This window comes from Pteronotus mesoamericanus, unplaced genomic scaffold, assembly GCF_021234165.1.
Source record: "Pteronotus mesoamericanus isolate MK-2021 breed Mesoamerican mustached bat unplaced genomic scaffold, CSHL_Meso_final contig_90, whole genome shotgun sequence".
Taxonomy (NCBI): Eukaryota; Metazoa; Chordata; class Mammalia; order Chiroptera; family Mormoopidae; genus Pteronotus; species Pteronotus mesoamericanus.
The window spans coordinates 39,053,067-39,197,245 of record NW_026555277.1 but is presented as its reverse complement, the minus strand read 5'-3'; the positions used below and the strand labels follow the sequence as shown (position 1 = coordinate 39,197,245).

At 38.0% G+C, this 144,179-nt stretch overlaps 1 protein-coding gene across 3 annotated transcripts; it reads left to right on the top strand.

Moving 5' to 3' along the window:
- The first annotated feature begins 66,539 nt into the window (after window positions 1-66,539).
- Window positions 66,540-140,665, top strand: ANO5 (anoctamin 5). 3 transcript variants are annotated; one of them, XM_054585989.1, is made up of 22 exons: window positions 66,540-67,212; window positions 78,476-78,522; window positions 87,376-87,426; window positions 94,481-94,522; window positions 96,978-97,091; window positions 102,330-102,398; window positions 103,516-103,800; window positions 108,852-108,965; window positions 111,351-111,466; window positions 115,368-115,502; window positions 115,876-115,981; window positions 116,079-116,139; window positions 119,276-119,427; window positions 121,454-121,528; window positions 123,120-123,342; window positions 125,195-125,364; window positions 126,042-126,139; window positions 128,989-129,119; window positions 131,896-132,101; window positions 134,133-134,311; window positions 135,629-135,734; window positions 138,564-140,665. In XM_054585989.1, the coding sequence occupies exons 1-22, from the start codon at window positions 66,540-66,542 to the stop codon at window positions 138,783-138,785; spliced, it is 3,375 nt and encodes a 1,124-aa protein (XP_054441964.1). In that variant the 3' UTR covers window positions 138,786-140,665. The 3 variants fall into 3 exon arrangements, with proteins under 3 accessions (XP_054441964.1, XP_054441966.1, XP_054441967.1); XM_054585991.1 differs by having other exon boundaries at window positions 67,034-67,212; window positions 87,379-87,426; XM_054585992.1 differs by lacking the exon at window positions 94,481-94,522 and having other exon boundaries at window positions 67,034-67,212.
- The last annotated feature ends 3,514 nt before the right edge of the window (window positions 140,666-144,179 follow it).

The window sequence follows — 144,179 nt, the reverse complement described above, 5'->3', positions numbered from 1 at the left end:
ATTTGTCCGTGGTTCCCTGGAAGATCCCAACTGAAAGGCCTTCTGTATTTGAACTGACTCAGAGTTTACCCTATGCTAGAAGACTCACTTTAGGGGGTGTTAACATGTAAGAGTTTTAGCATTGCATCTGCCTTAGGTGATGCATATGACTTAGGTGAGGCATATGACTTAGGGCAAACAATAGAATAGCTTGAAGACTTAAAAGGAAAAGCTGAGGATGTCTGAGAAGCCCTTATGGACTTTGTAAATCTCCAATACTCCAGGGAATCCAGAAGGCCTTGTACATTCTTGAGGCTATACACATATTCAAGGAAGACTTGGAAGGCCCTGAATTCTTAACTCTGGCTGTCCTTGAGCCTCTTTGAAAGTAGGAACTGAAGGCTAAGGCAGCATTTAAACTGGCAATTTTTTTTTATTGTATTTCTGTTCCATTGCCATTTAACCCCCTCATAACCTCCTCTCCACCGCAGTCACCACACTGTTTTCCATGTCCATGAGCCCTTTTTCCTTTCTGCCCAATCCCTCCACCCCGTAGCCTCCTCCTCCCCCAGAGCTGTCAGCCTGCTCTCTGTGAGTCTGTCTCTATTTTGCTCATTAGTTCAGTTTGTTCATTAGATTACACATACGAGTGAAATCATATGGTATTTGTCTTTCTCTGACTGGCTTATTTACTTAGCATAATGTTCTCCAGGTCCATCCATGCAATCGCAAAGGGTAAATGTTTCTTCTTTTTTTACGTCTGAGTAATACTGCATTGTATAAACTCCTGGCTAATTGTCGAAAGCATGCCCCAATGCATACCCAAAGCCCCTCAGCAGGGACTAGAAAGTTTATTAGTTTAAGGTGTATAAGGTAAAGGGAAGCAGAGTTTTCACAACCTCAAAACATGCCTCTGAGATATTTGAATTACTGTTTAAATTATCTGTTGCTTGTAATGAATCATCCCATTTAACAGCTAAAAGCAACAAAAATCATTTATCATTCTTGACAGTTTCTAACTTTCAGGAGTACAGGTGACTCAAATGGAATGTGCTGGCTCAGAGTCCGTCTGTATATTGTCCATAGGTGTTGGCTACAGTGTTACTATCTCTTGACTGAAATGGAGACTACCTTTCTAAGGTGATTCACTCATGAGGCAGATATGTTGACGCTGGCTGTTAGCTAGGGGTCCCAGCTTTATTATAGAAACAACTCCCCGCCCCCGGGCCTTTTTGTGCTATGGTGCTTCTTTGTCCAAAACCATGTCATACCACCTCATGGCCTGCCAGCAAGAGTCCTTTCAGCCCTTTTCTTCCCGCATGGTCTCACATTGAGTCCATCCCACTTGGCGGAGCCCACCTTTTTTGTTTAAATCCCAGCCTGTAATCTCTTCTCCCATTCTGACTCCTCCCACAATCGGCTACACCTGCTAGCACTCCCATATTCTCTGCCTTTCTTGGCTGCCATAGATAGCCCAGGCAGGTGTGGCCCTGTGGTGTGGAGTGAACCATCTCCAAGCTCTAGAGCAGGTGCTGTAACTGGGGGAGAGGGCGCTGCTTCCCACCTACATCATGGGTCAAAGTCCTGCCCATCTCCCTGGCTCGCGCAGGCTATGAAGGTTATGAAGGTTATGAAAATAACTCAATCCATGTGCTTCTTCTCTTCCTAGCCCCCAAGCTAGGCTTGTGGGGTGCCCTGGGGCCGTTCAGACTACACCTCATTAAGCCTACACTCCATTACAGTTTCTTTCTATAATGGCCTTTGCACAGGGTTGCTTGAGTGTCCTCATGACATGGTAGCTGGCTTCCCCCGGACTTAGGTACACAAGATCCCAAGGCCAAGGCTGCAGCGATTTTTAAAACCTAACCAAAAAACCTGAGAAGTTCAAGGGGAGCAGAGTTTACCACCTCAAAATATGACTCCTTGGCTTACTGACTGTTTTAAACTTGTTGATTTTAAGAAACAAAAGACTCAGGGAAAGCCTTTAATCATCCCCCTAACTGCCTAAAAAAAATTTAGATAGAGGTCCTGCTCCAGGAAAGAAGAAATCGTCACAGATAACTACAGTTTAATATAAGCTAGGTGTGTGATAAATGGGGACATTAGCAACAGACACTTGATCCAAGTCCTCTTTGTGTCCAATTGTTAAAGGTGACAAACATGTATTTACCAAACATTTGCTTTTCAATCTCCAAGTGAATTGCTTTCTTGCCCTTTAAAGTCCCAAACTACAACCCCCACCCTCCACCGTTCTCCTTAGCTCCGGAATGGCATATGAACTTCAGCTGCCCAATGCCTCTTTGGCTCTCATGTTTTTATGGCACCCCCGAATGCACATCTGTAATAAATTGTGGACATTTTCTCCTCTTAATCTGTCTCATAGTAATTTGATTATTAGCCCAGCCAAAATAACTTAGAAAGGTGAGAGGAAAGTTATTTTTATGTCCCCACAAAGCCACACACAACATCATTTCTGCCATATTCTATAGGTCACACAGGGTCAGCCCTAATTCATTGTGGGAGAGAACTATTCAAGGAGATGAATACCAGAAGGTGAAAACATTTGGGAAGACTGACCGGGCTTCTGTCATTGCATGTAAAGAGACCTGTCTGAATTCATAAGTTGCCTGAATATAATATAAATTGCCATACATATTCTGATAAAAGATCTGAAGACCTGTGAGAGTAAAGAAAACAGAGTATAACCAACCAGCTCCATCAAGGCCGGCTCCAGGGAAGAAGCATAATTGAACATGGGCTTCAAAATTGTTTACCTTATTTCATTCTTTGGGCAAAGAAAGCATTTGCAGTTGAGATAGGGACAAACAACGGGAAGTCTGTTTTGGCTGACGTGAACAGAGGGATCCTAATGGAACATGGTTCAGTCAACAACTGGTAGGAGCAGCCTGTGGAGGGCGTTTCTATGCCTTATTAAAGGAACTTAGATTTAATTCAGTAGTAGTTTATCCTCAAAAATACTAGTATTTAAATAAAGAAAAAAGGAAAGGGTGTGTCCGGCCCCTGATATCTCTGTGCACACATTGCTAAAATCAGACTTAACAATTTCCCAGTAAAAAGGTTGTTGGCATCTTACATAACACCTTGCAAAGTCTCCATGGGCCTAAGGCCTGATCCTCATCTCCTCAATGTCAAAAGTTATCTCTTATTAATTTATTCAAGGTTGATCAGTTTCTAGGGGACTAGCTGATGCTAATCTAGCTGACTAGAGATTGATTAGTAACTTGAAAGCTATTTTTTTTAATTTATAATGAAAAACATTACTGCTTCATGGATGAAAATTTTGAAGTCAAATGAACAGTATTTTTTTCTAGTAGGCATGTTTCCTTGGGAAATTAATTAATATTAAAAAGTTGTTTGGTAAGTACAGAGATAAAGAAAAATAAATATGATAATCTTAATGAATTCATAATTAATTACTTTCTCTTTTGTGTGTTTATAGCCCTTGACTTACTGTTTCATTCTACAGACATTTACTCAGCACTTTCTGTGTGTCTTGCCTTATCTTAGTTGCTGAGGCATGTAAGTATTTTTTAAGATTTTATTTATTTATTTTTAGAGAGAGGGGAAAGGAGGGAGAAAGAGGGGGAGAGAAACATCACTGTGTGGTTGCCTTTCGTGCGACCCCCACTGGGGACCTGGCCCACAACCCGGGCATGTGCCCTGACTGGGAATCGAACCTGTGACACTTTGGTTCACAGACCAGCACTCAATCCACTGAGCCACACCAATTAAGGCTTCTGAGGCATGTAAAATGTATCAGACCTAATCTCTGCTATGAGTAGAAGGATGTAAAAACATTAATCAAGGTCTTGGTATGTGCCAGACCTTATACTGGGTGATTTATATCCATACCTCATTGAATCTCTATAATTTCTCTATGAGGAATTTAAATTTTATTTCTCCCTTCAAAGATGAGAAATTTTTAAAATATTAAAAATTAAGGACTAAGTGGAGAAGGCCACATTGTCCACCACCCTGGAGTTGATGGGCTTTTTTAATTCTTCGTGTAAGGGGAAGAAAGATGTAAGTTATTTTGAAATATTTTATATTGGCTATAGATAAAAGGGATGGGAGAAAGTGAAGCACAGCTAGTTCTAGGATAGGTGCATCATCTCTAAGGTAAAAGTGTTTGCCCCTTTGGATGGATTGTGAGCCATAGTGTGGAAGGTCCATGCATAAGTAGGATGCATTGGTATATCTTGGATGGTAGTGCCTTGTGGTTGGTGATGCCTGGCTAGCCCCTTTGAATAATTGCAGAAATAGCAACCTGAAAATTAATTCAAAGTTTCAACATACATTCAGGAATGTAAGAAGTCTTTTCTTGATTTCACCCTGCAGTCATTAACTGATTAACCTTTCTCATCTCTTCTTTCTACCCTCCAGTCTACTATAATTTAATTTAGGACATCTCAGAATTTTCTCCCAGAAAACTGATACATCTTCCAAGGTTGTAATTGTTGAAGACAGGTCCCTGAAACTGGGAAACATCCAATAAAGCTAAGGGAGCACACCAGTGAATTCAATCTATAAATATTTGTTTTAGGTGCTGGGAACGAATCTTCATGCAAGACATAAATAATCGTTGCCTCCTAAAACTTTCTTGCTAGTTAGGGGTAGGGCAGTCACACATGATAAATATAAAAACAAAAGACAGAACAAGGGGAATCAGGAATGCTAGAGTAAACCAGGTAGGCATCATTTAGAAGAGAACGACCTCAGTAAAGATGTGTATGAGGTAATGAAGTAAGTCATGAATGAATAAGCAAGGCAGGAACAGAGCACTCCAAGTAGAGGAGTTAGTATAAAGTCCCAAAAGACGGCAATTTTCCTGGCATATTTAAGGAACAAGAAGAAGGTCAATGTGGTTGTTACTAAGTTAGTACAGAAAAATTAACAATAGATGAAACCAAAGAGATAAGGGGATTGGATTAGGTTGGGCCATAAGGAAGGACATTGTAACAACTTGGCTTTTGCTGTGAGTATAACAGTCATTTCATGGTTTTGAACTGAGATCACACTGGCTGCTCACTAAAAATAAATGAGTGAGGGTAGAGTGGAGGCAACCAATAGGAAGAATATTCTAGGTGAAAGAAGATGAGAATTCTGGAGGCATAACAAAGGTAGCACCAATAGGATTCCCTGCCCAATCAGATATGTGAAAAGAAGGATCAAGAATGACTCCACAGATTTTTGGCTTTAACAATTGGAAGGCTGACTTTCTGAGGTGGGGTTGATTGCAAATACATGTTTTGGGGAAAACATTTAGTTCAAATTGGCATCTTCAATGTAAGAGGAGTGTTAGAAAGCCAAGAGGGCATGCTGAATAGGCAAATGGAAATAAAAATATGGAGATTTGGGGAGAAATTCAAGCAATGATACAAATTTAGCATTCATTACCATAAATGTGACTTCACACAAATGCATGTATTTTAAAACTGCCTTATGTCCTTAACTTCTCTTTCTACCTCTTCCCACTGTTGTGTAAAAGTCAAAGAGGTAAGTGAAATAAAGGACCAGAAGCTCATTATACTCTAGTAGACTGTAGTAGACCCATTCCTGGTCTACTATAACCTTTATTTTAGGGGCATGGGCAGGTGAAGGGGGAATCTCACCTTTGAAACAAGGTTGAAACGTTCAACTAATATCTTGGACAAGACCATCTAATTTCTAAATTAGAGCTGCATTTGCAACTTTAAAGAGTTATAAGTCTAATTTATTATCTGAATGTAAGGAGTAAAGTGATGGGAAATGTGCAAGTCTAACTCCAAGGTCATGGGATTATTTCCCCTGATGAGTATAGTTGAAAAGGACGTTGAGACAAAAACCAAGTTGCTAGTCACTATTACAGGCATAGCAATTACATTAACAATTGCTGTATTATGTATTACCATCTATTTCATGTAGCCAATTAAGTTAATCCTTCTTCCCACATCCATATGAAGACAGACCCTATTGGTCTTTTATTGCAAAATGTTTCCAATTATGAAGGAGTTTGCTAAAGCATAAAGCTTTTATGAATATGTGAATGGGTGAACCTTAGATTCCAGCAAGGTTCTCTGCTCAACACTGAGCAAATTCTAATAACCAATTGCTCTCCATTGATCGTTACATTTTTACTGCAACCATGGGAAATAAATGCCCTTGATTAGGTACTTGGAGGACTAGATTGTGATAAGGCAACTGCTTAGAAAAGTATTTGACTAGCTTGGATTCTTACTTTTGTGCAGACACAGCTCATCAGCTCAATTGATAAGCTTCAGCACCAAGCTGTCGGTTGAAATGTCGTGATAGTATACAACATCTTGATGGCTTGAAAAGCTTCGGAACTTAATTTACTCAATTTTTCCTTTCTATAGCAGAGTTCTCTTCTGCGAAGACACATCATACTTTTATGACTGTATTAGAGGTGGGAATTATAAATGTTGCATTTACAAAGCATTCAGAAAAAGAAATATCATGTGTTGAGACTTTTAAAGGGCCATCAGGATGATCTTACATTAACTGGTATTCTGGTTGCTTGAAGGAGCCTAAAAATATTCACGAGCACAAAAGTCCAACTGCCCTGACACACTTAAGAGGATAAAGCAGAGCCAGGGGCCAGCTATTCGTTATTTAAATAGAACATTAACCTAAGAGAAGGTATTTGCTTGTTTCAGCAAGACTAGTGTCATAAACTTTGCAGAGTAATACCTTGCCTTTAATAGCACAGCCAGGATTCGGTGAGGGCAGCAGCCAGAATATGTCTAGTATAGTAATGGATGACAGTTCATGCCAGAATTTCCCACCCCACATTACCACTTTTAGAAAGTTTTTTTTTGACTTGTACAATAAAGATTTCTTTCTTTATTTTTTTTTATTGTTCCAATACATTTGTCTCCATTTACCCATCACCACTCTCCCCTACCCCTCCCACCCCACCTCCCCTCCCCCTCAATCCTTCCCCACCTTGGCTTTGTCCCTGTGTCCTTCACCCCTGTTCCTTGATCTGACTCTTCCCCTCCCTGCCACCCCCGCCCTCCCTCCCTCTCATCCCCTTCAGTTTCTTCTTTCTTTCAATGTTGCTAGTCATATTTTCCTTGCTTGCTTGCTTTGCCGATTAGGTTCCACTTATAGGTGAAATTATATGGTATTTGTCTTTCACCCTGTGGCTTATTTCACTTAGCATAGTGCTCTCCAGATCCATCCATGCTGTCATGAAGGGTACTGGCACTTTCTGCCGCATAATATTCCACTGTGTAAATGTACCATAGTTTTTTGATCTACTCATTTACTGATGGGCACTTAGGTTGCTTCTAGCACTTGGCTATTGTAAACTGTGCTGCTATGAACATTGGGGTTCACAGGTTCTTTTCAATTGGTGTTTTGAGATTCTTAGGGTATAATCTCAGCAGTGGAATTGCTGGGTCAAAAGGCGGTTCCAGTTTTAGCTTTTTGAGGAAATTCCAAACTGTTTTCCACAGTGGCTGCACCAGTCTTCATTCTCACCAGCAGTGTATTCAGATTCCCTTTTCTCCACAGCCTCACCAGCACGCGTTGCTTGCTGACTTATTTATGATGGCCATTCTGACTGGTGTGAAGTGGTATCTCATTGTGGTTTTAATTTGTACCTCTCTGATGGCTAGTGACATTGAGCATGATTTCATATGTCTTTGGGCCCTATGTACGTCCTCCTTGGAGAAGTGTCTGTTCAGGTCTTTTCTCCATTTTTTAATTGGATTGTTTGTCTTCCTGGAATGGAGACATGTAAGTTCTTTATATATCGCTTCTTGGCCTTTTGGCTAAGGTCAAGTGTAGAAGTTTTTAAAGGTGATCTGAAATGTTAAAAGCCTCAGATATCAGGCACTATACCATAGCACTTTGAGCAGCTCAGAAACAAATTGAGAGTCGCAGAAGTGATGTACTTACCCAGGATATTGTTGGACTGCTAAGCCAGCCAAAGTTGCCAGGGCCTGGCCAGGAATTAGTTTTTTAGTCTCATCTCTCTTTGGTTTCTGATTATAGAAGGTGAGACAAGCCATTTTTTTGAAGAAATCTTAATTTCTGCTTATTTTCAATCAAAGGTAAACATGTACCATGCAGAAATCTCAAAAAGGAACTCAACCTGGATAACTTGTATTCTGAAAAGTATACTGACTTTCTGCTCTGCCCACTTGGTCCATTAGAACTGCGCTCGCTCTCTCGATCTCTCGCTCTTTCTCTCTCCCCCGACTCTCTGTTTGCTTCTTTATATTTTAAATTAGCACATTTTCCTTGTAGACAACATAAGAAATTATAAAGAAAAAATAAAAGTTTCCCATAATTTCTCTAATCCAAAAAAAACTGTTACTGGTATTTTGGCATATTTTTCCCAGTACTTAATATTTAATATAAATAAGAGCATATGATAGTATGGATATATATATAGTTGTATATATATAGCTGTATGTATATATATAGTTGTATGTACATATATGTATATATCATAATAAAATTAAGACAGCACTGTGGATTTTTTTCTACTAATTTATTTACGTTACATATTGAACATAATTTTAAATGTTAATATGACATTACATTATATATATTATGTTTTTGGCCAACCAATCTCTAAATGTTGTACATTTATATTTTTCTCAATTTTCAGCAGTAAAAATAATGTAATAAATATCCTTGTATATAAACTACTGCTCATACTTCTGATGATTTCCTCACAGTTCTATAATAAAACCTTACATCAAAAAGTATAAGTTATTTTAATCACATAGACATATACCACTGAATTGCTTTCCAGCAGTATTCTATTAATATGTGTTGGGAAACACCCTGTTTGGTTTCAGGATCTGTAGCCTCACCAACAGGTGAGAGGGCCCCAAGGCTGGAGCTAATCAAGGAGGCCTCGGGAAAACAGGCCACTGAGAAGACAAAACCTGCCGCTCTGGCAAGGGCGCAGCCCCTGCCTCCCTCACATCACCCTGCTTAGTCCTGTGATGGTCAGTTAGTCAAAGACCGGTAACATTCCTCCAGAAGACGAACTACCTAGGACAGACACAGCCAGTATGGGCAGAAGACAAGGACTGGGGGGACACGGAGAAAGGGCAAAAAGACCCATACCCCTCGGCTCAGTTTTGACATGACTGGGGTCCTCATTCTATCTGAAAGAAGTCACTTTATCTCTTGGTGGCTCTGCCCCACCTGCCTGGCTCAGGCTTGAAACAATACTAAAGGCAGGCGCAGTCCTAAACTGGATCAGGTGGTTCCCAGGGACAATCAGGCCTAGAAGTAAGTGCCTCGAAGCATGCTTTGTTCTTCCCTCCAAAGCTATGATAACCTGCTCCTACTGGGAAGGAGAGTTACATTATTCATAGACCCTGACCTGAGGCAAAATCTCTTGTGTTCCTTCAGTTGTTATCTATGATCCTATTCACAAATGTAAACATACTATTGCACCCTGTATTTATGGATATTCCCTGAATCAATTATTCAAATATTCTAAAGAATGAGAAAAAGAAAGGAAGCTAAAGATTTAAAAATACATATATATGAAGTGCTTAATCTATTTAGTTTTTTATAAAGTAAAGCTTGAATAAAGGTAATAGGTTTGATGGAGAGAATGGAAGTAAAATTTGTTCAGTACATACTAAGTCCTAGGCACTGTATATTATCTACTTCACAATAAACTAGTAAGGAAAATAAGGATAACTTTTATTTTTATTTTTTTAAACCAGCATTGTCCTAAGTACTTTTAAAATGCTATTACATTTTAACCCATATAGCAATCCAGGTGTGTGTGTGTGTGTGTGTGTATCCATTTACAATTTAAATTAATAAGTCTCCCAGATCAAATTGCTAAGTAAATAGTACATCTAAGATTATGGACACAAACATGTCTGACGCTAAGATACATGCTCTTAATTACTATACTTTACTACATTTTGTGAGGTATGTTTAATTACCAATCGTAGTGCTTAGAAACTGAGGGTCAGATGTGTTAAGTAGCATAGGCAAGGACATTCAAGTCCAGATCTGTTTTGTGCCAAAGCTCTGTTTTACCCAGTATCAAGGGAAAGAAAGAAACAAACATTCAGTTGTTAAGAATAAATTTCTTAGGTTTGAAAATGTGGATGGCTAAAGAAAAAGCTATTAAGCAATGTTAATTAATGAATAGAAAAGGAGTCTCTGATTGCTCTTCCACATAAGAAATGCTGAGGTCCTCACCAATTTTAAATTGTAAAAAATATTTTTCTCCATTCAAAAAGACCATTTCTGGGGTGGGGGAAGGAAACACCTACTCTTTAGATCAGGATATTAAATGTGATTGGCTCCCTCTGCTTTGGTGTGAATAATTAGAATACACACTCATCAGCAGGGCAAACCACTTCAAACAAATCATTTGTAAATGCCAACAAAACAAGGAGGAAATTCTGCTTTGAAATATCAAACCCGATGACAAGTGATGGCTCTACTATGGAAATTCTGACTCACAGACTTTAGGACAGCTCAGTGTAAATATATGCCAATCTCTTTTGAGCCAGAAAAATACTCTGTCAAAAGGACTTTACAAAGATCTAAAATACAGAGTCAGAGGTTTTGTCATAGTATAGAATTTACAGATTAGAGATTTTTTTTTTGTTTTTTCTTTTAAAAAGCATTTACAACAGTTCCCCTCATCCACAGTGATACATTCCAAGACCCTCTGTGGATGCCTGAAACCACAGATAGTACCAAACTCTGCCTGTACTATATCATTTCCTGTACATTCTTCCCTTTTTAATTAAAGAGAGTACTTTACGCTGTCTCTTTGGCATATCTGAATTATCAGCATCACTACATTTGTGCTTTGGAGCCATTATTAGGTAAAATAGGGCTACTTGAATATAAGCACTCTGATACCTCAGATAGTTGATCTGATAACCAAGATGACTAAGTGACTAATGGGCAGGTAGTGTATACAGTGTGGATATGCTGGACAAAGGGAATTTTCCATTTAATATTTTTGAACTGCGGGTAACTGAAACCACTGATAAGGGGGACTACTGCACTTCCCCTTCCTAGGATTTATCACGTCACCTGTGTAAAACCAGCTTCACTCCAGACCTTGCTCTTCTGAATGTTAAAAAGACTGTCTTCTTTGGTAAACCCTATAGCAAAAGTGAATAAAATCTAAGTGACAGAGAGTGCGATTTTAATATCTATCCTCCAGATTAAAAATACTATTAAAAATAAAAACATTTTTAAGGCTGTATTGATTTTGGGGGCACATCTCAGTTCCCACCTAGAGCAGACATGTTCCCAATCTTGATCTGTAATTAATAAGTAACATACGGGACTGGGTTTCATCATAAGCACAACTTAGGTTGTTAATAGCATCTCTTGTGCTTCCAGTAGGACTTTCTGCAGTGATAAAAATGTCCTATATTTGTGCTGCCCAATGGTATCAGTTAGCCATACGTACTTATTGAGGATTTGTCCTTAATGTTCATTGGTCTGATTGATAAACTACATTTTAAATTATGTTAAAGTTGAATTATTTTATACTACATTTAAAATTTTATACCAATTTGACAACTTAAATAAAATGGACAATTGAAAGACCCAACCTATCAAAGCTAACTCAAAAAAAAGAATAGATAACCCAAGTAGCTATATATCTATTAAAGAAATTGAATTTAGAGTTAAAAACTCCCTACATGCCCTGACTGGTGTGGCTCAGTTGGCTGGACATCATCCTGCAAAGTGAAAGTTTGCCGGTTCGATTCCAGGTCAGGGAACATGCCTGAATTGCAAGTTCGGTCCCCTGTTGGGACATGTTTAGAGGCAACCAACTGATGTTTCTCTCTCACATCAATGTTTCTATCCCTCTTTTTCTCCTTCTCTTCTCTGGCCTCTAAAAATAAATAAGTAAAATCTTTTTTTTTTAAATCCCCACAAAGAAAACTCCAAGCTCAAGTGGCTTCTCAGGTATCAAATACTTAAAAAAGAAATAATGTTAATGTACAAAAAAATATTCCATAAAATTAAAAAGCAGGGAATACTTTCAACTCATTTTATTAAACCAGCATTACCCTGATAACAAAACCAGACAAAAGTACTATAGTAAAACAAAATCACTGACCAATATCCTTCATGAACATAGTTGTAAAAATTTATAACAGTTTTTTAGCAAATTGAATCTAACAGTGTATAAAATAGATACTACATGATAACCAAGTAGGACTTATCCCAGGTTGATTTAATATTTAATATTAATAATTATAGAGCTCTGTGAAAGGTGTATGTAATTATTAAATTATATAATTTTATATAATTACATTAAATACTTCCCTTCAAAAAAGTCAATCAATGCAATTCACCATATTAGTAAACAAATTCAATAAAAGGTACAATTCTATAAATAAATGCAAAAAAGTATTTGTCAAAACTCAAAATTTATTTCTGATAAACTCCCAGCAAAATAAGAATAAAAAGGATCGTCCTCAACCCAATGAAGTACATCTGTAAAAAAAAAAAAGACAAAAAATCTATGGCTAACTCCATTATTATTGGTAAAAGACAAAGACCTTCTCCTCTAAGATCAGGAAAAAAGGAAGAAAGCCTGCTCTTATAGTTTTATTCTACTATGTATTAGAGTCACTAGCCAGTGCAATAAGGCAACAAAAAAACAGACAAATTGGAAAGGGAGAATTTAAACCATTTCTATTTTAGATATCTCTCTTGTACACATCATAATTTTCTACATAGCAATAATTATGCTGAGTGTAAAGTAGCACATGCTGTTTAGTTTAATTTATATACAATGCTTTAAAAAGCAATGATTTATGAAGATACAATGCAGATAAATGGTTGCCTGTAGGGTTGGGGGTGGAGCAGGGAAGGGTGGGTGAGGGAGAAATAACAAACTGGCACAAAGAAATTTTGGGAGATGATACATTTGTTTACGATTGTGCTGATATTTTTGTATACATGTGTCAAAATTTATGAATATGTAAATTTTAAATATGAGCAGTTAATTGAATGTCAGTGAAATTTCAAAATGTTGTTATCATTTTAAATTTAAATAGTCACATGTGGCAAGTCGGTACAACATTGGACTGCTCAGATTTAAACTATTAAAGCATTCAAAGTTATTTACAAAGTTGGTAAAGTAAAGTACCATGATCAAATATCATATCTTCTCTGGATATGGGAGTGGAACAGAAGCGTTTGTGTTATACTTGTTGGTGTCGACCACTATGCAACTTCTCCTAGGATTCCAGTTGCCCCATGTCATCAAAGATAGCTAATGTTTTTTATTGGGGTAAAAAAAAAAAAAAAAGTCTGGAGAGGCAGATAATGAACAATAGTATTGTTATCCAACTTTGATACTTTTCACAGAGCTCTGTATGTAGTCATTGTGCAATATATATTTCTTAAGTGATATGTCTTAATGTTATTTAAATGTATTTGGTGGTAAGTTAATATAAATATGTTAGAATTTTTAAAGAATGATCCTAGCTAGAAATAAGGTAATGTGTCACATTTTTAAAAAAGATTTCATTCTTATTACCTAAAACAATAACCCACTCTAAAAAAGAAAGAAGTACGCTGTAAGATTGAGGAGCACTGATATAAGGTTATCTAGCAAATTATATCTCACTTCTCAGGATTCATAAGAACTAAAGTATTCATGAACAGGGAAGGAAAGGCAATTGCTCTATTTAAATGTTTTATTTAAATAAATAAAATATATATTGCTTCCTGAGATTTAAACCTATAACATATGGTCTATACCATCAGTATAGATATGAAAATGTAAGAATAGCTTCCATGACAGCAAGATGGGAGTATAACTCACTTAAGAGATTACTATAACTAAAAAAATAATAATAATGTCATGTATAGGGGCATCAAGTAGTAATGAAAACATAGGGAAAAAAAGTCAGGAAGGTACACTTTGCCTGTGTCCTTCAAGCACTAACCAGGGGAGAGAGTGCCCTGTCAAGATGACCCACTGTGAAAGGGTTTCAGTCCAAAACTGAAGCAGAAGATAAGAAACGGATAATCTCACTCAGACACCCTCAGAAGAACAGAACTTAACAGAAAGACAGATTTCCTGATTTAAAGAAGACCGAGACTCACCTCCTGACCAATGAACATCCACCAAAACTCTCTTCATCCTATAGCCATGAACTTACTGCTTAGACTCTGGCTAGACTTCCCACTCTTTATATTCCTCATCCAAAAATATGGCTCTCCCTAAAACCTCAATAAACTTGTCTGTTGTTTACTACATTTCATGTATTTCATGTATTGTGATTCATTTGCTCTTCCTTCTCAGTAAACTGAGTTCCTGATAACTCAAGCTTGCCTCTTCCTTTTAGGTTTACTTCTTCCTTTAGGTTGACACTTTCAGGTTTATCTATCACTGGGGTGCATATAAGAGCATCAGAGTATTAAAACTCAAGAAAAACAAATTGTTTTCCTATCCAACAACCAATGCCTCCTTTCTTCGTTAAAAAAAAAATGATTTTATTTGTGTATCAAGCAGCCATGTGCTTTAGAGAAATCTAAATCTGTTCCAAGCTCAAGGGGTAAATTATGATGTACTTAAACTAATACTGATAGAAAGTTTTGGAAAGTACAAGTCAAGCAAAATACTGCCTTATTCTCTCTCTGAAACATTGTCATCTGGAAGTGATATCTGGAACCATGGCAGCTATCTTGACATCAAGAGGTTAGTCAACTTGAGAGGAAGAGCCAGGAGGACATAAAGAAACCAGATCTTCAATAATGCGAATAAGCTACTGAATTTACTATATGAAACCTCCCTACTTTTAGGTCGGGGTTACTCAATTTCATTACTATAAACATTTTTGGTTGGATAATTTTTGTTTTGTGTGTGTATGGGTGGGGAGTGGGGGATGACCCGTGCATCATAAGACTACAGGATGCTTAGTGATGTCCTTGGCCTCTACTTCCTAGTAGCATTCTTCCCCTATTGGTTGCAAGCAACAAGATCTCCAGACGATACTAAATGTTTTCTGATTGCCAAAGCAGTTCCCACAGCTGACCTTGGTTGAGAAATACTGCTCTAGGGTTAGTGTTACAGGAGAGAATACACTTTTCTTATTGTTTTAGGCATTTTCATTGGATATGCAGTCAGAAGCACCCAAATCCAGAAACTCATGGCTTCAACATACCTTTTATCCATTTTAACTTCTTTTTTTGTTATTCGGCATTTTTTGCAAAATAAAAGAATGTCTTTCCTCTTTTGTTTTTTCTTTCTTGCTTTGTTCCTTCCGTTAGTCTGTCTGCTTCCCCTTTTCTTCTTATCTTCCCCTTCTCTTTTGTCTCTTCATTTCCTCCCTCCCTCCCTTTGTTCTGTTTTTTTCTTTCTTTTATTTGAATCAGAAAAATTATGAGTATGTATAAAATAACTGTAAGAATTAGCTTCGGTCAAGTTGAGATCATTGCAATTTGTGCCTTAAATCAAAGAAGTTGGGAGTGACAAAGCCACTTATCAATTGATTGTTAAATAGAATGGCAACAAATGAATTACTGCATCTGCTCATCTTTCTCAGAAGTATTGCCAAGAATGAATCATGTATGCTGGTTTTGAATCTCCTGGTGAGATACAACAAAGTATTCTGCTCAGAATATGAATGACTGAGTTGCTCCAAGTAAAGCCAGACTAGATATACAACGTATTGGAGAAAGAAACCACAGACACACGACATGGCTCAGGGACTCACCTGGCCATGACCTAGCTCCTCCTCACTGCCACTGACATAACAATGTCACAATCCTTTCATAATGACAACGATCACCTTTATTTTCTGTATGTTTGTGAAAAAGAAGTTCTATTATGAAATTTAGAAATACCTTGAAATGAGTTAGCTAGAAGTGATTTTAAGATTTGTGTTAAAACGGCTGCATTACAATTAGAGAATTATCTCCCTAGAAGTCTTCTAAGGCAGATATAGTTTAGATATAATTACAGATTGTCAGGATCAACTTTTGCTTCAATTTAGTATAATTAAAAGTAGTCCTACCAAATTCTGTGTTCTCTTCTGTAGCAAGAATAACTTAATATCTTCCTCCTGTAGTTACAAAACTGCAAGTCTAATGGATCATTTCTGTCTCAGAATTTAAATGCCAGCTTGTCAAAGATATATGTAGATTCAATTCCAAGGCTTTCATTAGCTATGTTATGACAATTAAATAACAGCTTCACAATTTATGAGACAAGTAAAAACCACATTTTGAATGTAATTTCTAAATAATTGAAATCTTGAAAGACATTATCTATGTAGTTTTTCATATACTGTGTCGGATTATACCACCTGAAAGATTTTATCACCCTAAGAAATTTCAGTTCAACTCTACAACTGTTCCAGTAAGTGGTTATAAAACCAAGGTTCAAAAATTTGTTGCAAAGTATTTCATTTCATTTTTGGAAAACTCTGATGTAATTCTCCCCTGCTCTGTCCCCACTTTATTTTTTTTTCTTTCCTTCTTTCCATAGTGCTTATTAAATGCTAATGTATGACAAGTTCTTTGTCAGGTCTATGGATATGATAATGAAAAAGATACAGCCCTTAACTTCAGGTGGTTACAGTCTAGCTTACAATAAGGTAAAAAGGTAATACAGCATGAAAGTGCCAAGACAAAGATAAACTCAGGTATATTGGGAGAAGAAATCAGTAATTCTTACCATGTACCTAGTGTGTCCTGTGTGCTATATTTAGAGCTAGGGAGCTCACAAGATAAATCTTACTTATAGTAAGGCAAAATCTGCCTCTTTGTAACTTTAATTCACTTGGCCTAGTTTTGCCCTCTGAAAACATGCATAATAATTCTAATCGTTTGGCTATGTTCAATAAATAGTCTTGTCAAAGAATAGTTTTTCTTCTTCTTTTCTTGGCAGGCACTGAAGAACAGACTCAGATTGTCCATGATTATTACCAAAATGAGTCTTTAAAATTTTCCTATTATGGAGAAATATGGAGGAAAGCTTGTTTGGAAAATTCCACTTTTGTTAGTTTCAGTTGTGAACACAAAGCGCTATAAACTGTGATTCTTCCCAACTTCATTTTCCCAGAAAATGCCCTGCACACAGTGGTACTGATAAGTCATCTTCACCATTGACACAACCGTAAGTGCTCAGTTTAGTGTTCCAGTCTGCACTTGCATTTCAGATGACGAGAATATGCCAGGTCCATAGAGAATCACTGTTATTAAAGTTGAATTTTCTAGATGGTGTAGAGTGGAGACTTTATTTTACCGTCATTTCCTTCCCTTTGGTAGAATATTTTTAAAGCATAACAAGGAATTTAGGATTTGGTATATAAATTGTTAAGACACGTGAATTTATTGAGTAAGCCATGGCTTTTAAATCAGCAGCCATCAATTCTATTCCCAGTCCTGCCACTAATTAGTCGTGTGACCTGGGGAAAGTCACTTAATTATTCCAAGTCTGATATAGTCAACTGACTGTTGATAAGAGGAACCTAACATTCCCTAGCACCGCTTTCTGTGATTTTGAACTTTTCAGAGTTTGAAAGCACTTTATCAAAGGACTAATTAGGAAGTCTGAGAATCAAATGAAAAATGATCTGGGATCTACCACGTAAGAGTTGTGGATCTTAGCTTCTGAGAATCAATCTTCTTATCTGAAAAAATAATGATAGCTAATATTTATTGAATATTTATTATTCCAAGCACTCTTCTACATATTTTGTATCTATTAACTTAATAATAATCACAACAATCTCAAGCTAGATACTCTTATCCCCATTTAATCTGAGTTGAGAGAAATAGAAACTGAGGCATGAAGAATAAGATTAAATAACTTTCCAGGATCATAGCTAATATGGAATAGAGTCAGAATTTGAACCCTGGCCATCTTTGTCCAGAGTTCACACTCATACCTGCAATGATATGGGGATAATAGTGCCTGTCACGGTGGTACCAAGTGGTGGTGACAGCGATCAGAGAAGCTGTAGCCTTTTTCACTTTTGAAAAAATAACCTCAGTTCTCTGGTGTTCAGTTTTCCTACCCTACTCATTTCATTGGCGCTATTGGGATATACAAATGAGATCATTCAAAAACTTTAAGTGCACTATTTAAATTATTGTTGTTTTATTAAAATTGTTATACGGTAAAGGATTTCTCAGTCTTTCCATCCCTAATAAATCCTTGCATTTTTTATTTCATCAGGAACCACTGTAATCAATGCTAACAATATCTGACCAGGGTTTTTAACTTGCCACTGATAACAGATATTGCAAATAACCCAGCAGATAGAATCCCAGGCCATAAACAAACAAACAAACAAACAAGCAAAGAAACTTAAGTTTTTTATTTTTAAATTATAGAGTATGATTATGAAAAAATCTGCAATTTCTACAGGTTTTTAAAAAATTGAATGAGAGTAGACAAAACCCACATTATTGCCTTATGGATCCCAGGTTGGGAGTTAGTATGTGGTTTCGCAGAGAGGCTGAGCTGAGATGCACTTGCCTTCCACCCATACTCCCCATAGACTCAAACATACCAAATGGCCTTCAACTCACCCAGGAAAGGTTTTACTGACTGCTTTCTAATTTTTCTCCAATCAATACTTATATTTGTTTTTTGTTTTTTCAATCACTCCTGTGACGGCTGCATTCTCCTTTGACTCAGGAGTTATAAAATCTTGCTGTGGATCTGTTCTGATGACCCAAGAAAAATGAGTAACATTCTTCAAGTGAGGAGTTTGAAGGCCATTGGCATAAACAGTCCAAGGCAGAGAATTAAATGCGAATTCTTCTGGGATGCAAATACTATTCTGACCTTGCAGAGAAGGTGGTTTAGGAGCCACTGGGTGAGATTTCACTCAAATAAAATTTAAAATAGACAACAGAAAAGTGCTCAGGAGTTTCTTTGTTACAACAACGAGGACTATTACCCTGGTAGCTATGTGCTCTAGAGCCTCAAAGTTATTTTAAAGACTGCCAGCCATCCTGACTGGTGTGGCTCAGTGGGCTGGGCATCATCCCACAAACCAAAAGATCGCTGGTTGGATTCCTGATCAGGGCACATGCCTGGATTGCAGGCCAGGTCCCCAGTTGGGAGCCTGCGAGAGGCAATCAATCGATATTTCTCACTCACATTGATGTTTTTCTCCCTCTCTCTCCTTCTCCCTTCCCCTTTTTCTAAAAATAAATAAAATCTTTTTTTAAAAAAGGAAAGAAAAGAAAAAGACTGCCGGCCACCATTTGCTTGGGAGAATATTGGAAAATTATATTGGTCTTAGAGTATTCCCCATACCTGAGGAGTGAAGCAATATTTTCTTGGATCCAGCCTGACTCAGACTGAAAACATTGTTAAAGGTTTTATAATTTTTAAAATTACAACAAATTTCCAAGCCCCTTCTGGTTAATACGATCAATCCCCTTCTCAACCTTACAGCATAATCACAGATGTATTTGGTGGGGGGAGGAGCTGTGAGAACAAGGGGATAATGAAGAAAAACCAACTACTATAACATTGCCTTTGTCCTAAGAGGCTTTATCTCTCACCTTTTAAAATTCCAACTAAGCTATTCTTGGCAGCTTGTACTAAACATCAAAAATGCAAAATTCTACATTTTTCTTTTCCAGATTGTGGCAAAGAGAGAGTCTTCACCTTTCTACCTCTAATTTTGTTTATAGAGGGTTGTGTCTAGGTTCAAAGCGTGATGCCATATTTGTTTAATAGGTGTAATCCTATTTGATTAGCCATGAAGGAGAGGAAAAAAGAAAAGCCAGTGCACAACAATATGGTCATTTAATGCTGTGTGGCATAAAGATAAAAATTTTCATTCCCCTCTGGGTTCACTAATAACTCTATCATTAGATTTCAATATGCTTCATTATAAATAAACGTTATTCTATTCCAAAATAGTAGCAGCCCATTTTTTTTTAAAAAAAAGAACCAACTGTGAATATGGAGGTTGATGGCTCAGAGGAGGTATTTAGTAGACTTTCATTTAGAAATAACAATAACATCAACATTGGTTTCTTTTTTTTCCCTCCTCCCCGCCTTGCTTGCAGACCTCTCTTCTTCCTCCCGAACAATAGTACCACCAAAAGGTCAATGATCCAAACAAGGATGAACCAGCTCTTTGCAATATGATCAACACATACTTGGATAAAAATTTCATCTTTTCTAGAGATAAGATGCATCATTCTTAAAACTTTGGAGAAGAGTAGACAACTGCTGAAAAACCGAATCTTTAATTTCATCTTGTTTTCAAAGTAAAGAAAAAGAACGACAAAAAGAGTTGATTTATTTTTGGCAAATGCCGATGAGCAATAACTAAACCAACATTAGGCAAAAGTAAAAGGGGACAGGGAAATCAGACCTAAAGTCGTGTCTTTTCATCCCCCCTCTCTTTACATTCCTGCAGCACAGCCTCCTCACCAGTGTTCCACAGCATTCTGCAACGCCCCCGCAGGCTGAGGTTCTACCCAGATACTGATCCCCATAGCCTTCTTCACGGCTCTACGAGGCCTGTTGAGCCTGGGCCTGTCAGAGCTGTTCATCTTTTATACCTCGCATTAACTTTCCCCAATGTGTCTACATATATCGTCTTTTATAAATGTCATTGCAAAATAAAAATTAAAATGTACTTGCATATGGAAATCCTACGTAAGCCTTCTCCACAGAACAGACCATACTAAGCTATTTCTGTGTGTGTATGTGTGTGTGTGTGTGTATTCATTAGCTTTCAGAATTAGTCTAAACATCCCTAATATTTATTGAGGTCAGCAAATCAATGTTATAAAATTTTGTAACTGCATGGTGCATGGTACATTGCTCCCCTCATAGTAAGATTTTGAATAATAAAATTCTGGTTGATATAAGTCCATTTTGTGTCAAAATGATTATGGCAGGCCACATCACCCACTCACTCACTGAGTCATCACTCAGACAAATCCAGGTGAGGGAATGGTTCTGACCTTCAGCATTTAAGCCACATTTTATATGCTGACTTAAGTTCCAGGAAAGACTTTGCGTTCAATGTTTCCAATTGTATAAATGATGACTGACATCACAATATTTTATTAGACAAGTAAAAGCAAGGGTTGGTATGTAAGATAAAATCAAATCACTGGCCAGACAGCTGGAAGCTGGTTGCTGGTCCTCAAAATTACTTTAAATTTTTTTTCCATGTATAAATTCTTTAAAAACTAGGCCTTCAGTTTTAAGTCACACAGTCTGTGGGTTCCCCCTGCTGGTTCTTAACTGCTAGAATCAGAAGCAAAAAACACTCAGGATGCCGGTACACTGAGAGCAGCTTTCAGATAGAGGGAAAGTATCAGAGTGGTACCTGATACTGGAAGGTTCTCCCGTAGAAGGGCAAAAAGATAGAAAGAGCAGACTAAATCTCTTTAAGCCAAGAACCAGTGAGGCTCAGTCATCCTGTTGGACATCTTCATCCCCTTAATATTTTTATGAATTGGTTTACTATATTTAAAGCCTAGGTGTATAGCTTCCCTTGGAACGCTGACAACAGTGAGCCTTACGTGGAGCATCCCCACTGGAGTCTGCCATAGGTACTGGTATTCCCTATGAGCAGCTCATCAACACTGACCGAATGTCAGCGGCCCATTGTCATCGGGCGTGAGCAGTTTCGTTGTTTGGGGGGTTTTTTGTCTGCTTGTTTGTTTGCTTTTTGTATACTTGGCCCATTTCACTTATTATTCTTCCATGCTCGAGACTGGGTATTTAAGTCTTATAATTCTGCTTTGACACATAATTCAATAACCATTTCTCTAAAACCTACTATTTATTCCTCCACATCCTCACACCTCTACCCCTTTCAAGCTCAGATTTTGTTGTGGTTGTTGTTGCTGTTTTGACACAAAAAGGGCTAGCATACCTGGGGAGAAGTATTCTATGAAAACTGTAATTCTGCACCTAACTGCTTATAATGAGATAGCTCTTGAGTTTAAACATGAGAAGCATACATATAGAGAATTCTCTTAATAAAGAAAAACTATCAAAAGTATGCAGTTTGGAATTACTGTTTCATTTCTGAATCCATTTCTACATTTATACCAAGGGAGAAAAGAGAGAGCAATATTCAGAAAACTTTATCAGTTGAACAGCCGAAGAAAAAATGCATTATGACTGAAAAAGGGATGAAAGGAATATTTGAGGACTTTCAAAAAAAGACCATATAATCTCATCGAGACCTGCCCAAAACAGGCTGGAATTTAGGAAATCCAAACCTCCTTTTACACTGCATTTGGATAAAAAGCAAATCCTTACTTGGTCTGTTATTATGTGCCCCCAAGGAACCTGAACCTGCCATCTGAGCTCACTGTTCCTCAATAGTAGCGATTCTAGGTGCTTCTGGTTCACCAAAGCAGTTACTAAGTTTACTATGTTCACATATTTGGCATAAAATGAGCTGGGCTTTTATTTATTTTGTTACTGGAACAGTTAAATAATGGTTTTTCTGGGGACATTCTGTTAGAACGCCCTTCCATCAAGTTCAGTTCCTTTCTCTCATCTAGATCTCACTGCAAATACCTCATTCCCCACATCTCAGTAGTTCTTTTGTTAAAAAAAAAAATAACAAAAGGTAGCAATATGCAGAGCCCTGCCTGGGCTTCAGGATATCTGGATCCAAATCACACCTCTGTCACTTACCCTTTTCTGGGCTGGTTTCTCCCACTGGCAAAAAAAAAAAAAGGAATTTAGAATACAAGAAAATGCATTTTGCTTTTCTTGGTGACTGCTATATAATTAGACAGTTATGCCCTTGTGCTTATCCAGTTTAAGATTTTTAATTGAAAACAGGTGGGTCAAAAGGTCCACAGTTAATGGATGAAAATTACATATGACCCAACTATGAGTAAAGTGCATATGGAGGCCTTACTCACGTCTATTTCTCTTTTGGCAAGATTCTTTCATAAGGATCCTTGTTGTTTTATGATGAAATGTTACTAAAATGAAACCTGAACAGCTCAAAGTATTTAATGAATTACTATCCCCATCAAATGAAAAAACTCCCTTATCCAAGCCACTCAGCCTGATATCTGGGTAATCAGTCACAGTTGGTTAGGTACCAGTGGCTCCAAAGATCATGAGTGGTAATCATGTTTAAAACAAAAATTCTAAAAGTCCCCAGGGCCAAGGAGGCCATATTTCGCTCATGCTTAAAGAGTGGATGCCAGATATTTGGTGATCAATCTCCACATGCATTTCAAGGCCAGGTAGCACGGACGCTAAATGTCCTGCAATACTTGGCAGGATCCCACACAACAAAGAAGTGTTTGGGCCTCAATGCTAGTAGCCTCTCATTGACATTGGCAGGGAGTTCCCCAAAGGGATTTGACCACAGAGCCTTTAATTCAGACAGCAACTGGTGACACTAGTATTTCTTAGGATCTGTTTTAGGAAAGTTAGTCTAAGATATATACTCAGACTTAGATTATAGCACTAACCAGAACTCCCACTCCTTTACCCCCACCTATTAATTTCCTCTCCTTTTTTTAAATTGAAGTATAATTGATGTATAATATTACATCATTTTCAGGTGTACAAAATAATGAGAGGCTATTTGTATGTATTGCAAAATTATCACCATAATAAGTCTAGTTAACATCTGTTACCATGCACAGTTACAATTTTTTTTCTTGTGATGAGAATTTTTAAGAATTACCTCTTAGCAACTTTCAAGTATGCAATACTAAATTTCCCCTTCCAACGGGGACTTGGAGAAGAAAATTGTTTCATTCTCTGAATCAGGGTGAAATGGAAGCTGTGGACGGAGATGGATATTTGTGGACAGAAATCTTGTCTTGAATCCACTGAGTCAGGAAGCCAATTTATGGCCCACTCCTGTTTCCTCACCGGTTAGGATGTCTTTATCATCAAAGCCTTTGCACACGGCAGGACAAAGTGCTAAAGTGGAAAAGAACCGTTGTCTACTGACTGGCAATGGTGTCAGGACTTTCCCCAAGGAAGAGGAGACACAGAATTAGAATATATGTTGGGAAGAAAAGAAAAAAACCATCACCATCAGCTGGCGCACTTCCCTACCCACCCCCCCGTATTAAGAAACCTGTTCCTTCAACCCATGGACAAAGCCAAGGTGGGGGAGGACTGAAGGTGGGGAGGTGGGGGGGCTGGGGAAGTGGTGGCGGGAGACAAATGTATTTGAAAAATGAGGAGAGAAGGAAGGAGGGAAGAAAGGAAGGAAGAAAGGGAGGGAGGGAGAGAAGGAGGGAGGGACTTGTTCCTTTCCACCTTCACACAAACCTTCTCGAATTATTACCCCTTTTAGACTTTTCCCCACCTTAATTGCAGCTTGGACAGTGTTCTTCACTTGATTTCTTTTTTAAAAGTTGAACAAATTTTCAGGAGAGTAGAAGTGGGGATAAACTAAAGATGTCATGACTATATTCTTTATTCTCCATTCCAAAATATCTGCCATTAGCTTCTTTACGTGTTACAGATACACTTAGCTGGGTTATCTTGGGCAAATCAGTAATACTTTCAAAGTCTTACTATCCCAGTTTCTAAAATACAGTGACTAAAAATATTTACTTCATGAGGGTGTTGTACAAATGAAATGAGACCATGTAGCAAAAGTTCTTCATCCTTGCATATAATTAAATGCTCAATAGATGGTAAAACTGTTACTTTAATTATTCATAACAATAAAGCAGGCCTTGGGACTCTTAGCCCCCAGGCGCCAGGTCCCCGCTGCTCCCAGAACCGGCTGAGAAGGCAGCTGCAGAGGTCCCCCAGCCCAGCTTCTCGCTCACCTCCCCAGGCTGCCTGTGCCGTTCCCTCCCCATCATCGAAAGTTCGGCCAAGGAGGCACCGCAGCAGAGCCACCAAATTAACGACTTCAATATTCAGTTCTGTGGGATTTACCACTCCCTTTGCAATTTGAACCGATCGCCAGGGTGATTTCTAAATGCCATTTTATTTTTTAATCTTGATTAGCTGACCCATTTGGCATCTTGTGAGTAATTTTGGCATTACCCGCCTCTGTGTGGGAGAGGAAAGGGATCCACAATCATCAGAATTGACTGGCACTGTATCACCCTTCAGATGTTTACAAAGGGGACGTGGAGGTCTGGAGGGGACAGTCACAGGCCCAGGCCTCACAGTGGGTACACTGCAGAACACAAACTGGAAACTGGTCCTCCCAGTTCCTTCAGAACACAGAATACCATTTTAGCTCGGTGCTTCCCAGAGCCAGAAAACAAAAAAGAAGAAAACTTCAGTTGTAAGACTTTTAATAAACAGCAATGTATTTAGCTTAAATTCAGAATATAGGTATGTCTTGTCAGGGATCCTAAGAGTAGTACAGTATTAAACAATGCTGTCCCAGCAACCTAAAAGACCCACCAGCTGCAGTCATCAGAGCGTCCAGAAGGGGACTTTGCCTAAGAGGTCCTGAGGCTCATCTTCCCCTTAGGGTGGGATAGGAGAGTGTTTCTTAATCAGATCCCCACAGGGATCCTGCGCTCAGGCTCTGCCTCTTATATCACCTCCAGTTGAACAATTTGGCTTTGAAAAAAAAAAAGGCAAAAGCTATCTCCTGCTACATGGAGGGACCCAAAAAACCCAGAATTATCTTCTGGAGGGCGGGCCCTGGTAGTACAGGCTTCCCTCACTACACGAGTGCTCTAGGAACCCACCTGTATTGGTGTACCAGCTGGCATTGTTGTGAGAGGCTGCATGCGGTTTCAGCGAATTTTTTTGAAGACCCTTTCAACGGGTTTGCCAATTTCCTGATGGGTGATTTACAAGCGCACCTGCCCACACCAGGCTGAGTTCAGCAGTTTTTTTAATCAAAAATGGCAGGACCTCTGGGCCCCAACCTACTTATTCACCTGATCTTGCCTTGAGAGGTTTTTCTGGTTTCCCTGGATGAAAAAAGTCCTCAACAGGAAACATTTTACTGATGTGGAAGAGGTGAAACAAAAAACTGCAGAAGCACTAAAAGGCATCAAAATTGATGAATTCAAAAACTGTTTTGAGCAGTGGAAAAAACATCTCAATAGGTGTATTGCATCAAATGGAGAGGACTTGGAAGGTGACTGAAGTTTAAATATGTTAGAATAAATACACAATTTTTTATAAATAAATTCTGGGTTTTTAGGAGATCCCTCCTCGTACTTAACCCAAGGGAGCCATAGGGAGGAATTTGTACAGCCTTTACCTACACAGTTAGAGGAAGGAAAAGAATAGCACGTCTCCCCCGCCAGCCTCACCCCACAGCCCTTGTCCTTAGGACCTGGTCGCCTCTCCTGGGCACTTCCAGCGGCTGGATCACCACAGCACCGGGAGGACTGAACTGTGCTCCTGTTTTCCTTTGCTTTTGCTGTAGGCAGCAAAATTATACCCAGAGACTGATTTTCTCTTTTCCAGCCACTTATTTAACACAGGTTTGCTCTCGGGATGATAATAAGTTTATAAGCCGAGGGCCTCTAGGCTGATCTATCTTAATAAGCCAAATAAAGAAAAAAACATACTCCGAACAAATGACAGATTAATCATACTATTATTCCAGGCAAGTGGAAATGAAAGGACTAAAGTCCAAATTTAACAGAAGTTTACCCTTCTATACAAATTTAATTTCTCAGGGGAGAGAAGGCTTGACCAACTGCGAGCTGACTTCCAGCTACCAGTGCAAAAAAAAAAAAAAAAAAAAAAAAAAAGTCTTGTTGCTAGAGCACATTGCGAGGGATATAGGAGCCAAGGCTGGCAGGCAGACCAAGGCTGCTCTGAGGCTCATCGCTCCAGGGTCGGCTGCAAGAGTTAGCACCACCGCCCACAAAAGAATCCCCTTGGCCTCGGCAAGAGCAAATATCTCAAGATCTTTGGAGATGTGGTTGGCAAAGTGTGCCTTGACCAGACTGAAACTCTTCAATAGGTCTCTCCATCCCTCAGTATTTATAGCCTAAATATCCTCTTGCCATAATTGCTTCTCCACAAGTTCTTATAGAAAAGCCCAAAGCAGGGCCCCTCCACAGCTATGCTAGTAAGTGGTTATCAGTGACAACAGATGAGTTGATGACACTGTGATACAACTTACTTCATTCTTATATCAAAGCAACTTTTTTCTTTGTTATATTCAAGTGGATTAAAACAACTGCACTTAAGTAATAAACAAATGAATATGAAATCACATGAAACTAATACCCAACACACTGTCTTTTTTTTAGCCCTGGACTAAGGGAATCCTATCTCAGCCTTCCATTTCTCCCATTCTCTTAGCCTCTTTCATCAAATTCTAGACTTTCTATTCATTTTTCTCAATTGACTTTGGTGGTTCATTAAGGCCAGATCCTAATTTATTGCTCTTTCATTGAGGGGAAAGATGATTTAATCTTCAAACCATCCAGGCGGTAAAGAGAAAAAATTACATTCAGTTCTTGTAGGTGAGCAAAACAAGGCAAGAAAAGCAAACCAATTAATTTCTATTTTAAGATTATCTGAATATTTATAGCCTGTTCTAATTGCAAATGTTAGGAGGGTGGAAGGGGACACTAATTCTAATCCAAATTTCCAACCCTACCAAAGCTAAGTATCTCTCTGCTATTAACATCTGGTATCTTTGATATGGTTTTCTAACTGGCAAAAGCTTTCCCCTTGTTTAATATTTAGTCTCTTTTTTCTTGTATTCCTTCTTAGACTTATCAATTCTGACTCTTGGCAGGTTACAGTAAGAAAAAATGGGGAAATGGGGAACAACCCATGATGTAATCTAGGACAATATAATAACCAGAGCATTCTCTTCTGTAATAATAGGTTAAATGTATAGTGTCATTATAAAGATTAAAAGGAGATACTTCATATGAAGAGCTCCCAATAATTGTTTACTATTTTTATATTTTTGTAACAGAATTTTCCCCAGAAAGTAAATGTATGGTTCTTCTCAGTGATAAAGCTAACCTCCAAAGCACACACCCTTTCTGGTGACAGTATGTATTTGGCATCATTAGATGAAAAATATATCAATGATATATCAGTGAATCCCTTTGCTTTGGTCCCACAAAAGGACAAGGTAAGAAAAATTCTTGCAATTAGGAATTCACAAGGTCACTAGAATATTAATAACACATGCTGAGGGGGCGATTGGGAGGGAGTTAATGGAAGTTTACTTTTCTCCTTTATTTATATTTGTATTTAGGGGAAGTATTCCAGGGGAAGTAATTATTTATAAGACTTATTTCCCTAGTGTCTTTTACCAAGAATGTGGCTTCCTGTCATTTCACTGATTCAGGAAATAATCACCAAATAGCGATTTATATCGCTCCTGTTTCTCAAATGCTCTTATCTGAATAGAATTACCCTAAACTATAAGGTTCCTGAACCATTAGACAATTCCCAAAAAATGTGTTTTTACAAAAAACTTGAATCAGACAGCTGTCCCCCCAAAACACCACTGTACTAAGAAGGCCACTCAAGCAAAACTTTTTGAATTTCACTGAGCACATGCATATTCTTCAGAAGATTTACATGTATACTCATTATGTAAAGTACTGTGTAAAATTTAACTATTTCATTAAATGGTCACTGCGAATCTAAATAAGAATAAGAATGATGAAAAATATCTCTGAACACTCAGCTGTAGCTACAATGCTATGGCAGGAAGCTCCAGCAGAAAACAATAAATTCAAAGAGAAGTTCCTAGAAAGAAAATCCTCACTACACACACACACACACACACACACACACACACACACACACACACTCTCACACAGTATTCTGAGGAAGAAACAAGGGAGGTGTCCAGAAAACCCGATTGGGGTTTACACTGAGCATTCTAATGAGTTCTCATTTTGAAAACATATATAGAAAAGAGGAATCTTAAAGAAAATATCAGACAGAAGTTGTTATTATTCCATACCATTACCGGCAATAAGGGAGAAACCACAAACCAAATTGGATGCCCAACTTCTCTAAGAAAAAGAGCTACAGAGCTTTTAAGAGCTAGGGTGGGGATTAGGACATCTGTCTTTGCTAAATTCACCTTACGCAAAGGAAAAGTAAACTTTCTTGCACCTGCATGAGGGAAGACAGTTTTACCCTTTAGAGCAAGGAGCCAGCTGAAGCTACTCTCCTATCCTCCTACAGAAACAGGGAGAGAGGGGTCTTTTCTTCCTTGTAAGTCCTTTTAGAAGAGACGATTCTCAAGACCTTGAGAAAATCATTGTTGGGTTGTAAAGCTGGCAATAAGGTTTTTAAAAGATTTACATCTCAAAGGGACAGGGAGTTGGGATTATAACTTTCCTAAAGTAAATAGTCCAAGAAAATGGAGGCCAGGGACCTAGAGTCCGAAGAAGCCTGTCCAGAGCACAGTCAAGCTGCAGGGGCCCGGGAAGGCTCTCCAGGGTCAGGAGCCGTTCTTTCGCACTGAGGTAATAAGCACGTGAGAAAACTGAGAATAGTGTCAAAAAAGCTAAATCCCAGGCAGAAACAACGTATGTCCACTACAGAAAGACAGCTAATATATTGGAAGACTTTCTGTCAAGTTACAGTAGGAACAGGGGAAAATCCTGTTCTTAGATCTAAAAAATGAACACACAGTTTCAAGAATGTAGAAATTTTACCTAACGTCATTTGGGGTGAATAAAACTTAAGAGTTTCAATGGACCCATACTCACGATAAGCCAAGAGTTACACTTGCCTCCTAAAATAACTAAATCCTCACTAAGTAGATGGATATATAAAGTGAAACCTACTCAGAACTGCAGCTGCATTGTGCGGCCATCCCTGGAGTGGCACCAGATCCTGGGGGAAGCAGGACCGCGGAAGGCCCCTCAAATGGAATGAGCGAAAACTCAGAAAGTAAAGACTGTTTGGGATTCCTGAAATAACGTCTTAAGTCATCAGCGCTTACACCGGACTCCTATATCTCTCCGGCAGCCCGACTTGTAGCACTCTTCTAACAAGTGATTACTGAGCAGCCAGTATGTCCAGGCTCCCTTCTTACTTATCTAACTTCATTTTCTCGAGACGCTTATGTTCATTGGGTAGACAAAAACAAAAGCCAAGTATATGAGAATATATGAACTGGTTTTAAGTGCTCAACTAAGGGAGGATGGGGGAAGAGAGGAAGACAGAGGTAGAAATGATAGAGAGGGAGCAGAACTCCACTAGGCCCTTTTCCACAGTTCGCCGAAGCTAGGCACTCCATACTGCCTCATCACAATAAATATGTCTCATATTCTGTTTGTTCGCTCTGACAAGTGAAATATTTTGCCATAATAATAGGAGGTGTCCTGGGCCTAACAGATTAATTGAGAAGATAATTTAAATGTGATCAATAGCTCACTATTTAGCACCAAAATTGCTGAAGCCTCAGGCGAATTTACAAATAAAGACAGTGACTTTTCATTCCAGTAATGCTGATTCCTATCAATTTTTATCATATACTTTATGGATTTGCCTTAAATGTTGCCTGTTTTCTTTGGAAGTCAGCTCTTTCTAAAACTGGGTTTCTTTGCATGAAAGCAGAAGCTCTACTCAGTGCTTACATTTATGTAAGAGTTTTCTTTTGAAATAATATAAAGAATAACACATATTGCTTTTCTATATTAGTATATATTACACTCATTTTACTTATATGAATATGTAGTACCACATATTTTGAAATTACTTTTCTAGTTATTAATTCATTCTCACAACAATCCTATACAGAGTTATTATCCCAATTTTACAAAGGAGATAAATAGAAGTTGCTAAAAATAGTACCTGAAGTCCTATACCTGGCAACTGGCAGAGCTACCAACAGCAAAATGGGAAAAGATCATTTTGGGTCTTGGCTTGGAGAGACCTCCATCTTGATAGTGCTCTCCTTCCCAACTTAGAAATGAGGAGTTAATTGAGGTTTAGGTTCCTTTTAGCTCTAAATTCATGGTTTTGCTTTGGTGGTTTCTGTAATTACAACTTCAGCACTATGTCCATATATTACCTGATGTTGTGTGATATGTTTACATAATTAAAAGTTCTTTCTGAAGGCAAAGTTGCCTATAAGATGAAGAACTTAACGCCCATGTTCCCCTTTTGTGACACTAAGAGGCTGGATGAGTCCCAGCTTGTGTGGCTCAGTAGATTGAGTGCTGGCCTACAAATCAAAGGGTCACTGGTTCGATTCCCAGGCTAGAGCACATGCCTGGGTTGCAGGCCAGGTCCCCAGCAAGGGGTGTGCAAGAAGCAACCACACATTGATGTTTCTCTCCCTCTGTTTTTCCTTCCCTTCCCCTCTCTAAAAATAAATCAATAAAATCTTTTTTTAAAAAAAGATGCTGGGTGATAATATATCTAAGGTATTTTTTTCAATCCTATTATTCTACAAAGTGTTTTATAGAACTGTATTTTTTATAGAATTTTGTAGTTTTTATTGTACAGTGTTTTTGTTTTTCTCATCTCTACTGTAAGTATGCTTACTAATATTTATGCAATTTTTTCTGTAAATTCACAAGAAAATCCATTTGCATCCCCTAAGAGCATATGCATAGATCTCTTCAGAGGCTCAGCAGCAGCCCATCGGAGCCCACCAAAGAGCAATGAAGACCTGCTGTTACTGGACAGGCTGATTTAAATATAGCTGATTCAAGAATATTAAAGTGTTCCTTCCCCAACCTCAAGTGACATTCCATTCATACCTCTGAAAATTTATTTTCTAACCGAGGACACAAATAAAACCACATTGAAATGGCTATGCTCTGTGAAAAGTGTTGATCCTATTCTGCATTTACCCAGAAGGACTTGGCAGTTTCCAGACCCTTCAGCGCTGAGAATGTGATTTGTGGTGGCATTATAACACCACAGTAATTGCTCAAAATTCATACCCTGCTCTTACTCAAATGACATAAACCACTTCCAGATATTAAAATAAAATTTATAATGCATAGCTAAAGAAGCAAGGCAAAAAAAAGAGAAGAAACTCTACAACTCAGCTGAACTGCGTCCTACAGATCAGGATCTTCGTGTGTGAAGCCCTGGAGCAGAGGAGGGGAATGCATTCCACACAGTCCCTTCACGGTGTGGGGCAAACCGCTTCTGCCCTCTGGGACCTCAGCTTCTCATCTGTGCAATGAGGGGGTTGTGCTAGCTCCGTGGTTCCTAAACCCAGCCGGGAAGGGGGAGATTAACACTGATTCATATATTCCCACACCTTACCACAGCTCATTGATTGGATCAGACACAAGGGAAGGGAGTCAGCAGAAAGCTGTATTTTTAACAAGGTATGAAAAGAGGAATCAGTCAGCTGTAAAGGCAACCTGCTTCCTGCGGTTCTACCCCAGCCCCAGGCGCCCGCTGCCCTTCACCTTCTGCGCGGCTGCCAAATATCAGTGTTCCCTCCGCTGACTCTGGTATACAACCCCCTCACCGGTCACTCCCCCCACCTACAAAGGCAGGGAAGCAGCCCACCCACACTGGCATATTTTTTGCTTGTTTCTCCTTTCCGTAATTGCTATAATTATCTCTTTTCCCCTAATCCTAGGAACACTCCCGTTCTACTCAGGTAAGAATTTCTTGGCTGTTATTAATAAAGTATTAGATTCAACTAGCATAACGGTTTAAAGCCAGGTTTTAGAATCAAACTACTCTGCCACTTACTGTCTGACATTAAGTAAATCACTTAACTTCCCCAAGTCTTAATTTCTTCATTTGTAAAATGAGGAAAATATTCCATTTTTCACTGGGTTTTTGTGAGTACATAGTTTCTACCCAATAAATGTTGCTATTGGTTTTCTTGCTTGAATTTTAAAAAGAGAAAACTTCCAGAACAAAATAATCTGTAGGGGGAAAAACACATCCAATGACCAACGATTTGCAATTGGATGGAACCATGGTTAAAAATATACGAGTTCATCCAACTGCAAATATTTGTGTATAAATATAAAACACTGAATTGAGTACTGGAATTATTGAACCTAGGCCTGACTGATTCAATAATTGCTTATGTAGTTGAACTACCTCCAGTAGTACCCACTGCCTCCTTTGAGATTGGGCTAACATCACATGGGCTCATTGTGTAACCTTGGGCAAGTCCCTTAACCTCCCAGATAGTAAAATAACCTATCATAGAGCTTTAAGCTTTTGCCAGTTATCAATCTATTTCTTATCAAATCTAAAAGAGTGATTTATCACCTGCTAAGTGAAAATGGAACTGGGCCCTTTGAACGTCTTTTCTTTGCCAGCATGGACAAAATGAAGCTGTGTTAGTAGAGGGCGCTAGAGAAACACTGCTGAGGGACAGATTTTTCCCTCCCTGCTCCTGCCGTGCTTGCTTAGCTGGTTTCTGCACCACACAGGCTTCACCAGCACCCAGCTCCTGCAGCAGGCGTGGCTTCCCCAGGTCCCGGCTCCTGCAGTGAACAGTGCATAGTAGCACCCAGTGGACAGCAGCTTCCCCCAGAATCCTGTCACCCGGGCGTTTTGCACTTAAGTGCCTCAGGTAAAATAACTTTCTGAGAATTCCCCAGCCCCTAGAGGATGAATTCCCACCAAGTGCCACTAGGGAGACGCCGCAGTCACTCGTCTACCATCCAGTGAGCCACAGCAGAGCCTTCAACAAAGTCTGGGACAGTCCGCACTGTTGCTCTGTTTCAGCACGAGAGGTGCCAGCTATTCCTTTAATCTGCTTTTTCTGTGCTCTTAGACTTCTCGTTACTTCTTACTCACCAAACCCTCATTGCTCCAATTCTGTTACAGCTAATAATTCTTTAAATTAAATTTTCCCTCTTAAATGCTGTGTAGTTTTTGTCTCCTGATTGGGCATTGACTGATACACGGCTCTAAGATTTTGAAACTCAGAAATAGTGATTTCTGAGGTGATGTTATTAGGCACAGGGCCCTCTAATCTTACTGCTCAGCCTCCCCGGAGGGGCATTGCTTCTGAACTGAGCTGTCAATAGAGGGAAACAAGGTTTGTAGTAAGAGGAGAACTATACTTGAAGGACAGATAAACCTTCATTTAGGATGCAAAGGAAATCAGCCTTTTAGAGTCCAAAATCATCTGAATAATCAAGAGGGGATATTCAAAAGCTTCAGTTTGGTTCTGCACATCCATGAGGCAGCCACGCTGCAGATTAGGGCACGGTCCTCCAGGCTGCCAAATCTGCCCAAGACTTTGGACACCAACACAGCAAGTTTGGGGGTTCCCCAAACCGCCGTTGGGTTAGAGAATACACGAGAAAGACTCACAGAACTCACTATTATACTTAAGATCACATTTATTACAGAGAAATGATATAAATTAGAACCAGCCAAAGGAATGGAAACATATGGTAAAGTCTAGAAGGGCAAACACAGAGCTTCCAGTCATTCTCTCCCCATTGACTTATGGCCATGATATATGACAACGTGCACAAGCATTGCCAACAGGGGCAGCTTGTACCAGCTTTGGCATCCAGAGTTTGTATTGGGATTCATCACCTAGGCCTGACTGATTCAATAATTGCTTATGTGGTTGAACTACCTCCAGTAGTACCCACTTCCTCCTTTGAGACTGGGCTAACATCACATGGGCCAGCGCGCCATGAGCCACCTGGCTGGCAAGCAGCATAAACTGTCAGGTGATGGCCAAGGGGCCTACCATGAAAAATAAACATGGCTTTTACTCAGGAAATTTCAAGGGTTCAGAGGTTACCCCCCCAGGAATCAGGAACAAAGACCAGATCCCTCTTGAAGCAGATCAAATTCCTTACTACCCATGCACCAAATACACAGAAGAGCTGAAGTAAAAGAAGCCATAGTAATTATTACACTATAGCCAGATTTTATCGCTTACATAAGGTCAGTCTCATTAAAAGGATAACAGATTGCATATCAAAAGGAAGAGGCAGCAGCAAAATGCTGGAAGATTTGCTACATCATTTTTTATCTGTTCTTTCAGCTTTAGGACCCAAGGTTTCATGCAGTGGTATAAAAAATTGATTTAGAAGTGAAATTAGTCACATTAAATTCTCATTTCCTTCCTTTTACATAACAACATTTGCATTTATATACACTAGCATGATTCATCTTGTAGGTTTGCTTCTGAAAGCATGAAGCAACCAGTCTATCCCTCTTTCATCCCTCCCCAAACCAAGGAAGGGTTAGTATGCATATCAAAATGTCACTGCACCATTGAATTCTGTGGCCCTGTGGTCTTGTCTGTTCCCCTTTTTTTCCTTAGTGGTTTTATATTCTAAATGATTAGATCACTATTTTGCATTTGTACTTATTCAATTACATCTGTGGCTCCAAGGAATTTCAAAAGGTTATTATATATAGTGAATGAGCAGAATACCATGCAGACTGTTTGAAATAGACACAAAATTTTATTTTCATGGTGGCCTTCTCACCATAGTTGTTCCAGCTAAGCTGTATGTGGTAAAAGGCAAAACAAAATAAAGGTGAGCCAGTCAAGGAAAGCAGATTGGCTACCCATAAGTTCATTGTTACCCACCTTGACATAAACTCAGCACTGCTAGTCGAACCTTCTAGATTTGTCTGGTCAACTCACTCTTCTTTTGACCTACTAATTTAACCTTAAATCTTAACTCACCCCTTCTCCTTCTTAAAATTAAGCAGGTGATATCACCTTTCATTTTATAAAGTACAAGAATTATGTATATACACACACACAAATGCTGACTTTACTTGCCAAATATTCAGATCTGCTCTATATAACAGACTAAGCTAACAATGCTTCTCCTTGGTTAAAATCAATGTAAAGGCCTTTTGCCTAACTAAGGGCAATACCTTCCTATATGTTCTCCATTTCATCATCTTTACTCTTCTCTGGAAAATTGCATTATTGATTATTCCTTTTCGTGCTCATATATTGTAATATTATTTCCACCAGCATTCAAACATACTCAGGTATTGCCTGTTTAAAAATTTAAAGCCTTTCCCTCAATGCTACATCCTACACCATTGGCACCCTATCTCTAATGCCAAACTTATATTTAAAAAAATGTTTCAACTCACTCAAACTCACTCCTCTCCCTACACTACTCCAAAGCTTGTCCTCTATCATTTTACTGAAACAGGGCACTCAGAACCTCCTGTTGCTCACACTGGTCGATACATATAGGACTTAGCCTACTTCACCTCTCAGCATTGTTTGAGTACACCGACCCGTCCTTCCTTCTTGAAATACTTTCTTCTCCATCATTCTAGGACACGTCATCATGTTCTCTTGATTTGGTTATCGCTATGGCTGCTCACTTTAAGTCCTTCTGCCTTCCTTATTTAGCCTTTTAATGTTGAAGTTCCTGAAAGTTCTATCAAAGGCCCTATTATATTGTCACTTTTCACTTTCCTTCTTGGAACCATCATCTCTGTTCATTTCTCTCTCCCTTGCTCCTGGATTCCCAAACCCAGACCTGCTGCTTAGAGAGTTCTTTGTACTTTAAGTATGAATTTGTAACAGTCAACTTGACAAATTGTCTCAAAAACTCTTCAGGTGTAACACATCCAGATCACACTCATGACACCCCTTCTTTCACCCCAAATTTTATCCTGTGATAATCCACGTCTCATCCATTCAATTAAATAAGACAGATCTGGGGGTTATCTCTTCCTCTCTGATATACTGTAGGTTCAATTCATCAGCAAGTACAATTTTATCCCTTAAGAATTTCTATCTCCATAGACACATCCAAGTTCAATGCACCATAACCTCTCTACCAGACATTAACAAGTCTCACATATATCCCTCTCCATGCCTGTACTTCTCGCCCACCCCACCCTAATACATTCGCCATGCTCTAGGCAGAGTGCTCTGATATCACCTCTCCTTAAAATAATGTAATAGCTTTTGATTTCTCTTATGATATAGATCAAAATCTTGGAGTAGTTTACAAGGCTGTTTGTCCTGACCCCTACTAATTCCATTCCTCCCCATCCCCTTGCTTCCTTTGTTTTAGTCCCACTGACCATTTACAAACAATTGAATTGCCATGCTGCTTCTTGCCCAGCATTCTGCATGAAATACTTCTTTGCTTTACCCAGGTGATTCCTAACTTATCTTTAGATCTCATGTCTCTCATCACCTCTCCCAGAAAGCCTTCCTGATATTCCTGTCTAGACCAAATCTTCCTATCATATGTTCTCATGCTAACATTTGGATCTCCCTCATCACATGTATAACCATCACAATGTTATATTTATTTATGTAATGATTTTCTTTTTCTCCCCTATAAGATTTATGGAGGACAGGAAATGCATTAATTTTTTTGTACCCTTAGAACCTAGCATACTGTCTGGTTATCATTAAGTGTTGGTGAAGTACATAAATAAATGAAAGAGATTTTATTAGTTTTCGAAATACAAAATCACAGAGAGCAGACTTTCTGCATTTGAGGGTAACATTTAGTTGCTTATGGGGAGGAGGCATTTTGTAAATTTCCTTTTTGCTGCCCTTACTGATCAAAATGTGTTCTTCAAGAACTTCAGAAGCCTCAGAGGTGATCCAGGTATATTGAGGAGTTCAACAGGAGGGAGGTTAAATGACAGGGAACTGAAACCCCTTCCAAACTCCATGCTCCACTTGATCCAGATTAACTTTGATTTTCTCTGCATTTTACATTAGACTTCCATGGAATATTTTGTTTGAATAAGTGCCTACTCTTCCTCTTCCCCCTCAAAATGGTTTGAAAATTTCTGGACTAGGTACTATCATTGTGCATTTAAGAAAACTAAAGGCCACTAAAATTAAATGAGTGAAGCAACCCCAAGCTACAGAAATGGCTAATAGAGAATCTCTATGTTAGATTAAAAAAAAGAAAAGTTCTCAAGAGGAGGAAAATCCCCTGGAAAGAATACACTAGTTCTCTAAAAACAAAGAGGAATCGCTCCTTTCTCCTCCTGGGGCATTCCTTTTCTCTCTTGCTGCTGTTATTCTCACAATTTTTGCCACATTATCAAGAAATGGTCTTCATAGGTTGAACGTGAATATTTCATTTTGTGGCTTTGTAAAAGAGAGCCACTGCTGAGTTTCCCAGGCAATTTTTATTTTCATTTGGGAGCTAGAAATACCAGACATTTTTAAATGTCAGTACTCTCCCAAAATAACTATCGACTGTCACTTATTTTCATTTCTGAAGTAAATTTGAATACAAACATTATCTCAATCTGTAAGATACAATTCATTCAGTGCCAAAGAGTTTTAATAAGCAGAAGTTGTCCCTTCTTTGCAAACACCAGAGGGCACTAACTACTGAAACAGAAGTCACAAATTTTACAAGGTGTACATGAATAGATTTTCTCACTAGAGGGAGCACTAGGAAAGTTAAGTTGAAATAATATACTAAATGCACTCTAGAAAAATCTCTCAATACACTTCTTTAAGAGAAGGGAACACATTATTTTAACCTAAAGAAACATATTACTGTCAAGATGATTATAATAAAAAATCAACAAGAAAAGACAACCTCTTTCTCAGTAATCTTAAAGTGATGGAAAACATGTATCTATATTATATCTATAGAATATCTGTAGAATATACATATCATTTCTATATTGTATATATTATGTATCATTGCTATCCTCTCTCTCCCTCTGTCTCTCTCCTCCCTTCCTTCTTCCATCCCTCTATACTTACCCCTCTACTCCTATTTTCATCTTTAGCTTTACATCTCTAACTTTAGCTTTATAATCTTTATATCAATCTAAATATAACTATATATTCCATAAAACAAATTATAAAAACTCTAACATCCAATAGAAAAGTCAGAAAAACATAAGAGTAGAATTCGCAGAAGTAGTATGGCAAAAAATAATTAAGGAAAACATTTTCATCAATAATAATAATTTCGCAATGCAATATAAAACAAAAACAAAATTATAGTGTTCAATGCTAGTAAATAAAAAGCAAAATAAGCACTCATACACCACTGTAGAAGTAATAATGGTTAAAAAATATCTTCCAGAGAGCAATGTGGAAATGTATCTTTGTAGGTAAGTAAGTAGGTAGATTTTAACTTCTTTTAATTTACCTTAAGAAAATCATAAGAGATATGTAAAATAGAAATATACAATAACATTTGCCAGAGCAATATGATAGTAAAAAAGCATAAATAAACATAATGTAAAAGGAAAGGTAAAATATAGCTTTTGTTTTATTTTTAAAATATTATGCTTATATTAAAATTTAGGCCTTTAAAGTTAGTAAATAACATTTGATAACATCATGCAATATTGGTAATTCTTTAAAAAACAGAAAATAAAAGTATATACACAGTATATTCCCAAAATGTTTTCAAAAGTTCCTTTATTAATGATAGTTAGATTGCATAGCAGGATTATAGATACTTTATATTTTCTTTTTAAATTTTCCATACTTTCTAAATTTTCTAGAATGGGCAACATACCAATCTTTTTAAAATGTGCTTATTGATTTTAGAGAGAGGGAGAAACATCAATGTGAATGAGAAACATCAATTGGTTGCCTCCCATACACACCCTGACCAGGGATCAAACCTGCAACCTTTGGGTGTATAGGATGATGCTCCAACCAACTGAGTCACACCGACCAGGGCGCAACATACCAATCTTATGGTTAGAGGGGAAAAAACATTTTTAACTCTTTTTTTTTTAAATCAAAGGTTCCAAAAAGATGCAAGAATAGTAAAAACATTTCTTATTAAGGTAAGTTTAAAAAGCTGATATTTTTCAAGTTAAAAGATATATTGTTATTTATCTGTCCATCCATTCATCAATATACACACATATGAATGATATATGGGAGTCCTTATTCAACTATATATTTACCAATATGTTTTTGAAAACCATAAGCCAGTTATTCTGTAGACTGTCTCTCAGTAATTTGTGGGGGTTTTCCTTATAATTCAGTTCTGGTTAAACATTTTTGGCTGGAATACTAATGAAGTAATGTTTTTGCCTCAGTAAATCACATCAGACGTCCCATTTGTGGCGACTAATGAGTTATTTCTGGGAAGATGCTTTGAGGTAATGTACACACCCCGTATCTCATCAAAATTTAAACTAGGGTGTTGTCATCCTTTGATTATTCATGCCTAAGTCACAAAATGGTGGCTTTCTAACCATCATTACTTCCACTTTTAATGATTGGCCTTCTATTTCTTTTTTAAGTTTTCTTTTCTTCCCAGTTTACTTACTAGCGCTATGGGCTCAAGGATTTTTGTTTTAATTAATGGATTATAAACCATTACTATTATTTTTTTATTTTGATATTCCAATGCTGCCAGATTTGGTTGTGGGAAATCACTGCAGGCCAGCCCCTTTGGCATTTTGACATGCCCCCATTATTTTTTTTAAGCACTTCCTTACTTTGTGGCACCATAAAATGTTCTAAGATCATCTTGTATTTGTCCTGTCTCAACTTTGGAAAATTCCAATCTAACATGACAGACAGGGTTCTTTCTGAACTTCCTCTATTCCATTTTTGTATCTCTCTTCTCCAAGTGTGAAAACCCTGGCTCTGAACATCACCGGTGTCTTTCCTAATTCACTTGGGCCTGTAATACACAGAAAGTAGTTTCAGAATTGCTCCATGCATGCTGCTGTAAAATGCAAACCCACCAAGTAGAGTTCAAGATTGGTTCATAGTTCTTTTCGTCTTTATAATAAGGGTATAGCTTAAGAGTTATTTGGCTTTAAAAATATTTTTAAAAGATATTTGTATAGCTCTTTTAATCTCTTTACTGAGGTTATATTATTTGAAAAATTAATTTTAAATTAAATTAAGCTTACATGAATAAGCTAACTTGAAGGTTCTTCTGGACTTATTAATGCATTTCAATTCAATGCAAAATAAAAAAATATTTTCATTTATTTAGTTTTTTACAATGTTTATTTTTTTTCTGAAGATGAAAAGCATCAGATGACCAAAAGTGTAAAATAAATATCAGAGTCCACACTGATACAAGTAAATGATTACTTAGATAAATGTGGACAAGAGACAAATCTCCCTTGCAGGAAGATTCTAAATAATTTATACAGTTTGTCCTCAAGGAGGTGGAGCATAACTCCTTATTCCTTAAGTGCGGGTTCTGCATTGTGACCTCCTTCTAAAAAGTACAGTGTGAAAAGTAGGCAAATAGAGTAACTTTACAGTAAAGCAATCTACCAAACACTCTCATCTAGGTTATCAAGGGTGACATCAAAACTGGTAAGTCACGTTAAAAGTACTTAACCTTGAAATAATGGGATGAAAATGACATTTTACCTCTATGGTCTTCCTCCTCAAAATCTATTACCCCAATCTATTGTAAGAAAAAGATCAGACGAATCTCAATTGAGTAACATTCTAATAAACACTTGACCACTACTCCTCAAAACTCTCAAGGTCATTGGCAGTAAGAAAAGAATGGGAAACTACCATAGCCACAAAGAGCCTATGGGAACATAATCTACTAAAGGTAATATGGTATTCCGGATGCACTCTCAGAACAGAAATAGGACATTAGGTAAGAAGCAGGGAAATTTGAACAAGTATGCACTTGAGTTAATGACAATGTATCAATTTATGTTTATTAATGTAAAGATGTACTATACTAATATAAAATGTTAATAATAGGTGAAATTGCTTGAGTGTATATGAGAGTTCTCCCTACTATCTTTATAATATTTCTATAAATCTAAAGCTATTCTAAGATAAAAAATTTATTTAAAAAATCAATATAGAATATTTGGAAAATGCAAGATATATAAAGAGAAAAATTTAATCTTTTGTACCATTTCTACATAAATACCTTTAACTTTTTTAGCATATTTCTCTCTTACTTTCTCATTCCTTTTCTCTGTTTTTATCTCTAGTTCTCTCCCCCTCTTTCCTTTCTCCTGTGTTTCCTCCCTCCTTAGTTAACTCTCTATTTCTATCTTGATTTATTTCAATATTTTTAGTATACTTTTCTTTTTCTCTCTCACATTCATTGACTCTCTCTGGGTAAGTGTATGTATGATTTGATCAGTATCCAAAAATAAAATAGATGTGAAATTTCAACTGACTCTTGAATATCTCAATCAAATCAAGAATTCAGAAGGATTGGCAAGTCAGCAGAAGAACTGGTAAAAAACTGTTTCTGTAATGAGTCCTCACTCCACCCCAAATAAACCTTTACTTGAAGCTTACCAAGGCAAGGGACTTCTCAAAGGACCACTCACAAGCTGCAGCAGAAAGAGCAAGCTACTACCCTTTGCGACAGCATGGGTGGAACTGGAAAGCATTATGCTAAGTGAAGTCAGCCAGAGGGTGAAAGACAAATACCAGATGATCTCACCTATAAGTGGAACCTAATCAACAAAACAAACAAGCAAGAAAAATATAACCAGAAACATTGAAAGAAAAACAAACTGACAGCAACAGAGGAGAGGGAGGAGGGGGGTCATGGGGAAAAGACGGGGACGGGTCAAATCAAATAATGTGTATAAAGGGCCCGTGGACAAAGCCAGAGTGGGGAAGAATTGGGGGTGGGAGGTGAGGTAGGTGCGGGGGTGGGGGAGAAAAGAAAAGAAAAAGACTTCAAATGTGTTTCTGCAGTTAAGAAGCCTTGAGGACCAGTAACTGATTTGTGTGTCTGAGAATGCCAGCATAGCCTGGCAGCAAAGCAAACTGGGGAAGGTTTGGACTCTCTGACTCTGTTGAAGCAAGGGAAATGATAAAGACTTCCCATGAACCAGAAGTAAACCACACAGAATCAAGGGGCAGCAATGGATTAACTAGGTCCTGGCTAACAAAGCTGTCCAGAAGGGCAGGGGAGCCCTAGGTGCAAAAAGCTGGATATGGCCAATACATTTCTGGGGGCTAAAGAAGTGAGCTATAAGGAACCTATTAAAATAAGAAAGCACCTACCCAGGTCAAGGGAGTTTCGGTAGAGAGATGCTCATCAATGCATCTGTGCTTGTTACAGGCTAAATGTTTGTGTCCTCCAAAATTCATATATTGAAGCTCCAACCCCCAGTGTGACTGTATGGGAAGGTGAGGCCTTTGGGAGGTAATTAGTTTTTGATTAGGTCATGAGATGGAACCCTCAAAATGGGATTAGTGCCCTTTTAAGAAGAGGAGGATCTCTCTCTCTCTCTCTCTCTCCATCCCTCCCTCTCTCCATTGCACACAGTGAGGAAAGACTGCATGAGGACAGTGAGAAAGCAGCTACTTACAGTTAGGAGGAGAGCCTTTACCAAGAACTGAATTGGCTGGCCCCTTTGTCCTCGACTTCCCAGTCTTCAGAGCTGTAAGAAATAAATGTCTGTTTTTAAGCCACCTGTCTATGATATTTTTTATTGCAGCCTACGCTAAGACAGTACCTTTCCTTACTTCTACTTCCTTTCTTCTCTCTTTGCCTCTAGAAGCCAGAAACCTCAGCTAGCAAGGGGATAGTAAGGAAGTCTCTGTTCTAATAAAACTCCTAACGTCTGGGAAAGAGATTAAAAGAGGGTCAAAAAATGAAAATGATCATCATTTTAAAGGGTTACAGGAACAATAACAGAGTGATGTGATACAGAATTATTGCGTTGGAGGCATGAGAGGTTACTTGACATGAAGTTCACATAGGGACATCTGGGAAGGCTTCTGTGGGAAGATGATGTCTAAGCTGAGGCCTGAATGAGAAGGACAAGCTAGCTGCGAAGAATTAAAGATATATTCAAGTCCAGGAAAGAGGCCAGTGTGAAGGGAACATAGCAAAAAAGGTGTGAATAAGAGGAGAGGAGGTATGAGGAGGAAGTAGGAGCTCTTTTGATAGTGTCTAATGTGTCACTTGGAAATGTGAGTTTTTCTCTTTTACTTTTCAGGGAATATCCTCCCCCACTGCTTGCTGTATCTCTGCATGTCAACCTTCCTAATTAGGCAGAATCTAGTCAAATAGATTACTTATCACCACAGTTGCTTCTATTAATTAATAGAATGTTTACTCCTCTGACAGTCCTCAAAATCTCAGTAACTTAATAGTGGATGGAAGAGAAGTATATTTCTTGCTCCATTAGATTCCAAAATAGTGTTCCAGGTGAGTGTTGGAGAGCTCTTTTTTTACCTGATCATTAAGGGACCCACTGATAGATGATTCACCATAATCAAAACATGGCTTTCAAGTTTGTCCTGAACATGGAAGTGCCTTCCAGGGGGGGCTGGGAAGTGTGAGGAGGGCAGTGAACGTGTGATCTTAGGAGAGGGTTTGTTGGGCCAGCAGCCAAGTGATGAGCGGCATGTCTGTCACATTCCTTTGGGCAGAATTTAGTAGTGTGACCTCGCCAAACTGCAAAAGGAAGTGAAAAAAATGTAGTCTTGGTGGTGCCCAGGAACAAAGAGACATAGTTCAACCAATCATGGCCGGTGCAGTGAATTGCAGAGGCTGCCTTTCTTGGTAAGTATTGGTGGAATACAATGTAACAGGCGGGCATTTGTGAGCCCTCTACCCAATAGAGATGAGTAATGAGTAAAGAGAGTATTTTTAAAAACTCCAGTAAATATAATTTTGGTTTTGAAAATGAAAAACACTAAAGTTTTGATATACAACACAGAAAATATAGCTGGACAAAATCTTCTTGTCTCGTTGAAATGAACAGGAAACACAGTGATTTTCAACAGAAGGAACACTTCCGTGGGGCAGTGTAGTGGGTTGGATAGTATCCTCACCCGCCCCCCAAGACATGTCCAAGTCCTAGGCCCTGTACCTGTGAATGTGACCTTATTTGAAAGTAGAATCTTTGTAGAGGTCCCCCTACATGGACACATGAGGCAAAAAGAAAGTAGATTCCCACCTTAGTATTGTCCCAGTGAGTACTTCCAAAGTATCCCACACTCTCTTACCCAGCAAATTATCTCCCCATATCATTTCTAGGGATCATTAAAGAGAACGTGTAAAACATAATCAAAATGCAGTCTCTCACCTCAGCTGCAACCAACAAACGGCTGCAGCTGCTTGAAGGAACCTCAGGATGCCTGTGGTAATACACACACGCAGTGGCGATGGAGCTACTGGTATCCCGGGAGGTCAAAGCAGGGTATTTTTAAGCAGAGATGGATATGACCCCTCCTCAACGTCATAGCAACTGAGACTTACAGTGGCAGTGCCCATTCCTAGACCCTCAGTAGGTCCCTCCTGACTGGGCTTCATGACGCTCAGGTCCAAACTCCTCTCCTGCCCAGAGGCTCTCGTGTGACCCAAGGGGTTTGGTGGGCAGCAAATCTCACCAATTGCCTCTACTCTTTCCATTGCCTTGGCACCTCTTTCAGGAGGGAAAAAAAGGAAAGAAAGAAAGAAAGAAAGAAAGAAAGAAAGAAAGAAAGAAAGAAAGAAAGAAAGAAAGAAAGAAAGAAAGAAAGAAAGAAAGAAAGAAGGAAGGAAAGAAAGAAGGAAGGAAAGAAGGAAGGAAGGAAGGAAGGAAGGAAGGAAGGAAGGAAGGAAGGAAGGAGGAAGGAAGGAAGGAAGGAAGGAAGGAAAGAAAGAAAGAAAGGAAGGAAGAAAGAAAGAAAGAGGAAGGGAGGGAAGGAGGAAGGGGGGAAGGAGGAGAGGGAGGGAGGGAAGAAAGAAAGAAAAAATATCTTTGTTCCTCTAGCTAAAGCAAAGGCCTATGTATGACAACTTATGTAAAGACAACTCTTGGCCAAAGGTGGCACGTCTCCTAAACACACACAGCTTTGCTCCAGGTAACACAATCACTGTATGAGAAAAAGAAATAAAAGTAATGGAGAGATTTTTGTTGCAGAGCAAGCAAGAAGTTGTCGCAGACAAACAGCCCTTCTCCTGAGGCTGAGGGTGATCCTATTGTGCTGCTGAGCCATCAAAGACTTGGAACTTATATTCCAGCTTTTGCATGACTTATTACTATTCCTGTGCCATAAGGAATGAAGTTCCCATCTCCATGTCTTGGTGGGATATTAGTTAATGAGAACTTTAAAAGGTGTAGCTGCTGGGACTTGGCTCAATTCCACCACAGGATCTGGGTTGAGAATGGAAAGGGTGGGATTTGGCGATTGCCTCGGCCCTATAAATGAAGTCTCAGGGAAAGTGCCAGCATCCATTTACATTATCTATTTGTTTTGTATGTGTAGAGGCTGAAAGTATTCCTAATGCAAAAGGAAAGAGGCCAACTGCAGCTATGGAAAGAAGCCAAGAATAATAACAGAGGAAATAAAAAGTGAATCAGGTTTGAGAGGTGAGCTCAAGGTTAGAAACAGAGAACAAAAAGGGACTGGAAATTAAGTGTGATATATCAAATGTATAGGTGATAGTATTCGTTTGCTAGGGCTTCCATAGCAAAATATCACTGACTGAGTGGCTTAACAGAAATTTAACTTGTCCCAGTTCTGGAGGCTGGAAGTCCAAGATCAAGGTGTCAGCAATTTCGGTTCAATTCAGTTCAGTTTCTCCTGAGGCCTTTCTCCTTGCCTCACAGATGGCCAATTTTTCTCTCTGTCCTCATATGGTCCCTGTTTTGTGTGTGCATACCCCTGGTGTTTCTTTGTGTATCCAAATTTCTTCTTCGTATTGGATTAGGAACCACTTAACAGCCTCATTCAAACTTAATTTCTTTAAAGGCCCTATCTCCACATACAGTCACAGCATGACAGATTGGGGGTTCAACATGAATCTGGGGGCAGAACCAACTTGAATTTGGAAGCAGAAACACCCTAGCCAATAGCAGATATACCGGGTGGGGGAAAAGTAGGCTTACAGTTGTTTGTATAAAAAATGATGCAGTAATTAATAAACAATAATAGGAAAAAACTCTGGGCTTTTCTTGGTCACTCTTGCATCTCCAGACCTTAGAACAATGCCTGCCAATCAGCACTGAAGATGCTCAGTGATATTTGTTGAATAAGTGAATGAATGAGCAGAGAAAAGAGGGAGGCAAAGGAGAAAAAGAGAGAAATGGTAGAATACCCAAGAAAAACACTTATATATTTAAAATAAACTGTCCTGCCCTGGCTGGTGTGGCTCAGTGGATTGAGTGTTGGCCTGTGAACCAAAGGGTCACTGGTTCGATTCCCAGTCAGGGCACATGCCTGGGTTGCAGGCCAGGTCCCCAGTGGGGGGCATGCAAGAGGCAACCACACATTGATGCTTCTCTCCTTCTCTTTCTACCTCCCTTCCCCTCTCTCTAAAAATAAATAAATAAAATCTAAAAAAAAATAAAATAAAATAAAATAAAATAAAATAAACTGTCCTAAGTCCTTAGTATGTCTCTTCTTTGTTTTCGTAAAGGATCTAATATATACTATACCGTACTGTACTATACTATACTCTTAGAGAATAATATTTTTTCAAATTACTTATTTGTATTTTTTAATGTATCTCCCATAGTAACTGACACATTTCACAAGAGAATATTTAATTCACATCAAGGATACCAGAAAATGCTTGAGAATATTTCACAGTTTGAGGGCAGACTGGAAAACAAGCTGTTTTGGCTTACAGCACCAAAAAAAAAGGGCTTAGCAAAAGACCACCAGGGCTCAGAGGTTCAACCTTTCACAGGAGGGGCATGCTTAGGAAAGAGACAGAAATCAAAGTAATTTCAAAGGGCCCAGGAACAGGAAGAACAATAACCATCTTACGCCAGCAATGGCATAGCCAAGACATTGTGCCAATCTAAATATTGTTGCTGCCACCGTGGCAAACCTGGGCATGGTCCCTCTGTGATAGTCCACCTACCACCATAGTGAATGAATTAGGATCTTCATTTTTGTGTCATTTGCTTCTATTTTGAAGAACTAAGGCAAGCACCTGACTGGCAAAGTCTAGGTCATGTGATGGTTTTTTAGCTGGTAGTCCATCAGCCGCTATGTTAGGAGGTAGGGGAATACCCCCACTGAGAGACACAGTCCAGAAAACTGTACTCACCAAGACACCAAGGCATGAGCTTACATGATGAGTAGATATGTGTTCTCAACTGAGGTCACGGTGAGGAGAAGGACAGAGTTGTGAGCCCCGTAAGGAAGTCTATGGTCCAGTGTGCCAGGTTCAAAACTTTGAGCTTTATCCAGGAGGAATATGCATATTATTTTTCTAACCAGATCATAAGTTCCTTGAAGGTTTAAAGGATAAAACAGGGATCTTCCCACCCGACCCGTACTCCACTCTGCCAACATACATACACACACAATAGTGTGTACAGACATGCACAATAGTGACCACGGTGCTTTGTACATCACAACCAGGAAAGTTTTGGGTTTTTTTTTTTCAATTAAAGCAGAATATAGAGGATAACAAGTTAACGTGAATTCGTAATAAAAGAATAGAAATAAAAAGTCAGGGAGCAGGGCAACCTTATAAAATTAGAAAGAGGACTATTTTTCTCTATCTTCTTCTATCTATTTCCCTTTCAGGCCCTGGATACACATCCACCTGTTCTCCCCTTCTCTGAAAGGTAGCCAGTTTAATGGAGGAAATGGCACTTAAATTTGGAATCATTTAAACACAACTTCTGATCCACGCTCTGCTGGTTACCAGCTATGTGACCATAGGCAAGTCCTTAACCTCTGATGTTCCGTTTCCTCATTCACAAACTGGGTCTCATGGTAACAATCTCAGTGTTGTGACAGTTTAACCTAACAGGGAAACTTCTTTCTTTTACCAACGCCTTCCTCTTCAAGAGGCACCAAATCCTGGCCGGACCTCCCAGCACGTCTCCAATCCCCCAGGTTGATTTCTCTCCTTCTCCTTCCCCTACGCCTAGCTTTCTGTTCTCACCCACCATAAGCATCTTAAAGAAGGTAACTTGTGATACAAATAAATGAAACTTTAGTGGTCCAATTAGAGGCAGTTAAAGAGTTTTCAACATCAGGGCACCCGCCAGGGGCATTCCATAGTAATAATTGGTAATCACTTTTGCTTAGAATACATCTGCTAAGTAGTAGGTTTTCAGCTGTAATGTGTACAATTAATAAATCATTAGGATTTAAGATAGCACAGAAAGCGCATGATCTCTAGAACCTGTCTCCTTGAAAATCCTGGCTCCACCACTTACCTGCTGTGTGGCCTTGGGTTACTGAAGCCCTCTGCCCTCTGTGCCTTGATTTTCTCATCTGAAAAAGAGGGAGATTACCATCTATTGTATGAGGTTGTTATAGTGATTAAATGAATTAATATATGTAAAGTCCTTAGAACAGTGCCAATGTTGAAATGGAAATCAGTTAATTAAAATAATTGAAAGGAAGATACCTAAATATAAGGAAAATGATACATATTCTTGTGGTATAACTTATTTTTTATTCCAACACCTAAACCTATAGTATGAGTAGACTTGCAGACTCTGACTCAGAGTTAAACACGTCATGCTTCCACCAAATGAAGGCTAGGTACATCAAAGAAGTGTGGCACATACTAGTCACTTATTCATCCATTAAGAAGAAAAATAAATAACCCAAGCAGACACAGACATCTTTAGCCACTCCCTTTACACACACACACAACACATGCGTGCATGTGCACACATATGCACACTTTTTTTTCTGTCTCCTACACTAACTCTGTATCTTGGTTATGGAGTTATCTTGGTTATCTTGAAGGACTATTAATTTTTTAATACAGGTTGAATTTAAAGCCTAAATTTTAAAAAAACTATACTATAGTAGTTATGAACATAAGCTCTGAGCCATACTTAATTTCTTTATCTGTTTCACAGAACATCAAATTAAGACAAGGAGATGTTAGTATGCTTGCACAAGATGATGGGGAGCTACTTTTATCTGTAATGGGCTACAGACGTAAGTTCTCAGCTCACCTAATCTCCACAACAACCCTCCTGAGAGGGCATGGTGTCCATTTCACAACTGAAGAAACTGAGCTCCAACAAGAATTAGAAGCTTGTGCAAGTTACTAAGCTAGTGAACAGCAGAGCTATGATTTAAACTTGTTCCCCCTACACAAAATGCCAAGGATTCTTCTTGGTTTCTCAACTTTTATTACTCTTCAATAGTTAGATGGAACTGTAAAAAATTAATATGAAATTTATAGGACAGTCAAATTTGGAAAATTCATATAACTCAATGTATATACTTAAAGATGCGCTGTGCAGAAATCGTCACAACTCCTTACTACCACTCTTGCTTCCCTATATTTTCCTTTACTTTCTCAAATTCATACATTACTATCTTATAGCTATTGACACTGTTTTGAATGTAACATCACTGGGAAATACTTTGGAGGAATGTAAGATATGGTCTCTGCTATCTGATGACTGTAATCTAGTTGGCAAGATGAGACAATTACAAAAGGAGCTATCAGGGAGCAAAACAATGAAACAGAGATTCAGCTGGCCTCCAGTCAATGAATATTCATATGTCAAGCCCTGTGCTTGCTTCTGGCAGATAGAGTGATGAGTAAGAAACATGGTATGAGACATGGTTCATGTCCTCATGGAGCAATAAAGGGCAGAACAGTGAAAAAATAATTAAATAATCACAGATGTATTGGATTAGCCAAAAAGCCTATATGGTTTTTTCCATAAAATAAAAGATGAATTTTTTGTTTTCACAAATAACTTTATTGATTTGTATATTTTGAGTGTGTTGGCTGTCTCCTGCATGGTATAACGTTGATTTTTCTCAATTAATGTCTCAATTTTATTGCTATTAATGTCAACTGGTCTACCCAACTGTGGAGCATTATCCAGTGAGAAATCACCAGGACAAAACTTTGGAAACCACATTTAACACATTCGATCAGTCACAGAACTTTCCTCATACACTGCACAAACATTCATTTTATTTATTTATGTACTTATGTTTCCGTTGCATTTTTACCTTTCTTGAAATAATTAAAGCATAATATGCTGAAAATGTTTCTTATTCTTCTTACATCTTCAATATTAAAATGGCTACACAAAAATTCACCAATTTTGATTTTTTTTAAATGCGCACTGATATGACAGCTGTCAAAATGCAATCTACCAAAATTGTTTCGAATGAAGCTAATGACAGCGAAGTGCAACTAGAGCCATCTTACAGAAAAAAACCAGAAAGAGCTTATTGGCCAACCCAATAAAATAGTCTGAGTGGCCGTCAGTTATTTTCTCTTTTGACCAAACACCCTGCCTACTTGGATAAGCCTGGTTCTGCAGACTCTGCCCTGGGGCCCCTCTGCAGGGCCTTCTCTGACCTCAGTGGAGTGGATGTTGATCAGTTCATTTTTTTCAACAGCCTGTTTTTATTTTCCAGACTCCCATTTCTTTGTCTTTGAAGATGACTTTTCTGGCAATTCAAGATTAGAGCCCTCCCTTAATGTAAAGCAACTATGTGATTAAGCAGGGTGGGCTCTTTTTTTCTCTGAGTGACTGCTTGCAACTACAAGTAAGTTTCTCGGTTGGGGGCAACTAAATAAAGAATGTGATTAACAACTTTCTCTTTAAAACATGACTTTACAGACCACAGCAGGCTCAGATACAAGAATGCTCATGATTTCAGGGGAGTCAAGTGTATTCTTGATGCTTCTGATGCTACTGGTGGAAACCATGGGGCCACTGGGTGGGGTAGAGGAAAGAGGATTTAATGAGGTGGATAAAACCCCAGAGGTAACTTCTAAGGCGCTGGAACTCTCTAATTGCATTTTCTTTGTACTCATGGTTGGAATTATAACCAAATTAGATACTTTGAAAACACACCATATTTTTGTAAACATATTTTATAAAAGGCCTGACCAATTTTAGTGTATAAAATTGCATGCTTTCACTAACTCGAAGCTTCTGTATTTCAGTCTTTGGGTTTTGGATTTAACCCAAGTTTTAAAATCTCCTTTAGAATTTCAGTAGTGGGTATATTTTAGGGAACACAAATGGGCAGACAGCATATTTGAAAACAAACATTAAATCATCTTTTAACAGGAACCTACTATTTCTCAGAAGATTTTATTTCATTGCCACAGCCCTAAAAGTCATCTGAATGCTACATAATGGGGCTATTTAATCAATATGAGACCATACTGGGACTTAAAAGTTCCTTCCATTGCTTCAAGCGATATTTGTATTGACATTTTTATGCATCATGTACTTGATTTCAAAGTCCAGAAAACTGTGGGTTTGCTCCATAGATTACCTGAATTATTACAGACTAATAAAAATAAACTCTGTCATAAAAATTAAAGGAATGGATATAGAGTTGACCATAAAAGGCTTCAGCTTTTCTGAAACTCTACCACTTAAAAACAATTCAACAACAATAATAACAAATGCAATAAAATTAAAATGGCATCTCATGGTTTAATATTTGAACAAGTGAAAACATAGGAGTTCCTACTCTTATTGTACCAAACAAATCTGTGAGGTAGGAATTATTTTCTTCATTTTATAAGTAAGGAAACTTAGGCTCAGAAAGGGTAAGAGTCTCACCAAATACCAAAGAGTTAAGAACCAAGAGAGCTCAAATTTGAAATCGGTTTCATCATACTCCAAAACCAACACACTTAGCTATAAACGATATTGCCAGATGGGAGGAATTAGAGAAGGAGGTTGTGAAATGACAATTGTAGGAAATTACCATTGTGGCTTCCAGCTGCATGAAGTCATATTCAATAACTGATGAGTCAGACCTTCAAAAGAAGAAATGACAGAAAACTAGGAATGTAGATCTATTTATTAAAATATTGAACAAAATCAAAGCTGATTTTAGTTTGCATCTTGCAAATCTATATGGTGATTAAGAACATAAACTGAAGAGTCAGTTTCTTCTGGATCCAAGCTCTTTCTCTGTCTTTTACTAGCTATGCAATTCTGAGAAGTTAACCAGTATGGCCTTAGTTTCCTAAATGATTTTTAAAAATACATAACTATGATGCGGTTTAATGTATAAATTAGGAACATTAAGAAATTACCAACAATAACTGAAAGTAAGATAGAACAATTATAATGATATACAATAATAAAGTTATATAAATGTGGTCTCTTTCTCAAAATATCTTGTTATAACTGAGGCAGGAGACAGCATAGGAGGGACTCTGAAACTGCACTGCTGTTACCGGCCAGCTTCGAGCATCCTGGTTGCCAGGATTTGCCTTTTATCTACAATGAATGGCAAACCAAGGCAGGGAGGAGGAGGGAGATATGTCTCACCTGCTAACTCAGCAGTGCTGAGCCTTGGGTGATAATATTGCCAGGTGTTCCAACACCACAAGAAATACTAAGTTAGCAAGGAAGGAAGTCCTTGAAATTCTGTGTACTGTTTCCACTACCTGGAGAAGAAAGCCTTGAAACTATGCTTTCTTCATCCCAAGGTCTGGAATGCAAGAGAGGATCCACAGTGCTCAAAGCAGAAGCTCATAAAACAACTTTGTCTACCTCTGGTCACTATCTGTTTTGCGAGGGAGTCCCTAATGCTTACAGAAAGAGCCCATAAATAACTTTGGGTAACTGCCCCAACTTTAACTAACTGCCTCCTGTCACGTACCTGTTTTACAACAAGGTGAACAAACGTGGCCTGGAGCAAGATAAGGATTCAGGCTAATGGACCCTCGCACATACCTAAGTTTGGGCAGTCACATCCCCCAAGGAAAGCTGGCAACACATTTACCTGTTAATCAATATGCAATTTTTTTACTCCCATCCTGCCAACTGCGTAAGTCCTCAGAACAAAGGACTCCCTCTCTTGGCTCTCTGGCTGCCTGGCCTCAGACCACCCAGCCCCCGGCCACCTGCCGGTTTGCCACCCCTGCCTTCAGCCGCCCTCACTTTCACCGCCCTGCTTTGCCCTGAACCGATGCCTTTTACCTCCCTCCCCCACCCTAACTATGCCCGTTCTTTTCCATGGGAAGGGCTCACTAATAACCTCTGATGGCACGCTAATAGATTTGCTGATCTATAATTCTTTACATGTGTCAGCAAGAAGAACCAGGTCTCTTCTGTTAACAGAGTTGGTGCCAAAACCCAAGAACCAGAGTGGGATCCCCACCCTCTGTCTCCAGCCCTTTGGAACACAGTCAGTATGGTCTCACCGGCAGGGGTGTCTTGACTTTCTCACCTCTGGGGTAATGGAGATGCTGCGTTGTGGGCGTAGGGCATTCAAATGTGCGAGGCCTACTTGTGGAGGTAGAAACAATGAACTCTGAAATGAGTGTTCGGGTTCTGCCCGGACTCCAAAAACTAAAGAGGTACTTTCTCCCTCCAGCCCGAGTTCTTGGGCATCCCTACATGAGTGGGGGCCTTGCGGAGGTGTCTACAGTCAATCCCTAAGACGTACAGGGGCCTCACAGGGAAATCCCACCATCACTGTAATGTAACTTTGGCTCATCTGGGGATGTGCAAAATAAGGCCTGGTCACCCAGCTCTCCAAGACCGCTGCCTGTATTAGACAGGGGAGAAACCAAGACGTGTAAGAGAGTTAGGGATGACCAAAGGGGTCACGACCTTTGGGAGCTCTCCTCACAAACAGCACACTTTGACTCACTACTTGGATTCCTTCGCCTTTTCTGCCTCCAAACCTAGCCAGGAGAAAAGTCAGTTTAAATCATTGGCCTGTTGTAAGCTTGCACCATCTCTCTCTACCCCAGGGGGCTTCTAGCAACTCAATTTGCACCTAAATACCCCTTGCAGGAAGTGTGCAGAGGGGCAATGTTATGTCTGCTGGGCAAAAATGTCTTGCTTTCTCCCCTTCAAGAAATGGCCATAGCCCGCAGGCGTAGGTCGAGTATTTAGAGGCTGCAAGGGGGCTTGCAGCAACAAAGACACACACGAGAGGATAAGCTAGGACAAGGACCAGGACAGGAGACTGGGTTTCCCGCCAGCGTCAAGCAGAAGTCCACGCAATGACAGGCTCACTGTAAAAGCACTCACAGTCCCATCCCTGGAGCACATTCCCTACTTAGGTTTAGTCCTCGAGAGGAGAAAGCAAGATTTTAGCCTGTAGTGGGGCTTTTCCAGGTCCTATCACCCCAACTAGTCCTTTTCATTCAAGTTTGCCTCACGCATAAATCTTTTTCTCCTTTCTCTGACCACTCCATTTACATCTCTACCACTCCCAAGTGTTTCTGCTTTACAAAGTAATTGCTGTGTTTGTTTTCCAGCTGAGCAGCCATCTCATCCCCTAAAACTGTGCCTTTGATCACTATTGCCCAGCAGGAGGGGAAGGCTATTCCTTACCTGCCTCGCCCAAGCCTTGCATTTGACTTCAGCTTCAAATAGGGCTTGGCCCCACTGTGCCCCTGTTAACTAGGAACAGGGGTACAAAGAGGAAAAATCTCACCAGTTCCTAGACCACAGAGCTCAGGAGGAGAAATAAGGAGATAAGTCTTTGAAACACTGTAACTTCTAGATCTAGAAGCTACTAGGGCCTGAGAATAGGGTAACTTGCTACTCAAAAACAGCAGGGTGCCTGCCTCTCCAACACTGGAAAAAAGTGGCTCTCTGAAACGCAGGAGTTCTTCAGATATGCTTGAGACCTGAGCCAGCTATTGCGGCCGGCTTTTTGTGTTCTGTTTTGTTTTGTTTTGTTTTCCCAGCCTCTGCCCTGAACAGAGACGGGGGCGGGGCACCCTTAGGGCAGTCCTGCGGCCAGCACTCAGGGTTTTCCAGACACTGAGAAACGGCAGCTTCTGGCATTTTCCCTTTTTAGGTGGGGCCGTTTTTCAGCCAGGCTGCCTCCTAAGGCCTGAGCCTGTAATCTCACCCTACTTCCCAGCTCACTCCCCCAACCGGTATTTTTCCAGAGACAGGTTTGCCTTTCCTCCTTGGGCACCTTCTGTGTTTTAATACAATAGACCCCTGAGACGAGAGTGACCCAAAGCCACGTAGGTGGCAAATATTTTGCCATAGTAAGGACCTCTCTTACTGGGTTGAATCGTATTGTATTGGCCTCCAGTCCTTGCAGGAAATACACGGAATGACTGGTGTCATCCTCTCTCTCCGACTCCTCATGGGCGAAGTGCCAAACTTATAAAAGCCTTGAGATCTGCAGAAAGAATCCAGTTCATCCAAAGCCGTCGACTTCCCGGTAGCAAAGGGGATACGAGCAGTCCTTGGCAAGCTTAGCTCTTGGTCTTTTGCTGGCCAACGCATCGTGCTTTGTGTCACCAGAGACCTCTGGCAGCTTTGCAGTGGGAAAAATAGGGAATGCCCTACATCCCACTAGTCGGCTCCTGGAGCAAGGACAGGGGACATCTCTCCATGCCCAGGAGTTCAAGTCTTTGTTTTCTTTTCCTAGGTGTGCCACAAATGGGAAATACACCCTCTATCCCCACCCCTGGATGCCCGTTGGGATGCGTCCTTAGAAACTGGGATAAGTTTGACCCTGAGTGTCTCAAGAAATGGATTTTCTTGTGTAATACAGCTTGGCTTCAGTATAAATTGGGAGAGAGAGGAGACAGGGCCTGAAGATGGGAGTAGCAATTACGACACCATACTCCAATTGCATCTATTCTGTCAGAGGCTAGGCAAGTGGTCAGAACTTCCCCCTGTACAAGCCTTTTTTGTGTTATCTGATGCTCCATCTCTTTGTTATGGGTAGAAGAAAACATCTACTTTGTCTACCTTGAGGTCTACGGATGACATGCTAGATGACCCCTTTTTAAGTTCCATACTTGTCTCTAGAGGGAAGAAAGGAGGCGTCCCCACCTGTCTCGCAGGGGGAAGAAGAGGTGGTTAGCACACCTTCTCTCAGGGGGAACCTAATAGGCCTCAGAGCCCTGAAGCCCCAACCCCTGAGTCAACAACTGCAACATCTCCTCCACCCATATACCCAATGTTACCAGAGAAGGAGAAACCCAGTCCGGCACGGCATGCTAAGAGTGGAGTCTCATATCTCCCTGCCCCTCCTGGCATCCTACTCCTGAGAGAAGTAGCATGTGCAGAAGGCCCTACTAGGGTGCACATGCCTTTCTCAATAGCTGACCTGCAGCAATGTAAGAAAAGACTAGGAAACGTCTCTGAGGATCCCTCATGCTTCATTAATAACTTCCATATCTTAACTCTTGCCTTTGATATGGCCTGGAGGGACCTTTATATAGTTCTGACTAGATGTTGCTCCCCAGAAAAAAAGCAACTAATTGGGGAAGGACACGCTAACATGCAGGTCAATTATATACTGAAGACCCCGGTAATGCAAGGCCTGCAGCTGAGGCCATCTCAGATCATGAGCCCAACTGGGACCATAATACACCAGGAGGGAACAGAAGCCAATTCATCACAATACAGTGCTTATTAGCTAGAATGAGAGCCTGTACCAAAAAGCCAGTGAATTATGATAAGGTTAAGGAGATGACACAAGGAAAGGAAGAGAGCCCTGCGCTCTTCCACAACAGACTGGTAGAGGCCTTTCAGAAATACACTAATATAGACCCATCTTTTCTGGAGGGGCAAGTACTAAAAGGACAACACTTTATCACCTGGTCAACTCCTGATATCTGTAAAAAGCTTCAGAAATTACAAATAGGGCCCCAAACCCCTTTGGCACAACTGAGGGATATTACCTTCTTGGTTTTTATCAATCAAGACTTAGAGGAAAGACAGGCCGAGCTACTTGTGCTAGCTATTAGTGGCAACATTGACCATGGCCAGCTGCCTCAAGGTAACCTGGGAAAGTTACAAAGGTGTGGAGCACACAAGGATAAAACGTACTTTAGGTGCAAATGCCCTGGACACTGGGCAAAAGGATGCACTAAGTCACCCCCAGGGCCATGTCCCAAGTGCAGAGGAACAAACCCTGATCCCTGGCACTGGGAGGTAGACTGCCCCCATTCCCAGCGTGGAAAGGGGTCATCTCCTATGGCCATGGCAGCACCTGAGGACCGAGGGTGCCCGGGGAGCAGGTTGGCCCCAGCCTACACCAGCATCTCGATCTCTACCAAAGAACCTCGGGTGGCTCTCGATGTGGCAGGTAAGAAAATTAATTTTCTTATCGATACTGGGGCTACTTACTCTGTCCTCAATTCATACCCTAGTCCCCTCTCTTCTAACTCAAATAGTTTTATAGGGATTGAAGGAAAATCTAGGACTGTTTTTACACGCCCCCTATAACTTATCATTTGAAAGCCAAATTTTTAAGCATTCTTTCCTAATTAGTCCACAACGCCCCCTGCCATTGTGGGGATGAGACCCCTTGGCCAGATTAGGAGCTATTCTGAAGTTTCAGGAGGTCCCAGATAAGGTCCCTATAATTATGTTAGCCTGTGAAGACAAGAAGGAAAATAACATCCCAGAGCAGATTTTACAAGGAGTGGATCCCCTAGTTTGGGACACTGGGGTTCCTGCAAGGGCCAGCATGGCCCAACCAGGCCAAATCTGCCTAAAGCCTGGGGTAGCTTATCCCCGCAATCAACAATATCCCATCAAGTAGGAGGCCCTAGAGAGTCTGCAACCCATCATAGAGAAGTTTATTATACACGGGCAGCTGGTACCCTGTCAATCCCCCCACAATACTCCAGTACTCCCCATTCTTAAGCCCATGGGGGAGTACTGGTTGTCCCAGGATTTAAAATTAGTTATTGAGGCTGCCATCCCTTTACATCCCCTTGTGGCCAGCGCTCATACTATCCTCACCCAGGTACCAGGCTATACTCAGTGGTATATTGCCTCAGATGTAAGAGATGCCTTCTTTGCATCCCTGTCCACCCAGATTCCCAGTACCTCTTTGCATTTGGGTGGACAAGACCCCATACCATGGCCCATCAACAGTATTCCTGGATGGTGCTACCGCAAGGGTTTAGAGACAGGCCCTGTCCGTCTGTGAGAGTGTTAGAAAAGGATCTAAGAGATTTATAGCTACAAGAAGGAGCAGTCTTACAATATGTAGATGATATCTTAATCTGTAGCCCCTTGAAGGAAGCCTCAAATCACAACACTATCCTCACTCTGAACTTCGTCATGGGTCAGTGATATCAAGTCTCTAAGAAAAAGGCCCAAATTTACAAACAGAGAGTAAACTATTTAGGGTATATCCTAACTCCAGGATCTAGACAGCTGTCACCAGAGAGAATAATGGTAATCACTAAGCTAACACCACCTGCTACCAAACAGCTCCGCTCTTTCCTGGGAATGACTGGGTTCTGCAGGGTTTGGATCCCAAGCTTTGGACTAATTGCAAAGCCTTTATATGAGGCTACTAAGAGGCCAGACGTCGAGCCCATCATATGGGGAAAGGAACATGATCAGGCTTTTAATAGAATCAAGCAGGTCCTAGTCGAGGCTCCAGCCCCAGGCATCTCTAATGTAAACAAACCTTCCTCTTTACACATAGCAGAAAAACAGGGACTAGCAAGAGGAGTCTTAGTCCAGCAATTAGGGAATGAATCCTGTGATCTGTTACATATTTTTCTAGAAAGCTGGACAATGCAGAAACCGGGTGGCCTCCATGCCTCAGAGCAGCTGCAGCCAAGGCCACATTAACTGAGGAGGCCACAAAGCTGACACTTGGACAGAAGTTAGAGGGTCTAATGCCACATCAAGTCCAAAGTGTATTAGAAATGAAGGTATCTCTGGTTAACTGGAAATAGATTAACCAGATATCAATGCCTTCCCCTGGACAATCCTGAAGTAACCATAAAAACTTGCAATTCCTTAAATATGGCCTCCTTAATGTCTATAAGATCTGCAGATTTAGTTCATTCTTGCTCAGAGATGATGAATCTTACCTCTTCCAGCAGGGCTAATTTGTTGGACCAGCCCTTAGAGAGCTCTGATGAAGAGTGGGTTCACTGACGGGAACAGTTTCATACAGAGCGGGTAACAAAAAGCAGGATACGCAGTGGTTAGTTCACATGACACTGCTGAGGCACAGCCTCTCCCACCCTCCACTTCGGCCCAAAAGGCAGAGATTATAGCTCTTACTCGAGCTCTCATTCTGGGAAAGGAAAAGGATTACTATTTATACAGATTCCAAATATGCCTTCGTTGTTTTACATTCTCATGCTGCCATCTGGAAAGAAAAGGGACTCCTTACTGCAAGAAATTGCCCCATTAAGCACCAACAGGAAATTTTAAATCTGTTAGAAGCAGTTAGATTCCCTAAACAAGTAGCAGTGATGCAATGTCGGGGTCACCAGAAGGATATGTCCCCTATTACCAAAGGGAACAGAAAGGCAGACCAAGAAGCTAAGAAGGCAGCTCAGAGGCCAGTCACAGAATTGGCATTGTTCCCATCCAGAGACAATGCGAGCTTGAAGCCCAATTACACGCCTGGGCTATAGAACAAGGGGGCATTCAGGAAGAGCCCTGGATTTACCTTGGCCAGAAAGTTCTCCTTCCCCAGGCCTCTCAATGGAAGGCTTTAAAGGCTCTGCATGACTCCTTCCATATAGGAAGGGATGCTACTATAGCATTCATTAATAATTATTTACAGCAAAGGACTAACAACTACTATAAAGAATATTTATCAAGCTCATTCTCTTTGCACCTACAGCCCTGGGTAAAAGCCATCCCTCCCCCGCACTGCTAGAGCCTGTTCAGCGGAGGGGAACCTATCCAGGAGAAGACTGACAGATTGATTTTGCCAAGATACCCCCCTGTAAAGGATACAAGTGTCTGCTAGTTTTAATAGACACCTTCACTGCGTGCATTGAAGACTTTCTGACCAGGATGGAGAAGGATACAGAAGTAGCAAAGACGCTCCTAAAAGAAATGAAACCCTGATTTGTTCTCCTAAGCTCTCTGCAAAGTGATAATGGCCTTTCCTTCACCTCTGAGATCACTCAGTCAGTATCTGAGGCCCAGGGCATAAAATATTACCTCCACTCTACTTGGAGACCTCAGTCTTCTGGGAAGGTAGAGCAGCTGAATCAGGCTTTAAAAAGAACATTAGCGAAGCTCTGTCAAGAGACTGCTGAGAACTGGGTTAGATTACTGCCTATACCTTCATGAGAATAAGGGGCTCCCCTAAGGCTACTACCAGACTCAGCCCTTTTGAAATGCTATATGGCAGGCCATTCTTAACTCTGGATTTAATATTTGATGCCGAGACCCATCAAGCCATGGAGCATATAATAAACTTCGGGCAGGTACAAAAAGCATTGCAGTACTATGGGAATAAAGTCTTGCCTTCTCCCAAAGGAGAACTCCTAGCCACTACCTCTCCAGGAGACTGGGTACTTCTCAAAACTTGGAGAGAAGTATCTCCTGGAGATCAACTTAACCTTAAATGGAAGGGACTCTACCAGGTTGTTCTGAGTACCCTTATGGCTGTGAAGCTATGGGGGGTCAATAGTTGGGTTCACATCTCCAGGGTAAAGCCGACCTCTGTTGATTCGGATCATTCCCCTGAGCAGCAGAGGAATCCAGACTCCACCTACACCTGTGCGCTCTTGGGGGCCCTCAAGCTCCTTTCCACAGGACTGCTCTTGAGACAGATAAGCAGCTCTGTTTTACCCCTTAACCCTTTTCGCTATGCTAACTCTCCACCTAAAACTGCCTATGAATTAGGCAATCATATGGCCCAAACTTTAAAATTGAATTCTTCCTGTTAGCTTTGTCTTTCCACCCGTGGCTGGGGCTAAGTTCAGCCATTGGCACTGGAACAGTGGGGAATCGTCTCTGTTACTCTGCACAAAAAGCCGGTACATTCCAGACCATGGGGCCCTCTAGCTACTTAAGACCTTGCTAAGCTGATACCCAGGACTTTCTCCACTAGCAGTCAACGCTCCCCTAGAGGGCCTCTATTTTCTCACTTAATAAATCTTGTGCAGATTGACTACTCCTTTTGCATTGTCCGTAATACGCCAGGAGGCACGCCTGTGGGAAGGCTTGCTAATAGCCAATGCTGACAAAATTTTCTAACCCCAGACCCCACCTCTCACAAATGCTACTCGTGGAATTTTCCTCACCACAATACCCTGTATCTCTAGGGGAATTCCTAACCCAGGGGACAAAACAAATTTCATACATATCCACTTTCCAAGGTCAGCTGTTCCCAGCCCACCTTTAGACAAAAACTCACCAAAAAACCCAGTTTGCTGCCAAGGCAGGCCGCCCTGTCAAGTTAATGAATTCCTCCCACAAAAAAGAGAAGATTCTATCACTCTGTATAGTGGCTCTCGGGCTGCCATACATTTTGGAACAAATAGGGACTCTCTCTTTACTGAATTCATAAATAGCACAAGTTTCTGCAATCCCATAATAGACCCCCTGGTCGCAGCCTCGCTGGCAGCACAAGGATTACAATGGTGGGGTACTAAATTCCCAAGGACCAAACAGCCAGTCAAAGGCAGACACGGCTCTGTAGAAACCCAGCCAGTTAAGCTGGCAGAAATCACCGAGGGCAGAAATATCCCCTTTGCCAGGACTCCGTTGGCTTTGCAGGTGCCAGGCATCCTGGACCCTCCCTCCACAGCAGAGGGGAATCTGCTCCCTCGAGCACGCTCCTCCTGATGTTTCCATAGCGTGGGAAAACACCTCCTTCCCATTCCCGTTACAAGGACAAGGACATCTTTCAATAGGGCTTGTCCCCTTATTCCTCTCATATCACTTATTGGGATTCTCTCTGCCACGAGAGCAGCGGTAGAGGGTGCTTCATTAGGAATCCACCATGGCCTATCACAGGAAACAGCTGAATCATGCACTAAAACAGAGGAAATGCTTGCAGCATGCCAAGAGCAACTGGGCTTGTGAGCTGGAGTTCCCCTCCAAAATCGAAGGGTATTAGACCTCCTCACAGACTCAGCAGGGAAACCATGTTTGCAACTCAAGGAACGGTGTTGCATCTACATTAACAAGTCAGGGCAGATCCAGCAAAACATCCAAAGCATCCTTGAGTCTGCATCTAGGATCAAAAGTTCAACCTCTTTTTTGGGATTCAAATTCATGACTCATATGTCTACTTCTTCCCTTGGCAGCACCATTATTAATTATACTAGTGATACTATTATTTGAACCCATGATAATCAACTTACTAACTCTACCTCTTCTAGAATAGAGGCTATAAAGCTGCCAATGATTGTCATGAGTGACTATCTCCCTCTGGGACCCGAGGCTCCAGGCACCTATCAGGGGCCGATGGAAGGACACTTTCCTCCACCCTCCTCTGACTGACATAAAGCACCCCTGAAGGTTTCGGAAATTCTTCACCAACTCCCAGAGAGAACAGGGTGAGAGTCTCGTGGTTCTTAATAGGCAGGGTCTACTGTCCCATTCAAGCCTGAAGCAGCTACACCTCAGCAACCCAAAAAGGAATTTTTGAGAACCTCGTCTCTTGGGAAAATGAGGCAGGGGCGAGCATAGGAAGAACTCTGAGACTGCGCTGCTATTACTGGCCAGCGTCGAGCATCCTAGTTGCCAGGAAATGCCTTTTATCACTTAGCTACAATGCATGGCAAACCAAGGCAGGGAGGAGGAGGGAGACATGTCTCATCCGCCAACTCAGCAGTGCTGAGCCTGGTCCGATCATATTGCCAGATGTTCTGACACCATAAGAAACACTATGTCAGCAAGAAGTCCTTGAAATTCTGTGTAGTGTTTCCACTATTTGGGAAAAAAAAGCCTTGAAACTGTGCTTTCTTCATCCCAAGGTCTGGAATGCGGGAGAGAATCCACAGTGCCCAAAGAAGTCCATAAAACAACTTTGGTTAGTTGTCTACCTCTGGTCACTATCTGTTGTACGAGGGAGTCCCTAATGCTTACAGAAAGAGCCCATAAATAACTTTGGGTAACTGCCCCAACTTTAACTAACTGCCTCCTGTCACGTACCTGTCTTACAACATGAACAAACGTGGTCTGGAGCAAGGTAAGCATTCAGGCTAACAGACCCCCGCGCATACCTAAGTTTGGGCTGTCATATTCCCCCAGGAAAGCTGGCACCACATATACCGGTTAGTCAATATGACATTTTTTTACTCCCATCCTGCCAACTGTGTAAGTCCTCAGAACAAAGGACTCCCTCTCTTGGCTCTCTTGTCTCTCTGGCCACTTGGCCTCAGGCCACCCAGGGGCTTGCCATCCTGGCCTTCAGTCTCCCTCACTTTCGCCACCCTGCTTTGCCCTGAACCTATGCCTTCCACCCCCCGCCCCCCACTCTAGCTAGGCCCATTCTCTTCCATGGGAAGGGATCACTAATAAACTCTGATGGCACGCTAATAGACTTGCTGATCTGTAATTCTTTACATGTGCCAGCAGGAAGAACCAGGTCTCTCCTGTCAACACAACCATCCCTTACTTGCAGTAAATGGCTTGGTGTCATTTGTCTCAAGGGATCACTTGCTGAAGTTCCTATAGGCTCAATGCTTTCTAATGCAACAGGTTGACGTCAGTGAGAACACCTTTTATGTTCATGTCTTCTACTCAGAAATGTAATGTGTTTTCCACTTGCACTAAGGCACTCGTCATGCACTATGGCCATGACGTTGCAGTTTGAGGTGCAACAGTAAAGCTAGCATTACTTTCTTTTTCTTCTTCACAATGTCACAGATATTTTTTTCTTACCACAGATCTTGATTAACCTCAGCATACGCTTTTTTTCTTTCATTACTGCGTCCAGAACGTACACCTTTTCACTTAAAGGATGCAGATTTTGACTTCTCTTTAGCATATTCAAATTGCCAGCATCACTAATCTTGAGCTTTGGGCGCATTCTTAAGTAAAATAAGGGTGACTCGAACACAAGCACTGCCACACCATAAGAGTCCACCTGCTAACCAAGATGGCTGGTAAGTGACTAACAGGCAGGCATTGTGCAGCGGGCAATTCACGTGACATGTGAGAAGGCGCGAGATTTCTTCATGCTACTCAGAACAGCTTGTAATTTAAAACTTAGTTTTATTTCGAGAAATTGCTATTTAATATTTTTGAACCTTGGTTGATGGCCTGTAGCTGGAGAAAGCAAAACTGCAGGTAAGGGAGTCTGCTGCACTTAACCGTGTGTTCAATTACTTTAAGAGAACATGTATTCATTACTTAGAATATAATTCTCAAAATGCATAGTTGAAGACTGTGTCGAACAAGGTGTAGTAATAAAGAACATGAAGAGATCTTAAAGTTACAAATGAATAAGTAGCATAAAATAGTACAGTGATTAGACCACTGAGAAAATTTCTCAAGAAATACAGAGTTGTGGATAAGATACAGACCTTTATCTAAAGTACACAAGGAGCATTCAACTTTTTGATAACAAAGTTTACAGAAAGTTGATAAAATATCAGCCAATTCAGCATCAAAATATTCCATTTAATTCTGTGCAAAATCAAGAGCATTAACTGTCTTCTCATATATGTCACGACAAATTTGGTGTGGAATTGAGACTATGAAACTGATGATCATATGAAATCACAGAAAAATAATTTTGTGTTTATTTTTTTAATCTATGTAAAGCGCACTCATCTGTTGACTCACAATATGCAGAGCACCTAGCAGAGTACCCAGTATACAGAAATAACATGAAACAAATCATGTTGTAAACATTTTATTAGAATCAAACAATGATTAGTAATCAAGAGGTAAAAACCAAACACTTGCATCATAACTAGAGATTTATTGTAATTACATGTAAGTCTACTGCTTGATTCACATTTCAAACACAATTCCAAAATGCATCAAAGGAATTGCTTGTCTCAAATCACATGACCAGAACTAATGTGTTCCTAGAGGTTTAACAGAGCACAGAGAGCACGATACAAGAAAAAACAAAAAGGGGATTTCAAGTTCCACAGTTAACCATGACCTTCACCAACACACTTCTGTCTACGCCTTTTTCCTTATCTGTAAATGGTAATTCTCAGTTCTGAACAGTCATAGAAAGGGGGAAAAGTAGAATAGCATAAGAAAAAAAGAAAAGGCAAATCATTTCCTCCTTATTCTTAAATCATCCCATGCCCACCCCAAAGTCAAAGTCATGCAGTCCTCAGTGCTCTCAAGGCCTTCCAGCTCATACCTCTACTTCACCCAGAGTGCACTGCTGCTCCTGTGTTTTCCACCCATTAGACAGTAATTCTTCGTATCTCCCAATTACTAGGGAGCCGGCAGCTGTTAGAGCTCCAAAGACATATAACAAATTCAGAGGAGCCTGCCACGAGTGGGACCCATTCACGCCACTTGAGACTGAACTGCTGAAGTCACTGAGACACTTTGAAGTGAGGCAGGGCTCAAAGTAACAGGGGTCAGTTTTGATAGAGGCTAGTTTTGAACATATTATGCCAGCACTCTACCCTGTAGCCCTCACAACATCCCTAAGAGGTGGGTACTGCTACCGTCCTCGTTTTGAAGATGGGGAAACTGAAGCTTTCAGAAACATGACCAATGCCACTCAACTTTTAGGGGCAGAGGCTGAATTCGAATTCAGGACCAAAAAAAAGTATGATCTTCCTCTAACCCTGTTTGGCATAGCGCCGGGGAGATGCCCCTTCCAGAAGCCGGGCGAAGTTAATAGCCACGTGGGAGACGCAGGAGGGAGGGGCTGCTAGAATCTTGGAGGGTGCTGGCCTTAAGAGGCAGGGTCCCCTTAAGGAAGGGGGTCTTTTTCTCACCCGACAAAAAATAACTCTCCACCTGGGAGGGGGTTCCCTCCGAGTACCAGCGCTGAAGGCGGCGGGCTTGGCGGATGGAAGCGGACCAGGACAACTGGCTGAGGGAGCAGCTGGCCGGTCGGCAGGGCTCCGAGGACGAGGGTTGGGAGAGACCGGAGGCGGCAGCCCTGGAGGACAAGGAGTCCTGGACATGGACCGACCCGGTGAAATGGGATGAGCAAGGCCTGATGAGAATGGAGCTGACGGGCCAAGAGGCGGCGGGCCCCGAGGAGGGACCGGGGGCGGCCGGCACCGACGAGGGAGGGGAAGAGATCAGCCCCGAGGTGGCAGCAGAGTGGAGCTCGGACGGCCCCCTACCGGTTTGGCCGCGGGGCGGGGAGATGGCGGCCCCTCAGGGCGGGGCGACGGCGGATCTTGAGGTCGGAGGGAGGAGTGAGGGGCGGGGCAAGCGGGACGGAGCGGACGCGCCAGAAAAAGGGCAGCGGGAGAGCGGGAGTGGAAAGGCCCCGGGGAAGCCCGAGGGCGAGGCGAGGAAGCCGGGTGACCGGCGTCCCAGCTCGTTCTTGGAGAGGTACTGGGAGGGGTCCCAGGAGCGCTACCGGGAGAGGACCGCGAAGCGGCCGGCCCAGGGCACGGGGCAGGTCAAGTGGAATTATCCTTTGGAGAAGAAGCCCAACTGGTTGGATATCCCGGGGACGTCGGAGAGGCAGGAGCCCGAGACCCTCCGAGCGGAGAGGAAGGAAGCCACCGCCTCTTCGGAGCCCGTAGTCCAGCGGCCCACGATCACATTCAATCTCTCCCCGAGAACTGGCCGCCAGTTGCTGTATTCTATCTCCTCGTTTAGTGTCTTTAACGAGCTGGCGAAGATGGGCGACCCGAACGTCCTGGAAATGGTGCAGGAGGAAGGTAGGAGCCGACAGAGTGGCGCGGCAGGAGTGTCGGGCGCCGCGCGCCCACCCGGGCATCGCAGTGCAGGGATCCCGGGGGACGTTGGCGGCCCTGCGGCCTGGAGCCCGGGGACGTTCGCCGGCTGGCGTGCCCTGCGCGAGAAAGGGACTGCGAGACGAACAGACCCTCCCCGGATGGGTGGGGGTAGGCGCCCCATGATGCCCCTTGCTGCTCCGGCAAGCCCCAACCTCGGTCCTGTGATCGCCAGCGCATCCGAGACCATCCTCCTTTTCTCCTGTGTACGCGGCGGTGCCCTGGAAAATTGTTGGGAGGTTAGGTTGAGCGTGCTGGGCATGTGAGTTTAAGTGCCCAGGCACGCGCACAGTCTCCTACACAGGTGCATCCACAGTTTAGGATGCAAGGCAGCGGACCCACGTGTAGAAGCTGCCCTTGAGTGCTTTTGCCTTTCGGTATTCGCAGATTACTGCTCAAGCTCTGAGATGCTGGTTAATTACGCGGCCGTCCCCCTAGGACCTTAAGGGTTCAGATTCTTGTGCACTGGGGAACGAACGCTGCTGTACTACCTCTTTTAATTGAATCTTAGGTTGAGAAATGTTTGCTCATTGTTTGCTAAGGCCTTTGCACAGACCTCTACTCTGGATTTATTTTAGTACACACGTTTTTAAAAAATGCACCTGATTTTCTGGGGCTATCTCCAGGACCCTCAATGATGCTCAGTTCCCTTGATAACACTTTTCTTGGCTTGTTTAGTATTAGATCTAAACCTGGAAACAATTCTTTTTAAGTGATAAAAGATCTAGGCAGTCTGACTAGTCAGTCTTCAAAGATACCAAGAAATGCAATACATTATTGCACTCTCCTCTACTTTCTTAACGATATTTTTAAAAAGGTTTTATTTATTTATTTTTAGAGAAAGGGAGGGAGAAAGAGAGGGAGAGAAACATCAATATGTGGTTGCCTCTCACACGCCCCCAACTGGGATCCTGGCCCGCAACCTAGGTCTGTGCCCTGACCCACAACCTTTTGGTTCACAGGCCACTGCTCAATCCACTGAGCCACACCAGCCGGGGCCACTTTTTAACAGTTTTATTGCTATAATTTACATACTATAAAAGTCATCCATTTAAAGTGTACAACTCAGTGGTTTTTGGTATAGAGTTCTGCAGTCATTACCACAGTCTAATTTTAGAACATTTTCATCACCTCAAATAGAAACCTCTTAGTAATCACTTCCCATCCCCCTTCCTCCTAGTCCCTACTCCCTCCCAGCTGCGGGCAGCCACTCACTTATTTACTATATAAAGTTACCTGTTCTGGACACTTCATGTAAACAGACTCATATAATGTGTGGTCTTTTGTAACTGGCTTCTTTCTCTTAGCATAATTATTTTGAAGTTCACCCATGTTGTAACTTGTATCAGTGCATTTTTCATTTTTAGTGCCAAATAATCCATTATATATATAATATGTGTGTGTATGTGTATGTATGTGTATACATACACCACCCTTTTTCCATTCATCAGTTTTAGACATTTAGGTTGCTTCTACTTTTTTTGCTATCATGAATAATACTGCTATGAATATTTATGTACAGGCTTCTAGTGGTTCATGTAGTAGCTCTATAGTGAAAATGTTGAGAAACTGCCAAACTGTTTTCAAAGTGTCTGCATCATTTTATAGTCCCACTAATAATGTATAAGAGTTTTAATTTTTCCACGTCCTCACTAACATTTTTTATTATCTTAGTTATCACCATCAAAGTGGTTATGAAGTGGTATCTCAATGTGGTTTTGATTTGCATTTTCCCAGTAACTAATATGTCAAATATCTTTTCCAGTGCTTATTAGCCATTCATATATCTTCTTTGCAGAAATGTTTATTCAAATCCTTTGCTCTTATCAAAAATTGAGTTGTCATTTTATTATTGCATTGTAAAAGTTCTTTATATATTCTGTATCTATGATTTGCAAATATTTTCTCCAATTCTGTGTGAAGCAACTCTCCCCTTAAGTAAAAAAAATAATAATAATTTAAGGATAGAGGGAAATAAAGCTGTTTAAAACTTTCAGCTTTGACTAATGGCTTTGCTAAATGATGCAATAAGTCTATTAGGGAAATGATTGATATTCAGTGATGCAAAAGAATGAAACGAGTTTCAAATGTATAAAATTAGAAGTCCCTTTCTATACTTATTTAATGGTTTTCTTCTTTGCTGAGAATTACTTATTGTTGTAATTTCAGTAATTTGAAGGCCTTAATAAATATTTTTAAATTTGAAGCAATCGGTAATTCCTTATGATCAGTCCTTCTGAGGTAAAGCCATGGAAAGGTATAGAAACATATTCTTCATTGGAGGAAGAGTGGAGGAAAAAAAAATGGGAAGAGTGTAATTATGTTACCATTTATCATTTCATTATATATATTATATCTATATATAGTATCATTTTCATTATACATATAATAAAAAAGGTATCAGTATGGCATTGCAGAGATTGACCATTATGCTCTTTCACATGTCATAATTGTGATCTAATTTAGCCTCAGGATAATTTTACTTATTAGAATGTATACTTAAATTAGTATTACCCCAGCATATCTTACATTGAAGCTTGAATCCATCCCAGGAGGGTTTCAGAACTTTTCCCACAGGAATTTCAGTTTTTTCTTTTCTTGACAAAGGCCTTTGTAATTTATTTATTTTTCTATCATTGTGATTGAACTTTTGCCTCCAATTTGGGTAGAAGTAGGTGAAAAGGATATTGATGTAGAATACCATGTATATTTGATGGTTGGTTCTGGTGACTGCTCCTGCCCAGATTCCTGTTGCCTATTCTGTTTATTGATCCAGAATCCAAGCACAGCAGAGTAGTGTGGACTGGTGAGAGCCGGGCCTAAGGAGCAGGGTGGTCCCAGGCCACTCAGATGATACTTATGTTTCTAAATGTTTTTTTTAATATGTCAGTTATTTTGCTGGGTTGATTTTACTGCCCATTATTAAGATCTCTGTTATTACTAGGGTTGTATGAAAAGCGCATTGCAGTGAGGATATATATTTTTAAATTTTTTAAAATTACAATTGACATTCAATATTTGGTATTAGTTTCAGGTATAGAGCATAGTGGTTAGCTAATCATATACTTCACTAAAGTGTTCCCCCAATATAATATTTCCTGTATCCACCTGCACCATTACTTAGTTATTACAATATTATCGACTATATTTTCTATGTATACTTTACATCCCCATGACTGTTTTGTAACTACCACTTTGTACTTCTCAGTCCATTCACCTTTATCACCCAGTCCCCTAACCTCCCTCCCTTTTGACAACCCTAAGTCTTCTCTGTATCTCTGAGCCTCTTTTTGTTTTGTTTGCTTAGTTTGTTCTTTAGAATCCATATACAAGTGAAATCATATGATATTTGTCTTTCTCAGTCTATTTCTCTTAGTATAATACCCTCCATGTCCATTCATGCTGTCGCAAATGGTAGGATTTCATTCTTTTTAATGACTAATATTCCATTATATATATGTACCGCCACTTTTTTGTCCACTCGTCTGTTGATGGGTGCTTTGGCGTCTGTATTGTGGCCATTGTAAATTATGCTGCAATGAACACAGGGATGCATATATTCTCTTGAATTAGTGTTTCGGGTTTCTTTGGATATTTACCCAGAAGTGGGATCACTGGGTGATGAGGCAGTTCCGTTTTTAATTTTTTGCGGTATCTCCACGCTGCTTTCCACAGTGGCTGCACCAATCTGCGCTCCCACCAACAGTTGGGAACCCGCGCAAAGGTTCCCTTTTCTCCTCATCCTTGCCACACTTGTTTGCTGATTTATTGATGATATCCATTCTGATAGATGTGGGATGATATCTCATTGTGGTTTTAAATTTGCGTTTCTCTGTTGGTTAGTGACGTTGAGCACCTTTTCAGTGTCTATTGACCACTGTATGTCCTCTTTGGAAAAGTATCTATTCAGGTACTTTACCAATTTTTTAATTGGATTTTTTGTTTTTTTCTTTTTTTGATATTGAATTTTATGAGTTCTTTATAAATTTTGGATATTAACCTCATATCAGATGTTATCATTGGTGAATATGTTCTTCCATTTAGTGGGTTGTCTTTTCATTTTGTTGATGGTTTCTTTGTTGGGCAAAAACTTTACTTTGATGTAGTCCCATGTATTTATTTATTCTTTTGTTTCCCTTGCCCAAGGAAATATATCAGAAAAAAAATATTGCTACAAGCAATGTCTGAGATTTTTACTGCCTGTGTTTTCTTCTAGGAGTTTTATGGTTTCAAGTTCTACATTTATGTCTAATACATTTTGCGTTTATTCCCAAAAAGTTACTAGAACTTATAAATTCAATAAAGTAGTGGTATACAAAATAAATAACCAGAAGTCAGTTGCATTTTTTTATCACCAGTAATGAACTATCAGAGAAGGAATCTAAGAGAACAATCCTGTTTTCAGTTGTATCAAAAATAGAAAAACTAAAATACCTAGGAATAAATTTAACCAAGGAGGATGTGTTTTTAACATCAAAAATTCAGTAAGTTTTTGGAAGACTGGTTTTAAATATAGAGTTTCTTCCTGGAGTTTAATGACACAGTTATGAAAACAAAATTATTGGGACTTCCAGTCAAGATGGAGGCATGGGAAGACATGGCTCACCTCTTTGCACAACCACATAAAAATTACAACTAAAATATAGAACCATCATCACTCAGAACTGTCAGAAATCAAGTTGAATGGAAGTCTGACAACTATGGAATAAAGAAACTATATCCATCCAGACCAGTAGGAGAGGCGCAGATATGGAACCGAATGGTCCCACACCCACATGTGGTGGATGAAAATTCAGGAGGGTTATCTTGAAAGTGAGGAGTCCCAGCCCCACACCAGTTCCCCCTAGTCCAGGGTTCCAGTACCAGAAAGGTAAGTCCCCACAGCTGCTGGCTGCAAAAACCAGTGGGGATTGAGTTGGTAGAGGAAACTACTGGAGCCCTACGACGTTCCTCTTGAAGAACCCACACACTGACTCAGAAGTGTCTGCCATCAAGGTGAGCAGAGGCCACTACTCCTTTTTTGAACCCTCCCCTCCATAGAGCTGGCAAGCTGGTGCTACATTTCACACTCCCATCAACCTGGCAAACACTGTTTGACCCACCTTGGAGATCCACAGAGACTCCGCTCCACCCAATTTACAGGCCCACCCACGCTGCTTTTCCACATGAATGGCTGGTCTTGGCTCCTGCTGCACAACTTGTATTCATAGCTTGGCTTCTTTTGGGAATCTCCAAGCCCAGCACAATTAGCAGCCATCCCAGGTTGCTTTATAACTCAGGCAGAGTGGTTCTGGAGAAAAACACGTGTTGGGGCTGACCTTGGCCTGCACTACCCTGGAAATGCCAGGGCCAGCACACTCAGGGAACAGCTACAGGCCACACTGGAGCACCACCACTTTCCTGCTGCACACCTGATCCTCCACAGAGGGAAAGAGGTTGGTGGTCCGTGGTCACAGCCAATCCTTGCAGCTGACTGGCCTGGGTAAATCCCTCCTATTGCTCTGCCAACAGCAGCCAAGGCTCAACTACAAGAGGAGGAAGTGCTCAGCCCACATGAGGGGTACACCTTGTGTACCCAGCTTGAGTGAAAGAGAAGGCTGTGCCACTCTTTCAGGCTGTAGTAGGACCCCTACAGGATACCTACTACATTAGGCCACACTACCAAGACACAGAGTCAAAGCAGCTCTAGCTAATATATAGGAACAAACACAAGGAGGCTGCCAAAACAAGGAGACAGAGATACATGGCCCAAATGAAATAGCAGATCAAAACTCCAGAAAAAGAGGAAGTAGAGATAAAGCAATCTATCAGATGCAGAGTTCAAAACGCTGGTTATAAGGATACTCAAGGAACTTAGTGAGGACCTCAACAACATAAAAAAGATACAATCAGAAATGAAGGATACACTAATGGAAATAGAGAACAATTTACAAGGAAACAACAGTAGAGTAGATGAAGAGCAAGAATCAAATCAATGATATGGGATATAAGGAAGCAGAAAACAACCAACCAGAACAACAAGAAGAAAAAAGAATCCAAATCTTTGGATAGTATAAGCAGCTTCTGGGACAAGTTCAAGAGGTCCAACATTCACATCATAGGGGTGTCAGAAGAAGAAGAGAGAGAAGAAATTGGAAATCTGTTTGAAAAAATAATGAAAGAAAACATCCCTAATTTGGTGAAGGAAGTAGACATGTAAGCCCAGGAAGCACAGAGAGTCCCGAACAAGATAGATACAAAGAGGTCCACTCCAAGACACGTGATAATTAAAATGCCAACAGTTAAAGAGGGAATCTTAAAAGCAGAAAGAGAAAAGCAGCTAGTTACCTACAGCAGAGTTCCCATAAGACTTTCAGTTGATTTCTCAAAAGAAGTTTTGCAGGCTAGAAGGGATTGGCAAGAAATATTCAAAGCCATGAAAAGCAGGGACCTACAGTGAAGATTGCTTTACGCTGCAAAGCTGTCGCTTATAATTGAATGGCAGATGAAGAGCTTACAGACAAGAAAAAACTAAAGGAGTTCATCATCACCAAACCATTAATATATGAAATGTTAAAGGGACTTATTAAGAAAATGAAGATCAAAACTATGAACAATAAAATGACAAAAAATACATACCTATCAACAATTGAATCTAAAAAACAAACAAAGCAAACAAGAACAACAGAGACAGAATCATGGATATAGAAAGTATTTTGATGGTTGCCAGATGAGAGGGGAGTGTGGGGGACTGGTTGAAGAGGTGAGGGGATTAGGAAGGGCAAATAGGTAGTCACAGAGTAGCCATGGGGACGGAAAGTACAGTATAGGAAATGGAGTGGCCAAAGAACGCATACACATGACCCATGGGCATGTTAAATGGTGTGGGGGTTGCCTGAGGGAGTGGGAGGTGTTAGGTGGAGGGGGGCAAAGGGGAAAATGTTGGGACAACTGTAATAGCATAATCAATAAACTATAATTTAAAAGAAAGAAAGAAAGAAAGAAAACAGAAGTATTGGTTGGCCCCAGCCAATGTGGCTCAGTTATTTAGAGCATCATCTGGTAACCGAAAGGCTGTGGGTTCGATAACCATTCAGGGCATAAATCTAAGTTGTGGGGATTGATTTCTGGTCAGGGCATAGGAGGCAACCTAGTGATGCTTTTGTCTCTCATGGATGTTTCTCTCCCTTCCTCTCTGTAAAAGCAATGAAAAAAGTGTTCTAGGGTGAGGATAAAAAAAAGTGTCATTGAAGAAGGCTGAAAATTATTGGGTTACACAGTTTCAAATTTTACAAGCTACTTCTATTTCTGTGCTTTAAAATATGAACAGATTTCTTACAGTAAATTTACTGAAACAGGAAAGCCTGGGTTTTATATATTATGTATTTCCTAAATCACGTTCAAAGAGTAAATATGAGTAAGATAAACAATTGATTTACATGTGATAAGATTTCCCAGAGAGAGAATGTTAACATTTTGCCTTTTGACATAATAATTAATATTTCTTGGCTTTATTACTTTTCCTCAGTTTATTTTCTTGATAATTGAACACATGAAGCAATCAGTGATATCCAATTAGTTGTTTTCCCACTCTCTAATAATTTTTAAAATGTAATTCCAAGGGCAAAATGTAACAGAACACTTAAATGGTTATGTAAACAAATACTGCCATTAAAATGTCAGTGTTGCTGAAATTGAACTATTGACTGGTTGACATAGAAAGGATGTTCGATTCGAAATATTTATTCTTTAGCTGATTTACCATACATTCAGCATTGAAAAAGACAGTTTAAGGGTTTAACAATGGAAAAAGCCCGTTTTAAAGTTGAATATAAAGTTGTTTGCGTCTTTACAACCATGTTAAACATTCTCTTTAATCAAACCACTTATCCTTTGGTAATATGAGTATTTGATTACATATAGAGTTGATCCTGGAACCACACAGTTTGAACTGCATGGGTCCACATATATGTGGATTTTTTTTCAATAAATATTGTCACTGTATTTTCCTTCTGAGTTTCCTAAATTTTTTTTGCTATCTAACTTTATTATAAGAATACAATATTTCTTCCATATAACATACAAAAAATATGTCAACATGTGTTGACAGGCTCCTGACAACAGTCGGCTATTAGTTGAGCTTTCAGACAGTCAGCAGTTATATGAGGACTTTCGATTGTGGGGGGTGTATAGGTGTCAGTGCCCCTAATCCCTGCATTGTTCAAGGGTCAAGTTTACTTTCATTTTATGCTGCCGAGAGGAGTGTAAACCGAGAAGATCATTTGGTAAATGCAAGGGCTATTTCTGGGCTCTGGGTTTGCTGGAGTATATATTCTTAGTAATGTGCTTTCAGTGAAAACTTAAAGCTCAGTCTTTGGGCTCACTTTACTTTTAGCTCATATCTTATGATTCTCCACAATGGTATGAAGCCCTTCGTATCTCAGGTTTCTAGCCCATTAGGAAGGGTATAGTCATTTCCATTGATTTTAGAGGAAGTTGGAAGAGAAACAACAAGCTGATTGAGAGTCGCTGAGTTCAAATCCTTGCCTCTTCAGATAGACCTGTTTCGACAGGGGTTTGTTGCCATGCATAATTATTACATCCTTATACTCTGAGTGAGTGTGAATGTGTGCCTGGGTCTATGGCATGTGTGAACATCTGATTTTGTGTGTCTGTGAGAAAGAGAGGGCTAGTGAGCACTATGTGTAAGAGGGAGCATACTGTTTGAGGTAATACATCTTTCCTCTTTAATCTTCTATTTTTCAAAAAAAGGATACAGTTTACAGTGTGCTCCACCTGGCTCTCAGGGAGGATGCAGTCTTGTGGAGGGGGAATAACTGGGTCAGGTGCCCAGAGAGGGCTATATGAGCTGTGGCATGGAAGCAAAATCAGGGTTAACCCCGGGGCAGGGACTAACCTGGGGGCTCATCCCGGCTCAAGGCCTGAAAGAGAGATGTCAAAACTGATAAAATGTGAAAAGTTCGCAAGAGTTGGCCTAGGAATAAAATCGTTGTTAGTTATAGGGAAAGGAAGCAGCAAAGCATAATGGAGAACTAGTAGGGATAGGAGATAATCTGGAGAAATAATGTCCCTTTTCCACATTCTCAAATAAATGTCTTGTATCAAGTCCCAATAGCAGTTTGAAAATATTTTTTAACTATATATTAAATGCAGCAAAAAAAAAAAAAAAAATAGATGAAGAGGTTCTTGAAACACGTTCTCTTCTAAAAAAATAGAATTATAAAATACTATATGTCAGCTGATGATGGTTGGTACCAATTCAGTGCCAACAGGAATCCCCAGTTTGGGGTTCAGTGAAGAAAGAAGCTTTATTCAGTCATACAGCTCGGCTATGGAATAGCTTAATAGTGTTAGAGCTCAATTACGAAGCAGCATAGCCATGGAACAGCATGGCTGCAAGGTGGCTCAGGGGCCAAGAGACCCTGGGGCCAGGCCTCTTTCCCACTATGCAGCTCTGCTCTTCTCTGCTCCATCTGCTTCTCTCATTCACTCCTCTCTGCTCCAGGAGACACCTTTGGTGGTCCAGCTCCAGCCAGAGATGGCAGTCTTTGGTGGAAGGGGAAAGTGCACTCTGAGCCAGAGGAGCTGACTTATACAGACAGAAGTCCCTGCCTCGGGCCCCTGATTGGTCCAGCCTCATGCAAATAAGGCTTCCAAATCCTCCCAGTTTGGTGCAAAAGGCGCTGTCTTGATTGGTCAGGAGAGAGGCATTCTGATTGGATGGTGAAGATACTGATGGGGCTATAACTGCATAGTTCCACTTGGACGGGGCAACTTTTAGTCCTATTGGTTGAAATAAATTTGCAGGAGCTTTATAAGGGCTAGCTCTGATGGCAGAAACACAGTTCAGGAAGGCAGTTTGGTGCAGAAGGCGGGCAGCATAGTGCAGGGTTTTGCTGAAGTACCATACACCTGCGAGGTTCCTGCACAGAAATGGCTGGGGCTTTTGTTGTTGTTTCTTTAATCTTCCAGGAGCCTTTGTAGGTATCTTTTTCTCACTGTCAACATCTATATCCTCTAGCTTAAGGCCTGAACTTGTTTGTTCTGTACTTGGAACTCTGTTTAGTTATTCTGCATAATAGTGATTGTTTTTGTCCCGGAGAATAATGAAAGCCTCCTTAAGTCAGTTCTCAAGTACCATACATTGAGAGACAAAGCATGTATTTTTTAGAATCTAATTCTTTATTTATTCATTAAAAGAGTTTGCTAGATGGGTGTCTTTTTCATTAAAAAGTCCAGTGAGAGATGGTTAAGACATTACCGAGTTTTGAACCGTACGTCTAAACACTACTCATGATGATATTGTATAAAGTTTTTTATTTTCAAATAATTTTTACTTATATATTAAATCTTATAGATGAGAAGACTGCACTAAAAGAATGTTAAATGATATAGCTATAGGCACAGTCTGTTTTCTTGCTTTGCTTATAATAACTATTAACTTTTAAAATAACAGATCCTGTAATAAAAAGATTTGAATACAAAAGAAATTCTTTTTTTCTTTATTCTGACAGTCTAAAATTTATCCCAAAGAATTTAAAACAGTTTTGAAATTTAACAAAAGAATAGAATACATTCTGATAATAATAATAATAATGTCAACAAGAAAAACTAACATTCATTGACGTCCTCTGTGCCCATGACTATTTGAAGCACTTGCGTTTATTAGCTCATTTAATGCTTGCACAAACCTTATGAGATATATATTAATGCCACTTAAATGATATTTGATGACTTTTAATTTATGTTGTATTCTTAAGTTGCTTTACTAGCAAATAGTTTGGGTCAACTTCAGGAAAACATGCTGATAGAATATTAACTCTCACACAGTAAGATCTAAGAGATAGCGGCGGACATCCCTATTGGATGTTTTCCTCTCAGCAGTTTCATGTCTATGTATGTGATAACTGCATTTATCCAAGTTAAGTTTATTTCTTAGTTGATGCAATTATATCCTACATATCAGTATTTGACATTTTTTCTCTTATAGACAGTTTTTGGTACTGACTTCTTTTGGAGGCTGTTTTGAACAACTTAGCTTCAGGAAGATCTTGGGTGTTTTCTTCCAGTATTTTTTTCTTTGAACTTTTTTTGATTTTTAAATTGCTATTTTCTCTATATGTAGAGTCTTATCATATCCTGATCAATTGGCTACTTTAACATGTTTTTTTTTTCTTATTAAATTTAGAAAGAAGAGTCAGTAGGGAAGCAGACTATATTTTTGAAATGAATGAGGTAAGTTAAATGTATACTAACCTCCTATAAGTTGGAACAAAAAATCAAGACTAGGTTAGACACATACTTCATATGAATACTTACGTCTTTGTACTTGTCATTTACTCATAAGAAGTTCTGTGTTTCCTTTAAAAGCTCAGTGACCAAAATGCTGAAAGAAATAGAATATGAGAATGGAAGGGACTATGGAAATCATGTAGTCCAGTAATTTTCAGTGTTATTTGTAGACCATCTGAATGAGAATTATATGAAATATTTCTTTAAAATGCCGACTCTTGGGCCCAGCCTCAGATTACTAATCAGTACTATTCAGGATAAGGGTAAGAAGTCATAATTTTAAAAGAGCGCTCAGGTGACTCTTACTGCCATTCATTAACCTTTGAAAACCACTGTCATAAAGCAGAGTCTCCACAACTAAAGTGATGTGACACAGAGAACATATTCATTAAGTAAGTGAATCAAGACAATTATCTAGAAAGTAAAGAACATGAAAAATTACAGTTTTCATGTCATTAGAGCAGACTTATGAGATTGAACCAACCTAAATGATAATATGTATTGTCATTTTTACTTTGTTCATATTGACATCATAATAATATATGCTTCACAGATCTTTATATGTATTTCTCAAGTTAACTTCAATTACAGTTCACATTCTGTGCTTCTGTGTGTATCTTTCACATTTATATATGTTGTAGACCTAAACTTCTATAACAGAAAAATAGCTTCATGTCATATTTATGCTCTTCCTTATCCCTTTGCACATTTCAAGAACATGGATATTACTTCCTTGCTTTCAACTTCAGGTCTTCATTTCAAACAATTTTGTTCAGATTTTTAAGCTTCACATTTGGCTTGCCAAACTCAGAGAAATTCAACTGTAGTATTTTAGTAATATGTGTCATATTTTGGGGGGTTTTTGTTTTCAGTGGTGCTGAGATCAAACTATTGACTGGTTGACATATTAACCAGTAAATATGTAAATGACATATTAAACATATTCTGATTTGAAATATTCATTCTTTTGCTGATTTACAATATTTTCAGCATTGGAAAAGGCAGTTTCAGGGTTTAACTAAGGAAAAGGCAGGTCCTGTGAAAATATATCTCTCCTGCATACTCATCTGCATGGAGTCAGTGGAGAACATGTGGGCAGCCTGGATTTTCACTATCATCAGTAGTAGCAAGGTGCTCAATTCTTTCCTGCTGGATTGTTGTCAGAGGTAGCCTGGTGGAAAGCCAGAAGCTTCACCACTGTCTAGAAGTAGAGAAACCACTCCTGCTCCACTCCCTGCCATGGTGACAGTGTAGGCCATGTAGGGAGCAATAAGGAGGCCCCCATGCACTTTCTTTTAATTTAATGCTTGCACAAACCTTATGAGATATACATTATCTTTCCAGCCAGGAAAGTATAGTGTATGTACATTATACATATACTTTCCAGCCAGGTTGGGATCAGTGAAGGCCTAATGGTAAGTTTGAACTTCTAGTCCTACCGAGCAGTAACGAGAAACCCTTTCAACACCCCACCACCCCTTCATATCCACAGAGACTGAGTGGGAGGCCTTGAATTCTACCCCCACCAGGTTGCAAGATATCACTCCACTTACCCCTCAGAGTGGTGTTGGAGAAGACTTAGTAATTCTTCTGTTTTAGTGAAACAGAATATTTAAATAAAATCTAGAGTCTTATAACACAATAGCCTACATGTTTAGATTTCTATAGAAAATCACACATAATACCAAGAACCTGAAGGATATCAACTTGAATGAGAAAAGACAGTCAACGCATACCAGTGCTGAGATGACAGATGTTAGAATAGCTGATTAGGATTTTAAAGAGTCTACCATACAAATCCTTCAATGGACAACTGTGAACATGCTTGAAACATAAAAACAATAGAAAGTCTCAGCAAAAATATAGCAAGTTTTCAATAAGAACATATTGGAAATTTTAGAATTGAAAGATAGAGTAGCTGAAGTTAAAAAAAAAAACAAAAAAACCCTCAACAGGAAGTGTGATGTATAGTGGAAGAAATCACTGAATTTGGAGATAGAATAGAAATTATCCAGTCTAAACAGAGGAATAAAAAGAAAATGAAAAAAAAATGAACAGAGCCTTAGGCACCTCTGCGACTATAACAAAAGATCTTGTATTTGTGTTATGGAAGTTCTGGAATAGGTGAGAGCAGGCTAAGAAATATTTGAAGAAATAGTAAGTGAAAATATCTCAATTTGTCAGAATACACAAACCAATAGATTCAAGAAGGCGTGGGAACTGCAAACAGGTTAATCCCAAAGAAATTCACATCAGTTGAACTAAAACTAGTTCAGATAACTAAAGGCAAGAAAAAAATATCCTGAAAACAGTGAGAGAGAAAAATACCTTAATGCTAGGGGAAAAGTACAATAATTAAATGACAGTTGTTTTCTCTCAGAAACCTGAGGAAGTAGTTCAGGTTGTTTCAAGTGCTCAAAAAAAAAAGCCAATCCAGAATGGTGTAGCTGGTGAAAGTATCCTCTGGGAATAAAAAAAATCAAGCCATTCTCAAATGAAGGAAGATTAAAGAAAAATTTAACCAGCACATCTGCCCTAAAGACTGGTCAAAAGAAGTTCTTGAACAGAAAGAATATGATAAATTAAGAACGTTTGTAACATGGGAAAGGAGAGGAAAAAAACAAAAGGAGTAAAAATATGAGTAAATATAATAGACTTTCTTCCTCTTCTGAGTTTTCATAGTTGTTTGACAGTTGTAAAAATTTTTAACAATTTCTGATATTTTCAATGCATGCAGAGAAATACTTAAGAAACATAAACAAAGAGGTTTTGGGTTTTAAATGGAAGTGAGGGTTATATGTTTCACTTGACAGATAAAACATACACATTGTAAGTTGTGATAAGTAATGTATATGTAATGTAATATCAAAATCCACATAGAAATACACTCAAAAACTCTTTAGAGAAATCAAAGTGGAATTATAAAAATAGTTCCAATAACCTACAGGAAATCATGAAAAATAAAGTAGAGAAACAGAGGGAACAAACAGAAAACAAAGTGGCAGAATTCTTAATACATCAATAATTATATGAAATATAAACAGTCTAAACATACCAATTGAAAGACAGTTTTGTAAAATAGGTTAAAAACATGAATGTAAAAAGATTAAAATATATATTGTGGCTCAAGATATATACAAACATTAATAGAAAGCAGGAGTACTAAATTAATATATGAAGTATACTTTGTAGCAAAGAAAATTACCGTGGACAGAGCAGAACATTATATAAGAATTAAAAATGTTCATCCCATATTAAGATATAGCAATGCTAAGCAAAAAATAATAGGATGGAAAGGACGGATACACAAATCTGTAATAACAACTGGAGACTTTACGCTTTTCTCAACAGTAGATGGCACAACAAAAGAGAAAACCAACAAGGATATACATCAACCAGCAGGATATAATTGATATTTATAAACTGACTCACTTGATAATAAGAGAACACACGTTTATTTCAAGTACACATGGAACATTTGCCAAGATAGACCATATCCTGGGCCATAAAACAAACCTCAAGAAATTTAAAATAATTGAAATCATGGAGTGTGTTCTTTGATCACAATGGAATCAAACTAATCAGTAATAAAATGATAACAGGAACATCTCCAATAATTGGAAACTAAACAACATACTTCTAAACAATCCATGAAAAAATCCAATCAAGGAAAAAACGAAGCAAAACCTTGAACTGAATAAAAGTGAAAAGTGCAACGTATTGACATTTGAGGTTGTAGCCAAAACAATGCTGAGAAAGAAATTTGTACCATTAAATGTTTATGTCAGTAAAGCGGGAAAGTCTAAATCAATAATAAGCTTCCAGCTCAAGAAATAACAGAAAAATAAATATAAGAGCCAAAATCAATTAATTTAAAACAAAAAATATCTTTGAAACAAAAAGTTGGTTCTATGAAAAGGTAATGAAATTGACAGACTTCTAGCTAGACCAATAAAAAAGGAGAGAGGGGAGGGGTGAGGGAAGAGGAGGGAGAAGACAAGGAGAGGAGAGGAAAGGCAATATAATCAATAAAAGGAATAAAACAAGGCATATCACTATAGACTATAGATATAAACAAAGATAAAGAAAGACTAAGATACACAACCCATTTAATATGAAATAAATAATTTGAAAGTCCTATAGTTATGAGGAAATATTTTCCCCAAAGAAATGTTTAGGTCCAAATCATTTCACTGGAGAATCCTACCAAATATTTAAAGAATAATTAATACCAGTTTTATACAGTCTCTTCCAGGAAATATAATAGGAGTAAGCACTTCCCAGTTCATTTTAGAGGCTTCCATTACCCTGATACTAAACCAAACAAAGACAGTACCAAAAAAGATGGCCATAGACACACAGATCCTCAGTAAAATATTAACTTATAAAATATGAAAAGAATTTAGTACTATAACCAAGTGGAGATTATTTCAGTGATGGAAGGCTCATTTGTTATTCAAAAATCAATTGAGGTACTTCATCATGTTAAAAGCCTAAAAAATAAAAATCACATGATTTTTCTATTTTTTCAAGGAAAAACTTAAATTCAATTGCCTTTAACTACACAAATTCTCAGAAATTAGGAACTTCCTTCCCTTAACAAAGAACATCTACAAAACACCTACCATGACATCGTATGTAATGTGAAAGACAGAATGCTTTTCCCTCTGTGATCAGGAACATAACAAGGCTGTCTTCACTTACAGCTATTAAACATAGTACTGAAAGTGCTTGCAGTAAGGCAAGAAAATGAAAAGACTATGAATCTATAAAGAGTAGATACAGGCTTTTCCTATTTGCAGATGACAGAATAGTCTAAATAGACAATTCCCAAGAAATATTTGAAAAACAAAACAAAAACAACAAAACAAAAACCCTGGCTCTCTTAAAACTAATAAATAAATTTCAGACAAAGTTACTGCATCTTTATTTATGAGCAGTGAATATGTGGGAGCTCAAAATGTATGTTAATGCAATTCCTATTAAAATCTCACCAAGACTTCTTCTAAAATGTATATGGAAGGGGAAGGGACTAGTCAAAAAACATATATAAATGACCCATGGACGTGGACAACAGTGTGGGGATGGACTGTGGGAGCGGGGGGCGGGCTGGGAGGGAGAGGGCAAGAGGGGAAGAATTAGGACAGCTGTAATAGAATAGCAATAAAAAAATAAAATGTATATGGAAGTGTAAAGGAAGTAGAAGGGCTAAAACAATTTTGAAAAAAGAAAGTGGAAGGAAGCAGTATACCCCATTTAAAGACTTATTTATTAACTGCATTCTTTTTTAAATTTTCAATTACAGTTTACATGCTATATATATATGTGTGTATATGTATATATATTTTAGTTTCAGGTATACAACTTCTGACAGGTGTGAGGTGATCTCATTTTGGTTTTAATTTTCATTTCTCTAATCAAGACTGGTATTTGCAGAGGTTAATTAAAATAAGGACTGCAGAAATAGCCCCACTCTACAGCCAAATGATTTTTGGATAAATGTGCAAATATAGAAGGATAGCCTTTTCAACAAACAGTGCTAGAGCATTTGAATATTCATAGGCCAAGTCATGAACTTCAACCTAAACCTCACGTCTTATATAAAAATTAATGCAATGTTGATCATTATAACTATAACTTCAAAACATAACTATAGTATGTTTTGAAGAAAAAAATAGGAGAAAATCTTTAGAATCTAGGCCTTGGTGAAGAATTTTTAACCATGACACAAAGGCATGATCCCGTTAAGAACAAACAAGCTCCTGACTGGCAGTAAATATTTGCACATCATATATCTGACAAAGGACTCCTGTCTATGATATATAAAGAAACAGCAAAGCCCAATAGTGTTGAAAAACAGCAATGCGAGTAAACAAAATACATGATGAGACATTTCTCTAAAGGAGATATATGGATGGCAAATAAACACATGGCAAAATGATCAATTCAGATCACTAGCCTTTGGGGAATTACAAAATTAGACCAAAGTGAGATATCACTAAACTCCTCTTAGAACAGCTAAAATGGAAAACAGTGGCAATACCAAATGCTGGTCAGGATACAGAGAAACTAGATCCCTCTCCATTGCTAGTGGGAATGTAAAATGGAACAGCCACTCTGGAAAACTGTTGGGCAGTTTCTTTAGAAACTAATCACACACTTACCATATAACTTAGTAATCATACTCTTGGGCATTTATAACACAGAAACGAAAACTTGTATTCACACAAAAACCTGTGGAAAAATACTGGTAACAGCTTTATTTGTAGTAGGCCAAAGAGGAAACAACCCAGCGGTCCTACAGTAGGTGACTGGTGAAACAAACTGGCGCCTTACTGTGGAGTGCTACCCACCAGGAAAAAGGAACAACCTAGATACACACCACTACTTGGATCTCCGGAGCATTATTCTGAATGAAGGGGAAAAAAGACTCGAAAGATCCCATACTGTGTGATTCTGTGTTTATAGCACTCTTGAAATGCAAAGATAAAGAACAAATTAGTGGTTGCTAGGGGTTATGGATGCTGAAGGGGAGGAAAGTAGACATAACTTCAAAGGGGCAGCACAACGGAGATCTTTGTGATGGAACAGCTCTTTATCTTAATTGGGCTGCTTCTTGAATATATATGGATACAATGACAGCCCTGTATACGTACATTGTACTCAAATCAGTCCCCTGGTTTTGACACTGTACTATAGTTATTTAAGGGATAAACGTTGGGGGAAACTGGGTGGAAGGTACATAGGATCTATCTGTACTATCTTTGCAGATTCCTGTGAATCTATAATTATTTTATAATAAGTTAAAGGAGAAGTGAACACAACTTAACTTACATCCTTCAATGCCAACTTGATTTTCTTTTATTCACACTGAAATGCTGAAACAAAAACTACATTGCAGTCCATTTTTCAAAACGGCATATTGATAGCAGTGTTCATTCAAGCTTTGGGTTGAGGCAGAGATGACTAGAATCATTCAGTTTAGTCCATTAACCAATTTAGAGTTATGATAAATATTTGGGTCTTTTTATAAGACAGAAGAATATGTAGAAATTCCAGGCTCACAATTTTAAAATTGTTTTATACTTTCAAAGGATATTTTGTGCTTTCATGATTGCTTAAAATTTAAATGGACTAAATTCTAAAGTGTTACCATTGATTTATAATTAATGTAGGTCAACATTGAACATTGTTATAATCTTTTGGAGAGCCACAAAAAGAACGTGAATTAAAAAGTTATAAATATATTTATTATATGATTTCACTAGAAATTAAGCAGAAATTAACTTTCAAAAGCCAATATTGAGAATTTCCCATGTTATTTAATCTTACTGTACAGAAATTGAGGCATAGAATAGTTAATTTGCTCAAGTTTACATACATAATCAGCTTTGCATAGTTAAAAAAAGGTTATGAAGAGTCTATAGAATGAGACTATAAATTGGCTTATTGTTATATCTACAAAATGTTGGTGCTGGGATTCTGAACCCAGGCAATCTGATTCTAGACCTTATTCTCGTAATCACTCTACAGTATTACTTCTTTAATAATACTGTATTAAGAATCCTGTCTAGAAGTATTTTTTTTCTGAATTTCAATTTCCAAATCATTGCTTCATGTGTTTATGATATTCAGGGTGACTACTCAGTTTCTATGATGATTCATAGGTTTTCTGTGTATTTCCACATTTTGTTGCTAGTGGAATTTTGTGTCATTTATTCATACATTTACTCATTTCATTACATTTTGTATCATTTCGCTTAATTCCTTAATAGTTGGGGTCAGGGAAAGAGGCACCCTGAGACAAGGCCACTGAAGAGGGAAATGTAGAATTGAGAGCATAGATTTTTCTTCTCCTAACACCAAGGTCAGTGAGAAATGAGACAATGAAATACTCAGCAAAAAGTATGAAGGAACCTATGTTATTTTATGTTCTGCAAACAGAAGACCATAACTTTTGATTAGATAGTCACAACAAATTCATTTTCCCTAAAGTGAGAAATTATAAAGTACCTAGCCTGATTGCTTTTGGAACATTTAATATATTATTTATTGTACCCTCCAATAAGCAAAACACCTTACTCTTCTCTAACATAATTGAAAACATTACATTATAAAGAGTCAATTTAGTATGAAACTATAAAAAATTTATATATTGTCTTAAAGGCAGAAATGTAGATGCACAATTTATCATCAGACGCTGCTATTTCAGAATTAAATGATCAAAGTATTCTGACTTTTTTGGGTGAGTTAATGGAATTCTTTCAAGGTCCATAGGCAACTAGAATCATGTATCAGTGAAATAGGACTTTTAGCATTTATTAACTCATAGACTCAGTTTTCCCACAGCTCTTCCCACTGTTTCAGTATAACTTTAGTGCCATCAAATGTTTGAAAGGCCTAAAATAGTTAATTCTTCCGTTTGTTTTGGTCCTGTCGAGGATTCAGCCTCATTAAAAGAATGGATATTCTTGCTATTTCTCTGTAGTAAAGTAGTTCTTAACCATTCATTGAGTCGCAGGTTATTTCTATGATTTGATAAAGCTACCTCTAAAATTCTCATTCTCTCTCAAGCTCTCTCTGCACACACACATGTACACCTACACTGGCATGAATACACGAGCACACATATACACATACATACACACAGTTTTGCATTTCATTTCAGGTGTTTCGTAGCTCCTGTAAATTGCAGGATTAGTTTTGCTACATAGAGAAGCTTTGGTTGTTGAAAGTTATATCCTCCCCACTTGCATTATTATTAACAGCATTGTATCTTCCCCATGGTGCTATTAGCAGAGCCTGAGCAGCAGAGAGACCAGCTTTCTCATCAAGGAAGAACCAACGGTGAGCAGCAATTAGTACTGTTTTTTTTTTAATCTTTTTAAGTCAAATTTATTGGGGTAATATTGGTTAATAAGATTATATAGGTTTGAAGTGTAGATTTCTGTGATACCTGATGTGTACATCGCATTGTGTGCCCACCGCCCAAAGTCCCGTCACCTTCCGTCATCATGTGTTTGGCCCTGTTCACCCTTTACTACCCCTCCCTTTCCCTCTGGTGACCACCGTACTGTTGTTTGTGTCTGTGCGTTGCAGTTGTATTTCCCACGTATAGGTAAAATTGTGTGGTCCTCAGCTTTTTCTTTCTTTCTTTTTTTTTTTTTTTTACTTTTAAGATTCTTTGCACTTTCTCTTTTTTTAAGTATAGTTTATGTATTATGCTATTACAGTTGTCCCATTTTTTTCTCCCCTTTATCATCCTCCACCCTGCACTCCCCCTTCCCTCCAGCATTTCCCCCATTAATTCATGTCCATGGGTTGTATATATAAATTCTTAGGTTTTCCGTATCTTTTCCTATTCTTAACCTCCCCCTGTCAGTTTTGTACCTACTAATTAGGCTTCTTACTCCCTGTACCTTCCCCCCCGTTCTTTCCCTGTCACCTCCCCACTGATAACCCTCCATGTGGTCTTCATTTCTGTGATTCTGTTCCTGTTCTTATTGTCTGCTTAGTTTGTTTTTGTTTTTTTAGGTTCAGTTGTTGATAGTTATGAGTGTGTTGTCATTTTATTGTTCATAGTTTTGATCTTCTTTTTCTTAGATAAGTCCCTTTAACATTTCATACAGTAAGGGCTCGGTGTTGATGAACTCCTTTAACTTTATTTTATCTGGGAAGCACTTTATCTGCCCTTCATTCTACATGATAGCTTTGTGCATGGAGTAATCTTGGATGTAAGTCCTTGCCTTTCATGACTTCGAATACTTCTTGCCAGCCCCTTCTTGCCTGTAAGATTTCTTTTGAGAAATCAGCTGACGGTCTCATGGGAACCCCTTTGTAGGTAACCGTCTCCTTTTCTCTTGCTGCTTTAAAGATTCTCTCCTTATCTTTAATCTTGGGTAATGTAATTATGATGTGCCTTGGTGTGTGCTTCCTTGGGTCCAACTTCTTTGGGACTCTCTGAGCTTCCTGGCCTTCCTAGAAGTCTCTTTCCTTTGCCACATTGGAGAAGTTGTCCTTCATTCATTTTTCGAGTAAGTTTTCAATTTCGTGCTCTGTCTCTTCTCCTTCTGGCACCCCTATGATTTGGATGTTGGAACGTTTAAAGTTGTCCCAGAGGTTCCTAAGCTGCTCCTCATTTTTTTGAATCCTTGTTTCTTCATTCTGTTCCAGTTGAATATTTATTTCTTCCTTTTGTTTCAAATCATTGATTTGAGTTCTGGTTTCCTTCCCTTCACTGTTGGTTCCCTATATGTTTTTCTTTATTTCCCTTTGCATAGCCTTCACTTTTCCTCTATTTTGCTACTGTATTCAACCATTTCTGTGACCTTCCTGGTTACCAGTGTTTTGAACTCTGTATCTGATAAGTTTGCTATCTCTTTATCACTTAGTTGTGGGTTTTTTGGAGTTTTGATCTGCATCTGATAGGTTGGCTTTCTCTTCATCACTTAGTTATGTTTTGGGGGGTTTTTTTTGAGTTTTTATCTGTTCTTTCATTTGAGCCATATTTCTTTGTCTCAGTGCACGTATAACATAAGGGGCAGAACCTTAGGTATTCACCAGGGTGGGGTAACCCAGGCCACTGCATTGTGATACTGTGTGTGGGGGAGGGGTCTGAGAGGGAACAATGCCACTTGCTAGGCCCTTGATGGCTTTCAGTCACTTCCCCTGCTACCCACAAGTGATTTGGGCCCTTCTGGTACTGATTCCTGGGTGAATGGGCTTGTGCATGTTCTAGGACCTCATGGCCCCTCCAACAGACTCTCCTGTAAAATTGGCAACCCCCACCGCCACAACCCCCACAGGTTTTTACAGCCAGAGGTTCTGAAGCTTTCATCACCCAGTGCTGGAACCTGGGTTGTGTGGTCTGTCTCGCTACCCAGTTGTTACTCCTGATTTATCCACACACAAATGTGGGACCACTCGGTCTGCCAGCTGCCACCTCACCCACAGGGTCTGCCTTGCTGCCCCTCTCTGCCCTGGCTGCCCATCTGCACCCTGTCTACCAGTCTGGATGAACATTTATTCTTTAACTCCTTGGTTTTTAGACTTCCATACAGTTTGATTTTTCTGGCAGTTGTGGTTGTTTTTGTGTTTTTAAATTGGTTGTTATCCTTCTTTTAGTTGTGTGAGGAAATGAAGAGTATCTGCCTACGCCTCCATCTTGGTTGGAAGCCCACACTTCCTCACTTTTTCCGGCTGACTGATTTCGCATTTGTGTAAATTCTCAAGGTCCATCAATGTTGTCACAAAACAAAAACCAAGAGAATGGTTAAATGAATGTGAACATTGTATCTTGTTACTATGCAAGGTGTGTTAACTCTTGGTGAAACTGATTACTGAGTTCAGAAATTGAAGTTTTGACTCCTGCCCATGCCTGGAATTTGGGGGGCATTCTTCTCATAAACTGAAATTTATTTTTACGTGTGAATATTTATTTCCTTGAATTCTTTTGTATGTGGTTAAAGGCATTACTACAATTTGTATGCACTGGTCTTCAAGGGAAAGCCTTAAAGCTTGGTGTTGCACTGTGTATTCTTCAAGGTCCATTGCAGATATTTGCAAATATTTTCATGTCTGGTTATTCATTTAATACTTAACTTTAGAAAAATCAGAAATTTCACACAGCTGTTATTGTTTATTTTGAAGCTACAGTTTAAACATAGGAATATGTAGACCACAGAAGCTGGGGATATGAAATGCACTCAAAACAGTCTTTAAGGCAGTTACACATACACTGTCAAAGAGAAGGCTGTTGTGAATCCACAAGCCTTGTCGCATTGGGATCTGGTCACATACAACTGGGGATTCTCCAGATTAAATTCTGTTCACTAAAGTGAAATTTATGTATAGATCTTTAAACTCAAGAGAAGCTCAGCAATTGTGTAGGACTGAGACAAATTTCTTTTTTTTTCCAGAAAGGGGTATTTTATCAATGACGTGTTTAGAATTTGCTAGTAATGACCTTTTGTTGGTTTTATCATTTTATTTTTGTTTGCACCAAGGGTGCACTGCTCCTAGTACTCAGCCCTTGGTGCTGGTATATGTCTTCATCGCCATTTTTTGATGGTTAATAGGATCTACCTCGTAGCATTAAACAGAGTACACTGTGTTTGCCATAAGTCAAGATATACTAGCTGCTATTTAATTGCTGTGGTTCTGTTAGAACTTGTGTAAGACTCACTCAGTAAGTGGGTTATATAGTTTATAGATTATTATATACATTCTTAACAAAGAGGGTTAATGTAGTTTTTAATATGAAATCCAAATCTCAGGAGCAGTTGGACTTTTTTTTTACTTAGAAATGAAGAGCATTGCCTGGGTTGTGGTATATCTCCATGAATTATATTGATTTCCATCCCCTTAGAATATACAGTCTGGAACTGTCTATGATACTGGACCTTTCTTTACCCTAATTTCTCACTAATGATCCAGGAGCTGAGGAAGGAGTTGGCGTCAGCTCCTTATGCATCGCCTGCTACTACCGCACTAAGTAGTGCCTGTGTTGGTCCCTGTCTGGCATGTTGAACATATCAAAAATGGCCAAGGAGGGGTGTGAGATAGAAGGAATACATAAAAGGAGAATATAGAGGAGTGATAAAAATTATATTTAATAAGAGAAAGGTGCTATCAACAACTCCTACTATGTAGCACCCATAATAGATTTTCAGCTCTCTTCCTGGAGAAAGGAATCTCAATTATCTTCTTACAAACAATTGAGATTAAATTTAATGAATTGAAATTATAAAGATAAAATTATGTTTATGAAAAGTGTAAAATATATGAAAATTTATCTCAATGTTGTGGCAGTATGAAAAGGCAAAAAATGTGTGTATGTTAAATATAATCACCATGTTAAAAAAATTTAGTGCTTAGACAAAATCAGAAATAAATATGCCTCTAATAGTTACTAAGGTAACAAGGAAATAGAAATGATTTTAAGAATACCTTTTTATTAGTTTTAGTGTTACCAGTTTCTTTATGAAAGTGAACATAATCAGCATATAATAGAAATATATGTATAATAAAGTTATTAATTCTAAAATGTTAGTCTATATAATGTTAATTTTATTATTTGCAATTAAGTGCCTTGGTGATATTTGTTTAAAATTATGTCGTTTTAAAAATAATAACTATCAAGTCACTACTTTTTCAGACCGTCTGCTGGTGTTGAACCCATTGGTTTTTATATTGTAAGGATACCGTGTATATTGGAAAAGCTGCAGACTAACTTGATATTAGCTGTATGTACACAGAAGGCTGTTTCCCAATCATCTAGGTAATTTTTTATACCCTACACTCTCAGCAGCTTTTGAATGCGGTAATACTTCATCCATAACCCCAGGGCCAGAGCTGACATTTTTTAGTCACAGTAGGCTGTGCCTATGATACTTTTTGTCGCCCACAGAAATGCTTTATTTCTGACTTTTTAAAAAATCAGAATAAGAAAACAAAAAAGATTAGACTAGTATATTCTATTATATAGTATACTATATTATATACTATTCTATTAACATACCATGCTGTTATGTTATATGCTGTGTGTATGTGTTTATAGTCTGTTCAGAAGGTATCCAGCCATGCAAGATGAAAAATAGGGACATTTATTGAAGAGGATACAAGAACCATTGTACACAGGACAATGACACCTCAGTCTCCTTCAAAGTAGGCATCTTGGGGCCTCATACAGTTCTAATCGCCATCATCTGCCCTGTTGTATTTTCCTGAATCTTATCAATAATATGAAATCTCTTCCCTTTCAAAGGTGATTTTAGTTTTGGGAAAAGCCAGAAGTTGCAGGGTGCCAAACCTGGGCTGTAGGCGGGCTGAGTTACCTGGGTGATTTGATGTTTCACCAAAAACTCTGCAGGAAACATATATGAGCAGGCACATTGTCATGATGAACCTGCTTATCACCAGTTGCCCATAGCTGTGTCCTTCTGAATCATCCAAATAGTCTCTGCGGAGGAATATTCAAGCTTAATGCAAAATTTGATGCAGAGTCGTTGCTGTGCTCATTCAATCATTTTGAAAATGATGGCTACACAGTACACATCCTCACTCAAACATTGTCTACCACCCCCACTAACTAGTATAATGAAGTCATTGTTGATGCATGCACATTCCAGTCCACTCTCCTTGGCTGCCAGGTTACATCAATGTGTCACAAACCACTCTCATTATATTAACAATGGCTGGACTTTTTCTGGACAACACACACACACACACACACACACACACACACACACACACAGAGTTTTAAGGGGAGTAAGGGGCCCATGAAGCCAAATACATAGGACCTAATGAAAGTCATACTGTGGCTCTGCATGGTCCCTTAGGGTACAACTCTTTCATTTCCCTTAACAATTCTATAATAAATTTAGGGAGGACATCTGAGAAAAACAGGAACTTGTGAATCTTGTAAAAGATCCCAAGAAAAACAAAGGGCTGAGGTCAAGAATTTTAGCAGAAGAACATAATTTAAAATGTGCTTTATACAATGACCAACATCTGTCATGTATCTGTTGTGTTTTTAAATAACAGCAGCATTAACTTGTCTATACATAGTCAGCGCATCACTTGAAGCAGGAATTCTCGTTTCCAATAGTCACCAGTTGCTTTGGTCTCTTTAGCCTATTCCAGGAACTTTTCATGACAAGATGGATACTGTTGATAATTTTATTAGATTATTTATCATTGCCATATATTATAAAATACTTGCATTTTTGTGCCATTGGTTTGGTTTTCTTTCCAATATTATTGATTATTCCCGATTTTTTTTAGGTAATTGCCTTGGAGTTTTAAAAATAATGGCTGTTGTAGCTGATGATGGGAGACAACTCAGCATTTAAATAATTGAATGACTTTTCCCTTTTCCCCTCAGTTTTTGAGAGGCTATGAAATATTATACATTATTGGGCAACTTTCAGTACCGTATACAGTCTAAGTATAATTGTAGTGATTTTGCTTTCTTTGCTTGATATATCGTCACACTTAAGAGAATACCTATTTTACTTTACCATCATTTCCATGTTTTCCTTCATCATTATTTTATCCTTTCTTTAATTCAATTCCCCAAATATGTATTATTTAACATTACTGTTTAAAGGACTTAGGGAAATTTACTTCAAAGTCATCTTTTTTTCCTTCATTCTTTATTCGTTTCTATTTTTGTTATTTTATTCTTTTTAACTTCTCCCACCCTTCAAATTTAAATATCACAAAAATGTACACATTCATCTGGGTGATAATAATAATGAGTTTGTTTGTGTGTCTTTTTGTTGGAAATATTTTCTTTCTTTCTTTTTTAATATTCTTTGATCCTTAAATTTTTATATCTCTTAGCATGTAGGATGAAGAAAGGCTGTACATTGTTGCATGAGAGTCTATACTTTAGATCAAATTTGTATTTTGTCAGTTTGGCAAATGAGTGAGAAAATGTTAATATACTATTAGACTTTTTCTTTCTCTTTAAAAATTTTTTATTGAATTTATTAGAGTGACATTTGTTAATAATGCTGGTTTCAAGTGTACAATTCTATAATACATCCTCAGTATATTGTGTTGTGTGTTCACCACCCAAAGCTTCTACCTTGCCCCATACCCTTTCTCTCTGGTGATTACCTGTTGTCTGTGTCTATGAGGGAGGTTGGTTGGCTCCTCCTCGCTTCCCCTCCCCCTCCCTCTCATTTTCTGTTCTCTGTATCTATGAAACTGTTTCAATTTCGTTTGTATATTTTGTTTATTAGATTCCACATGTAAGTGAAATCATATGGTGCTTGTCTTTCTCTGACTGGCTTACATCACTTAGCATAATACTCTCCAGGTTCATCCATGCTTTTAGAAATCTTGTCTTTAATCCTGGGCAGGATTTGCTAACTCTCTATTGATTGCTTCACAGCCTGCAAAAAGATACAATTTGTTCCTGAGGCGCCGTCTTATGGTAAAAGCAGTGTTGAATGATGATGCTTATGCTCTGGATGGCTGCAGTGATAGTCTGTGTCATTTTTATGCCAATGAATTGTATTGACTTGGGGGGGTGGGTCTTTGTTACTGGTTGCTATTTCCCCGCAACTGAAACTTTAGAATGGTGATTTTTAATGTCTTTTTTTTACCTGATTAAAGCTATGGAACCTTTTCATAAAAAATGGGTATATGTGTGTGTATCATACATGCATATATACATACACACACACACACAATTTACATAGTTTCAGAGGTTTATGAGCCCCCATCAGGAACCTAAGTCTATGCACTTCAGAATAACTACCTCATTCAAATAAGAGGCGCCCTGACATTTGGCTCATATATAGGCATTTCTAATAGCAAATCAAATATAAACACAAACACATCCTCATACACACAATGCAAAATATGATTTTAATGTCATATCTTGGGCAAAACAAAAGAATGATGAGTTTTAATAGTAATTGGTTATATGTAAAAAAATGATCAGGTTTTTCTGCCCCGGTGGCTTCAACTAGTTTTTGTTTGTCTTGACATGTACATCATGGTGATTTATAAGGTTACCAATGAATTTTTTCACATTTTAAAATATTTTACAGTTTATAGTTAGAGCACAACATAATAACAGAAGTTTGTTGGCTTTTAGGAGAAGGGTAGTATAACCCTCAGGAAAAAAATTGAAATCACTATTCTTCTAGCTATTTTGTTTATTCCTTAATAGCCAAATACTCTGAGTGTAATTTTTGTTGATTTCTATGTGCACATCTTCTGTTACCAGAACTCTCTGTGGACCTAGATTTAGCTTGTCCAAACAATAGGAGTACTTGTAAATATATGTTGTTTTTTAGTAAGATATCATGCAAAATATAGCTGCTACAAATTTAGAACAAAAGGATATTTGTTTTTTTCTCTATTATTTGCTTTGATTACATTTAGTCTAATTAATGTTTTTTTTCCTGCCCCAGTTGGCTTCCACAAATTTTAGTGAATTTCTTGTTAATACGATGATTTACAAGAGAGCTCCAATATGTATTGTTTACTTTTACATTTTTTAGTGATTTGTATTCAAGGTATAAGATAACAGTTCGGGTTTTCTCAGGTTCCTTTACTTTCTTATAGGAAAAGGGAGATAACTATGTAATCGTTTGGGATACATAAACTCAGACATAGCATTTGATTTACTGTATTGTGATATTTAACCTTCAGACTCCCTAAATATTTTTTGTTTCTTATTCCATTTTCCCACCCATTTCCTTCTGTGCATTGGGAGCTACTTCTTTCTCAGACACATCAGCTTTGTGTTCATACAGATAAAATACAGTTACTCTGTTCATAGACCACAGATCATACATGAGATTTCTGTCTTATTTGCTTGTGACTGATCTACATTTATTTCTTTTTATGGGAGGACTTTCTGGCCTGACTGGTGGAAAACAGCATAGAGCACCATAAAAGAAACTCATTAACTGATATGAATACCAGTTATGAAAATTTAAAAATCTAGCTCTTCACTCAATGGTTAGATACATCAATTGTCTATATTACAACTTTACATCACAGGGTAAGAGAGATCCCTGACACCCACTGCTATTTACATCATTTTAAGTATTATATGCAGGCTTTCCAAGTATTATCTATTACATATACACTATGAAGAAGACCAAATTAGTCAAAAATGAAATCCCTTCTTTCTGATGCTCTCTAGTGTTTTGCAATTTTGAAAGGGAAGGCACTAATGAACTATACAACATGTAAAAGATGAATTTGAAACTTTGATTGCTATACTGAGAGAATTGATAACACAAATTTAAACAAGGATTGATTTTGGCTCACCTAAGAAATTGTTGTTGAGAGGAGATTTGCATGAGACTTGTACTGAAGCCAGCAGCAATCTGCTTCCTAATTAACTGCACCTTGGTTTTATTTTAACCCTTAGAAAGTTGAATTAGAATATGCCAATTTTATGAAATCATAGTGTAGGTATTAATCATAAGTTATTTTTGATAGATTCATTACTTAGTCTATAATTAAATACTCTTAAAGTAGTGTGTGATTTTTTTTTTTGAACTAATAGGCATGTTGTTTAATGAAGATAACAGGTCTCTTTCTGAATATGCATTTTGGGATCAATGTATACATATGTTAACTTTGTTTTGGTATAATTTCACCATTTTTGTTGTGTGTGCATGTTGTTAATATACTTAGTTTCATCTTGAGTCTTTGTTGTTTAATATATATATATATCCTTTATGGATTTTCATTTTCTAAAACAAGCATAAATTTCTGTTGATGAAAACTGGTTTTTTGTCTTCACCTGTCATATTAGGACTGAAAAAAGTGAGATGGTGACCAATTTTTAGCAAATAAGGATGTCATGCTTTTGCCGTTTGAAAATAAAAATATAATTTTAAGTTTGTTTATGTCTCCTACAGTTTCAAAAAGACAAACAAAGCAAAGACTCTATCTTCTTCCGAGATGGGATTAGGCAAATTGATTTTGTGCTTTCTTATGTTGATGACGTAAAGAAAGAAGCAGAATTAAAGGCGGTAAGTACTTATGTGAAAGAAGTGGAAATGGTAAAAAAGAAGCACATTCTGTAATTTGATAGGGAAGTTCCCAATGGATTTTGTCGTAAAAGTCAGAGGCCTCTGAAACATTACCGAAAGCTAAAACTGATTAAGAAGACTAGAAAATAGGCAGCCTAAGAATGGATGTGTAAAATCAATTTTATTTTTTGGACATTTCGGATACTACTTTTTTTCTTCTAAGTTACTGATATGTTTTTATATAGTTTACCTTAAATACTAAATGTGACCTCTAAAATTTGAGTTGAACATCTAAATATATATCTTTTGTATGCAGTGTTCACTTAAACTTTCATTAATCTATTGTATATGAAATAGCTTTTAGATTATGCTCTGTTCCCTATCTTATTTTCTTTTCATTACCACATTTCCCTTTGTGAACTTATTTATTTATTTTTTTACTTATTTATTGTATCAAACACCATAAACTATTTAGTTCTTAACACCAAGGACTTTATCTTGTTCACTGCTGTATACCAAAATGCCTAGAACAGAGGTTGGAGCGTAATAAATGCTCAATAAATATTAGATATTTCAAATAATGAATTAATACATTGTTTCATATGTGTAAGTATACACACGCATTTACTAACATACTCATATAAGAAAAAATATCTTCTATAGAATAAAAAACAGAAAACTGTAGATATTTTCCCCCTAAGATCTTGTGCTTGCCCGTTTCTGTTCCTTTTCTTTCATCTTTTCCTGGAAATCCTTCCACTGAAAAGTGCACAGTATCATCTCTTCTCTGAATGTCTCCTTCACACCTGGCTCCTCATTGAGGTCGCTTGCCTTCCCCAGCGGTCCTCTCACGTGGCGATTGTGTTTTTCCTTATAAAGCCTTTTTCTAGAGATGGGTAAATGCCTGCCTGCCCTGCTTGTAGTTTATTGTTGATTACAGTCCATTCTCCCCAAAATTCCAGAGCTTTAAACCTTACCTGAGTTGTCACTACCATGCATTGTTGCTGTCATTAATCTGCCCCTGGGTCTTCCCTTTATTTCTCAACAATTTTAGCCCCTGGTTCACTATCACATTCTCCACCAATGTTTCTTTTTTTAATTATCAATAATCTCAATGCATATATAGATGATTATTTTGTCATCCTAACCTCTCTCTTCCTTGAACTCCCTTTTCTAATTATCCTAGTTTCTGACTCAGCCATTTACCCTCTAGAATGCATCATTAGTGATAACTGCAACTCTTTATAATCTCACTCCAGACATTCATCAGTCTGACCAACCCTTCAAATCTTTCTGACCAATGCCTTTCTTTTTTTTCAGCTACATCAGATAAGGTACAATTATCTTAACCATCTATTTACTGCTGTTTCATATTCACCTCTTTCCTGTGGTTGTCCAGGTTAAGTCTTATGTCAAAAAATCTAATTATTGTTTAAACCATCAAATTCCTTGCCCCTCTCTTGGTTATATTTACTTGGCAAAACAACAACTTTAGCTAACCCTAACTCTCCACCTACTATATGCCAGAAGCATGCAGAAAGAAAGACATACAGTTCACTTACTGATTTTACCTTGTATTTGTGCCCTCGGATCTCAACTACGTCCTTAATACTGCCTGGCAACCGTACTTTCCTTCCTTATATCATTCTGCTCCCGCTCTTTTGAATGACTGCTTTATTAACTTTTTCTCTCTCCTCACACCTCCTCCCCATTTTCAAGCTTAACTGACCATACTTTCCTACCTCACTGGGAAAACTGAAGTAGAAGAGAAATTCTAAATTTCCATCACCACATCCATCCATTGGACAGCATCTTCACCTGCATAATCTACCATTCTTCCCATTATCATAGAAAATTGTTCTTCTGCCCAAAGCCAACACCTCCACCTGCGTCCTGGATCCCATTTCTTCTTGTCTGCTATTGAGGAGTCACCAAGACCATGGGTGGAGTCACCTTCCACCCATGCACTGCAAGCACTCACAGGGGACTGCATAGAGCCATACTCAGTAAGCAACAAGAGGGAAGGACGCTTGGGGCAAAGCCCAGAGGAAACCAGAGCAAGCTTACAAGAGTTTTCTTTCAGTGAAGTCATTTGTACAGAATGCACTTAATTCCTCTGGTAACAGGAAGTGTTGTCTACTAGGGAAAATCATTAAAGACTCAGTGCCCTGATTTTATTGGGGGCTGATCAGTCACCTTCTCACCTTCTGCCTAGCACATACCAACATGTCATAGTCCCAGAAGGAAAGCAGACATTTAGTATAAACTACACTGTTTGTGTGAACAGTTAAGGTCAAGTGAGCAACTTTTGGGAGATGTTGTTCCCAAAAGATGTGGGAACCCTTCTGAAAACAAAGTGTCAGATATCGGCACCACCCTTGCAGGCAGGCCGTTCTATGGGTGGCAGTTTCAAGCCTGTAACACTATTTTCTGTATGCCTGCATTGGGACATTGCTCTTAGGAGTCTTCCTGTCTCCCTTAACTTATATATTCTGTTGTTCTTTACTGGACCATTTCTTTGAACACACAAATTGTGCTGTTAATTCTTCCAAACATATTAAACAAACAAAGAGCAAGAACAAAAACCGCCTCTTGATCTCAATTTTACTGCCAGCTACTATTTATTTCTCACATTCCTTCCTGACCAATTTTCTCGTAAAACCATTTTTATCAGGGCTTCAACTCAATTACTCTGCTGATCTTCGTATAAATGAATCCAGTGATTAAGTCACAAGCCTCATCTTGCCTGACCTATGAGTAGAATTTGCCACAGTTTATCATTTCCTTCTCTACTGCTGAGGTTCTTCACTTCGCTTCCAGGACTTCACATTGTCTTAGTTTTTCTAATTCACTAGTTGTCCCTTCTCAATCTTTTCTTCTCCCTGATCCCTTATTGTGCCTTGGGGTCCAGTTCTTAATCTTCTTTTCTCAACCTACTGTATTTTGCCATGTATAATGTGCACTTTTTTGCTCAAGTTTTTGAGGGAAAATAACGATGCACATTACACCTGGGTATAATGACCACATACCATGGGCATAATAATCCTGTGTATAATGTGCACAAAACCATGGGTGCACATTATACACAGCAAAACATGGATGTGTTGATTTCTTTGACAATACATCCTGTCTCACAGTTTGCAAACCATACCTGTGCTAATTAGAGAGTTTACTTTTCCACCCCGTCCTTCTCTCCCATATGACTATTCTGCAGTTCTCCTTGGAAGCCTCATAGACATCTCCGACTTGGCAGGTCTAAAATGAATTCCTGAACTTCTCCCCAAATCCTCATCCATCTGAAAGTGTTCCCCATCTACTGTTATACCTCATCAATTTCAATAGTCACCAAGGACGTAATTTACATGATGCTGTAAGTGGTCCAGTTAAATTATTTTTTTAACATTTATCAATAAAAAGTAAATGCAATAGAAGTTTGATACCCACCATCCTTCATTTAAAAAAATAAATTAAATGAAGAGCCCTGACCGGTGTGACTCATATTGGTTGGGTGTTGACCCAGTGAGCAAGGCCTCACCATTTTGATTCCCAGTAGGGGCACATGCCTGGGTTGCGGGGTTCTGCCCCTGTTCAGGGCACATGCGAGGGACAGCAGATCCATATTCTTCTCTTGAATTGCTGTTTCTCTCCCTCTTTTTCTCCCCCCCCTTCCTCTCTCTCTAAAAATAAAGAAAAAAATAACAAATTATATGAATAAACCCTTCTTTAACACTTGAAATTTTACATCCTTTATTTTTCTCCTTCACCTAAAAGTTATATCCTTTTCCACATAAATTTTTCCTAATGTAAATGTTTTATGTTTGATAGTCTTTTTTGTTCATCACATCAGCTACAGCAAATGTATGTATTCACATTGAAATGTCTTTATTTAGCTATAATAGTCTAATCTTTAAACTTTTTCTTTTGAGTTTTTTACAGTTGTACAGGTGTATAATTGATAAAACATCATGAATATATTACAAAATTTGACAAGTAATTATCAAGTATAAAAAGTAAACTCATCGTAAATGTGTCAATTAACAATATGGGAAGTGTAGCTTTAAGAAATACTTTCTTTTTCATAGGTGGATGAGAATTATTCCTAGAATGAGATGGTTCAGCATCAAATATATTCCTGTTTTGTTTTATATATATTTATATATAAATATATATAAGTGTGAATTAACCTTGTTCAGATAAATTGGTATATTGGAATAGAAAGAGTATTGTTTAGAAGTTTTTAATTTTTTTTGAAATCCTAAATTATAAAAATTACAAAAGGATGTATCATAAAAGTAACATTTAATGGTGTATGAACTAATAATTCTATTATCTCTGCCTTCCATTTTGTTGAACTCAAAGAACTGGTGACTACATGACTTGCAAAATTACTGTAATGAGTTATTAACTTTTTAAATATTGATATTTAATGCTCCCCCCGTTTTTGGTTTCTGTCTGCCTTATTTTGGGGACATAGGAGAGGGGCAACTATGAAAGGGCAGCTGAGACAGGAGAACTGCACCTGTTCTCAGATGCAGTAAACATTGGAAGAGGAGGACAAGAACACACTGAAATTATCTTTCATTCTTGTGAAGTTTGAATATATCTCAAGGTAGACCTATCAGTTTGAAGGCACGTGTCCTCTAACATTTTAACGAAGCCTTTTAAAATTTTAGTTATGAAATTTGTCACTATTAATTCATACTTAAAGCCAAATGATTTTTCAGCAACCAGTACATAGTTTTGAAGCCCACAAGCAATGATTATTTGCATTTAATTTAATTTTACTCTTTCTAAATGAAGCAATTCTATTCTTCAAGATCAAAAAGTCATGATAATATTTTGGCTTAGAATTGTATTAGGTGTCTCAGCTATTTGAAGGGTACTGTAAGCTTTGTAATACTATTTCTTCCCAAATAGGAGCATGATCTGTTTCTCTGTTTATTCAGGTTGTTTTCATGTTACTTAGTAAAGTTTTGTACATTTTTCTCATCTAGAAATCCTGCACATTTCCTGGAGATTATTCCTAAGTATATTGGATTTTTCTAGTAACGCTGTGAAATGATAGTCCTGGTGAAAAAGCAGGGCATGGCCCTCACATGGGGGTGACATGTGGCATGCTTTCATGTGAAACCGTGGGAAGGGCAGGGCCATGGAGGCATGGGCATTGTGCAACAAGTCTGTTTATTACTGTGTGAATGAAAGTGTTCTACATAATTCTATTGGTTTGTGTTTCCATAGGAAAGGAGAAAAGAGTTTGAACAAAATCTCAGAAAAACGGGTCTTGAGTTGGAAATTGAAGACAAAATGGTAAAAATAGTTGATAATTTATACCAAATCTTGGCATTTTAAATGTTGTTTTCTTCTACTCTGGTCTTCGAATAGATAGGCTTTGTGCTTGGGAGTAATACAGTAGTTTTTTTAATTGTTTATTTTTTTACTTTTTATTTTTGGCTCCAAATGCTTTGTACTGAGAACAGTAATGATTGGTTGTCCAGATAAGTTGGTCTTTGCTCTATGAGATGATGAGTAGAAGAACACTTTAAAAATAAATGTAAATAATTCTACTGAGGATACAAAGAAAGTGGAGACATGTTTTTCCATTTCATAGCTGTCTCATCTTGAAGGCTGCCTGTAATCTGGCACCCAGTCTAGTTAACCTGGCTGTCTTGTAGCACAACCGATATTTAAGCTAAGGAACCTCTCCTGCTCATGAATATGACAAGTTTTGTTTTTTTTTTAACCCCCCTAACATTTACTAGTTTTCTAGAATGTCCTGAAAAATTGTTTTTCGAGATACATTTAAGATTGTACTCTGTCCGTGAAACTCTGATATTCTCTTCTTTTAAATGAACAGTCTTTACTTCTTACTTATCCTGTTTTTACTGAACTAGTAAATGTGCATTATCCCACACAATCTATAACATAATTATTCTCCTGTTTAACGAACTCTTACTATCTAAAATTCTCCCTCGAGGTATAGGCTATATATAGAAGCTAGGTAAAAAGAGTGAGGGCATCTTATACTTTGTATGTATCCTGTGTATACTCTAAGCACTGAGCTCATGGCTAGTTGCTAAATTCCTAAGAGCTTGCCCAGAACACATATGTATCTTTGGATTTTAGGCTAGTATACATTGACCCTGAAATGTATTTTTAAAAATATTCTCTTTGCCACCCCCATCTCTCTCTCTCTCTCTCTCATTCTCACACACACACAACATATACAGTACATACATGTAAGTACATATACAGGATATTACTGTGTTGAGCATTTGTTCTAAAAGTTTTGCTAAAAATTTTTAATAAATTAAAAATGCTGTGACATCTTTAATTTCTGATTTTATACAATTTTTTTTCTTTCCCTTAGTTATCTCATTAACAAACAGAGCAGTAAGCTTTGTTATTTTGCCTCCTTTTTATACAGAACTCGGAAGATGGAAGAACTTACTTTGTCAAGATCCATGCTCCTTGGGAGGTATTAGTTACTTACGCTGAAGTGTTGGGAATCAAAATGCCCATTAAGGAGAGTGATATTCCCCAACCTGAGAACATCCCCTTTAGGTTTTTGCTTGGGCCTCTGAAGCTCGCAAGGAATGTGAAGCATCCTCATCCTGAATATTTCACTGCCCAGTTCACCAGACATCGGCAGGAACTCTTCCTCATTGATGACCAGTCAAGCTTCTTTCCATCCTCAGCAAGAAACAGAATTGTAGGTAGAAAAAACCTTTGTGTGTATCCCTTCAAGTAAGGGATGTATGCCTTTGTTTTCTTTTATATATGTGTGCGTGCTAACCTATGTCTGCAAGGTGTTTATGTGTAAATTTGGTAATTTATTTAGTGATCCTGGGCAGGTTTGAAAATCTGCTTGAACCACTTAAATGTGTTAACCTCCCTACTTGTTTAAAAATGAATGGTTGGTGTTGTGGACATAGTAAAGAAAGAAGCATTATGTAATACTGGGGAAAGCATTTAATGGAGAGACAGAACTTTGATTTTGTAAGATCTCTATATAATGGTTTTATGTCCTTAGAGTTTGGTTATGTAATTCAATGTACAGTAGGAGGCATATGGGTCATTCGAAATGGAAATGGAATGTTTTAATTTCTGTATATGGAGATAGCATTTGAGAAACTTCACAACTTTTGGTTTTCATTTAAAACCATTTTCAGCCTTTTGAATAATATTTCCTCTCCATTTGTAGTCCTAGGATCTTTAAGTTCACCATTAAAAACCTCTCTCCTGAAGACTCACGGTGTCTGTGCCACAATTTCTTTGTGTTATAAGATAGGAGTGATATCTACCTCATCGGCTACCCTGAGAGTTCACTGAGTTTAGATATGAAAGGCTTTGAACAGTTTCTGGAACATACTAAGTAAATTCTCAATAAGTGCTGGATACTATATTATTGATGTACTTGTAGAGGGAAAAAATTCAGGTTCTTTGTTGCTCCTACTCTTACCTGTTCCCTGTCGATGGAATTACCAGGGTTCTAACAATCACAAGACCCTTCCCCTTGATCTCCTTACTCTGTTTCCCTGAGCAGCTGGGCACTTCATCTCCTTTAGGTTCAGTACTCTTAACTGTCTTAGAAGGATTTTGAAGTAATCATTTTTTTTCTAGTTCCTACATTTATTTTTTTTAAATTCACTGACAGGAATATTACACAGCAAAAATGCCTAGAATTAATGTATAAAAATGTGAATCTACAAACTAAAAATTGTCTCCCTTTTCTTACCAGGATTAAAAAACAACAACCCTAAAAGGCAACCTATAAGGGGATAAAGAGCACATGACATGGAATCAGAAAACCTGGTTTCACATCCTAACTCTGCTACTTTCTAAATAACATAACCTCTCTTAAAATAGGGATAATGATAATACTGGAATTCCTGGGAGGATGAAATGAAAGGATGTATTGTATATGAGACCATCTGCAAACTATAAATTACTTCAGATATCCTTGTTACAGTAAAAAGTAACAAAAGGCCAGCGAACCTGCAGAAACAAATTAGGAACTTGATCAGGAATAGAAATGTCAGTATTCATTTATCATGACTTGTTTTTTGTAAAGAGTGTCAATACCTTAGGTTAATTTAGTATTAAAGCTCAACAGTTTCCTCCCCTAGACCAATACTATTCTTGCTCTATTGAGGAAGTTATTCGAGAGGCTAATGGAGAAAAGTCACTTCCTTACTAACCTCACCCAGTACACTCTAGTTTATGCATATGCAAATTGAACAGTGTTAGAGAGCATTTTACATGGGCATAGAATTTTATATTTTTCAAAGCATATTCACAACCGTCATGACATATGTCTCTCACAATATGTATTTTGTAACATCTTGCATAAATGTAACAGCTGTTGAGTTTGTTTTCAACTTTTCTGATATTGCAAACAATTCTGCAGTTTACAACCTAGTATTTACATATTTCAATATATATGTAAATTTCTCTGCAAAATGGATATCACATATAAAATTTCTGGATTTAAAGGCATGCACATTTAAAATTTTATATATATAGTACTGTCATGCTTTATAAAAATATGTATTAATTTAAAGTCCTTATAATATAAATAGAGCAGAGCCACAGTCATAAGTGTACATCTCCCTGAATTATCTCAAAATACACAGCCATGTAACGACCACCCACATCAAAAGAGAAAATCATTCCGGCATCCCAGAAGCCCTAGGGCCTTCTTCCAGTCTCTGGTCCCATCCTCTTCAGCAGAGGTCAACTCTCACCTCTCACAGCAGAGATCAGTTGAGCCTGTTTTTAAAGTTTTTAAAACTTGACAGCACTTGGCTCCGCATTTATTTGGGTGATTAATTCAGTTTTGTATGAGCTTCTGTTCATTCATTTGTGTTGCTTCTTATGGAAATTTATTTGTGTTTGTGTTATGGTTTTACTTTTCATTTTTCTGATAGAAATGAGGTTGATCTCCTTGTATATGTTTATTAGACGTTTAGATATGCACTTTTTATGAAACCCCTGCTAAAGCCTCTTGTCTGTTTTTCAGTTAGGTCTTCCCTTGTTGATTTGTAAGACCTGTTTATATATTCTTATACGAGCCCTTTATTTATTATATATTTTACTGATCTTTTGTTACTTTGTGCTTCCCTTTTCTTTTAATGGTTTCTTTTGATTAACAGATATTTTTAATTTTGATGCAGTCCACTTTCTCATGCCTTTATGTATAATGTTTTTAAACCTTCCCACCAAGACCATGAAGTTAATTTCCTATTTTACTTTCTAGGAGTTGTGTTATTTTGCTTTTCACATTGAGGGTTGTCCACCTGGAATTTAACTTTTGTGCATGGCATGGGATGGAGTCCATTTTTCCCCAAATGTATACTAATTTAACTTGCACCAATTCCTGAAAACATTCAATATTTTTTATACTATTTTACAATTCTACCTGTGTTATAGCTCAGGTATCTAGATACTCATGAGTCTCCTGCTGGGCTTGATTCTGTGGCTTTGATCTCTCTATCTTTGTATCAATGCTGACACCACTGACCCTGGCCAGTGTGGCTCAGTTAGTTGGAGCATCCTCCCTGTAAACTGGAAAGTGGCGGCTTCAATTCCCAGTCAGAACATGTGCTCAGGTGGCAAGGGTTAATCACTGGTCAGGGTGCAGCATGCATTGGAGAGACAACCAGTCGATGTTTCTCACATCAATGTTTCTCTCCTTTTGTTTCTCCCTTCCTTCCCCTCTTTCTAAAATCAGTAGGCATGTCCTCGGGTGAGGATAAAAAAAAAAAAACCCACCAACAACAACAATTAACAATATTAAACTTTATCTGAGTTCTCTAGCCCTATAAAACAGGGACATTTAAAGAAATCTCCCACTGTTCACATTCCAGGAAACTGCTTGTTATAGGGGAAACTGCTGGCTGTAGAGAACGGCCCTTCTGCATGACTTAAAGAATATTCATAGATAACCTCCCCTCTCCCAGTCTGACTCGACAGAACCACTTGCCACCATGTTCAACCTAAATTCACCTCGTGATTGAAGTGTTCATCTGGGTTAGTTGTCGTTATCCAAAAAATAAACTTCTCACATCTCTGTGTCAAGCAGATAGTTAAAATTGGGAGCCAGGGGCCCAGGCTACACTCCCATAGAACAGGAAGATAATGATACTTTCTTTCTTGATGTGTGTATTTAGAGGAGACAGTTCTCAGAAAACTTAAGAAAAACACTCCTGGGTTGTCAAATAGCAAGAGGCTTACTTAGCTTTTTAAAAGACCTACATAAATCAAAAGGGTAGAGAAAGAATTTATAATTACAAGTACTCTATAGGAAATGCTCTAAGAAAAGAGAGTTGGAGGAAGTCTTAATTGCTTTTGGCACCAGGGAAATTTCAATACACCTATACTTACCCTTATGATATCTGCCCTTTGTTATTACTTTGCAGTAGTAAGGGTCAGACTCAGACCCTCCACATTCCCATTCTTTGTTTCATGAAAGTTTAGCTGAATTATTTATCCCCGTGTAATAAACTTTAATGAAACTTCTCTCTTCCCCACAGGACCCTAAACTTTGACTTACCCTTGACCTAAGCCAACATTGGCATCGAGAATAGCCCTTCCTTAACACAATGAAAGACTCTCCCTGGGTCCGGCCTTCTTCTCCCTGTAAAAGAAAAGCCCTTTCTGCCTAACTTTGCAAATGCTCACAGATTTCCCCATTGCAATAGTCCACCTCACCCTCTTACAATAATTTTTTCAAATAAAATCTTTCCTAAGTCTGGATTTGTTTTTACTTGACGATACCATGCTGAATTTATTACCATAGTTTTATAATAAATGTTAATATCTGGTAGAGTAAAATTTTTCTTTTTGTTAACACCCCAAGACAGAGTTCTTTTGGTGAAGTTTTCCTAAGGATATAATTCAAAGTATGTACAATACTTGATATATATCACATTATTTTTACAAGTTAAAGCTACTTTACCTAAATTAAGATTCACCAAGGTGGAATCTTAAGCTCATCTTTAACGTGAATAGCCAGATTAGAGAACGGTGATTCAAGGACAACAATCAATCCAATAAACAGTTTCTTTAATGATAAAATATAAAAAGGAGGGAAGGGAAATACATCTAAAATAGTACTCAAAGGACCAAATTCAACAGTCAGAAAAGCAGAAATTCTGAAAAGTTGCTGGAACACAAAAAGCAGGTAAGATTGAATTGACCGAAATACAAGAGCTAATGACACCAAAGCCCAAATGATAGGGAGAAGAAAACCCATGTAAAGAATATATGTGACTGCAAAATAGTTACAGAGGTATGATAACCTTGAGTTAATAAATGTAGATATCAAGAAAATGCCCTGTATAAATATCAGAGTAATTAATAGAAGAATTATTCAGACAGCTTGCCCAAGTATCAGTTCTACTCCACATTCCCCTAATTGAATTGTTAGTTGTAGTGATATTACAGTCCAACTTGAAGCCCTAATTGTAATAGAGGTTTGGGCACAAGAGACTCCCAGAGGAACTTGGCACAGGAAAAGCACAATGAACTATGATTCATTCTCCACTCTTCCCAAGGCCCTCATACCCAGGAGCTGAAATACTTGCAAACCCCGCATGCCCCACCCTCTGCATCTTCCCCCAAATGACAAAGGAAAGGTTTCTTCTTTAATCAGAGTTCTTACCAACATTCAGATGAAGCAGACGTTGTTAAATTTGATTGGAAAAAAATGTAGAAAGCATACATTTATGAAATGTGTGTATCTTTATGCTTACCTTATAGGTTTATTATATTCTCTCACGATGTCCTTTTGGCATAGAAGATGGGAAGAAAAGGTTTGGGATTGAAAGACTTCTAACTTCTCACACTTACTCATCTGCCTATCCACTCCATGATGTAAGTGTCAGCTTAGTTTTTCTTTTTTGACAGGTTGCTTAATTCTCTCACATGTTGGAAAAATCCCCAAAGGTTCCCTTGTTGCAATCTGAGAGTTTTATCAGCAGTGCTGAAGCACATAATACCTCTTCACACTGAAGTATTAATAGAAATTCATTCTGGGAAAATTTTACATTTGCATATGACTTTTCTTTAGGACCCATAATGAAAATAGCATTTTTAGTGAAAGAACAATTTAGGACATAATATGTGGAATTTCTATCTGAATTCATCAGATCTTTTCTTATTTATAAAGTTTTAAAGCTGTAAAGACTTAAATTATATGCATGAATTAAATGCACTCATATATTCATTCATCAAAGGTATAATTTGTTTTAATTATATGTAAAGCATTCTGTTAGGTATTAGTGGAACACATCCATGAATCACTCACAGACTAGGAATTTCCAGGCAATAAAGTATGTGTAAAACTTCAAAACAAGCTAAAGATTTCAGTCCATAAGCAAGAGTCAGACAAGTGACTGTGATTCAGAAGAATGCTTCTTTGAGGCTGTCAGATCATTGTACAAAACTCTTGAGCTTTATAAGTTTAAAAAAGAAGGGACATTTTATATGGTGCACCTCTTCAACCAAACCTGAAAGCTTGACGGCCTAGTTTCTGGGGGTTTCTGAGGGAAACTTTTTCTTCTGGATACTTTATGTCTAAATATCACTGCCACCCATTGGCAGTAGACATCATATGGCTAAACATAATATGAACTATTTTGAGATCAATCATCCCTTGGAACTTTCATTTTTTTATTCCTGTTTTATTCTTCTGTACTTATAGTAGACTTTTTGATGACATGCTCTCTTTTTGAGAAGCACATTCCTTAGGAATATAGAAAAACCAAGTATTTCCATTTAAACAAGTGGCCTCTACATCAGTGCTCGTTTTCTCGAAGGTAATGTTGCTATAGTAATTTCCAAGAGCCCAAAGCCAAACTCTCTTCTCCAGGACTTAAACTGTTGTGCCAGCTTTTCCCTGGTAAAATTTATTTAACAGTATGGTAATTGTAGACAGCTCAACACTGGTGAGTTGATTATCTTGGATATGCTTCCTATAAGGGTAGAGCAGAATTTTCCAAAATGGCTAGCAGTTTTCAACAGGGGTAGCAATTCAGGTGAAACCCTCCTCCCCACCCCTCCCAACCCTGCTCCTTTCCCATCCCCCATATTTTTTTCTATGGGGCAAAAGAGTTTCTAAAAGATTATAGATTCTAAAAAATGCCATGGGCCTAAAATGGAGAGATCTGTGGTGTTCATAAACATTGACGGTACATTCTTTGTCAGTCTTTTTTCACAAAAGGGCTCATTTCTGTTTTTGAAGATTTTGAGGATTATTTGTTTGTTTTTAGGGCATTAATTCTCTTCTTCCTATTACCAGGTCATAAAGCCAAACTAAAAAGACAAAATATCCTCAGGCACCAGAAGTTTTAATCTCTACATCTAGCATTCCAGTAGAATCCTTCATGCTTAGAAATTAGGTGTTGCTAAGGTGTTGTTATTTACTGATAATTTTCCTTTTTTTCTTTCTTTTCCCCTGGATTCAAGTTTAAGTACTGGGTTTTCCCTTATGTCCTTTAAAAAATGATTTTTCCTGATATGCAAATAGGCTGCTTTTCTTTTTTTCTATTTCAAATTTCAAGATTCAGAGGATTAGCTACAGAAGAAAACTGTTGGAATCTGGAAGATAAAATCTTATACCTTATCATATAGAGATTTTCACATGTGCTTAATTTTAAACTGGATATGTGTTCAATGTTGTCTTCAGCAGTTCACTTGTCTAGGCAGACAGTTAAAAAGAATGTATTGAGCCGCTGTGTATGGTCAGTGCTCTGCTAGGCCCTGAAGAAATGTTAATAACAGTACCGAACAGTGGGGAGGAACCTATGCAGGAAACAGTAGTGAGGCTCCTAAGTGCTAAAGTTTTTGTAAGTATTTTAAGTTCTTTGAGAAGTAGTTGTCAGTGAAAATAGGTTCCCTAGAGGAGATTCCTGTCATAGCAGTAGGACTTTGGGTCATTCATTTGCCTTCTCTTGGGGTTTGTGTTTCAGTCTCTGCAATAACAATGTCGGGTTATTTCTAAAGTCTCATCCAGTTATATAGTTATATGGATCCCTGAGCTGAGAATGGGTGTAAGAAGTTAAAAAATAAATCACTATTATTATAGTTTATTATAGATTTTAGTAAATAATTTCCCATCAGTGGAACATGAAAATCTAAGTCTAAGAGTAAAAGAGAACATTTGCCCCATTCACTCACCTCATGAAAGCACTGTTGGTTTACTTTGCGCTCCTGTCTTTTGCTTTGTCATTCATGTACTTTCTTCCTGAATACCTGTAGGGTCAATATTGGAAGCCATCCGAACCTCCTAATCCTGTCAATGAAAGGTACATACTTTTCCAGAATTGGGCTCGGTTTTCGTATTTCTACAAGGAGCAACCTCTAGACCTGATTAGGTAAGTTCCTTATGTATGATCCTACCAATGATTAAAATTTGATGTGATTTTTATTTACAATGGCATCATAATCCATTCTTTCTTTAATTTAATCTTTATTATATATTTTTCCATTACCATTTAGTCCCCTTATACCCCCCTCCCCCCAGCAATCACTACACCGTTGTCCATGTCCATGAGTCCTTTTTCCTTTTTGCTCAGTCCCTCTACCCCCTAACCTCCACCCCTACTAGCTGTCTTCTTCTCCCCATCTATGAGTCTGTCTCTGTTTTTCTTGTTAGTTCCGTTTGTTCATTAGATTCCACATAGGAGTGAAATCATGGTATTTGTCTTTCTCTGACTGGCATTTCACTTAGCATGATGTTCTCCATTCTTTTTACAACTGTTCTCACACGCTATATTTTATACCTTCCCAGTTTTGTATCTACACTATCATTTAGTCATTAATTTATGAACACATTGCTGTTCAGAATGCTCTTAACCACCTTAAAAAGGTAGCTCAGTGGTTCAGAGGTGGGGCCTTGGTACTTAGGTAGACTGGGTTCAAATCCAAGTTCTTCTTCCTAGAAGCTGTCTAAACTTGTTCAAGTTACTTAACCGTTATGAGGCTCATCTGTAAAACGGGAATAACCATAGCACTTTCCTTATGGGGTTATTTTATTGTTAAATGAGATAGACATGTTTTAGCATGGGAGCTGGCCCTTATTGCTTGATATATAATTCTTTGGTTTTGTATCCCTTTCAGTCCAGGAATTTAAAAGATAGCAGAAGAGTTGTGTATGAGTGTGGGTGTTATGTGTGTCTTGATCTCAAAGAACTGTGAAGACAATTGTTCTATAACCTCAATTTCTTTTTTCTTTTATCTTTGGTCTTAGGCAATTGGCAAGGTTAGCATCTGAGCCTTTCTGAGTTCCATGCTCTCAGACAACTTCTCAGACAGTTTTGTTAGCTAAGCAAGAATACTATGGCTGTAGCCTTCTGCTTTGAACCATTACACTACTACATACATACAGGCTTCCAGGAGACTCCTGCTATGGTTTCAGTAAAGTAATAATCAATCAGAACCAATTCACTTGATGATTTATGCTTCTACTGCGATGGTTGCACAGCATCACAGCATCCTTTTTAGGAGACTGATTTTGACGCATAAATCCAAATCAGTTGAAATATTATCTCAACAGTTTTGTCTATGGCAAATAAGGGGAAACTTTTAAGAATAAAAGGCAACTGGGTATATAACCTGATGCTTTCTCTAAATCATTATATGAACTATTTGTTGGATGGATATTATAATTGTTTTTAGTAATTAAATGGTCATTTAATTTTTTAAATTATAAAATAGGGTATTTACCAAAAAGTTTAATAAAGAGATACACAAAGATTTAAGTTAAATTTCACTTCCATTGAATTCTGCGGTGGTCACTCCTTTTGATTTGGTAATAACCATTCTATCTTATTTTTATGTGTATGTGCATGCATAATAAAATGTGCACTTTTTTCACCTAGAGCAATGGTGTCATTATTTTCTTTTTGTTGAGATTTTAACTTTTTCACTAAATAATACATTATTGGTACCCATCCCTGTAAATATACACTGATCTAGTTCATGCCTTTTAACAGGGCACTGAGTGCCATAATAAAAATTTTATGTAATTTCTTTACCTATTTTTTTGTTGAAAAACATTAAGCTGTCACAAATTTTTTACTGTTAAGATCAAGGCTGCTTAGAACATCTTCAGACATTATTTCTTTGGAGAATATTTTTATAGTATCTTTTCAGAAGTGAAGTTATCAGAATGAAGGTTTACATATTTTATGTTGTTTAAAATATATTGGGAGTATTTATTCATGTAACATTTTAAAACTATCTTTGCTGCTTCCCCAAAGATTTGTATTTGTAACCATAGATATACACAAACACATTACACCTCAGGTCATTGCTGGTTTATCATTGCTTGTTAGAACTTGCAAATTTCTTTTTACAACAAAGTAGAAGTTCAGAAATTTCATCAGATGACAGTGTCAAGCTTAAATTTAACAACTTTTTAAGTTTTTTTAATCCTAGTAAAGTAACTTTTCATTTATAGCAAGCTATACTCCTTTTCTATTTCAATAGTGAGATAATTTTTAATTAAATGTAAATTTTTAACAAAATGTAAAGGATTGACAAAGTACAGTTTTAAATTAAGGAACTGTAAAGGCAAAAAAGAAAACATTGTTACCACAGAGGTAGCTTTCGGAGAAAATAGCTATTATCTCTAGGGTTTCCTTTCAGTGGTTACATATTCCTTATTCTTAGGAAGAGACAATAAAGTATTTAGGGATAAAGGACCATGATGTGTTCAACCAATGTACTTTCAAATGGTTAGAAACAAATTACACACACACACACACACACAAAGGGAAAATGCAAATGGGACAATATTTTTACCATAAAATAATTAAAGGGTATGTGGATATTATTTGAATTATTCTCACAACTTCTTTATATACTTGAAATTATTTCCAAATATGACCTTTAATAAAAATGCGAGTCCAGAACTAGATTCATTTATAGTCAACTGATTTTCAACGAAGGTGCCTAGTTCTCTCTAGGGGAAAGGATAGTTTTTTTCTAGAAAAATGCTATAACAAATAGATACCTATATGAAAAACATGAAACTTGATCCTTTGCTGAGCAAAAATTGAAACTAATATGAAATTGATCAGAGACCTAAATGTAAGGGCTAAAACTATAAAAGAAGAATACGTAAGACAAAAATATATGTGATCTGGAGTTAGGTATCAACTTTTCAAATAAGACACAAAATGCACAAGTTAAGGACTGGATAAATCATTGAAATTAAAAGTGTGTGGACCTTAAAAGACATTGTTATAAAAATAAAAAAGCAGACCACAAACTGAAGAACATACTTGCAACATACATATCAATAAAGGACTCATCTAAAATATTTAAGGAACTCTTACAACTTAGTAATAAGACAAAATGAAAGAAAGATGCAAGTAGTAAGATGTCTGTTTAATTAGAAATTATCAGAAATTTTGAAAACTTCAGAATGGAAGGTTTATACTCAGAGTTGCCTTCTTTTTGAAATTACAATTTAATATTATGTGCTGTAACACATTTCTATGTAACACGCTACTAGGAAACTGGAAAGAATTGATGGATTTGGTGAGCTGACCTACATTCTCTGGTTTCTTGATGGATTCTTTAAGGGGTTCTGGGTGTACACATCCACAAGAAAAACAGTTTCATACTTGAACAGTTATGCCAATTAATGCTGTCACTTTTTACCTTCTTGTCAACGAGAGTTGAACAGTGTATTTTGTGGACCTTTTACTAAGCAGTCACTTGGTGTCCTACCTACCTCACAATTCTCTAAGTATTTATCAGAGATCCAAACCTGGAGGGAGATGGAGCTTTGTACATACAACTGCTTCTGCCTGATGTGGTTGGGGTACCTTCTTCAATTTTCAAAAGGGAGATAAAGTATAAGTCTGTGCAGATTGTGCGTGTACTTTTGATTTGTTAAATTTTAATTGCTAGAAGTTACATTGAAGAATGTTCTCCAGTTTATTTCAAACATGTAAACTCTTTAAATTTAGAAAAAATTTAAAATACTGTATTATTTCAAAATTAAAACTTAACTTTCACTCAGTTGGTCTCCTACTTAGGTGCGTTATCTCTTTTACTCTTTATAGTAATTCTTCGGATAAGCATCATTCTGCATTTAACAATGTGGAAACTAAAGTTTAGAGAGCTTACTAATGTTACCAAAATTATACGTCTAGGAAGCAGTGGAGCCAAAATTAGAATATGGGTTTGTCTGAATGGAAAACAAGGCTGTCTGGACTGTGTCATTTTTCCAGCCTCTAATTCTATCTTTATCCTCTTTTATAGGAATTATTATGGAGAAAAGATTGGCATGTATTTTGTCTTTCTCGGATTTTACACTGAAATGCTGTTCCTTGCAGCTGTGGTTGGCTTAACTTGTTTTATTTATGGCTTATTATCAATGCAGAGTAACACAAGCAGGTAAGTTCAGCTGAATTTTCAACTAGAGAAAAATGTCTTGATCTCATGCTCATTGAAACTGGTGTTATTATTTTTCCTGACATTTGTTTCAGAATGTTTCTTTGTAGTGGCACAGATAACTGATATTTCTGAAAAAGAAATATCAGAAAAGCAACTACCCCTCACCTGGTGCTTTATGAGAAACCTGTTTTTAACTATTAGTTCTGAAAATTCAGTTCCTCAAAGCATGACTTGGCCTAGCACAGAAGTTGCTGCCTCATCCCGCTTCCTGCCAAATGCAAAGCGCCACAAACAGCTGCTCTGATAGTAACAGCTTTGGACTCTCACCCAAACACATATCACTTTTAAAGCTGCTTTGCTGTTCCCTCTGCAGCACAGAAATCTGTGACCCTCAGATTGGAGGCCAGATTATCATGTGCCCACTCTGTGATGTGACGTGTGATTATTGGAGACTAAATTCTACATGTTTGGCTTCGAAGGTATGCATATATTTTGGTAGGTTGAAAGACTTGGAATTTCTTTCCTTTCCTATTGCATTTCCAACTAGTCTTTGTGATGTTATTTTTGTTTTTACAGATTTCCCATTTGTTTGACAATGAGTCAACAGTGTTCTTTGCAATATTCATGGGAATTTGGGGTGAGTATATAGTGACATAAAAAACCAACTTTCTCCATGTTATGTGGTATGGCCCATATGTATAACATACCAATGGTGATTTTAGATCCTTATGGCCAGCATCAATACACTGATAGAGTCCACATCAGCAGTCTTTAGTTCTTTGTCCAAAAAAATGTCTTTATGTATCATCTGCTCATTTCTCTTAGAGACAACATAATTTTTGAAATTTCATATGTATTCAGCTTATACTGTCTCTGAGCTGTAGTAAAAGGGGGGCGGTCAATAAGTAGTTAATTCAGGAGAGAATAAACATAAATATTTGGTGGCTGGAGGATGTTGAGTCATGGATACCAAGTGGAATAAGAATAAAAAAAAGTTACAGAGGTTCAATAAATCGGCATTTGAGTCTAAGTTCCCCGTGGCTAATCCAAGTGCCAGCTTCCAGTTCTATCATAAAAATTTTCCATATAAAATGGAAGGGCCCTTAATTTTGGAAATGTCCCAGGATTTCATCTTTTTCATTTCACATGGGAAGTATAGTGAAGTTGCTCCTACCAATCAGATAGGAAGATATTTTCTGTAAGAGTAGCTCAGAGAGAGGCCTACAGACTTCTAAAACATGTCCCAAAATTCAGGGAAAAAAATAGATTTTTCCTTTACAATTAAAAAAGAATCTTTAGCAAACACAAATATGTACATTTAAAAAATGGGCAAAATACATGAGTAGCTTGGTCTAGACAAAGAGACAACACAATTTGTTGGTGTGTATGTTCAGCAGACGGATTTCAGGGTTTCTCTTGCTTCTGCCCACCTGCATAGTCTAAAGATAGCAGCCCAGATTCAAAGAGAACAGAGGATAGAGAAACCTTATTAACGATCCCTGGCGACCCCAAGTGTGGTAAGTTGGGGTTGCCAGGGATACTCTTCGTGATGTGGCAGCCCTATCCTGTCTCCATTGTTAATTGGAATCCGAAGTGAATGAATGATAGGTGCACACATGAAAATATAGGTAGTAGTTTTCGGTTATTTCCAGTGAGGGAGATTGTTCCCCAACACCAGCCCTACATTTCAACACAAATTGAGGAGCAACCACACGTGGAGCTCCCAGCAACACTGTAAGTATTTTGAGATGGTATGATTATCAGTTGTTTCAGAATAGTTTATTGTAGCAGTGAGTTGGTTTAGTTTTGGCTTTTGAGGAACTTGGCCAGATTATTTGTACAAAGAACTTCAAGGACAAATGCAATTGAGAGTTAAGTTGAATCAAAGAATGAGTTGGCAGTGCAGGTGGGAAGAAACAATACTTGTCCAAGGGATTGAGACCTACAAATACTGTATACTATGCTTTGTACTGAAGGGTAAAAATGGTTTTTTTTTTTAATTGCTTGTTTATAATGAAAATATATACCCACCTTAAGAAGTTCAAACAGAATATTAAACAGGGTTAAAAATAAGATTAAAATGACCAAAAATAGAATAATTCTTTGGCCATGATTTTGGCCATGATTTTTAGAACCCTTTACCCTCTGTGTGTTGGCATGTATGTTCATATAACTTTCCATAAATAGTATAATATTATATATAGTTTTAAATTTCTTTATAGAACAGTGAATGATGGGACTCCTTTTGTAGCAGTGAATACATGCATGTTTTATGTCTATGTATTTATGACTGAATAGAATTGCCTTTAATGAATTTATCATACTTTAACCTGTTCTCTATTGTTGGATATTTAGGTCACCTCCACTCCCCCTCCCCAGTTTTATTGAGATATAATTGTTATATAATAATTTATTAGTTTAAAGTGCACAATATAATGATCTGATTATACATATATATTGTGAAATGATTGGTACAATAAGTTAGTTAACATTATTACCTCATATAGTTACAATTTTTTCTTGTGATGAGAACATTTAAGATATAGTCTTAATAACTTTCAAATACACAGCCCGGTATTTCTAACTATAGGCACCATGCTATATATTACATCCCCAGGACTTACTAATCTTATAAGTGGACATTTGTAACTTTTGACCACTTTGACCCATTGTCCCCACTCCTATCAACCACAAAACTGTACTCTGTTTCTGTGAGTTATAATTTTTTTAGATTCCACATGGGAGACCTTACCATATTGATCTTGCTCTGTATGACTTATCTCACTTAACATAATACCTTCAAAGTCCATGTATGTTGTCACAAATGGCAAGATTTTGTTTTTTTAATTCCATTGTGTATATAAACCACATTTTCTTTATCCATTCATCGAGAGACGGACATTTAGGTTGTTTTCATGGCTTAACTATTGTAAATAATGTTGCAGTAAACAAAGAATATATATTTTGGAGAGAGAGAGAATATATACTGTGGAATGGCTCTTACATTTATCTTAAGTTTTGCTAAGGGATAATGCTTGAATGATTTCACTGAAAAAATAATTTCAGTAAAAGACTGGTTTTGCAACCAAAATCTAGGTGTTAGTAAAAAAGTTAAGTTTTAAATATTCCTTCAAATTACCTTAATGAAGAGAGAACAATGAACCTGGTTTTTTTCCTTTGCATGCACTACTATCTGAGAAAATAACTCAAAATTTTTTATTAGTTATTTCAATGTTATTACATAGTTATGCCAATATTAATAATTTTATAATTTTGTCATCAAACAATAATGACAGAAGAACCATCATGCAACCAAATTGATATTGGCCAGATGGCTCAGCTGATTGGAGCATTGTCCCATACACCAAAAATTTGCGGGTGCGTTCCCAGCCAGCGCACATACCTAGCTTGCGGATTCAGTCCTGGTTGGGGAGCATAAGGGAGACAACTGATTAGTGTTTTTCCACATCCTTGTTTCTGTCTCTCTCTAAAATCAGTAAACATATCCTCAAGTGAAGATTAAAAAAATTATCTAAAAATAGAGGAAACCTACATGATTTGGGGTGATGAACACACAATACAGAATACAGATGATGTATTATAGAATTGTACACCTGAAACCTATATAATTTTATTGACCAGTGTCACCCCAATAAATTCAGTAAAAATAAATAAATGATTTTAAAAAACGAGGAAAACTCGGTTATTTTCTTATTCACTTTATTTCTTCATCTCTTTATTATATTTGTTTTCATACATTTATTTCTCTATAGTCACACTGTTTTTGGAGTTTTGGAAACAGCGTCAAGCCAGACTGGAATATGAGTGGGACCTGGTGGACTTTGAGGAGGAACAGCAGCAGCTTCAGCTGAGACCTGAGTTTGAAGCTATGTGTAAACAGAGGAAAATGAATCCAGTGACTAAGGTAGATTAGAGAACTGAAATGGGTGGTGTGTCTCCACAGATACGCTACTGTAGGTCATCTCTGAAATAATGATGTGCATTTTAACTGCCTTTAAAATATTCTCTCACATGTAAGTCATATAAACTTCTTTACTTACTTTTATGATATATTTTGAACACATACAAAAGTAGATAGAAAAGCATAATGAATCCCAGGATGGATCTGTCAACCAGCTTCAATTAATATTAATTTATGGATAATCTCTTTTTATTTGTACACCTACTCCTCTCTGCCACTAGATTATTTTGAAATAATAAAATATTTCAAGGTATTGGGCTTTAAATATGTAGTATATAAATATGTAGAAATGAAAGTGAAGTTAATATGCAAAAGTAAATTAGTATTATTAAGGTAGTGGGCTTATGAGTGATTATTTTATTAGATCAGATTTTATTCAACTTGTCCCTTTTAATTGATTACAATTATAATCAATTGACTGATTTTAATGGGAAGATCATTGAACTGCTATCTGGGGTGAAAATCTACATTTTTGTATCCTTAACTGGCAAACCAGCTATATGTTGACTGAGTAATTTGACCTCTTAGTAACTCATTTTTTTCCATGTGAAAGTGAATGGTACTTTGCCATCAAACACCAGACTCTTGATTGCATATTCTTAGAGTTCCCACATTTTCATAATCTGTGATCACTTTGTTAACATTTGCTATTAAAGGGAGAACAGAATATGTCTCTAACAGTCTCTTCAGTAGAATCCCCTACTATGTGCAGGACACTATTCTTGCAATATAATACTCAAAATTCTTTACATGGTTTAGGCATTCATTTAACATGGACTAAATTGCACTGAAACATCACAAAATTTAGTAAATATGTAAAGGGGGGAAAACACCTGAGAAAATATATTAACAACTTGGGTGAAATTAACAGTTTGAAATTACAAAATTGTTTAAAAGAGGTATTGTCATACTGATGACATTGTGTGTATCCATATTTCATGGGATACACAAGAAAATAAAAGCAAGGTCTTTTGTCTTTGACAAAAATTATTGGCATAAAAATAACATGTACTGAATGATAACTTCTGACACTAGCTGATAAAACAGTACGTACGTATTGATTCACTGTGAATCATCCACTTAACTGTAATGGTTTTGAAATCAAGAGTTTTTTGACGTATTTGCAGTGCTTCATTAGTGGTTAAGTACAACCAGGGCTCTCACATTTGAGTCCATATCGGGGCACACACAACCATATGTGGACACCGACACATGTTCACCCACCAATATGCACATACACATTTTATGCAGACATATACGCATGTTCATAATCACATACATGCACACATCCTAGGGTTCTGTAGAGCTTGAGGATCGCCTACGCTACCTGTTGAGTTCTGTTTCCATGCAATCTGCCTTGAAAATCTACAAGATGTAAAACCTTATTATTAGATAGAATTATATGATTGAGATTTATGCTCAAAGCTATTTTTTACTGTATGGCAGTATATTTTATGTAGCTGAGAATCTCAGTTGATATAATTACTATCTTTCATTTATGACTTAAAAAGCATGAAAATGGAAAAGTCTGGGCCCCTGACCTGTGTGGAAGGACACAATCCTATGAGTATAAGAAGGAGTCCTATTTAATATCTTGCAGAGCAATTACAGAACAATGCAATTCAACTGAGTTCAGTTGAATTAGAATGAAATTATAACATCATTAAAACATATCTTCTTAAGCAACTGCCCTCCTCTCTACCAGGCCCTGAATACCACTCTAATTCAACATTCAAGAAGTAGTGTGTACCCATTATGTCTCATATCACGTGTAAAATATCTCCGCTAAGAGCCCTGAAGCTTTCTATCTAAAAGGAATGAATCTGCCAGAATGTAGCTTTCCACAAGCTGTAGTGGACCTTTGTGGGAGATTTCTACTTTAACTGAGTTTTGTGGTTTTGACTACTGCTCGGAGTCCCAGCTTTGCAGGTAGATTTTGAATTTTGCTGTGATTTCTTCAAAATTACAGGAGATGGAACCTTACATGCCTCTATATAGTCGGATTCCATGGTACTTTTTGTCAGGAGCCACCGTGACATTATGGGTGAGATTTTAAAAAAACTTATCTCTTTGACATGCTGTCATATGAGGATTATCTCAACAGTTTTATCCGAAATGACTCGTGAGTCTCTTCTTTCCTTTTCCCTCCCGCTCTTTCTTTCTTGAATAGAACTCTTAGATAAAATAAACTCTAGTTTACATGGATGCACTACAATTGAACCTTGGGAAAAAAGCTGGGGTGAAAGAGAGGGGCTTTATCTTAGAGCCTATCCCTCCCCCTCTCCCAGCTCTCCATTAATTAGGTGATAACTTGAAACCAGACCAGCGTAAACAATTCCATGGCAAATTATTTGGTTAGTTTTTAAAAATAATTTATTTATCTTTATCTCCACTTAAAATATCTGCACAAAGAGAAAAAAAAACCCACTTAACCCATTATACCAAAAAAAAACGCTTATACTATTAAACTTCATTATCTTACTGAGGTGGACAGAAGAATGTCTACTTGAAGAATTAAATTATCACATCCCTTTATGAGGGAGTCAGGTTTTCTCCGTGCCTTTTAGCTAATAGATTCCTCGATCACCCCAATCTATTTCCTGCCCTCCCTTGTCCAGATGTGTGCCCCTTACAGTTGGACTTTAATTTTAGGAAAAGTATGTTAACCTCTGGAGAGTTTAGTTGAAGCATAAAAAATTAGCAGTTGTTGACTACAGCTTAGCCTACCAGTCCATATTGTCCCATAATTTCTTATCTTTAACATTACTTGTTAAAAGTATTGATTTTTCTATTTTAAATATGCATTTTCTTAGATGATATAAAAATTATTGAGGAAAGAGGATAGAATAAAATGGGTAACAATCAGTTTGTCTTTGAGGAAAATTCTGGAGTGTGGTCGCAGAAGGACTATTCTATCTGTTATTTCTGGTATTCATTCAATTTGATTCAGTTCCTCAACTTTCAGAATAAAATTCTCTAGTCATTGATACAAAGCCATCCCTATATCTTTGTGTTGTTTTTGCAATATGGGAAATATATAAAACTTATACCAAATCTATACAAATATCTAAATTACCAGGCATATCAGGCCACTAATGGCAACATTCTACGGGGAAATACAGTCTTTGGATGTATTTTTCTTGGGAAATCACTCATCTTCACACACTACATGTTTAACTCCAGTCGAGGGCAGAGGTTGGCAAACATTTTTTTGTAGAGACGCCAGATGTATTTTAGGTTTTGTGGGCCACAAATACTCGCTGGCACATAATTGTATTTATTTTTCTTTACAACCTTGAAAAATGTAAAACACATTCTTAACTCCAAGGCCATGGCAGAACTGGTAAGTCCCAAGGCAGAATTTGACCTTCTGACTAGCTCTTGCTAGAGGACAGGCATGAATACTTCTCTATTTCACACTTACCCAGCCGCCTCATATGCCTTGTCTCTACCTTGGACCTCACCAGTGCTCATTTCCTGCTGTAGGCGGTGAGAGAGACTGACTTGGTTTTCTTTCCATGTCAGAGCTGCTAAATGTAATAGAAGGAGATAAAGAGAACCGAATGTTTAAAAAAATGTATGCAGCACAGGGATGCGGGGACCAGAGTGACCAGTGCTCTGTTTTTCTTCTACAGATGTCTCTTGTCATTGCTTGTATGGTAGCTGTGATTGTGTATCGCCTGTCGGTCTTTGCCACATTTTCCAGCTTCATGGAAAGTGAAGCATCCTTAAAACATGTCAAAAGTTTCCTCACTCCTCAGTTAACCACAGCGCTCACTGGATCATGCTTGAACTTTATTGTCATCTTGATCTTGAATTTCTTTTATGAAAAGATATCTGCCTGGATTACAAAAATGGGTAAGCTGGCCAAATTGTTAGTATGATTCTGAAAAAGGGTTCCTACCAACGCTACATGTCCATTTTTGGATCATCCCCAAGGAAGTTAAATTTTTAAAGGCACATCTAAAGGCAGTTTTGCTCCATAGGTAGACCCAATAGCTTGATACTTCAGTAACCCCTCACAACTACATTCAGGCCCATACAGTGGAAGTAGGAGGAAGAACTAAAAAGAAGAATGCGGACACTATAGGTCTTTGGTGCGGCTAGTTGAATCCTAAGCAAAATTCCTACTTTTCTCAAGGCACAGATAATTTTTATTTCATGTGTATGGTGTTTAGAAGCGATTTGGGTTTGAAAACCATCATGAGAAAAACAGATCAGCACCTCCTTAACAAATTAAAAATTTGGGGCTTCTCTTTTCAGTTGCAATATCTTTGAATCTAGATGACTTTGTTTTTAAGATATTAAAAGTTGTCCTAAAGCCATGAAAGAAGGCGAGGAGGTCGCAGGGGTAGTTGGAGAAAGCAGGGGAAATAGCACAGAGCAGAGTTGCTTCCAGTCTTGCCCCCGGCAAGTTGGAAATCGACCCGAGCCTCAGTGCCTCCTCGGAGTGCGCTCTCTCCGGGAGCCCCTCCTCCAAATCTGTGCACCGCCACCATCTCAGTGACCAGAAGAGCACATTTTTCACGGAGCACTGGAGTGAGCACTCGGAAGCAACTTTGATTAAATATTATCCTCCAATTTGGAGTTCTTCTCTAAAGTTTACTTCTTTTTTTCTGCTAGCAATGACAAAAACATCATAGCAGATAACACCTAAAAGCGAAGTACTTAAAAAATCACAGCTTTCTTCAATGAAAAAAATTACTTGTGCAGTGGTACCTTGGCAGTCGTTAATTTATTCCAGAACTCATGACGAGTACCAAGTACCCAACAATGAAGCACTTTTTCTTGCCGGGTGGTATTGTGACTTATACAGGTTCTAGCAAGTGTGACGAGTCCCAAGCAAGCGATGAGTGCTGTAACATTTTCTTCTTGTCAGAAAGTGGCAAGTATAGGGTTTGATGAATTCTGAAGCCAATGAGTCCTGAGGTATGACCATTCACTTTTGAGATTTTGTAATAATGCAACTAAATTTCACTATAATGGAGGTGTTATCTCTTCCATAGAATAACACACATAGAATAATGTGTGTTAGTATTTCAGTGTCACCGAAATGCCGTGGATTTCATTGGATCAGGTCATCAGCTCAGAAAAACACTCTCTTTTATTCTTTTATGCCATGGAGTGAAAAGAACCTAATGTTTTCTTATCTTTCGGCTTCATTAAGTGATAGATTGTGATAAGGAGAAGGAAAGTGTGGACTATTGCTGCCACCATTTGTGTGACATGGCTTTAAAAATTTACATAACCATGTAATTCATGAGAGGAGAACACAGTTTGGTGTGGAAATTATCCTCTGCCCTTGATATAATTTTACTTTGTTTAAACCTTATTAAAAACCGATGAGAGATCTGATATGTTTGCAGGATATCATTTAGGGTGTAGGGGTGAGCATAGGGCTCTTCAGCCTGATAGGGGTGTGAATTCCACATTCTGTCTGCGTGACTCCAGGCAAGCACTTCAGCCCTGCAACTGAACACTAACTGCTTCCTAGGCTTCCCCAGTGATAAGATTAACACAAAGTCTCTAGTAGAAAACCTAGCACAAATCTAGAGTTAACTTAATATTGGTCTATAATGAGCAGCATGGGAAACATTTCAACAGGCTCCCAGAATAATATGATTAGATACCCATTTGTCCCAGGGAGTAAAAAATATTAGGAAAAAGTGGGAAAGTGCATTATTAAACTTGGCTATTTTTTACTTACCAGAAATTCCTCGAACTTACCAGGAGTATGAAAGCAGTCTGACCTTGAAAATGTTCATGTTCCAGTTTGTCAATTTTTACTCGTCCTGCTTCTACGTCGCTTTCTTTAAAGGGAAGTTTGTGGGCTATCCTGGAAAGTACACATATTTGTTTAATGTGTGGAGAAGTGAAGAGGTAAGAACTCTCTTGAGAGGTGAGGTTTGTGGTCTTGGTAGCTCAGTGTTAATACCTTTTTTTGTGCCCAGCAAAAACTCAGGTTTATTCAAATTGCAGGAAAAGTATATGGCACTGACTCTGTCCACAGAGAATATTGGTCTTAGAATCCTGTCATCTGATAGACATTCCAGTTCCTTTTGGGCAAGAAGTTATTTTTTTGCTTATTGTTGGTAGCAAAATAGGGGCTGTGAAATGGAATAAGAGTTCTGTGTTCCAGAAGGCTTCCAGCAAAGGAAAAATGGGAACTTTCTCTCAGTGTCACAGAAAGGGCTCCGCCATGGGTAGGAGTTAGACCGGATCTGTGGTTTCCAAACCTGGCTGTGCATCCAAATCACACAGAGAAAATAACAACCTCCAGCCCTAACCCAGAAATAAAGTTGCAGAATTTTCTGGGAATGAGATCTAGAAACCTCTTGTTAACATATTCCACAGCTGAATCTAATGCATCGAGCCCGGCACTGGTCTGTGATCATGCGTGGCCTATTGGTCTGGGAAGAGCTAACTACCCCTTCTTATCCTTTTAGTATCCATTTCAACCCAAATCTTCAGATTCTGCTCTTCTGGTGGGAGATTTCTTTTGTTGCCAAAGTCCCATCTTTCATCATTCACTTTTTTCTCTTCTTGCTTCTGACTAGTGTGATCCTGGAGGCTGTCTAGTAGAATTGACAACCCAGTTGACCATAATAATGACTGGGAAACAGATCTTCGGAAACATTAAAGAAGCCATTTATCCGTATGTATGACTTGGAAGTTCTTTCCTGATTTAAATAACCATGAGGGATTTCCTCTGGAGGAAGACAAAATTCTTTGATTATCATGGTTCCTTTGTTAGAAAATCAATTTAAAAAAAGTCACACTTAATCAACAGTCAAAAGCACGAAGGAAATACAGGCTTTTAGATATGCACCTCTGCACCTTGAGTGATGTTGAGGGAAAGGTAATGGCCCCCCTCTCCTGGGGAGGTTGCACTGGGACACACAAATATAATATCCTCTCTGGGTTATTCTGCATGTTGCATATTCTGAAGATAATTATTAAACTCTGTAAAAGTATCCATGTTTCATGGACACATTTAGGCACAAAAATTGGTCATAGATGAAATACTGATACATCTGTGAATACTGAAACTTGAAAGGTTTGCTGTCTGTTCAAAAAGCACAGCAATAATAAATACATTATAAAAAGAGAAAACCAAAAAAACAGTGGATCTAAAATACAAGATGAAAATCCCCCTAAATGAAAAGACATATAATCATAAGCTGCACTCTTGCAAGACTCCTAGTTAGGAAGTGATAGTGTTGAATTTTTTAGCACCTGCAGTATAAAGTGGGCTAAAAATGCTCCGTTTAAACAGGTGACTGGCCAGTTTAACTACAGTGTGGGCAAAAGTAGGTTTACACTTGTTTATATGGAAAATAATACAATAGTTGATAAAGAGTAATATAAAAATAAACTGTGTTTTGCATACCCACAGGTATAACCCAACTTTTGCCCACCTCCGCATATTCTAAGCCAGGGCATCTGGAGTAAAATGGCCTCTCATTTTACTCTTATTTTGCATTTCTCTGATTAAAACCATGAATGAACATCTTATAGCCAGGTGTATTTTCTCTTTAATAAAATGCTTGTTCGTGTTTAACCATTTTTTACTTGTTTATCTTTCTAATTGATTTGTAGAAATACCTTATAACTTCCAATTACTGTGTTTCTGTCTTGTTGGTTATATGTGTTGCAAATATTTTATACCAATAGAAGTTTTGTCCTTTTATTTTTTTAGTAGTGTCATTAGATCACAGTTCCTCAACCTCAGCACTCATTTTGGGCCGGATAATTTTTTGTTGTGGGGGCCTGTTCTTTGCATTGTTGAGATATTTATCAAAATCTTTGGTTTTTACCTCTTAGATGCCAATAGACCACCTTCCCAGATATGACAATCAAAAATGTTTCCAAATGTTACAAATGTACCCCTGTGGCCAAATCACTCCCAGTTGGGAACCACTGTGATAGGTAGACACAAATACAGACATTTAATATAATAAAGTTTATTAATCTCTTCTTTTATGGGTTAGCATATTTTTGTCTTATTTAATAAGTCCTTCCCTACCCCAAGACCAAAAAGATATTCTAATATACTTATTTCTTAGTTTTTAACATCATTATCTTTTAAATTCTTAATATGTATGGAAAAGATTTCGTGTTTGATATGAAGTTAAAATTTAATTTCTTACACACGTACGCACACATGCACACATATCTCTCCCCTTTATCAGTAACACCCCCGGCTCTGGAGGAGGGCTGGTTAGTCAGTGACGGGTAAGACCCCTCAATGGCAGGGGCAGCCTAAGACAGGCACAGCCCCATGGGCATCAGGGAAGAACTTGGGGGACACGAAGAAAAGAGCAAAAGACCCTCACCCCTCGGCTTTGATGTGGCCAGGATCCTCATTCTATCTGAAAGAAGCCTCCTCTCTTGGCAGCTCTGTTCCCCCCACCTGGCTCAGTTTTGAAACAATACTGGAGACAGCCCTAAACTGGATTGGGCTGTTCCCAGGGGAAATCAGGCCTAGAAGTAAATTCCTTGAGGCATGCTTTGTTTTTCCCTGAAAAGCTATGATAACCAGCTCATGCTGGGAAGGAAATTTGTTATTCACAGACCCTGACCCTAAACCCCTTCGCACTCTTATGTTTATGCTCTCATATTTACTCGTCTCATCTCAGACCCATGTAAATCGGTGTGTTCCTGCCATTTGTTTTCTTCAAAACATCATCTCTTCTCTGTAAACATTAACATACTCATGTAATGAGATCACCCATACATTCCTACTACCTAGCCCCCATTGATAACCCTTTCAATAAAAGCCTTTGGACACGGGGACTCGGGGCCTTCTCCACTAGAGGGAAGTGCCACGCCTTTCCCTGGCAGACCAAGAGAAAAGTGTCCGGGATGACTTACTTTCTTTCCCCATCCATGACGACCCAGAGCGTACTCTGTGGGACAGTCTGCCCTCCTCCTCACTGTTGATGTGGTCTGTTACATTGTGTGATTTCCTAATAAAATAAAGATTTTAGTCCTTAAAGTAATCTAACGTGATGATGATTTCTTTTAATGTAATATGGAGTTTAGTTAGGTAATATTTTGTGTAGGATTTTTGCATTTATTTTCATGCTTTAGATAAGCGTCTGCACTTCTGTTGTCATGTGTTTTCTGTTGTAACCAACTTTTCATTTCCTTGAGTGTCCTTCTTAGTATCACAACAATGTAAAGGTTAGTAATTAGATAGAAAAAAACATCCTATAGTGACCCTCTCCTCCACTTGTTCTTTAACAGAACTGTCTCTGAGTGACTATATTTCCATGGGGGGATTCAGTGTTTATATTTTCTTAATCAGCCCAATAAAGAACTTTTGACCTTGGCATGTATTGTGGAAAGAACACTATATTTTGATGTGGACTTTAGCTCTACTTGCTCTGTGGTCTTGTCACTTAACCTCTCTTACTGCCAATTTCTAGATTTAACACTCTGATTCTGTAACCTTTCTTAAAGGCTATTTTATTATATACTTACTTTTATAACTTACAATAGGTTGGTTCTAAATTGGTGGAGACGCCGAAAAGCTCGGACCAACTGTGAAAAGCTGTACAGTCGATGGGAGCAGGATCATGACCTTGAAACTTTTGGATCTCTCGGGCTATTCTACGAATACTTAGAAACAGGTAATTTTCAACCACTTGTACTGAAACAGAATGAGGCTGAGTAAAATAAGTGCTTTTTCAGCTCTTAGTATTTCATTCTGCCTTGGATGTAGGAGGTGTTTAATAAATCATTGGACAATAGATGAGAAGATGGATGAATATAGAAAACATTGGTTCAGTATTGACTTTATGTTGAAGACTACGTTGTGTGGTATCAGGAATTGTAGCCCCATGCAAGCCAGGCCTTAAAAGAGCCTGTAAGTCTCGGCTAGAAAACTGGAGATGCTGGGTGGCAGGCAGGACCCGATACTGCCATGAGCGTTACCCTGGGAAATCTGGCCAAAAGAATGCATTATCTTTACTGAACCTTGCTCCGTTTTGCACTGCCCTGATAAGGAAAAATCAAGTGTTTAGTCTCAAAGCAGGAGAAAAGATTCCTGAGCCCCTGAACCTTAGCTTAATAATCATCTGTAATCAGTATGTCTAACAGACCCTAACCCAAGGCTGATCTATGTGTTCCTCTTACTGTTATCTATAGCTCTCTGTCGTGGATTGATAAGCTTTACATGTATGCTGTATACCCCTGCACATATCATTCTCAATAAAAACCATTTCAGAGACGGGCTGGGGGCATTCTCCTCTAGAGGGAATCGCCACCCCCTTTTCTTGACAGGCAAGTAAGTGTGGAATGATTAGTTATTTGACCCGCAGTGAACCAGGGGACTTCACGGGACAGATTTCCCACATCTGGTGCCTGAACAGGGACCCCACAACTTTACCCACCAGATAGAATGTGGAATGAAGTTTAGCTTCAAAGTGCCAATCTTAGATATATTTCTCCTATCAAGTGAGTGTTAATATTGAACAAAATAAAATAAGGACCACTTTTTAAGACCTGACTCAAATGAACTTAAGTAGCTATTTCTCCTTTTGTTTGCTTCAGTGACAGCTCAGAGAGAGAATAAGTTGAAACACATTTTCAGCAACTGACATACATTTACTGTTTCCTTTATTTCATGCTGAAAAGAAGGCCAAAAGCAGTTATTCAAAGAAAGCCCAAATTGAACACGATAAATCCATAAAATACTCTAAAAGTTGAGCAGAGAAGAGATCCTGAGGTGAAATTTTAGGGGAGAGAGTAACAGGGCTGCCTGTGTAGTCTACTCCGAGGGTTTCCTCTGAGTGATACCTCTCTGCTTCTCTGGGGAAATTAAGGAGGACAATTTTCTGAACTTTTTCTTAACGCCCATAGAATCGTGGTGGAATGAATGAGATGGCCTGAAATTGCTACTGATTCTCCACTGTAGTACATACATGTGATTCCTGGGTTGAAATAGGTAAATTTAAGACAAACAGAAGGCAGTCTATTTTATTGATATAATTAGCTAGCTATAAAATTAGGTAGTCCTTGCTTTATGGGGTGATAAGGGTAATTTTTTATTATATAAGTTTTAAATGGATTTGTATATAAATGCATCAGAGAAATCACCGAAATTAAAAAGATGAATTAATGGTTTCATAAGATTGACGACCATTTATTGAGACACAACTAAGTTAATTTATTCTGGATGCTTTACATACATCATTTCTAATCTTGAAACATTCTATGGAGTAGTCATTATTGACTGCATTTTATTTCAGAGAATACTGAAATGTGGATAGGTTGATTAATTTCCCATGGGTCACAAGATTTTAGGAAAAGATCTAGAATTTGCACATGGAATATTTAAGATCTTTTTATACTACTTCCTCTTAATTTCTTGTTTCTTAGTTTGGCAGAAAAGGAAGTGAGGCTATTTGTTTACTTGGTTTAGTAGATGACAAGGCTGATTTTTATGAGAAAATTTTAAAAGAAAAGCTGAAATCCAGAAATGCTCACGATCTACCTAAAAATAGAGGACAAGTGAAAGATTCTTTCTTCCTTCAATGGAAATCCATTCCTGTATCTCTCACTATTATTTTTCACTCATGTGCGAAGCTCAGACTGCCAGTTGTGTGGATTTTTTTATTCTAAACATTGTTGGAGACAAAAAAACAAAAATGCTGAGAGTAGACAGCTTACACAGGTGTTAAGTCTTAATGAGGAGAGCAAAACTGATTTAGAAAGATGTCAAGTTATCCCAAAGGATTAGGACCTTAACAAATACTTTATCCCAGGAAATGTGTATTTCCTTTGCCCACCTATAATTTATATATTTCTGATACTTCAGTAGTTCATTTTCTGGTTTATTCTCAAATATATCTTGTTCTGTACTGCCTTTATATCTGTTAGCTTCTTCAAATCCTAAATAATGCATTCTTTCATAAGACTTACAGTTGAGTACTTTTATATACGCAGCACTTGCTGGCTGTGGGAAGCATACAAATGAATCGGTCATCACCCTGATCTCAGAAAGTGCTCAAATTAGCAAGACAGAAGAACCTGATTACCCCACTGCCGTGGCAGTGCCAGTGTCAAGGCTAGGCGAGCATAGGCCTAGCCATGGACTATAATAAAAGACTGTGTTTTAAGAAGAATATCCTCTAACAAGAATAGAGGCTTTAGCTAAGCAGGTCTCAAAAGAAACAGCAAGTATGGTACTGAGCGATGCATGCCCCATTTCTCCTTCCCATGTTAGCAAACAAGTAAGTCACTGCTTCCTATGGGGAGGAGGAAGTGGGCAGATGGAAAGATGCCCGGAGGGTTTTGCTGGTGTAGATCCTTCCAAAATGCAGGAAGTGGCAGGAGTTGGGCAGAGGGTCCCCTCTTTTCCCCTCCACAATAATGAATTCACAAATTTTTCTTTTCTCCCTGCAGTAATCCAATTCGGATTTGTTACGTTATTTGTGGCCTCTTTTCCTTTGGCCCCTCTTCTTGCTCTCTTGAATAATATTATAGAGATCCGAGTGGATGCCTGGAAACTTACTACTCAGTACAGGAGACCTGTGGCTGCTAAAGCTCATAGCATAGGTGTTTGGCAAGACATTCTCTATGGAATGGCTGTTATTTCTGTTGCAACTAATGTAAGTGACCTATTTTGGTGCGTGACTATGTATTTTGTTTTCTTGGGGATTGGAAGATGTCAGTGGTGCTTACATAACTCAGTCTTTATTTATGTTGATTTCATCATGGTGGCAGTCCATAAAGATAAAACATTCCTAAACTTTTATGCACTAAACAACATAGAGAAATCTGACATGGAAACTCAGAAAAACAAGGAAAATTTCAAGATCATCCCCAAGGAAAATTGTAGGATCACTCTCATTAAAATACCACAATGCAGTTTCATAGCGTATGACAAAGGAGACAGGAAACAAGTGATGGTATAAAGATTTTGAATAGTACAATTAAATCTTAATTATACATAAATTGTGTTTAACAGAGTACACAATGTTTACCTGTTATGTCTGTGGAGCACTAAAAAGAGAAATGAAAATAAATTCCTCAAAGCATGAATTTTACAATGCATGTTCACCTAAAAGAATATTATGAAAATTAAAGTTGATAATAAGGTACTCAAAAAGAACACATAATCACCTAACATTCATACTTCTAAGTCAACTTTATTATGTAAAGAGGAAATGAAATTACAAGAATACTTAATTGAAATGAAAACCTATACGAATCAGCTAAAATCGCAGGTACAGAAAAGTTATAGCAGAAAATTTTTTAATAATAAATGCTTTATTTATTTACATCTTTTTAGTAATAATTTTTTTACTTTTTTTTATTGCTCAAGTGCAATTGTCTCCATTATCCCGCCACCATTTTCCCCTGCCCCACCCTCCTCTGCCCCACCCACCCCTACCTCCCACCCTCAATCCTTCCCCACTTTTTGGCTTTATCCATGAGTCCTTTATACGTGTTCCTTGACTTGACCCTTCTCCTTCTTTTCCCTATTACCCCCCTTCCTCCTCCTCTCTGGTTACTGTCGGTTTGTTTTTTCTTTCAATGTTGCCGGTTATATTTTTCTTGCTTGTTTGTTTTGTTGATTAGGTTCCATTTACAGGCAAGATCATATGGTAAATGCTTTTATTATTAAAAAAGAAGAAACTAACTTAAGAAACTAAGGAAAAGTGTAATGTAAGTAATCAATAGAAAGTAATAAGAGAATTAATAAAGATATAAACAGGAATAATCAAATTAGAAAACAAAAAAAGCAATGTAATTGCTAAGTAAATCAAGAATTAGCTCATTGAAAAGGCAAATAGAATACCAAAACTCCCAAAGTCTGAAACAAATAAAAGAGTTACAAGGTACAGGTGAGAAAATTGAGAGACTGCTATATACATATATATTCCAATTTTAAAATCTATTTGAAATTACTACTTTTTTAGAAAAATAAGAACTGCTAAAATTTACTCAGTGATAGAAAAGCTGAATAGACCAGTAGCTATAGAGGTAATATTAAAAGGTTTTTAAAAATCTACCACTAAAACTGCAGGTATCAGAGCCAGGTGGTTTTAAATCGACTTATCTAACCTAAAGGAAACATGTAATTTGTACTATTTAGAGCTTAGGAGAGGATGGGAAAATACCTTCCCTATGAAATCAAATACTGAAATTAATTGTACTGACCTGTGTGAAATTTACTAGCTTATGGTCTTCTATCTCCCCATTCCTTCCCCACCAAGCGCGCTCGCGTGCGCGTGTCCTCTCTCTCTCTCTCTCTCTCTCTCTCTCTTTCTCGGCCCAAGCATATGGAGTTGGTCCAGGCAAAGGAATCTGGTTCAGGACAATGAAACTGTGTATGCAACAGTAAGAAATGTAGAAATAGAAAGGCATAGTGGAAAGATCATGGTTTTTGGAATCATACACTTAGCTTCAATTTTCAACTTAGACACTTTTTAGCTATGAAGTCTTGGACTACTAGTCACATACTATAAGTGAGATATTTCATGTTTTAGGCCAAAAACTCATACATTAACATGATTAATAACAACATTTTAGTCATTTTGCATCCATGTAGTAAAATGGAACTGAGCAATACAAATCACTCATTTCTAAAACTAGATTGTTAGCTCATGATCTTCCTCTTGCTTTATCCCTTTTAGGCTTTTATTGTTGCATTTACATCAGACATGATTCCTCGTTTAGTTTACTACTATGCCTACTCAAGAAATGCCAGTGAACCTTTGAAAGGATATATCAATAACAGCCTGTCAACATTCCTGATAGCTGATATACCAGACCACACTGCGCCTGTGGAAAAACGAGACTTCACCACTTGCAGGTTTCTTCTTGTTTTCTTAGGCTTTAATTTTGCCCCTTAAATGTATTTTCTTAAGTTCTTCATTTCCTCCATGCCTTACAATGTAAAGGATTTACTTTGGGCAGTAAATAACCTGGATAAATAAAGTGCATCAATTCTAGAATTCATTCATTGTAAGATTCTAATTTGGAAACATAGAATGTCCCAAAGTAAGACAATATTATGGGTAAAGATAACATCAATTTTGCATCGTCTCTTATTTTCTAAATTTATAGGAAATATTTCTCAACAACAAATGTCCCCAAATTGTAGTATCTATAGACTATACAGCATGATTGTATTATATATGTATTTAATCTACTTCAACTTAATTGTATGTCCTCAATAAAAGAATGAAAATAAAAATATGATCAGTTCATCATCCATCCCACTTACAGGGTTTCTTTCATGCAGTGAGTATGGAATTGGATTTGTAAACCTACTCTTTCCCTGCTTAGTGTCTCATGTACTGTGACGATTGTTTTACTCCAGGGTTGAAAGATTTTATATACATATAAAATCTGTATACAATATGTATATAAGTATTATATTTTATTAGATAGGTAGAAAGAACATCAAAGCCCATTAACTTAAATCTTAAACCAATGGCCTCATCTTGGATGCTTTCTTGGATAAAGAAACAGCAAAATGTTGCAACACAGGTAGACAGAAGCATTGCTATAGTTAATATTTACATCTAGAGGAATCATAGGATAGTCTTTAGGAACATGGTCACTTGTAGCATATTTCTTGATGTCATCACTGGACCAAACCTTTGAAGAACATCAATCTCTAGCAACTTTGTAGAAAACATTGAGTTCACAAAGTTGAGCACAACACTCCAGAAGGATAGTAAGAAAAAAGAAGCAGCAGTGTCAGATAAGCCAAGAGAAAATAGAATTTCAAGAAAATAAAAATGGTCAATAATGTCAAGTTTTATTCTCAAAAGATCAAATAAGATGAAGATTAAAGTGTTCCTTTGATTTAATTACAGGAGACAGTTGGTTTCACTGAGGTGATGGGTAGAAGTAAGTGCGTTAAGGGTCTGGAAGAAAGGGAATGGAGACAGCAAAATTTGTCTCTGAAGGGCAGGAGGGGAGTTGCTCTTGTGCCTCCTGCTACATCTGTACAATACTTAAGCAACATTTGGCCATGATTTTTAGTTGTATAAGAAAGACATGTTTTAAGGTAGCAGTTATCTTACTGTGATTGACTTTGGAGGTTAACTAAAAGGAGTAATAAAAATTCATGCTAGGTCTCCCTGAAGCTGTAGCTAATTTTTGTATTGCTATTTTTCAGGTATAGAGATTACAGATACCCTCCTGATCATGATCAGAAATACTTTCATAATATGCAGTTCTGGCACGTCCTTGCTGCCAAGATGACCTTCATCATAGTTATGGAGGTAAGCCCTTCTCGACATTCATTCCAGTTAGTCTCTCTGCTCCCTTGAGTCATATGTTTCTAAAGGTATCTGCTCAGCGGAAAATTAGCATTATCTCAGTAAATTGTTTTGACATATTTGTTGCCATAAAAAGCAGCATAGGGATATTTTCAGTATAATGATTGCCTGTTATTCCCTTACTATTATTGAAGTGACAGAAAAAAAGAAATATGGCCGTATCCTTGGAGGGTCATGAAATGGGCAGAGGGCCCACTGATTTTACTGAATACCTGTTGTGTATTGGTCCCAGAGGCTATGATAAAAATAACCTTGTAATGTACACTTTATTATTAATCCTTTAAAAATGAATCTCAGACTTAGCAAAGTTAGGTATTTGGTTTAAAAATGATCAACTAATATTAAACCTGGGCTTTACTGACGGATGTCTCACTCCCAAGTGTCTGCTCTGTCCTCTACATATTATGTTTCTCCCTTGTGGAATTTCTAGTTTCTCCCTTGTGGAATTTCTAGTCATAAAACATGCAATAAAAAAGAACAAATACAGAGGTGGTATTTGACTAAGATACAAATTGAGTGTTCTAAGTCATAAAACATGAGAGCCAATATGGGAGAGATAAATCAATGTAAGGCACTTTTTCACTCTATAGTACATTCCAATAATGGAAACGTCTAATGCAAGCACACACAATGTCTAATCAGTTTTTCTTTATTTTATTTTTATACATAAAAATAATTTAAAAATTCATATAATTCTCCATGATAAAAAAGACAACAGTCTTGTGTAATATTCTTCTGCATGTTTTTCCTCTTCCTTCCTCCCTCCCCCCATCCCTCACTCTCCCTGGCCCTCTCTGTCCCCTTCTCTCTCCCTCTCTCTGTCCCTCTCTCTGTCCCCCTCTCTGTCCCTCTCTCTGTCTCTTTATTTATCACTCTTTCATTTCCACATTTTTCACTACCTCTCAGCCTGGTAAATTGCACCAGGCATCTTTTGACTTTCTTTTTTTGTTTATTCATTATTCTTAGTAGTTTATTTAACCATCCCAGGCTCTGAATCACCATCTTTCTGGGACTTCTCTTCACCTTCTTTTATATTAAATACCATATTTTCTGCAAGCTATGTTTCTCCCATTTTTGGACTGCCAGCCTGTTTTAATGAAGCACATCTTCCTGTAATCTGTTGAGGAAAAGTATGGACCATCAATTTTTGAAAACTTGTATATTAAAAACTTTTTTCTTTCCTTATAGATGATTAATTGGTATACAATTCAGGATTGAAAGTCATTTTTCCTGAAATTCTTTCAACAAAATTTATTTAGGTATTCCTGAAATTTCTTAAGACAGTGCTCTATCTTCTGTCAGCTTCCAGTGTAGTTATAAAATACAATACCATTCTGATTCCCCAGTCTTTATGATCTTTTTAAATGTCAATAATCGTTTGAAATTCTCAATAATCCTTATTTTATGAAATTTCACAAGACAATTTCTTTATATTGGACCATATTCATTGTTTTGGATATTCACAGTTTAAACCCTCTAGGTCTGAAAACATATTTATCCTTCAAGTTGAGAAAATTTGCTTGTCTTGTTTCTTTGATAATTTCCTTCTTTCCTCTGTTCTGTCTTTCTTGGACTTCTATTATTCAGATATTACACTTCTTGTTTTGAAACTTTAATTATCATTTTTTTCTTTCCTGTAAATACATGGATTTATATCTTTGTCTTTTTATTTTGCTATTCTTTTGCTCTGTTCATTACTGATATCTCTCAGTTCCTGTTTTTGTGTTTCAGTCTTTTTCTTTCATGTTAGATAACTGCTTACATTTTTATTTGGTGGCTCTTGGCAGTCTGTTCATATTTAACAGTGAAACAATGAGATGATTATAAGCTTTGTGTTCATACACGAGGAATGTTGCTTGGTGGGCCTCACTGTAGTGTGATAAGATAGTGAGGGGACCTCTCCATTTTAGAAGTACCAGATTTTGATATCTGTCGTTATAATTTCACAGACTAGTTATTTTCCCCAGATACAAAGCCTACAGCCTCCTGTCTGTGGAGCTATTTCGAGGCAGCCTGTGTTTTGACAGCTGAGCAAGGCAGAGGGAGTAAGGACCTCAGAATTCAGTACGCTGCATCTCACTTACCTACCCGTTTTCAGTGGTGCCACATCTCCATTGAAAACTGTTTCTGAGCCCACAAAGACTGATTTAATTTCTGCTGCTTCCAGGGTGAGGTTGGAGAGTAGAGAGAAGTAATATGTTGATACAGATGGTAGAGAGGTTCTAGAAATTCAGCTGCTCCTTCTACAAATTTTGAACTAATCCTCTTGTTTTCAGCTCCACCCACACTTATACCTTCAAAGTGCTTAGCACTTTCTCTCCTGAGCTTTTCTAACGATCTAAAACAAAACTGGCTTTTGTCTCACTGGTCTCCGCCATCACCATGTCACCAGCTGCTAGTTTAAGGGCCACCTTTCTTTACTCCGGAGCCTGTTATCACTGTCCCCTCCCTTTTCTTTTTGTCTTTGTGAGTTATGTCGTTTTTTTAAATTCATTTTCAAATGATTTATTGGTTTTCAGAAGGGAGCATAGATAAAGAGTATATTCAATAACCATGTTCAACTTCAGTCTCTGTAATACACATTTTAGAATATATTTATTTGTTTCCTACTGGTCTTTAGAGGGAAATTCCAGGACAGGGATCATATCCTTTTTATTTTCTTTGCACCTCCCATGTTAAGCAGTTTTTTGAATGAATGAAATGATTTGTAAGAAGCTCCTGCTGAGCATTTGACAATTCTAACAGTGTTTTGGATTTTTTTGTTTTCTCCAGCACATTGTGTTTCTAGTTAAATTTTTGTTGGCCTGGATGATCCCTGATGTTCCAAAAGATGTTCTGGAGAGAATCAAGCGAGAAAAGCTAATGACTATCAAGATTCTCCATGACTTTGAGCTTAAAAAATTAAAAGAAAACTTGATAGTTGGTTCTAATGAATTTGCCAAGGAAGTCATGATTCAGGAAAACAAAGCACAGCTGGCCAAATCAACAATCTAGTCAACAAAATGAGTAAGCAGCTGGTTGCCTGTTTGGCGTTACATTTCCCCTGGGTTAGGGCCAGACGCCAGGAGCCATGTGTCAATTTTACCCCTTCTCCTTGTTGTTCTTTTTTTTTTTAAGTCAGTGTTTCTGTACGCTTTTGTAGAGGCTAACTTTGTGAGGTCAGAAGAGTACCACTTGTCTGCTCTGTTGGCTGGGCCTTTCCTAGGTATTGTTTTCTGGGACTCTATAAATGTTTGTTGAAAGTGCGTGTGAAATCAGAATATGGAAAATCATGGAATGTCCCAGTTTGTAAGGAAACAGTGGACTCGGGCTGTCCCATTACCTTCCAGAGAATCTGCACATTTTCATGTCTTCTCCTGGGTTGTTTTATATCTCTTTCCCATCAAGAAAAATGTTGGGACAAAAAGAAAAGAAGTGAAGGGGCCTAATGAGCCATATTTATCCTGCCATTTTAGACTATGCAAATGAAAAACCAAAATCAGATGACATAAGAAAACCACGTATTAAATATACTGGGTAAATATCATGGCGAGGGTTTATTTCCAGAATTGTCCAGAATAAGTTATGTTTCCATCAGAATCCCAGATAGCCCTTCCAGGTAAATGCAAAATTGATTTTTCAAGAGACTGAATATTTGGGTTTCAAGAAAAGACTAACAACTCAATTCTTTAAAGACAATATTTGGAGAAAAATAATTTTAAGACTGGATTGTCTTATCTGGAAAAGGGCTTTAAGAAGTCATTAGATTGCTTCAGGTCTTTGAGTAAATAAAAGCTATCATATAGCAGTGAATCTCTCTTCTTAGTAGGTAAGGAGTATAAGACAATGCACATTGATAGTTTATTGACAATGTAAAAAATTGTTGAATTATATAAAAAAATCATTTGTCTTCTACAATGACTTTTTACATCATGAAGCTTGTTTAAGCATTAGCTATTTGCGTAAGTTAGGTACAAGTTGTTTATGAAATTTTATTTCTTTGTTTAAGTCAATCTCAAATCTTTTAATGCATTTACAATTTTTTGTATTGATTCATCCCTTTATATAATGTTCCGTGCCTTGTCCGTATGACTTGGACCCACAAGCAGCTGTTGATTTGCTGTGATGTAACATCTCAAATGTGAGCCTACTCTAGAGAAATTGTCAGTTTAACATCAACTACAGAGTTTAACACCAAAAATGAATGAACTAAGTAAGAATGAAGTAATGGACTTGATAGCTAAGTTTAAAAAAAAATTGTTGAATTATTTCTCTCATACTTACGCCAATGGCACATGTATGCTAGTTCTTATTCTTCTTTCCCTTAAAATGCCATAAGTATATATATATATATATTTTAACATTATAGATGAGAGTTACTTTTCAATTATATATTATTTGAATCTCTAGTTTTAAATTACATTTCAGTTTCAAAAGAATAGGGTTTTTTAATTGCACATGAAAGAAAAAACTTCACACTTTTTTAAAAGTAGTGTTTCATTATTTGATGCTAATATATTTTTATGGAATTGTCAGTATTAAGTGTATGGCAGGTGGTATTAACTAATGATCGATATTAAGTGTTTAGATCTGAGGATTATGAATTTTATAAAACCATGAGACTGTTATCCCAATATCAGCAGTAATGATTTGTCATCCATCATTTTCATAGATCTTATGAATTTTTTTGTGTAATTTGAAATGATCTTATTATTGAAGCATGATTTTGCATGTGGAGAAGATATTTTTCTTGCTTGAGAAAACCAGTCACTGTTATTGTGAAATAAGCCACCGATGTAGTATGTTTGACTTGTTAATTAAACTCTGCATTACTATGATGTTATACATTGTGCACAGCTCTTTTGCTTCTTTCTTAGGTGCTAATAAAAATAAGAATGTGGAAATTGGTTTCCTATGGCTTTTAATTATTTATGGCCTGTCTGTATTTATAGAGCTAGATTATAGGGAAAAAAAGATATATCTCACAAAATTGTCCATACATTGCAATCTTAAACCAACTCAAGTGTTGGATTTCTAAGATGTATGGAGAACAAGAGAGGAAATAGTAATTTTAAAATAAATTAATAGTTCTTATGACTGGTAGATATTTTTCTTTTAAAATGTTATTGATAAATACTTTTTATTCATGTTTTTTCTACCAAGAAGTTTTTCCTAGTTTCACAGATTTTAAAATGAAATACAAGTATCTACCACGTTTCTAAGTTTACTATCCCAAGTCCAAAGCCAAATCAATTCATATAGATTTGTCTTACCTAATTAAGCCCATTTGTTATTATGGGAGGGCTGAATAAAGAGCATCTGACTATCAAATGTAAGTGGATATTTATCTGCATAGCAGATGTTTTTATCATCCAATCAAACCCATAGTTACGTTTTCTGAAATGTTCCAAGAAACATTTGAGATTTTTATTTGAAATAATTTTCAGTGAAAAAGCTGAGAAACACATATCTCTTTTCAAATGTCATCTCTTATCCTTGCCCTCATTAGTTTTTCTTTGCATACAAGAAGCAGCATCTACTTCAGGACATTTGTTTTAGAGTAATCCATCAAAAAGGGAATATCTTAATTAAAAGGAATGTTGTTTTATTTTGCTGCATCGCCTGACTCCTGGACTTAACATTCTTCTCTTATCTAAACCATTAAGCAAGATATCAGGGTGAAGAAGGAAAGATGATGATAAAGAAGAGGAGAGGGACGAGGAAGGAGATAAAAGAGTTCCCTCCTTAGCTGTGCCTGTTTCCAAGGGCGAGAGGTGTTGTAAGGTGTCATAGTGCAACTCCTGGGCCCCGGGGTAAAGGGGAGGTCTCTTTCCTAAGCTGTGTAATGAGGGCAAAAGCAAAGCCAAAGAAACTTCAAGCTGGAAACTATTATGTGTCCAAAGTAAAACTGATTCCAAGTGATTTTTGTAATATCAGATGCTATGTGTAGCCCTGGGTCTCTGTTGATTGACCTCACCTGAGGGTAAGGAATTTGTACTGTTCATTCAAAAGGTGAATCGATTGTTTTTTAAAGAACCTTTCTACTCATCGTTTTTAATTAGCAATAGTTGTTATCTCATCAAGTAAAGTTATTAAGGAAAATAACATTGAAACAAGTACCACTGACCAGGTTTACAAGTATGCTACCATGATTCACTATAAGTTTTATATTATTTTTTCTAGACAAATTATTACTCTTATCCTTTATGTGTAATAACTTAAGTATGTCAATTCTACCATTATATAAAAATTTATGATCATATTTTAAAAAGTAGCATGGTTTACTGTGTATGAAATACCTGCATTCAGCCCCCCAAAATATTTGATTAGGTATGTCTTTCCTATGAGTGATTATATGGCATGCTGTTAACCAAGAAAATAAGTTTTGCTTTTTGTTTTCTTTCTTCTAGTTCACACACGTAGTGGGTATGCCTGTGTGCAGCAAAAGTTGCTCCTAAGTAATAAATTTTCAGAGATTCACACTCAGTGAATAAAATAATACTTAATTTTAAACTATATTTTGACATGAACTCAATTTGTTCTCACAGTAACATGTTGATATGACTTTTCTGAATTTCAGTGTTCTAAGAGTTTTTAAGTCATGTTTTTGTTTAGAAATATGCATTATATGTAACATGTTTAATTCACAAAATTACATGTTTGTTACATTTAAAGATGCACATTCCTTGAAGTAGAGGTTGGATGACCCAGAAAAACTGGAAGTGGTGGTAATTTGGTTTTACCTCTTTTTTTTTTTCTATTTTGTGAGGCGATAGAGGTGAATAGAAAGGCCCAAGGACATAAATAGCATGTCAAGATATTTTCTGAATTTTTTCTTGTCCTGTCTTGCTCAAAAAGAAATACACAGCCACCTTCATTGGACTTATGCGGACTACTTGTGAGAAGTGAATATCCCTGGGTCCTATCCTAGGTCTCCAGGAACAGAAGGAACCTCTGGGAGAGGACCTTCAAAGAATCTTCAGAATTACATTTTGTGGGCATGAGACTGATGAGAATTTCATAAAAATTCCAATTCCCTAGCCTCAATCATTTTTTGTGATAGAGTCAAATGTTCATTTACCATTTCAGCCCATGAGGGAAGTATGCCAACCCATGTAGCCTCAGGATTTCCAACTGTGTGGAAGTCCTCCAATCCTGCAGTGTGCAGAAGTCACTGAAATCTTATACCTTAAGAGCCCTAGACTTGTAGTTTCTACTTAAATAAAATGAGAGAATATAAGATAAAATGTATTCAAGAAAAGGAAAGTACGTGCAGGCCAGAAATTAAGGTGAATACATCACAGTCCAAATATTTAAAAGAACAAATAGATTCTTAGGATTTAATCAGGACAGCAAAGCTACTATGCACATTGCAGAATAAAGGATGTATTAGAGAAAAGAGGCCTTTTGAAATTGTGACAGGAACTGGGAAGTAAGGCTTGAAGGGTTAGAGAATAGACACCACTCAGCTCTCGAGAAACACGGCAGTTTGTGGACAAACTGAGCTAACACATATTCAAATGCTGACGTGACTCTGGGAAGGAAAGCTATTGAATGAGTCTATGGAAAGCTGTTGCTTCTGTGAACTACTTACTGTGAGTTTGCAGCCACACTCCACTTACGGGCTTGGGGCAACTGCTGGTCAGGAAGACCTGGATATGGAGTGGAAAAGACAAGTTGGAGCCCTCTGGATGGTTCCCTTTCCATGTGTCCTTCACTGTATCTGGCTTCAAAGACTTTCTGAGAGAAATAGTTGCAGCTTTGCTTCTGTCTCCCTCCTGCAAATCTAACAACACCATATAAGAAAAAAACTACCGGTAAATGCAACTCTAGCTTAACCAAGTTGACACAGTACAAACTACCACATAGACAAACAAAAATACTATTGACTATTTGTTATTTGAACAGCATTATTAAAAATACTTAATTTGCATTCATAGAATGTTGTACTAAATAACAGAAAAATAGGATTTCTTTTCAGGCATATTCTAAACATTTACAAAATCTGACGAAATACCAGACCATTAAAAAAAAAATACTCAGCAAATTTCAAAGAACTAAAATAGTCAAATAATTTTCTCTGACCACAATCAAATGAAACTAGAACACAAGAAGATAACTAGGAAAATAATGTAAGAAAATAATGTTATTTCAAAATAATGTTTGAAATAACATCAAAAAAGTAATATGGAATTTCAAAAATAATTTTAATTACATGGTATCAAATATACTATATTGCTTAGATTTTGTCAGTGCACTGAATACTTCTTGAGGGTTGTTTTTAGGGGAAATGTATGACCTTTAATTAAGTTTTTAAAGAGAAAGAAACAGGTTAAGCATCAAAAGTTTGAGAACAACAAAGTAAATTTTTAAAAAGGAAGGAAAATCAGTTTTAGGAGAAGAAATTCA

Bases quoted from the DNA above. Each gene is read 5' to 3' on its own strand.
- ANO5 (XM_054585989.1), top strand. From the start codon at position 66,540: ATGGAGCTGACGGGCCAAGAGGCGGCGGGCCCCGAGGAGGGACCGGGG. The intron at 115,503-115,875 runs GTAAGTTCAGCT...TTCCCTCTGCAG, and splicing joins ATGCAGAGTAACACAAGCAG to CACAGAAATCTGTGACCCTC. The intron at 119,428-121,453 runs GTAGATTAGAGA...TCAAAATTACAG, and splicing joins AAATGAATCCAGTGACTAAG to GAGATGGAACCTTACATGCC.